Source organism: Bubalus bubalis, chromosome 17 (genome assembly GCF_019923935.1).
Source record: "Bubalus bubalis isolate 160015118507 breed Murrah chromosome 17, NDDB_SH_1, whole genome shotgun sequence".
NCBI lineage: Eukaryota > Metazoa > Chordata > Mammalia > Artiodactyla > Bovidae > Bubalus > Bubalus bubalis.
In genome coordinates this window covers 32,212,654-32,326,989 of record NC_059173.1, presented here as the reverse complement: position 1 = coordinate 32,326,989, position 114,336 = coordinate 32,212,654, and the positions used below count along the sequence as shown (strand labels likewise).

General features: G+C 41.3%; 3 protein-coding genes, 2 long non-coding RNA genes and 2 pseudogenes across 7 annotated transcripts; 4 read left to right on the top strand and 3 right to left on the bottom strand.

Annotated features, from left to right (window-relative positions):
* Positions 1-22,124: 22,124 nt before the first annotated feature.
* LOC112579947 lies at positions 22,125-38,098 on the top strand. The gene is made up of 4 exons (XR_003104288.3): positions 22,125-22,249; positions 25,928-26,040; positions 35,314-35,407; positions 37,899-38,098. It is a non-coding gene; the product is annotated as an uncharacterized LOC112579947 (long non-coding RNA).
* LOC112579946 lies at positions 30,358-31,391 on the bottom strand (annotated as a pseudogene).
* On the bottom strand, positions 35,116-38,029 carry LOC102408506. The gene is made up of 2 exons (XR_003104286.2): positions 37,891-38,029; positions 35,116-35,795 (listed from the first exon to the last, which is right to left on the bottom strand). It is a non-coding gene; the product is annotated as an uncharacterized LOC102408506 (long non-coding RNA).
* A 5,354-nt stretch (positions 38,099-43,452) lies between the features above and the next one.
* Positions 43,453-64,839, top strand: PPID (peptidylprolyl isomerase D). Its single transcript, XM_006073905.4, has 10 exons — positions 43,453-43,699; positions 45,580-45,720; positions 48,013-48,119; positions 50,089-50,277; positions 51,103-51,225; positions 51,725-51,831; positions 61,848-61,989; positions 63,522-63,608; positions 63,705-63,747; positions 64,459-64,839. Exons 1-10 carry the CDS (start codon positions 43,615-43,617, stop codon positions 64,545-64,547), a joined length of 1,113 nt encoding a protein of 370 aa, XP_006073967.1. The 5' UTR covers positions 43,453-43,614; the 3' UTR covers positions 64,548-64,839.
* Positions 64,840-65,172: 333 nt separating this feature from the next.
* On the bottom strand, positions 65,173-109,405 carry ETFDH (electron transfer flavoprotein dehydrogenase). Of its 2 annotated transcripts, none has more exons than XM_006073910.4 (13): positions 109,186-109,405; positions 87,646-87,786; positions 86,669-86,898; positions 85,043-85,124; positions 84,486-84,604; positions 82,282-82,359; positions 75,447-75,593; positions 73,611-73,751; positions 72,307-72,450; positions 69,641-69,809; positions 67,572-67,754; positions 67,083-67,304; positions 65,173-65,537 (listed from the first exon to the last, which is right to left on the bottom strand). In XM_006073910.4, exons 1-13 carry the CDS (start codon positions 109,217-109,219, stop codon positions 65,374-65,376), a joined length of 1,854 nt encoding a protein of 617 aa, XP_006073972.2. In that variant the 5' UTR covers positions 109,220-109,405; the 3' UTR covers positions 65,173-65,373. The 2 variants fall into 2 exon arrangements, with proteins under 2 accessions (XP_006073972.2, XP_006073969.1); XM_006073907.4 differs by lacking the exon at positions 109,186-109,405 and adding an exon at positions 108,899-109,125.
* Positions 93,473-94,052, top strand: LOC123465051 (annotated as a pseudogene).
* A 155-nt stretch (positions 109,406-109,560) lies between the features above and the next one.
* On the top strand, positions 109,561-113,805 carry C17H4orf46 (chromosome 17 C4orf46 homolog). 2 transcript variants are annotated; one of them, XM_044930388.2, is made up of 3 exons: positions 109,561-110,092; positions 110,746-110,816; positions 111,363-111,495. In XM_044930388.2, the coding sequence occupies exons 1-3, from the start codon at positions 109,910-109,912 to the stop codon at positions 111,376-111,378; spliced, it is 270 nt and encodes an 89-aa protein (XP_044786323.2). In that variant the 5' UTR covers positions 109,561-109,909; the 3' UTR covers positions 111,379-111,495. The 2 variants fall into 2 exon arrangements, with proteins under 2 accessions (XP_044786323.2, XP_006073968.1); XM_006073906.4 differs by lacking the exon at positions 110,746-110,816 and having other exon boundaries at positions 111,363-113,805.
* Positions 113,806-114,336: the final 531 nt, after the last annotated feature.

Here is a 114,336-nt window from a genome sequence, read left to right as displayed (position 1 = left end):
CAAAGCCCCTGAACTTGGGTCCTGACTGTGCAGGTGCGCGGGCTCGTTCACCGGAGGCGTGCTCTGGGGGTTGAGTGGACTCTCACCACACCCAGGGTACTGGTACATATGCCGTATGGGCTTGCTTTTGTGAGTTTTCTTTTTAATTTATTTAAAAAATGTGGTCGTATAATTTGCTGTTTGGCGTCTTCGGCCACCATTTCCATAGTTACATAAAAAGTTGCACGTGAAATTAAAAAGCACGTGGAGTTCACTACATGGATTTAGGAATTTACGCTATTTTATAACAAGGGACTGCACTCCTGATATTTAACAGACCACATCCTAGTCTGATACCAACGGCAAACGATGTTTGATGTGGGGAAGGGAGAACTTAACCATGGTACCTGAGTTCACTTACCTTTCGGCCGCACCTGATCTCCGTGAGCACTCCAGCCTGGGGCTGTGAAGGACCTAAGCCTTATAACGCCGGCTCCACAGCTTTAAAAAAAAAAAAAAGCTGAGATCCGACTCTGCCTCCTACGTGTCCTTCGTGAGCAGCAGACTCTGAGTGCTTCACCTCAGACTTGTTTGAGGGAGGACCACTGGAGACTCAAAAAGGCAAATGTATTTCCATGAATAGAAATAGTTAAAAATATCTCTTCTGGGCCCATTTTAGTTTGCATTATCAATTTTTATTGCATAGGTTTCTAGCCTTGGTGAGATACTAGCTGTGAGTGAAGACGTGATGAAATTTCACAAAAGTAAGGGAAAGGTGGTAGAAATCGAAACTTGTTTTTTTCCTTCAGATTTTTACCGTTAAAATGGTGGATTCAGTGTTCTTGCTGGTTCATCCTTCCCCACCATGGAGTGTGCACAGACCCCTGCTTTGCAGCTCTGCTGTTCTCTCTGTTTATTGAAAGCAGGTACTCCACAGGACTGCCAGTATTGGTCAGTATCTGGTATTCCAGGTATTGGTCTCATCTGTTACAACTTTATTTTAAAGACAAGGTCTGGGTAATACATAGCCTGCAAAATACCACCCTCCCTTACCATGTCCTTGGTCAGAAAAAGTCTTTTTTCTTTTCTTTAATTTTTATTCTTTTAGTTTTATTTTTGACTGCGCTGGGTCTTGATTGCTGCACAAAGGCTTTCTCTAGTTGCAACAAGCAGGGGCTACTCTTTGCTGCGGTGTTCGAGCTTCTCATTGTGGTGGCTTCTCTTATTGCGAAGCATGGGCTCTAGGCTCTCTTGCTTCAGTAGTTGCTGCTTGAGGGCTCAAGGGCGCAGGCTCAGAAGTAGTCGTGGTGCAGGGACGTAGGTGCTCTGCAGCATGTGAGATCTTCCCAGACCAGGGAAAACTGTATCCCCTGCATTGGCTGTGTGTGCTCAGTAGCATCTGACTCTTTCCCAGCCCATGAACTGTAGCCCACCAGGCTCCTCTGTCCATGAGATTTTTCCCAGCAAGAACACTCAAATGGGTTGCCATTTCTTCCTCCAGGTGACCTTCCCCACCCAGGGATCGAACTTGAGTCTCCTGCATTGGCAGGTGGATTCTTTACCACTGAGCCACCTGGTAAGTGTGGCTTCTTATCCACTGGACCACCAGGGAAGTCAGGTCTTTTATTCTTGAAAGTAAAATCTGGACACTCTGTAGTGTGCATAGCAGCTTTTGTAACAGCATACTGTAGAGGAATTTGGCATGACCTTTGTTCCTCACTTCCTAGGGCTGTTTCTGTCCCAGCCCCATCCTAGGGTGCAGGAACACTCACCAGAGGCAATTAAAAACTCAGCCTGCCCCACCATTATCTTCAGTTTTGGACCTGATTGGGCACCTCTAAAAGAAAAAGTGTGCGTTTAAAGCTATTAAGAACGTTCTCAGGGGAGAAAAAAAGGAACTGAAATGGTGCCCTTTTCTCACTTTGCTTCCTCTCAACACCACATTGTTCCTCATCCTAGTTCTGGCCACACCTCTCTTGCCTTGGATTTTAAAGTGTTATAAAAGTCCTAATGAACTGAGTTTTGGGAGGCAACTCTGGACAGCTCTAGCACCTCGCTTTCATTATTTCTCCTCTTGGCCATCTCAGGCCTTTTTTGAAGTCCCGTGTGCCCCCTGTCATCTGTGGGTCACTGCTTCTTCCTGAGGCTTGACATCACCCCAGGCTCCAGCACTGGTCCTTCTATTCATCTCACCCACCCCACCCTACTCCGTTTTGGAAAATACATCTGCTGGCTCATCCTGTAGGCATCAAGAGGAGGAGGAAATCAAACAATATCCTGAACGTTTGGAGATACACAACAGCACTAAGGTGGACAAGGCTGACTTCCTTGTCCTGGTCCATCCTGAGTCCTGGTGTGCATTCCCTGGCATCAGTGTGAGTTCTGTAAATTGCTTCAGGTGTGTTGCTTCTACAATCAGACTGTCATTGTCCCTTAGCCTACCCGATACCTGTTACCCATTCTTCCCAATAGAAGCCCAGTCTTGTTCAGGTGTCTGTTCCTCTCCTGGCCCAGGGTGCCTCAGGGCAAGCCAACTGTGCCCAAACTGAGTCTGAATGATCTACAGGTAATCCCATTGCTTTTGCAAGGTGAGCTAATGGGGAATGGGAGGCTATTCTAGGCAAGGAGGCAAGAGGGAAAGGAGCTGGCAGAGGAGACATTCTGGAAGTCTCCTCACTCTTCATAGATAGCTATAAGGAGAGGGGTGGGGTTTTTTCTTCTTTGTAATGCTATAGCTGTTCTTCAGCCTGAGCATGAAACCAGCCAGAGCAGAGAGGTGTGGCCCTCGGTAACATTTCTGAGGCACAATCCTTGTACCTCATTCGATGAGATAATAGTCCCAACCTTCCCCCTCATTTGATGAGATAATGGTTCTTGTATCTGAAGCCAAAAGCAGCATATAAGAGAGGGTCCTGTTTTCTGTCCTGGATTCCTTGTCATTTGAGACAAAAAAACCCTACCTGCTTAACCCTCAGTGTACCAGATAAAACAGTCATCACCAATGGACCTGTTCTGTTGTTTTCGTATTTTTGTCATAATTTTTTCAAATTATTAACAGGAGGTAAGAATAAAGGAATGGTAAAAATAATTTTGAACTAAATTTTACGATGTTTAAAGATAAAAAAGTCAACTTTTTATTCCACATTTTCCTAAATTTGGAGGAATATTACCCAGATGGACCCGGTCCCTTGAATACAGCTATTGACAGAACAGACGATTATGGATTTTTGCACCTCCAGCTCCATTCGTGGATCTTGTGAGATAGCAGGCATCAGGCATGTGGTTTTTTGAACAAATTAAATGTAAAAATGTTGATATGATAGTTTTACTTCTTGGTTTAAAAAATTGCCCACAAGATGCTTCCTTCTTCCAAACTTTAAAAAGATAGCTTCTTTTCAGGTAACACTTACCTGCTTATTAATGACTCTAAGGTGTGTAACTTCGATCCAGCACTCAATAAAAGCCTCTTAAATTAATGCACTTATTTCAGATTCTGTGGACTTTATTTCACCTCTATAGGTGAGGTCTTGGGAGAAATATAGAAACCCTCTCCCATATGCTCATTCGGACTCATACACAGTGCATAAAATTTAGAGGACGGAGGAAAGTACAAAGATGAATATAGTCATGTTTTCATCCGGCAACCTGGGTAGATAGAAACAGCTACACATAATATATTTGTTTCCTTCCTTCCTTTTTCTTTCTTTTTTTTCCCCTCTTTTGTTCATTTGTTTATTTCAGAGGGATTTTCATTTGTGGATCTGATGAGCACCTAAGTCAGTAATTCAACAAACAGTATAGTTTGTTGTTCTTAAATCATTAATTCTACAGGAATTTATCTAGTTCATGTATTTAGCCAGTAGTCATCCAGCTTTCCAATACCACCCATGCTTTAGCCATGTTTGTTGCACAAGAATTACTTTAGAATTCTGCTTAAACTTGTGATTTGCCCATAAATGTTTTGCACTACTCCCCAGTTTTTCAAAGCCCACTAAAATGACAAAGGTGAGCCAAGGTGTTGGTCTGCAAGGAACAAAAACAAAGGGAGGGAGAGATTTCCACAAACATTTGGCCAAGGACAAGTGTTTGAAGGTGGAAAGTGGATGAAGGAGGAGTAACCAACTGATCAGAGGAGGAGTTCAAACCCAAGAATGAAGATGCCTGTCAGTCCCCCCAGAGACTCTGAAGCCTCTGCCATTGGGAGGTGAAGGTCCCTGAAGGATGGGTGAGGGTTTCCACGTGAACTAGTTAGATTCCAGGTCCTTTCTGTCCTTAGCCTGCACAGCCAGGCCCTGTCCATCCATCCGTAGACCAAAGAGGGGTATCAGGTGAGTGCCTCGCTCAAAGAAAGAGATGGTGTCAGAGAAAAGCTCTCCCGACGTTTGCAATGGTGGGAGCCCAGTGGAAGGCCAGTGTTCTACTAGAGCATCTGCTCATGGATTTCACAAATCAGTGCTCCACACCAACAATCTTTCATAAAATGTTTAGAGTTTCACTCTTCAGTATGAACAGAAGTCCAAACAATCACAAACCATGTGATGAACACCTGTAACATGGTAAGGAAAATACAGAAGCAAAAAAGCATTCTGGGGTGAACAGAGACAATGCAAGGAGATGGAGACTTCAAAGCTGTAATTGATGGGACTTCCCTGGTGGCACAGTGGACAAGAATCTGCCAGATAATGCAGGGGACATGAGTTTGATCCCTGGTCTGGGAAGATCCCACATGCCTCAAAGTAACAAAGCCCATGTGCCACTGCTACTGAGCCCTGCCCACCCTAGAGCCTGTACTCTACAAGAGAAACCACCAAATGAGACGCCCAAGCATTGCAACAAAGAGTAGCCCCCACTCCTCAAAACTAGAGAAAGCCCTCAGAAAGCAGCAAAGACCCAATGCAACCAAATCTTAATTAATTAAAAAAAAAAGCTGTAATTGATGAATAGCATGTGAGGGACAAAGGAAGATATGCCTGTAACACAAAAATGACAAGCAATGAATAAAAGAACACTCAACAAGAAGGTGCTCTCAAAAATTAAATATATGATGATGTAAACAAAACACTCAGTAAAAGGAACTGAGGGATAAAGTTGGAAAAAATGATAAATTCAAAAGACAAGACGAGAATGTTACAGAATTCATCCAGGAACTTACTAATAGGACCTTTAGAAAAGAGATCAGAGAAAACAGAGGGGAGTAAATTACCCAAGAAATAATAAAATTTCCCATAACTGAAGGGTAAGTAAGTAAGTGTTAGTCGCTCAGTCGTGCCCGACCCTTTGCAACCCCATGGACTGCAGCCCACCAGGCTCTTCTGTCCATGAGATTTTCTAGGCAAGGATACTGGAGTGGGTTGCCATTTCTCCAGGGGATCTTCCCAACCCGGGGATCGAACCCAGGTCTCCTGCACTGTAGGCAAATTCTTTACCGACTGAGCTACAAGGGAAGCCCCAACTGAAGGGTAGGCATTCCCATAGGGATAAGGGCCCACCTAGAACAATACATTTTTCTTGAATCCTGCTTCATGGCATAGCATCATAAGTTTCAGAACATCTTGGGTAAGGAGAAAAATTGTAAAAACTTTCAGAGAGAAAAGCTAATCCTGAAAAAATGGAGCAGGATTCAGAACAGCATCAGAGTCATTCCTGGCCGCTCTTGATGGTGGCGGACAACAAAGCCCCACCTTAAACTTTCAGAGGGAAGACTGTTTTCATCCTAGGACCCTTGACCAAACTAAACCATAACTCAGTATGTGTGTAGAATACACACATTTTTAGATACATAAGCTCTTAAACATGGCACCTTCATTCTTTCTCAAGCAGATGAAAGAGGTATGTTAGCAAAATAGGGAGTTAAAACGAGAAAAGGAAAGATAAGGCAAGATAATACTAGGATGAAAGGCAGTAAGGTGGCAGGAAGGAGTGACCCAGGGCTTCTAGAAAACAGCCAGGCCAGGGACAGGAAGGAGAAGGGAAGAGGCAGCTATGAAAAACAGAACATAAATATTCCAGCATAGGAATATATTCTTTTAAAAAATTACTTATTTATGTAAATGTTTATTTATTTGACTGTGCACAGTCTTCATTGGCTTCTCTTATTGCAGAACAGGCTTTAGGGCACCCGGACTTCAGTGGTTACAGCACATGGGCTCAGTAGTTATGGCCCTCAGGCTTAGTTGCCATGTCATACATGGAATCTTCCTGGACCAGGGATCAAACTCGTGTCCCCTGCATTGGTAGGCAGATTCTTAACCACTGGACCACCAGGAAAGTCCAGGAATATATTCTTTATAAGTATGTGCACAGATGCTGGAGCACTGGGGAAAAATGAACAATAAGTAGCTGGAAAACCAAACAAGTGATAAAATGAGGCGGTTATTAACTTTAGGAAAAAAGTATGCTTGGGAAGGAAAAGAAAAAGTGTGGTTGCAATTGGTGGCTGTTGGTCATTGAGTGAACAGTATTTGTGCAGTCCCACTAATGTAACGTCAGTTATTGATTTAACAGAAATTATGTGTGACTGTGTTGGGGGAGGGAAGAAAAAAAGTAGAGTTGGGGTAAGGGGCGGAGAGTCAATTTATTCACAATAGCAAGAGGTCAAGAGACAAAGTCTTAAATTGGAAAATCAAGAAATAGTGACAGAGCATATAATTTTTTTAATTTATGCAGGAAGATATCAGTGAAACTAGCTAGAAAAGCTGAAGGCGGCAGCCTATACGGCTGGACCTGGGTGAGGGGAAGGGTGGAGTAGGAGGCTGCTGGGTTTTATTATAAGCCTTTTAATACTGTTTGACTTTTTAAATGATACATATGAATGTGTTTGTGTGTGTGTTTTCCTTTGATTAAAAAAATAAAGTTTATTTTTAAACAGTCTCACTTGTGGACATTGTTAATGTCCTATTTCTGGGCCTGATTCTGTGAGATTCCAATCTAGTGAGAGTGGGACTCAGGAAGTGACCTTTAAATAGAATCTCAAGAAATTTGGATGTAGAGGTTCATGGACAATACTTTGAGAAACATCACTCAGATCCCCTGAAATGCTACACAGTTTTACAAGAATATGCATTTCTTTGGGAGAGAGTCCCTACTTTTCCTATTCTCCTTGATGCCCCCAAACCCAAAAGAGTTTAAGAATTTCTGTTCTCTCTCCTCTGCCTTCCTTCCAAAAATAATTGAGGTTCTATTCATTATTTAAGGTCAAAAGCACAGCTAAGGGATTTCCCTAGCGGCCCAGTTGTTAAGATTCTGTCCAATCCAGGAGACACAGTTTCGATCCCTCATCAGGAAATTAAAATCCCACATGCAGTGGGGCAACTAGACCCACATACCACAACTACCGAGCCGTCCAGCCATGACAAAAATATCCCACGTGGTGCAACGAAGATACCATGTGCCCCAATTAAGACCCAACAGCAGCCAAATAAAAAGTCATTTGAAAAAAAAGCACAGCTAATTATTGTTGTAGTGAGTAAAACACTTTGTAAAACTCATTAATGGTATAGACTGGAAAGCACTGGCCGAATTTTCAGTCCCTCACAGGTTACCAAGGAGAACCCAGTGCTTTACTATTGCAGTACATTGAATATAAATCGAGTGGCTTGATACACCTGTAACTAACACAAAATATACTAAATCAACTATACTTCAATTAACAACAACAACAACAACAAAAAACAACAGAAAACTAGTGGCTTCAAAAAGTTAACATGGATCCTACCAATGGCATTGACCAAACACATAGTTAAACTTTATTCAGTTGAAAAAGTGTGTCTATGTTGTCATTCAATGCCACATAAATAGTACTGGAGTCTATCTAGAAAATTTAATGCAGGTTATTTGACGACTTTGTACTTTTATTCAATATTTTAGTAAGTTGACATAAGCCAGCCTTCCTTAAATTTATTTCACCTTTCAATCTTTTAAAAATGGTTTTTGTCTTTATAAAATGTTAGAGGAGTTCATGAGTTGTGATTTGGATTTAGTTCAGTTCAGTTCAGTTCAGTCGCTCAGTCATGTCCGACTCTGTGACCCCATGAGCCACAGCACGCCAGGCCTCCCTGTCCATTGCCAGCTCCCGGAGTTTACCCAAACTCATGTCCATCGAGTCGGTGATGACATCCAACCATCTCATCCTCTGTCGTCCCCTTCTGCCCTCAATCTTTCCCAGCATCAGGGTTTTTTCAAATGAGTCAGCTCTTTGCATCAGGTGGCCGAAGTATTGGAGTTTCAACTTCAACATCAGTCCTTCCAATGAACACTCAGGACTGATTTCCTAATGTGGTCCACTGGAGAAGGAAATGGCAAACCACTTCAGTATTCTTGCCTTGAGAACCCCATGAACAGTATGAAAAGGCAAAAAGATAGGACACTGAAAGATGAACTCCCCAGGTCAGTAGGTATCCAATATCCTACTGGAGATCAGTGGAGAAATAACTCCAGAAAGAATGAAGGGATGGAGTCAAAGCAGGAAAAAAAAAAACAACAAAAAACTAGCTATGGATGTGACTGGTGATGGAAGCAAGGTCTGATGCTGTCAAGAGCAATATTGCATAGGAACATGGAATATTAGGTCCATGAATCAAAGCAAATTGGAAGTGGTCAAACAGGAGATGGCAAGAGTGAACGTCGACATTTTAGGAATCAGCAAACTAAAATGGACAGGAATGGGTGAATTTAACTCAGATGACCATTATATCTATTACTGTGGGCAGAAATCTCCTAGAAGAAATGGAGTAGCCATCGTAGTCAACAAGAGTCCAAATGCAGTACTTGGATGCGATCTCAAAAATGACAGAATGATCTCTGTTCATTTCCAAGGCAAACCATTCAATATCACGGTGATCCAAATCTATGCCCCAACCAGTAACACTGAAGAAGCTGAAGTTGAACGGTTCTATGAAGACCTACAAGACCTTTTAGAACTAACACCCAAAAAAGATGTCCTTTTCATTATAGGGGACTGGAATGCAAAAAAAAAAAAAAAGAAAGAAATAGGAAGATTTGGATTCAACTAGGCAGTAAAATATGATTTCAGATTAATTTCTGGAAGGAATTAAATTTTGATTTGTATATTTTCTTTAAATGTATTATACATTAAGCAGTTAGAGAAGTTACTTGTTTATTTTAGTAGCTATGAAGAGTATAAAAGGCACTACCCTGGTGGTCCAGTGGCTAAGACTGTACTCCCAATGCAGGGGGCCCAGTTTTGATCCCTGGTCAAGGAATTAGATCCCACATGCCGCAGTTAAAGATCCTGCATGTCATCCTGAGCCAGGGATCGAACCCAAGTCTCCTGAATTGCAGGCAGATTTCTTACTGTCTGAGCCACCAGGGACGCACAATACCTGGTACAACCAAATAGATAAACAGAGTGAATATCTTTAAAATGTATAAAGCATTTAAAAAAGATGCATCACATAGACCAACGCAAACCAATAGCCAAGTTACTATTAATATTTGTTGAATAAATAATAACATATAGCATGGCTATTATTAGTTATTTAAGCAGGTTGTACACCAGTTCACCTATCAAATACTTCCTATTAAAAGATTAGTCATCTCTGATACTCTTAGCTGTGGCACACTATTTCTTAAAAATAATAGCAAATCCATCCATAACACTTATTGTGTCCCAGACCTTGTCCTAAGCATCTTCCTGTTACTAGCTCATTTATCCTTGGCAATATCCCTGTGAGGGAAGTCATGTTATCACTCCCATTTTACAGATGAGAAAACTGATACAGCTGAGTAGCTGAGCACAGCTAATGTACAACCACGCAATGATTGGAAACCACCAGTCTGGCACTAGAATTTTATCTTTTTAACTACTATGCTATAGTCTCACAATAGAAACTATTGTAGAAAAAAAGCCACAGAATCAATTACATCAGTATACAAAAAAATGAAAATGAAATCTATGTCCCCAAAACACGATACCTTTTAACAGCCAAAGATCTTGTATCATTCTTTGATATCCTTGAATTAATATTTCTATTTCACTTCTCCCACATAATTTTATCTTAATGTAAAACATTTATCCTTAAAAACATTTGTTTATTCAATTACTATACTCTGTAACAAAACATGTGTATAAATTTAAATTAATTATCTGGGCTAATACAAAATTTATCAATATGACATAGATTTGTGTCTTAAAGATAAAAAATAAAATTCTGCTATAAATGTATTTCTCAATGATGGAGAAAGATAAGATTCAGTTTATTCAATCTTATGGATAAAAATTACTCATTGTGTGAATGAGACAGATTCAACATTAAACTTACTTTTCATTCATTTTTATAGATGTAAACACTGAGAAACCCTATTGACATAAATAAGTAGGTGAGAATGAAAGGATTTTTGTTACAGCATTATAATTTTTTCCAAGTCATATTTTTAAAAATCATTGTGTTCTAAACATTAAAATTAGACTGGTGTCCACATGTGAAAAACTCACTATGAGAAGTTAGCGTTAACTTCCAAGTGTTTTTAATAGTCTTTCTATTCTCTTCTATGCTTTTTTTTCCTTTCCAGTCAATCATGATACTCTCATTATTATACTGGATTGGCCATAAAGTTCATTCAGTTAGTGAATACAATATTCAGTGAAGTTCTTCATGAAAATAAGAAACATGTCTTTTACTTCTACTTAAAACAGAATGAACTTTTTGGCCAACTCAATAGATTTTGAGGGTATTTTGATTTTTTATCAGGGGTAAATCCCTCACTCTCATTTTCCTAAAAAAACTTTTTTGGCTCCTATTTACTTTTCCCAAATCAAGGTTTCATGATCAACTTGTCAATTTTGTAAAATTCTGGGTTGGGATGCTTATTGCAGTACACTGAGTTTTAGATGAATTTGGGCATATTTGATATTGTTCCAATACTGAGTCCTCCCATCCAGGAACCCAGCACACCTGTCTGTCTCTGCAAGGCTTGTTTCATGTCCCACAGTGAAGTTTTACAGGTTTTGTTTCATGGGACATATATTTTGACCACTTTCTTTCTCCCCTCTTCCACACTTCCTTCCTCTTCTCTCCCTCCCTTCTTCCTTCCTTCCTTTCTTTTTTTTCCTCTTGCCATCCAAAATAGATTGTAAACCCTTGTCAAACTGGAAATAGACTTCCTTTATAACCTCCTAACCGTCCTATAGCCTAGGACAAAGCTATGCTAGAACCGTTGCTAAGGAAAGAAAACTTGCTGAATAAATAAATGAATGAAAGACCTGATTCATAAACTAGAAACACAACAGGAAGAATCGGGGGTAGATTCCTGGAAAAGATTCAAAGGAATTATAGTTCCTTAAAACTGGATGATAAAGTGTGGCTTAATTATACCGCATGGCAGGTTTGACAAGCTATTTGATATATTTTTTTTAACCAAAGAGAAGACAAAATGACCTGGATATTAAACAGATTTCTCCCAGTATGGATTCACTCAGAGAGCCAGAGGAGATAAATCTATGCTTCTCATTTCCTAAGGCTCTGAGAAAAATGCTAAAAGTCTTTCCACTTGTGAGGATTCCTAAAACACTGTTTTCACTGAACATCAAGGATCTTTTAAAATTTTCTTTTAAAAAGGATGTGTGGAGAGTTCCCTGGCAGTCCAGTGGTGAGGTGAGGATTGGCACTTTCACTGCTGTGGCTCAGGGTTCAGTCCCTGGTCAGAGAACCCACAAGCCATGCTGTGCAGCCAAAATTTAAAAAAAAAAAAATTATTTTTTAATAATGAAAAGGATGTCTACTGCCTAAATGTCAAGAACTTAGTTGGTCTTTTAAATAAGGAACATGTTAAACACAAAGACTAACCAGTGGTGAAGTGGTGAAGGAATCTGAGTGGAGGCCCTGGGTCCATCTGTCTGCCCCACCATCCCCTCAGGCTCAGTCCGCTGCCTGGAGGACCTTCTCACGCGGAGGCCCGTCCTCCTTTCCCTACCTTCCACCATAGTGGACAAGGTCAGGGTCGGGGAGGCTGGTGGGCGTCGCCGTGGACTAGGAACCAGCCCGAGCCTCTGCATACGGTATGTATGTGTGTGTGACAGACCCCTGGTTAGAGTGGAAGGAGACTTCCAGGCAGCAGGAGCCCATTTCGGGAGTGTGTGGAGACCTGATGATCTTGGTGGGTCCGTGTCCTTTAGGTTTCAATCCCAAAGGGAGGCTGGGGAGATGCCACCAAATCCTCAGTGACTGTGACCCAGGAGTTGAAGGAAAGCCCAGCACCTTCCTCGAGAGAGACTCTGATCGCCAGGCAGCTCTGAGCCAGGTTCCCTTCCCTGCACCCAGCCCAGTGCTCACTGTGCACCCCTTCCCCTGCACAACCCAGCCTGCCCCTCCGCTGCCTGCTGCACCCAAACCCGAGCCTACCCAGGGGACTGTGGCTTCCCGAGCCCTCTTCCCGGGGCCCTTATCTCTATCCTGCCAGCTGTGCTCTTCTGCCTGCAGGTGGAATTGGGGTCTCCTTGCCCCTCGAGGCCACTTTCAAAGTGCTCCCCTCCCCCCACCCAGCTTTGAATCTGACGTCGTTAGATTTGCCTCACTGTCCTTTGCCCTCATTTCACAGAGATTTTAGCAGCTGCGCCCAGTCGTCTCCAAGAGCAGTCTTGTCATAACTGAAGTCATTTTAATGTCCATTTGGCTCAGCCTGCAGCTCCCTAGCCCTCGGCTCCTTAATCTCCTTTGTTCTGGGATTTTGCCTTTATCAAAGGTTGACCTCACTTGTAACAGTAAGTCCTTCATATTCCCAATGGCCAGCATCCTCTGGCACCGCCCCTGCCACCTCTGGTTCCCTAACACCTGTCATTGCACTGAGGACCACAGCCCCTTGACCCACCTAGCCTCATCCCCTCAGAGCCTGTTACTCCTTCTAGCTTAGATGCACCCTTGGTCAGTTAGTATATCACTCCCCTGAACTATGTTGTAATTGTCCACCTGCTGTATCCATCCTCTTTTTTCCAAAATGATAGAATTGTAGATAAGCATGTAGTTGGCCATCAGATCAGATCAGATCAGATCAGTCGCTCAGTTGTGTCCGACTCTTCGCGACCCCATGAATCGCAGCACACCATGCACACTGCATTTCCTGGGCTTCCTTGAATTAAATGTGGCCACGGGACTAACATTTTATCAATGCAATGTGACTTCCCAGGTGGCCCAGTGGTAAAGAACTCTCCTGCCAATGCAGGAGAGGGTGGTTCTTTCCCCTGGATCCAGAAGATCCTCTGGAGAAGGAAATGGCTACCCATTCCAGTATTCTTGCCTGGAGAATCCCATGAACAGAGGAGCCTGGCGGGTCCATGGGGTCACAGAGAGTCGGATATGACTTAGTGACTAAACAGCAAGGGCAGTGCTTCTTCCCTGTGCTTTCTTCCCCCTCCATATGACAGGTAAAGATGTACCTGCTCCTCAGTCTTCAGGATTCAGATGGGAATAAAGCCCTGTCATGAAAGACGAGAGAAGGCCCTTCCCTCCACGCCTAAAGGATCATCTAAAGCTGAGGCCCAGTGACCTGGAATGGTCACTTGTACCTGTTGCCTGAAATAGAAATAAAATCTGCTTTAAGTCGCAGAATTAATGTTGGGTTGCTTTGTTGCAGCAGCCTAGCTTGGCTCTGAAGAATACAACTCTCAATGCCCTGGGCTCTCCCTTGCATCTCAGTACTCACCTGGCATGACTACAAGCCTGGACATCCTACCTCTTCCTCCCCTGAGCTCATTCATGGAATCTAGCCAGAGAAAAGGGAAGTCCCCCAGCTTCACTCTTTTTTTAAAAAAATTTTAATTGGAGGATTATTACTTTACAATATTGTGGTGGTTTTTGCCATACATTCACATGAATCAGCCATGGGTGTACGTACATGTGTTCCCCATCCTGACCCTCCCTCCCACCTCCCTCCGCATCCCATTCCTCAGGGTCACCCCAATGCACGAGCCCTGAGCAGCCTGCCTCATGCATCGAACCTGGACTGGCGATCTATTTCACATACGATAATATACATGTTTCAGTGCTATTCTCTCAAATCATCCCACCCTCGCCTTCTCCCACAGAGTCCAAAAGTCTGTTTTTTCTCTGTGTCTCTTTCGCTGTTTCACATATAGGGTCGTCGTTACCATCTTTCTAAATTCCGTATATGTGCGTTAATATACTGTATTCATGTTTTTCTTTCTGACTTACTTCACTCTGTATAATAGGCTCCAGTTTCATCCACCTCATTAGAACTGATGTGTTCTTTTTAATAGCTGAGTAATATTCCATTGTGTATATGTACCACAGCTTTCTTATCCATTCGTCTGCTGATGGACGCCTAGGTTGCTTCCATGTCCTGGCTATTATAAACAGTGGTGCAATGAACATTGGGGTACACGTGTCTCTTTCAGTTCTGGTTTCCTCAGTGTGTATGTCCAGCAGTGGGATTGCTGGGTCGTATGGCAGTTCTATTTCGTATTTTAAGGAATCTCCACACTGTTCTCCATAGTTGCTGTACTAGTTTGCATTCCCACCAACAGTATAAGAGGGTCCCCTTTCCTCCACACCCTCTCCAGCATTTATTGTTTGTAGAGTTTTTGATAGCAGCCATTCTGACCAGCGTGAGATGTTACCTTATTGTGGTTTTGATTTGCATTTCTCTGATAATGAGTGATGTTGAGCATCTTTTCATATGTTTGTTAGCCCTTTGTATGTCTTCTTTGGAGAAATGTCTGTTTAGTTCTTTGGCCCATTTTTTGATTGGGTCACTTGTTTTTCTGGAATTGAGCTGCAGGAATTGCTTGTATATTTTTGAGATTAATTCTTTGTCAGTTGCTTCATTTGCTATTATTTTCTCCCATTATGAAGGCTGTCTTTTCACCTTGCTTATAGATTCCTTCGTTGTGCAAAAGCTTTTAAGTTTAATTAGGTCCCATTTGTTTATTTTTGCTTTTATTTCCATTACTCTGGGAGGTGGATCATAGAGAATCCTGCTATGATTTATGTCAGAGAGTGTTTTGCCTATGTTTTCCTCTAGGAGTTATATAGTTTCTGGTCTTACATTTAGATCTTTAATCCATTGCCTCACTCTTGACTGATGACATTGCATTCTATTTCACTGAGGGAGCTGAAGGCTCTGGAAGGAAATTTCAAGAAGTGCCTACCTCCTGACTCTCTGGCCTCTTACATCTGCGCCGCACCCCCTGCCCCCCGCCCACCCTGTGCCACTTTGCCTCCTGTTGCTGAGGGTTATCTGCCCATTTTTCCACTTTTGCACTAGACCTCATCCCTCCTTGTCTATTCAGAGACTTTGCCCCAGTCATCCTCCCTTCTCTCTTGCATCATCAGATTTTCTCTCTTTGCTTCACCTTCCCCAGAGTATACAAGTATTTTTTCATTTCTCCCACCTTGAAAAAAATCCAAAATCCTTTCAAGTGTCCTTCCCTTCTGGCTATCATTTTATCTCTCTGCTCCTGTTTATCTATATTTCTTGAATTTAACTTCTGTCTTCTTAAATTATTTTGAAAAATATCAGCATACACAAAAGTAGAGAGATAGTATAATGAACCCCCATATATCATTACCAAGTTTCAGTGATTGTAAACATTTTGTCCATCTTATTTCATGCACCCTCCTTGCCTAAATCTGGAAAATCTTAAACCAAAATCCAAGACATCATATCATTCACCTGTAAATACTCCAGAATACATCGCTAATAAATAATGACTGTTAAAAATGCCAGTCACAACACCAAGATTGTAAAATAAATCTAAAAACATAATCAGAGTTTGAATTTCCTAGATTGTCTAAAAAATATTTTTAAATAATAGATTGACTCAACTTAGTCTCTAAACACATTGTATTTAGAGGCAGTTTTTCATCTCTCACAGTTTTTCCCCCTCCCCCTCTTTCATGCCATTTCTAAATGTTTTTGTTTTGTTTTACAAAGGTCATTTTTCCTGTGGAAGTCCCCACATTCTGGATTTGATTGCCTACATCCTCATGACTTTGTCCAGTCTGTTCCTTTCTCACCTATATTTCTTATAAGTTGGTAGTAATAAGCACTTTTTAAATAATTTTTAAAAGTCAAAGTTGATTTACAGTGTTGTGTTAGTTTCAGATATATACCAAAGGGATTCAGTTATACATATAATATAAATATTCAGTTCAGTTCCGTCGCTCAGTCGTGTGCGACTCTTTGGGACCCCATGAATCACAGCACGCCAGGCCTCCCTGTCCAACACCATCTCCCGCAGTTCACTCAGACTCACATCCATTGAATCGGTGATGCCATCCAGCCATCTCATCCTCTGTCATCCCCTTCTCCTCCTGCCCCCATTCCCTCCCAGCATCAGAATCTTTTCCAATGAGTCAACTCTTCGCATGAGGTGGCCAAAGTACTGGAGTTTCAGCTTTAGCATCATTCCTTCCAAAGAAATCCCAGGGCTGATCTCCTTCAGAATGGACTGGTTGGATCTCCTTGCAGTCCAAGGGACTCTCAAGAGTCTTCTCCAACACCACAGTTCAAAAACATCAATTCTTCGGTGCTCAGCCTTCTTCACAGTCCAATTCTCACAACCATACATGACCACTGGAAAAACCATAGCCTTGACTAGATGGACCTTTGTTGGCAAAGTAATGTCTCTGCTTTTAAATATGTTATCTAGGTTGGTCATAACTTTCCTTCCAAGGAGTAAGCGTCTTTTAATTTCATGGCTGCAGTCACCATCTGCAGTGATTTTGGAGCCCCAAAAAATAAAGTCTGACACTGTTAGTTATATATAAATATTATGTCATATAATAAAAATAAATATTATTTTTTGGATTCTTTTCCATTGTAGGTCTTTACAAGGTATTGAATATAGTTCCCTTTGCTATACAGTAGGTTATTGTTGGTTACCTATTTTATGTATGATACTACATACCTCTTAATCCTAAACTCCTAATTTTTCTCTCCCCCCTTCCCCCTTTGATAACTGTAAGCTTGTTTTCTATGTTTGTGAGTCTATTTCTGTTTTGTCAATAAGTTCATTTATAACACTATTTTAAATACTACTTGTAAGTGATATCATATATTAATATTTGTCTTTCTCTGTCTGAGGTACTTCACTTAGTAATCTCTAGGTCCATCCATGCTGCTCAAATGGCATTATTTCATTCATTTTTTTTTTTTTTTTGGATGAGTGGTAGTAACATCTTGAGGCTTGATTCTCTGCTTTCTGGAATCCATCACAGTCTCATGTTTACTATATTGCCATCCCAAACTGTTTGTGGTCAGGTTCCTTGATGACCCGTGTCACTACGACATATGGAGTGGCCCACGCTCAGGCTCCTCTTCCTGCTCCACCCCCTTGGTGACCTCCTTTGTCTGGCTCACAGGCCTTGGCACTGGGTTCCACTCTTCCCTACTCGTTGCTCCTTCCCAGTCTGTACTGTGGCTCCTCTGACCACTCCTACGTCCACTTGCTAGAGGATTCTTTTTCATTTTTTTTCTTTGTGTGCACTAACTTGGTGCTCTCATCCAGTTCTCAGGCTTCAGCCATTTTATACGTGCTGATTTCCTAATTGTATAACTTTGGCCGGATCTCTCCAAACCCCAGATTCATGTAGCCAGCTGTTGAGCTGGTATTTCCATTTCTGTGTTTAACGAGCACCTCAGCATAATCCTGTCCGCGATTTGACATCTGAGCTCCTTCCTGACCTGTTCCTCTGTTAGATGCCTTCCTTGCAGTTGATAGCAATGCCTTTCTTTCCAGTTCTTCAGTTCAAAAATCTTAGAGTCATTCTAGATTTTTCTGTCGACCCCAAATAGAATCTGTCACTAGTCTAGGTGACTCTACCTTCAAAATATATCTACATTCTGGATATATCCCACACCTCTCCTGTTTTTGTTGTCTCTTACCTCACACCATTGTTCCTAACTGCTCCATCCCACTCCCTTGTTCTTAGCATGGCAGCTTGAGTGAGTTATCAAAAGTGTAGGTCACCCCTCACTCCAGTCAGAATGGCCATGATTAAAAAGAACAGAAATAACATTGTCAAAGATGTGGGGAAAAAGAACCCACCTTCACTGTTGGTTGAAATGTAAATTGGTGCAGGCACTTTAGAGAACAATATGGAAGATCCTTTAAAAAAAAAACAAGACTAAAAACAGCTAGAGTATGATTCTGTAATCCCACTCCTGGGCATATATCCAAAGGAAATGAAGAACACTGGTTTGAAAAGATACCTGCACCATAATGTTCGTAACAGCACTGTTTACAATAATCAAGATATAGAAGCAACCTAAATGTAAATCAGGAGAAGGCAATGGCACCCCACTCCAGTACTCGTGCCTGGAAAATCCCATGGACAGAGGAGCCTGGTGGGCTGCAGTCCATGGGGTCGCTAAGAGTCGGACACGACTGAGCGGCTTCACTTTCACTTTTCACTTTCATGCACTGGAGAAGGAAATGGCAACCCACTCCAGTGTTCTTGCCTGGAGAATCCCAGGGATGGAGGAGCCTGGTGGGCTGCTATCTATGGGATCACATAGAGTCGGACACGACTGAAGCGACTTAGCAGCAGCAGCAAATGTAAATCAACAGATGAATGGATGAAGGAGATGTAGTACATGTACCCAATGGAATATTCAGTTCAGTTCAGTTCAGTTCAGTTGCTCAGTCATGTCCAACTCTTTGCGACCCCATGAATCGCAGCACGCCAGGCCTCCCTGTCCATCACCATCTCCTGGAGTTAACTCAGACTCACGTCCATCGAGTCAGTGATGCCATCCAGCCATCTCATCCTCTGTCATCCCCTTCTCCTCCTGCCCCCAATCCCTCCCAGCATCACAGTCTTTTCCAATGAGTCAACTCGTCACATGAGGTGGCCAAAGTACTGGACTTTCAGCTTTAGCATCATTCCTTCCAAAGAAATCCCAGGGCTGATCTCCTTCAGAATGGACTGGATGGATCTCCTTGCAGTCCAAGGGACTGTCAAGAGTCTTCTCCAACACCATAGTTCAAAAGCATCAATTCTTCCGTGCTCAGCCTTCTTCACAGTCCAACTCTCACATCCATACATGACCACAGGAAAAACCATAGCCTTGACTAGATGGACCTTTGTTGGCAAAGTAATGTCTCTGCTTTTGAATATGCTATCTAGGTTGGTCATAACCTTCCTTCCAAAAAAAGAATGAAATAATGCCATTTACAGCAACATGAACGGATTTATCAGAGAAGGCAATGGCACCCCACTCCAGTACTCTTGCCTGGAAAATCCCATGGACGGAGGAGCCTGGTAGGCTGCAGTCCATGGGGTTGCTGAGAGTCGGACACGACTGAGCGACTTCACTTTCACTTTTCACTTTCATGCATTGGAGAAGGAAATGGCAACCCATTCCAGTGTTCTTGCCTGGAGAATCCCAGGGACGGGGAAGCCTGGTGGGCTGCCATCTCTGGGGTCGCACAGAGTCGGACATGACTGAAGCGACTTAGCAGCAGCAGCAGAATGGACTTATATATGCGGAATCTTAGAAAATGATACAAATGAACTTATTTACAAAACAGAGTCATATAAAACAATCTTATGGTTACCAAAGGGGAAAGTGAGAGAAGGATAAATTGGGAATTTGAGATTAACATATACACACAACTATATATAAAATAGATAAACAACAAAGGCCTAGTGTATAGTACAGAGAAATATACTCAATATCTTGTAATAAGCTAAAATGGTAAAGAATCTGAAAAAGATATATATATACATATATATATATATATATAAAATATATGATATAGTGATAGCTTATGGTGAACCATGTTGAATTCGTGATCTCTGAAGAAGACTTAGCTTTGGGACTGTGGACCAGTCTGAATCACTCAAGAGCTTTTGTGTAGCAGAATTTTATTAAAGTGAAAAAGGGACAGAGAAAACTTCTGACACAGACATCAGAAGTGGGGTGCAGAGTGCCCCCCACTCACTAGTCTTATCAAGGCCTTATATACTTTTACCAGACCCATTCTCACAACATGCATGTTAAATTAACAAGATTAGAACTAACAATAGAAAGGTCTTACCAGGCTCACTCCCACAGCATATATCTTAAGATAACAAGATTAGTCAGAAGGTTCTTGTTAAGGAGAAACATGTCCTCAAGCAAGATACACTGTTATAATGACCAAGACAAAGCAATGTAGAAAAGAAAGTTTGTCCTTTTCTCTTCCTTGAGAACTCCAGACCCCTTCCTTTCTCGTCTTCCACCTCCACCTCTCCCTCACCCGCCTCCTCCTCCTCTTCCTCGGGGACCCCGGACTTCTTATCAACCTACCTAAGAATTGACTCTCAATATCATATATGACATATAATATATATCTGAGTAACTTTGCTTTACACCAGAAATTAACACAACATTGTAAATCAACTTCAGCTAAAAAAATGTAGGTTTCATCAGGTCACTTCTCTGCTCAGAATATCTGAGTGATTTCCCCATTTCTTTACAGTCAAAGTTGAAGTCCTTAAAATGACCCGTGAGATCCTCTGTGTCCTGCTTCTCCAAAACTCCTCTGCCACATACCCCATACTCTCCCCAGATTGCTTTCTGGCCACACTGGCCCTCCTGGTGGTGTTCCATCACTTGCCTGCCTCCCTCTCCCCACCCTCCTCTCCCGCCCTCCTCCACCTCCTTAGCAGTTGGTACTCTGCCTCAGATGGTCTTTCCACTGCATCAATACAGCTCATTCCCTCACTTTTTAGGCATTGCTTTTTCATGGAGTCCTTTCCTGACTGCTCTCTGCAGAACTACACTCCCTTAGAAGTAGAACTGATGAGTAAAAGAAAATAAGCATTTGAGTTCTGATAAATACTAGAGTATGACCAAATTACTTTCACTAATAATGTATAAGCATACAAGTTTCCCATAGGGCCTGGCCAATAGAGGCTGTTAAGAGCTTTGGAATCTTTTAACAATCACAGTGTTGTTTAATTTGTGTTTCTTTTCTCAAATTTGTGAGAATTTGAATATCAGTATAAGAGCCATTTGAATTTCCATTTCTGAGAACTATATGTTCATATTCCTCATCCACTTTTCTAAAAGTATTGGTCTTATTGATGTGTAGAAACTCTTTGTACATTACAGAAATGAGTACTTGGTTTGTGATAATAGCTAGAATTCTCAACTACAAATTGGCACTTTTTAACAAGGGTTGTATCATGTGCTGCTGCAGCTCTTGACCTTCAGCACTCCCTGAAAGGAGTTCAGTGTGGAGATCAGAAATGAGGCACTCTCTGTGCTAGGAAAAACTGGCAGAAAAGGCCTTCAGAGAGTTAAATATTTTCAGGAGAAGATTTTATGAGCCCGATGGTTGCATTTCATATCTAGAAAAGCGCTAAAATCATTAACAGAGACATCTGCTTCTTGTGACTAGCAGTAACCCTCTGCCAAAATGTGTGCATGATTGTGTACCCTTTTCCACCAGAGTCATATATAACACTGACCTCTCCCCCTGCCTCTTTGGATCAGTTTCTCAGGGCTATCTTACATGCTCTCTCCCAGGCTATCGTCCTCATTTTGCCCCAAATAAAACTTACCTCGCAACTCTCAAGTTGTGTATTTCTTTTCAGTTGACAAAATAAAATAACTCCAGTTTATCATCTGCTTTTTACTTTATTTATGGTGGGTTTTTCTATACAGAATTTTTAAAATTGAAAGTTTATTTCTTTAATATTTTCTTTTATGGGTTCTGCGTATTGTGTCATAAAAGCCCTCTCCCATTTGAGGTAACTTTTCTTTTTCTTTACATGTAAATCTTTTATACATCTGGAATTCATTTGGGTACAAGAAGTAAGATATATGTCTGACTTTGTTGTTTTTCTAGATAGACCCCCCATCTGCCTCCACACCATTTAGTAAGTGCTCCTTGGTTTCTTTGTTGACATGAAACGCCACCCAGAAGATTCTAGGGCAGACTTTGGTGCTTCTGAGCTGAGGTTGAGGTAACAGTGTTTCCTCTTTGCGAAACCTCTCTGGTCAGGCAGAGACCTCAAACTCACACTGCTGAGAACTACAAACAAGTCAGACCTGTCACACGCTGTGAGCCCACACCCAGAATGGGCACATATGACGTCTCCAAATTGCAGCCTGAAACGCTGTGAGCACATGATTTTCATCTAGTTGGTTTCTCCACTCCATGCACAGTCTCACTAATAATGTCAAAAGTTGGCAGGGAGTAGTCACGTGGTTCCGGTTGTTTGTTTTGCAGACTTACACCATCAACCTGTGAGGAAGACCTATACTTAAACCTGCCAAGTACTCTGAGCTATGGAGAAGAAAGGTATTGTGGAATCCTTGTGTTACCTTTTAGATTCCAAGCATGTTATTGTGACATCAACATTTTAGGCTTAATGAAGTTTTATTTCAATTTTTATAAATTCATTCCTCTGTGTTCAACTAGCTATGAAACAAGGGCACTGAGTGTGGATTCTGAGGGCTGAAGTTTTTGAGGATGGGATGGAATTTTTCATGTTTGCTGATGGCATATGAGACCACTGAAGCCAGTTTACCTGGCATCTATCCACAAGGGTGCTTTTTAAACCAGAACAATACAACTATTGTTCAGTGATAATTATATTGATAATGCTCACACTAAGATACTATGATATTTTGCTCTACCTTTTGAACTAAGTTCTGAATCATCAAAAATAATTATGAGAAGTATAATTTAAGTTTCAAGGTTATTTATTGGCTTGTGATCCTTAAGGGTTAGGAGTTTTGTTTAAGACACAGACAAGAGTGAGTTTAATCCTGATTCTTCCACCTTTTATCTGAGTAACTTTGAGCAACTAACCCAACTTCCGTAAGCCTTAATTTCCTCATATATAAAATGGTATTAGTAATAGTACTTATTGTTATAGGGATTAATAAGAAAATCCATTTAAAGCACAAATAAGGTACTTCTTTCCTATCTGATTGGCAAATATCAAGAAGATTAATAACACCTTTGGTGGTGAGACTCTGGTGGAGACATACTCTCATACAGAATATGTCTTGGGGGAGTGTAAATGCATCCAAACACCATCATGAGAAACGCTGGACTGGAAGAAACACAAGCTGGAATCAAGATTGCCGGGAGAAATATCAATAACCTTAGATATGCAGATGACACCACCCTTATGGCAGAAAGTGAAGAGGAACTAAAAGCCTCCTGATGAAAGTGAAAATGGAGAGTGAAAAAGTTGGCTTAAAGCTCAACATTCAGAAAACAAAGATCATGGCATATGGTCCCATCACTTCATGGGAAATAGATGGGGAAACAGTGGAAACAGTGTCAGACTTTATTTTTGGGGGCTCCAAAATCACTGCAGATGGTGACTGCAGCCATGAAATTAAAAGACGCTTCCTCCTTGGAAGGAAAGTTATGACCAACCTAGATAGCATATTCAAAAGCAGAGACATTACTTTGCCAACAAAGGTCCTTCTAGTCAAGGCTATGGTTTTTCCAGTGGTCATGTATGGATATGAGAGTTGGACTGTGAAGAAGGCTGAGCGCCAAAGAATTGATGCTTTTGAACTGTGGTGCTGGAGAAGACTCTTGAGAGTCCCTTGGACTGCAAGGAGATCCATCCAGTCCATTCTGAAGGAGATCAGCCCTGGGATTTCTTTGGAAGGACTGATGCTAAAGCTGGAACTCCAGTACTTTGGCCACCTCATGTGAAGAGTTGACTCATTGGAAAAGACTGTGATGCTGGGAGGGATTGGGGGCAGGAGGAGAAGGGGACGACAGAGGATGAGATGGCTGGATGGCATCACTGACTTGATGGACGTGAGTCTGGGTGAACTCCGGGAGTTGGTGATGGACAGGGAGGCCTGGCGTGCTGCGATTCATGGGGTCTCAAAGAGTCGGACACGACTGAGTGACTGAACTGAACTAAACTGAACAATATTTATCAAATACATATACATAACTCTGACAAGCATTCCCCTAGCTGGAATTTATTAAATAGATAGATATATTTGTAAATAAGCAAACTGATAACTGTATACAAATATTTAATGCAGCACTGTTATAATAAGAATAGAGTGGAAAAAAACTAAATTTCCATCTATTAAAGGTTTGTTCTGATGGACTTATGCAATCAAATATCATGCTGTAATAAAGAACAAGGAAATATTTATGTCACCAAATGGGATATTTGCAGGATATACTGCTAATCAGAAGAAACAAGATGTAGAACAGTATGTGAAAACAGGATGGAAATAAAGACACACACACACACATTTGTTTGTATAATCACAAAAAAGCTCAAGAAAAACACTTGAGAAAAGAATAGCATTGATTTCCTCTAAAGCTGCCATTTCCTGGTGGAAATTTTTAAAGAATTTCTTGAGTGTCCAGATAACTTTTCAGTATATATCTTTTCTGTCTTTTGATTGTACTCTTTGAATGTATAACTTATTTTTTTTAATTTGTTTTAATTGGAAGATAATTGCTTTACAATATTGTGTTGGTTTTTGCCATATATCAATAGGAATCAGTCATAGGTATATATATGTCCCCTCCCTCTTGAACCGGCCTCCCACCCCTCTAGGTTGTCACAGAGTACCAGGTGTGAGCTCACTGCATCACACAGGAAATTCCCACTGGCTATCTATTTTACATATGGAGATGTACATGTTTCCATGCTACTCTCTCAACTAATCCCACCCTCTCCTTCCCCCAAGGTGCCCACAAGTCTGTTCTCTGTCTGCCTCTCCATTGCTGCCCTGCAAATAGGTTCATCAGTACCATCTTTGTAGATTCCATATATATGCCTTAATATATAATATTTGTCTTTCTCTTTCTGACTTACTTCACTCTGTTTAATGTGCAGCTTACTTTTTAAAAAGTAAATAAAGTACACAGAACACTTGTGACACATCAGCATGCAACAAATATTAGTGCTTATTTAAAATTTCAACTTAATGGCAATTGATTATCTTCCACTAAAATAAAGCAACATGGATGGACTTATAGATTGTCATACTGAGTGAAGTAAATCAGAAGGAAAAATATCACGTGACATTCCTTATATGTAGAATCTAAAAAGACATGATACAAATGAACTTATTTACAAAACAGAAACAGACTCACAGACTTGGAGAATGAACTTTTGGTTGGCGGGGGGGAGGATGGGAGGAAGGGATAGTTTGGGAGTTAGGGAGTTAGGGATGGACATGACACAGTGCTATGTTTAAAGTGGGTAACCAACATGGACCTACTGTAGAGCACAGAGAACTCTGCTCAGAGTGGCAGCCTGGATGAAAGGGGAGTTTGAGGAAGTTGATTGAGACTACTGAGTTTGAAAGAATTGATACATGTATATGCCTGGCTGAGTCCTTTTGTGGTTCACCTGAACTATCACAGCACTGTTAATTGGCTATACTCCAAGACAAAATAAACAGTTAAAACTTTTTTAATTAAAAAAAATAAAATTTCAATTTAATGTTAATTAACTATCTTCCACTAAAATAAAGATGCCCAAATTTTAAAATCAGCTATTTAAAATTTTAAATACTACAAATTTCATAATATACAAATAATTTTAAACAATAAAATGTGCCTTACTATAAATTATGAAGGTGTTTCTTTTAGCTCATAAAGTCTCACAATCTGAGTTCATTATCATTTACATTTTCCATAAAGTTGTTAAAATATCTGTTTTTTTTCCCCCTAAATCATCATCAATATATTTATTTGAGGGAGAAAGGGTCAAATCTTATTAGGAACTTATATATATATGTTTATTTATTTAGGCTGTGCTGGGTCTTCGTTGCTGAGCCTGGGCTTTCTCTAGTTGTGCTGAGCCATGGCTACTCTTCATTGAAGTGCACGGGCTTCTCACTGTGGAGGCTTCTCTTTCTGCATAGAGCACAGGCTCTAGTCACATGGACTTCAGTAGTTGTGGCACACAGGCTTACAGCATGTGGGATCTTCCCTGACTGGGAATTGAACCTATGTTTCCTGCACTGGCAGGCAGATCACTCTCCACTGTACCACCAGGGAAGTCCCAGGACTTTTACACTGGATAGGACTAAGTTTGTGGCAGCTGGAGATCACTTAGTCCACCACTGTCCAACATGGCAATGGTAAGTACTCCTGATTGAGGGAAAAAGTTCATAAAAGGTATGACTTCATGATTATGGCAGTTTACAAATAGATTGGTGTGTGAAAATTAGAATAACCAGTTTAATTTTCCTCTTGTAGATTGTTCTTTTAAATAGGGCCCCAGTATTACTCACGTGAGTACACTCAAAGTGAAATAACTAAAGAAAAATTGAATGTTACACCTGTTTTGTTTTGCTGTGCTAACACAAGAGATGGACATTTTTGAGATCAGTGCCTTCCTTTGCCAGTATTCCCTTTCTTTAACAGTGTTTAGGTCAGTTCTTGTGGTAGGTCTTTAAAAATATTTTCAAAAGTTTAATAATTTTGATTATTTTTCAAATTAAAAAGTACTGAATTTTTTATGACATTAATAGATACAGAATTTTTAAGAATCTCATGTTTTTTTACCATAAGAACTTCTTTGAAGTTCAAAAGTTTCTCCCCAATTTTAGGAATTTTAGCTCAAAAGTTGAGAGATTCATGATACCAAATAAAATCTTGATTGGAAATCTATCTGTAACAGACTTTTCTAATTTTTGTTTTTCTCATTAACTTTTCTTTTAATTATAAATAATTTAAGCTACTTAGCAGTTCTCATAATGTATTTTTAAAATATCTGAATAATAATAAATTTAGTTTCATTACTTTGAGTACTTATGATAAAACCACCTGGCAGTAGCTGAAGAAGTGATCCCAATACTGGCACACTATTTTATTTAGGCTAGAACTGTTTGGAATTATTTGGAGAAGGCAATGGCACCCCACTCCAGTACTCTTGCCTGGAGAATCCCATGGATGGAAGAGCCTGGAAGGCTGCAGTCCATGGGGTCGCTGAGGGTCGGACATGACTGAGCGACTTCACTTTCACTTTTCACGCATTGGAGAAAGAAATGGCAATCCACTCCATTGTTCTTGCCTGGAGAATCCCAGGGACAGGGAGCCTGGTGGGCTGCCGTCTATGGGGTTGCACAGAGTTGGACACGACTGAAGCGACTTAGCAGCAGCAGAGTCACTGATCTGCCTAACACTTGGGTATTCAAAACTGCATAGGTAACCATATCCTGCGTGAAAGGCGTCACCATTAAACAGACAAGCATTTGACTAGGAGGCCATGTTCTGAGCAGTCACATGATTTCCATTCAGAAGGTGCCGCCAGTGTTAAGAAAAATAAAGTGAGCTTCCAGCAAAGACCTGGACAGGCTGGTGGCCTTGTGAAAGGGGATCACATTCTATTTACAAAGCAAGAGAGCAAAGGTCCCAGCTGGCCAGCAGGATCAGAGCCGGGGCTGATCCCAGAGATGTGAATGGGGGAGGTGGCACCTGACCTCACAACCCTTTGCTCATCCAACTTGGGCCTCCACAAGCCATTCTCTGGTCCCTGCACAAGAGAGACTCAGGAAATCTGCAAAGTAGGGAATTCTGCCTCAATTCCCCAGCCCTACCCCAACTTCCCGGGTCTAACAGTCATCAATCCACTGGTCGCAGCTTCAGCCCCACCCAACCCTGCTTCCAGAGAGATATAGGGGGAATATGGAAACCAGAGTCCAGCTGGTCTGGAGAATTTCTAGGTGCTGCTCCGTTGATCTGACAGGTGCCTGGAAATGATCAGGCCTCACCACAGTGGCCAGGCTCAGACAGCATGGTTTTTTGGGTGATTGATGTTTGGGTGATTTGTGAACTGAACTGAACTATGTTTGTTTTTATTGTTATTCAATCACTCAGTTGTGTCTAACTCTTTGCAACCCTATGAACAGCAGCACGCCAGGGTTCCCTGTCCTCCACTACCTTCTGGAGTTTGCTCAAACTCATGTCCACTCAGTCGGTGATGCCATCTAACCATCTCTTCCTCTGTCATCCCCTTCTCCTCCTGCCATCAATCTTTCCCAGCATCAGGGTCTTTTCCAGTGAGTTGGTTCTTCAACTGAGGTGGCCAAAGTATTGGAGCTTCAGCTTCAGCATCAGTCTTTCCAATGAACATTCAGGGTTAATTTCCTTTAGGATTGACTGGCTTGATCTCCTTGCAGTCCAAGGGACTCTCAAGAGTCTTCTCCAACACCGTGCTTCAAAAGCATCAATTCTTTGGCATTCAGCCTTCTTTATGGTCCAACTCTTACATCCATATGTGACTACTGGAAAAAACCATAGTTTTGACTATACAGACCTTTGTTGGCAAAGTGATGTCTCTACTTTTTAATATACTTTCTAAGTTTGTCATAGTTTTTCTTCCAAGGAGCAAGCGTCTTTTAATTTCATGACTGCAGTTACCATCAGCAGTGATTTTAGAGCCCAAGAAAATAAAGTCTATCACTAATTCTATTTTTTCCCCATTTATCTGCCACAAAGTGATGGGACTGGATGCCATGATCTTAGTTTTTTGAATATTGAGTTTTAAGCCAGCTTTTTCACTCTCCTTTCATCTTCATTGAGACACTCTTTAGTTCCTTTTCCGGCTCTGCTATAAGGGTGGTGTCATCTGCATATCTGAGGTTGTTGATGTTTCTCCTGGCAGTCTTGATTCCAGCTTGTAATTCATCCAGCCCAGCATTTCACATGATGTGCATTCTGCAAGTACGTTACGAGCAGGGTGGCAATTAAACCTTGATGTACTCTGTTCACAATTCTGAACCAGTCTACTGTTCCATGTCCGATTCTAACTCTTGCTTCTTGACCTGCAGACACGTTTCTCAGAATGTAGGCAAGGTGGTCTGGTATTCCTATCTTTTTAAGAATTGTCCACAGTTTGTTGTGATTCACACAAAGGCTTTAGCACAGTCAATGAAGTAGAAGTTTTTCTGGAATTCTCTTGCTTTTTCTATGATCCAATGGATGTGGGCAATTTGATCTCTGGTTCCTCTGCCTTTTCTAAATCCAGCTTGAACATCTGGAAGTTCATGGTTCACATAGTTTTGAAGACTAGCTTGAAAGATTTTGAGCATTACTTCCTGGCATGTGAAATGGGTGCAACTCTGTGGTAGTTTGAGCATTCTTTGGCATTGTCTTTCTTTGGGATTGGAAAGAAAACTGACCTTTTCCAATCCTGTTGCCACTGCTGAGTTTTCTAAATTTGCTGACATATTGAATGCAGCACTTTAATAGCATTATCATTTAGGATTTGAAATAGCTCAGCTGGAATTCCATCACCTCTACTAACTTTGTTCTTAGTGATGCGTCCTAAGGCCCACTTGACTTCACACTCACACTGCAGGACATTTGTCTCTAGGTGAGTGATCACACCATTGTGGTTATCTGTGTCATTAGTACCTTTTTTGTATAGGTCTTCTGTATATTCTTGCCATCTCTTCTTAATATCTTGTTTCTGTTAGGTCCATACCATTTATGTCCTTTATTATGCCCATCTTTGCATGAAATGTACTCTTAGTATATCTCATTTTCTTGAAGAGAGCTCTAGTCTTTCCCATTCTAGTGTTTTTTCTCTATTACTTTGAATTGTTTGCTTAAAAAGAAGGCTTTCTTATCTCTCCTTGCTATTCTTTGGAACTCTGCATTCAGATGGATATATCTTTCCTTTTCTCCTTTGCTTTTTGGTTCTCTTCTTTTCTCAGCTATTTGTAAGGCCTCCTCAGACAACCATTATGTCTTTTTGCATTTCTTTTTCTTGGAAATGGTTTTATCACCACCTCCTGTACAACGTTATGAACCTCCATGCATAGTTCTTCAGGCACTCTGTGTATCAGATCTAGTCCCTTGAATCTATTTGTCACCTCCACTGTATAATCATAAGGGATTTGATTTAGGTCATACCTGAAAGGCCTAGTGGTTTTCCCTACTCTTTTCAATATAAGTCTGAATTTTACAATAAGGAGTTCATGATCTGAACTACAGTCAGCTCCTGGTCTTGCTTTTGTGATTATAGAACTTCTCTATCTTCGGCTGCGAAGAATATAAGCCATCTGATTTTGGTATTGACCATCTGGTGATGTTCATGTGCAAAGTTGTTTCTTGTGTTGTTGGAAAAGGGTGCTTGCTATCACCAGTGCATTGTCTTGGCAAAATTCTGTTAGGGTTTGCCTGCTTCATTTTGTATTCCAAGGCCAAACGTGCTTGTTACTCCAGGTATCTCTTCACTTCCTGCTTTTGTATTCTAGTCTCCTATGATGAAAAGGACATCTGTTTTTGGTGTTAGTTCTAGAAGGTCTTGTAGGTAAGTCTTCATACAAGAGTTCAACTTCAGCTTCTCCATCATTAGTGGTTGGGGCATAGACTTGGATTACTCTGATATTGAATGGTTTGCCTTGGAAATGAACAGAGATCCTTCTGTTGTTTTCACATGATTCATTTTACTTCACAACAAAGCATGATCCTGATGCCACCCAGCAGAAAAGCAGACTGGAGCCTCAGACATGCTGGCCTTGCACACTCAGGTCCATCCAGCAGTGGGTCCAGGATTGGAACACTGGGGAGTGAGCAGGGAACCTGGCATGCAACCCACAGTCATTCACGGCCATGAGATTGCTGAGCAGCAGGAAGGGGTAGGTCAACATGCTGACTGAGACCCCATCACAAATTTAGGGTGGCTCTGGATAGCCAGGGCCTGGCTGAACTGGGAACCTGGATTGTGGTCTCATTGCCCAGCCCTCCTGGGATGTCCCTCATGCAGTCACCCGCCAGGTAGGCATTGATGAAGTGCCCAGCAGGTCCACAGGAAAACTGCATCTCCCAGGAGTTGAGGGGTTAAGCCCATAGAGAATCCCAGCAGCCCCTCTTTTATGAAAATCTTCCCCGTGGGGCTCAACTCTGGGCTGTCCTTGGCCCTCCGTCCACAGAACCAACTCTGCAGATGATGGAGATGATAGGCAGAGGGGCGGGCCAGCATGCGGGACACGACCTGCATTGGTGTCTCTAGGGGTCTCCTTCACCACTTCCGTTCAGAGAAGTCCTTGTGTCATCTGTGCTGGCAACCATCTCCATCTCAGTCAGAGGAAAAGCAGTCCTCATACCACCCAGGTCACAGTGGGGAGGGCGACAGACATCAGCCAGGGGCTCAGGCCTGGGAACAGCCTAGCTTCCCATCTGCTTGCACAGGGTCCACAGTGTAGATGAGGAAGCTTGGTGGGCAGAGGACCTTCCTCCCCAGCATGCTGGTCCCAATGGTGGGACCACTCATGACCTATCTTGATAAGAGACTTCACGTAGAGCAGCGGGTTCCTGAGCACTGCCTCACCCAGCACTGGGAAAAGAGCCTCGGTGGCCCAGGTGTTTTCCCTGGAGCCCAGCCTCGTGGATGCACCACAGGCCTGGGGTATGTGCTGGGGTGCCAGTGGCAGATGGGGAACCTGGGCCTGCATCCGCGCTGATACTCTGCCTCAGCTCTTGCTTGGGCTCCCCACTCCCCATAACTATCTGGTAACTGAGCACAGAAGAATTGATGCTTTTGAACTGTGGTGATGGAGTAGACTCTAGAGAGTCCCTTGGACTGCAAGGAGATCAAACCAGTCAATCCTAAATGAAATCAACCCTGAATATTCACTGGAAGGACTGATGCTGATGCTGAAGCTCCAATACTTTGGCCACCTGATGTGAAGAGCTGACTCATTAGAAAAGACCCTGATGCTGGGAAAGATTGAAGACAGGAGGAGAAAGGGGCAACAGAGGATGACATGGTTGAATGGCATCATTGACTCAGTGGACATAAGTTCAAGCAAACTCCAGAAGATGGTGAAGGACAGAGAAGCCTGGCCTGCTGCAGTTCATGGGGTCACAAAGAGTCAGACATGACTTAGTGACTAAACAAAAACAAAAGTTTTAAAAATCTACTAAATGTCCACTGACAGAGGAATAGATATAGAAGATGTGGTACATATACACAATGGAATATTACTCAGCCATAAAAAGAATGAAATAATGCTAGGCAGAGAAAGACACATACTACATGATATCATGTATACATGGATTCTTTAAAAATGGTACCAATGAAATACTTAAAAAATAGAAATAGAATCACAGATAAAGAAAACAAATTTATTATTACCAAGGTGGACAGTGGGGGAGGGATAAATTGGAAGATTTGGATTGATATGTACATACTACTATACGCCAAAGAATTGGTGCTTTTGAACTGTGGTGTTGGAGAAGCCTCTTGAGAGTCCCTTGGACTGCAAGGAGATCCAACCAGTCCATTCTGAAGGAGATCAGCCCTGGGATTTCTTTGGAAGGAATGATGCTAAAGCTGACACTCCAGTACTTTGGCCACCTCATGCGAAGAGTTGACTCATTGGAAAAGACTCTGATGCTGGGAGGGATTGGGGGCAGGAGGAGAAGGGGATGACAGAGGATGAGATGGCTGGATGGCATCACTGACTTGATGGACGTGAGTCTGGGTGAACTCTGGGAGTTGGTGATGGACAGGGAGGCCTGGCATGCTGCGATTCATGGGATCACAAAGAGTCAGACACGACTGAGCGACTGATCTGATCTGATCTGATACATAAAATAGATAAGAACCTGCTGTGTAGCACAGGGAACTGTACTCAGTACCCTTTAATGGCCTATACTGGAAAAGAATATAGAAGAGTGGATACATGTATATGTATAACTGAATCACTTTGCTGTATAGCAGAAACTAATACAACATTGTAAATCAACTATTTGTTGTTCGTTGTTCAGTTGCTCGGTCATGTCCGACTGTTAGTGACCCCACAGACTGCAGCACGCCAGGCTTCCCTGTCCATCACCAACTCCCAGAGCTTTCTCAAACTCATGTCCATTGAGTTGGTGATGCCATCCAATCATCTCATTTTCTGTTGTCCCCTTCTCCTCCAGCCTTCAATCTTTCCTAGCATCAGTGTCTTTTCCAAAGAGTCAGCTCCTCGAATCAGGTGGCCAAAGTATTGGAGCTTCAGCCTCAGCATCAGTCACTCCAATGAGTATTCAGGATTGATTTCCTTTAGGATTGACAGGTATTGATCTCCTTGCAGTGCTAGGGACTCTCAACAGTCTTCTCCAACACTACAGTTCAAAAGCATGAATTCTTTGGGGCTCAGCCTTCTTTGTGGTCCAACTCTCATAACCATACATGACTACTGGAAAAACCATAGCTTTGACTATATGGACTGTTGTTGGCAAAGTATTGTCTCTGCTTTTTAATACACTGTTTAGGCTTGTCATAGCTTTTCTTCCAAGAAGCAAGTGTCTTTTAATTTCATGGCTGCAGTCACCATCTATAGTGATTTTGGAGCCCAAGAAAGTAAAGTCTGTCACTGTTTCCATTTTTTCCCCATTTATTTGCTATGAAGTGATGGGACCAGATGCCATGATCTTAGTTTTCTGAATGTTGAGTTTTAAGCCAGCTTTTTCACTCTCCTCTTTCACCTTCATTAAGAGGCTGTTTGGTTCCTCTTTGCTTTGTGCCAAAAGACTGGTGTCATCTGTATATGTGAGGTTATAAGTCCTTTTGGAGGAGGTCCTAACTGTTAGCTCCACCGTAGAGCCACTGAGCTGACGATCCACAAACTGGAGAACAATGATAAGAAAGAGGTTCTTGCCCTGTTGGAAAAGTTCTAGGGCCCACAATGGATTTCCCAACCTGGGAATTTGGCAAAGAGACTGAGAACCCCCAGGGAATTTGACTTTGAAGGCTGGTGGGATTTGATTTCAGAACTTCCACATGACTGGGACTCTTGGAGGGCACAACAAAACCTTGTGTGCACCAGGACGCAGAAGAAAGGAGCAGTGACCCCACAGGAGACTGAGCCAGACTTACCTGGGAGTGCTGGGAGTCTCCAGCAAAGGTGTGGGTGACAGTGGCCTGACACGGGGTCAGGGGCACTGCCTACAACAGTCCTGGGAGCTGCAGTGTGCTGGCATAAGTCCTTTTGAAGGAAGTTGCCATTACTGCCATTGCCTCTATCATAGTTTGGCCTTAGGCCAAACTATAGGGAGGGAACATGGGCCCACCCATTAGCAGAAAATTGGATTAAAGATTTACTGAGCCCACCAGAGCAAGACCCAGTTTTCCCCACAGCCAGTCCCTCCCATCAGGAAGCTTTCATAAGCCTCTTATCCTCATCCATCAGAGGACAGACAGAATGAAATCAACCATACTCCAATAAAAATTATTAAAAAAAATCTCCTTAGGCAAAGAGCATGACTAGAAGGAAAAGTTTTCCACATACAAATGAAAATTTCTCATGAGTTAGTCTTTGAACAATTAAGAGTTTTGGTATTATTTAAACTTCTCTCAAACATTATTAGATTTTGGAGAAGGAATGAAAATACTGTGTGTACTCTAGAATTATATATTTATATATAGCCAAGTTTTGCTTATAGTTGTGAGTTTTGAGCAAATCTGGGTGAAATTGTGAGTTCATGGGGAATTCTTTTTCTGTTTGACTTTGATGTATTTAGACCATTATTCTGCACTAGTTTTTTCCTCAATGAACTGAGCATTGAGGTCCTACTCTTATCAGATGTCCTGCTATTAACCTTCCACCATGTTTTCCCCCATGCTTTGGGAATAACAGCTTCTCTTCTTTCTCTGGCTTTTAATTTTTTAAATGGAAATCATTTTTAGGCCATGCCATATATATAATATTAACAGGTGTCCCCAGACTCTAGTCTCTTAGCCTGGTGAAGTATTTTCTGGAATTTAAGAAGACTTAGATCAAATCGCACCTCCCCTATAAAATTGTTAGAGAACTCCAAAGTCTAATATTCCAATTTTTTCCCACAGTGTCTTGAATATATACATATTATTATGTATATGCATTATTATACATAAATTGCACATATATTATCATGATTTGTCTCTTTTAGAAAACATTGAACTCCTTAAAAACAGCAACTCTGTTGTTCTTATAACGATGTTGGCTGAATAACAACAGTTTTTTTTCCCAGTAGATGTTGTACTGCTAATGGAAATACTTCAGCAAATATTATCACTCTATTATATATGAGTATCTTATTAGCTATAAAAGTAAACCAAAAGAATAGAGTCCTCATCCAACATGTATCAAGATTCTGAGTACAGAGGAATTCTATTTTCCTAGATCTAGTTGCAATTTAGTTGTGTACTAAATAATTATGATCTAAATTCTCCATTTGAAGCTTAAAAGCTTTTTTATTTTTTTAATGACCTGAATACACGGCCTCTTTTCAACAGTGTGATCCAATAGTCACTTTTAAGGGATTATTCAAGAAGCGACTGAATCTGTTGGCTCATGTTTTTTTTTTCTCAAAAGCAACAATGATAAAACTGTCATCACTAATAACAAAAACAAAATTCTTATTATTGGCAGATACTCCCAAACATCCAGATAGGAGAAGAACAATGCCCTTGGGGACCTTGGAGGCATGTCTCATGGCCTGACAGCTCGACATCATGGTCTTGGGGTACTTCTTTAATGTCTTATACTCCATTTCCTCCTCTGTGAAAAGGGATCCAAACACCAGCCTCACAGTTTTATATTAACAATAAAAGCTGACCTTTTTTGGATGATGCTCTGTTGTATGAATTTCTGGAGCAATCATCAGAGTTCCAGGATTTAAATAGATCCATCGTTGTGATCTGAAAAAAATCAAAACCCTCTCTGAAACCTTTCTTCTTAGCAAGGTGAGATATTCCATTCTGTGGGCGAAAATACAAAATCAGCTCTTTGCTTTTGGTGTGCAGTCCAGGGCACTTGAATGACTCTTCTCTCAACTTCATAGAAATCCTTCCTTTCCCATTGTTGCTTCCCAAATCTTGATGATGAAGCCACAGCACAGCACCAAAGCCTAGCTGAAACCACAAAACAATCAACAGGAATTGTATAAAGAATATGATAACCATTAAACCCTAGCTTCACTAAACATAATCAAATTCAAAGTCCTTCAAATTTGAATTCTAGGAACCTATTCCCTTCAATAGATACTACTATTCTGCCCACCTGTAAAAATGACATAACAGTATGTTCATTTGTTTATTTGTTTTTGAGGGTCAAAATAAGAGAAGGAATTCGGAAGTAGTTCATTCTATATTTTTGGTATTATCAAGAATGCCTTTAGTCAAATACGGATGAGAGTGCTGGACCATAAAGAAGACTGAGCGCCGAAGAATTAATGTTTTTGAATTGTGGTCCTGGAGAAGACTCTTGAGAGTCCTGTGGACTGTAAGGAGATCAAGCCAGTCAACGTCCTTAAGGAAATCAAACCTGAATATTCATTGGAAGGACTGATGCTGAAGCTGAAGCTCCAATACTTGGCCATCTGATGTGAAGAGCTGACTCATTTGAAAAGACCCTGATGCTGGGAAAGATTGAAATCAGGAGGAGACGGGGATGACAGAGGATGAGATGGTTGGATGGCATCACTGACTCAATGGACATGAATTTGAGCAAACTCAGGGAGATGGTGAAGGACAGGGAAGCCTGGCGTGCTGCAGTCCATGGAGTTGCAAAGAGTTGGATATGACTGAACGACTGAATGGCAAGAGCACATTCTATAGATAGAGAATAACTTACAAAATGTATAGGAGCCTAAACTGCTTTATAATATCAGGTCAAAACTGAGTTATGCAAGAATAAACCAAGTCCAGCACTAACGTCATGAGGAGCTCAAAGCCCTTTACATATCTTGGTGTTTCTTACACAATATTTAAAACTTGTAGGTTTAAAGATAGAGTGTTAGGTTTTATCTTTCTAGTATTGGGTTGGTCAAAATGTTTGTTCGTTTTTTTCTGAAGATGGTTCTAGTTGTGCTTAGTTGTCTTTAACTTCATTGAAAACAATTTTGTTAAATTGTATTGTGATCGCTCTCATATTAGCATGCATTAAAAAAAAACTTATCAAAATTGGTGAATTTTTGTGTACCCATTTTAAGATTGAAGATGGAAGAAAAAAGCAACATTTTGGCATAAAAGCATAAAAGCTTTATTATTTCAAGAAAGCTAAAAATATAACTGAAACACAAAAAAAGATTTGTGCAGTGAATGGAGAAGGTGCTGTGACTGGTCAAACATGTCAAAAGTGGTTTTTGAAGTTTCATGCTAGAGATTTCTCTCTAGATAACACTTCATGGTCAGGTAAGCCAGTTGAAGTTGACAGCAATCAAATCATTAATTGAGAACAATCAATATTATACCATGCGGGAGACAGCTGACATACTCATAGTATCCAAATCAAGAGCTGAAAATCATTTGCACAAACTTGGTTATATTATTAATAATTGCTTTGATATTTGGCTTCCACACAAGTGAAAAAAAGCCTTCTTGACTGTATTTCTGCATGCAATTCTCTACTTAAAGGTAATGAAAATATTCTGCTTTTAAAATATACTGTGATGGGTGATGAAAAGTGGATAATGCACATAATGTTGTGAAATAGCGTATTTCCTGCGTATCTGTAAATAAGGATGTCATAGCCATCAGCTATCCTTGGCCTTCCAAAGGTAAATTTCTGGGCCTGGAGTGCCCCCAGGAAGAACAATGCCTGCTATGTGGCAGCCAGTGAACCACCTCAAGCTGCCACTCCTCCCTACACCAAACGAGAAACTAAAGATGTAAAAAATCAAATCACAAGATACTGATCCAGATAACTAAGATACACATAAAAGAAATGATTTCAGTAAGCCCAGACTTGTACATCTTCCCATACATAAAAAACCCACTAAATTCCTTAACTTGAAATATCTGGTTGTCCTTAATTAATAATAATGTTTTGATGTTCAGACTACCTGCCTCTTGTTACAAACTTCTGTATAACCTGATTCACCCTACCCCTGCGTCCTCAGAAAGTTCTCTCAGGGTCACTTGTAATGCTGTCTGTTGGGGTTAAAGTCCTAAAATTGCCACCAAATAAAACATAACTCACAACATTTAGGTCTTGACTATTTTTTACCTTGGCAGTGTGGAACGTGGATTCCCTGGTGGTCCAGTGATCCAACTCCTGAGCCCAGGCACTGCAGTCACTGAAGCCTTCACACCTAGAACCTGTGCTTTGCAACAAGCAAAACCAGCCACTGTGATGAGAAGCTCACACACCACAATGAGGAGTAGCCACCACTTGCCACAACTAGAGAAAGTCTTTGTGCAGCAACAAAGACCCAGCACAGCCAAAACTAATAAAATACATTTTAAAAATAATGTGGAACAGAAGAGATTGTGGGTTAAGCAAAATGAAACACCACCAACCACACCAAAGGCCAGTATTCATCTAAAGAGGGTGATAGTGTATATATGGTGGGATTGAAAGGGAGTCCTCTATTATGAACTCCTCCTGGAAGACCAAAGGATTAATTCCAACAAGTACTACCCTCAGACCAACTGAAGGCACCTCATGAAAAGTGTCCAGAAGTAGTCAACAGAAAACACATAATCTTCCATCAGGATAACTGAAGGCCACGTATTTCTTTGACGACCAGGCAAAAACTGTTACAGCTTGGGTACGAATTCATCCCCTGTATTCACTGAGCCTTTGAATTTCCATTTATTTTGGTCTTTACAAAATTCTCTTAATGGAAAATTTTTCAATTCCCTGGAATACTGTAAAAGGCACCTGGTATTAATAGTCACTCAGTCGTGTCTGATTCTTTGTGACCTCGTGGACCGTAGCCAGCCAGGCTCCTCTGTCCATGGGATTTTCTCAGTAGCAGTAGTGGAGTGGGTTGCCATTCCCTTCTCCAGGGGATCTTCCTAACCCAGGGATTGAATGTGGGTCTCCCACACTGCAGGCAGATTCTTTACTGTCTAAGCCACAGAGCCCTGGCTTGCTATTAATAGTTCTTTGCCCAATAAGAGAGGAAGTTTGGGGAACATAGAATTATGAAGTTGAGTGAAAAGTGACAAAAGGTAGTGGAACCAAACTGAATATATTGTTCAATAAAGTTTTTGGTGAAAATGAAAAATGTGTCTTTTCTTTTTACTTAAAAAAGCCAAAGGAAATTTTTGACCAACCTGATACATAGTGAATTGGCTTTGGAGTCAAACTGGGCAACTTTTGTGACCTCACTGGCACTTATTTGTCTGATAATAGGATGTTAATATCCCCTATGACACAGTTAAGTTGAAGACTGAATAACATTCATTATGTAAAGCACTTAGCACAGAGCCTGGCACATGGCAGTGAATAGTAGGTGCGAGTTATTATTTTTGTGATAATTATAAAATCCATGTCGAGGAAGTCCTTTTAGATAAATGTAAACTGGATTTCAACAATGGTTTTTTGGGTTCACATCAGTGTATCATTGGTTCTGCTCTATCAGAGAACTACACATTTTGCAACTGAAAAGTTAAAATTAATCTTATTTCTCCTCAGAAAAGGAATAGACATAGACCTCTTACTTGGTGTCATTGTCAACTGATCATCAGTAACGTTTTTGTTGTGTCACCTCCAGCACCTAGAAGAATGTCACACTGGGAGTCCTCAGGCCGGGAGTCCCAGGCACCATTTCTGTCTGTGGGATGATTTCTGCTCGTGGCAGACTCTGCTGTCCCCTGGTGGCCTCTGCTGTCTTCCATTGGTTCAATGTTCCAGGTCAGAAAACCAAGTTATTCTTATAGAGTCGTACATATAGTAGGCAGAGCCCGTGAATTGCCTTTCCATTCTTGTAGTGGAATCAGCCATTTCTCTATGTGGTTCAGAGCAGGGGCCCTAAGTCAGTACTCTCTCCCTCACATTACCACCTCATGAACACCAGCCCTCCCCTCCAGGAGCAGAATTGTGTTGTCTCCTTAAAGAGTTACATGTTGACCAGTTCCAATTTTGCTGTCAGTTCAGTTCAATTCAGTTCAGTTCAGTCGCTCAGTCGCGTCCGACTCTTTGCGACCCCATGAATCGCAGCACACCAGGCCTCCCTGTCCATTACCAACTCCCGGAGTTCACTCAAACTCACGTCCATCGAGTCGGTGATGCCATCCAGCCATCTCATCCTCTGTCGTCCCCTTTTCCTCCTGCCCTCAATCCCTCCCAGCATCAGAGTCTTTTCCAATGAGTCAGCTCTTCGCATGAGGTGGCCCAAAGTATTAGAGTTTCAGCTTAGCATCAGTCCTTCCAAAGAACATCCAGGGCTGATCTCCTTTAGAATGGACTGGTTGGATCTCCTTGCAGTCCACGGGACTCTCAAGAGTCTTCTCCAACACCACAGTTCAAAAACATCAATTCTTTGGTGCTCAGCTTTCTTCACAGTCCAACTCTCACATCCATACATGACCACTGGAAAAACCATAGCCGTGACTAGACAGACCTTTGTAGGCAATATAATGTCTCTGCTTTTCAATATGCTATCTAGGTTGGTCATAACTTTTCTTCCAAGAAGTAAGCGTCTTTTAATTTCATGGCTGCAATCAGAGCCTGACTTAAAACATCTAAGATCTTGAAGCTTTCTCCCCAAACCCTGGTGTCCTTCCTGATTTCTTGTCTTTGACAACATGCTTGGGTGCCAAGGTTGTCTGTGTCCTTGTCACAGCCTATAACCATGCAAATGTATAAACACAAATTTATTTTTTCATAACTCACCTTTAAGTTCAATTTTGAATTGTCTATTCCAAAGGGTTGGTGATACCATAATCTTTGCCAATTTCTGGTATCCCACCTTTCCCCACCACCAAGGTTGGATCTAAATTTGAGAATGTCTAGTGTGGCGGCAAGTGTTTAGGTTGGGACCTCTGGTTCCCAATGCCATCTGTCTACATGGGCATACAGTGAGAAACTCAGCATCCTAACCCAGTCATTGGTTCTTCCAGCCTCTACCGGGCTCAGAGTTCCTTTCTGCAAGCTCCCATCTAAGAAAGAAGGTGTCTCCTCTTCCAGGAGGAGAAGAGGGCATCAGAGGATGAGATGGCTGGATGGCATAATCGATAGAATGGACATCAACTTGGGTAAACTCCGGGAGATGGTGAGGGATAGGGAGGCCAGGTGTGCTGCAGTCCATGGGGTCGTGAAGAGCTGGACACGACTGGGAAACTGAACAACAGCAAGCTCCAGGGCACACTGACAAATACAGGGATGTTGTTTTGCTCACTCTCCAAGTTAAGGATCCTTTACACCGGTCCACTTCTACCTTTCCTCTTTCTCCCCACTTTCTACCATCTACAACCTCCTCTTTCTCCAGCACAAGAGGGGAGTTTGTTTGTTTCAGTTTTTTTCTGTGAGTGGAAAGCCATGCTCTTACAGAACATGTTTTATCCACATCTCTTGCTCTGCCAGTTTTTTTTTTGTTCCTGTAAGCCAAGCCTTTGGCAGTATGAAAGCCAGGACGGACTCCTTTTATTCTCTCCTCTGTTTTCTTTCTCTGCATCTTTCCCTTAAAGCAATAAATAAGCACAGGATACCTAGCTGCTTGTTTGGGGTGGAGTCATGCACAAAAACATTGAAAGAAGATAATACTGGTTAGGGGAGGCAATCTGTTAATATTATCTTACCACACTAGGAACAGACAGAAACAGTAACAGGGCTCTTAGGAATAATATCCCTCCCTCTCTCCGAACGAAATTGTGTCCTTAGCCTTAAGAAATAGTGCATAGTCAACTGAGTCCTTTTGCTGTCCACCTGAAACTATCACAACATTGCTAATTGGCTATACTCCAACATAAAAAGAAAGTTATAAAAATTATATATATATAGAGAGAGAGAGAAAGAGAGAGAGAGAGAAATAATTCATAGTCTTGGTGCTGTTCCTTCCTACACATTGGGCAAGACTTCAGAACTCAGAGTCCTGTCTTAAGCAGACTGACAATGAGACAGGTTGTCTTCTAGGATAAGGATTTATCAGTTCTGGAAAGATTTTCAAAGGTAGATTCTGTTAATCCAGTTGGTTCTAGGAATATGGCAGTTTATATAAAGTTGTGACTTTACTGTGAAAAATCTAGACAGAATGTGAGTAACATTTGGATTCGTCTTTTACACCCAGAAACCTGTATCAGAGAATTACGTTGCATTTTCTGACAATGCAGAGGCATCCTCAAAGCAATTTGCTTCTTTCATTTGAAGTATTATTCAAAATTGATATTAGTAACTTTTAATATTAGTAATTAACTGTAATATAGTATTTAGTAATATCAACGTTGATATTAGTAATTATAATAAAGTATTAGCTATTTATGGTTAATCATTGCTTACACTTGAGTACTTACTATGTGTCTGAAACTAAAACACCTAAATAACTTATTTACTCCTCATAAAAACATTAGAAAATACATATTGTCTTAACTTACAGATAAGGAAACTAAGACACAGAGAGGCTAAGTAACTTTTCGAAAATCACAAACTGCTATTAGAGATTCAACCCCAAGTAGAAGTGCTTAGCTATGCTGCTTAGTTAATGGTAATGATAATCAACCATAATAACGGAAGATTATAGTGCATGAAAGACTACTTTTGGAATAAGCTAAAAGCTGAGTTTAAGCTCGTAGATTAGAATAAAAATTTTACTTAATCATTTGATATTTGTGAGAAAAAGTCTAAGCTACCAATTTGTAGTTCTGAAATGAGGTTGGGTTAAGGAATAATTTATTTTGACTCTATCAAGCGGCCTTAGAGGTTATGTGCTAAGTAATTTCTTCTGGATATTCAGGGAACCACAACGGATAAACACCATGAAACTGAAGGCCACTAATGCATAAAAGAGTAACATTTTACATTAACTTCAATGTGCTGGAATTTGAAAGGATCAGTACGAGGAGCTGATACAGGAACTCTTCCCGCATTGTACATAAAGGCATATGAAAATGAAATTTCTTGACATTTTCCTATAAACATTCTCAGGGCCTGACACTGTGAGAAGTGTTGAGGTTAGAAAGAAGAACACCAAATTCTTGTCTTCGTGTTGAACGGGAGAAGACAGATGAATAGGTCAATAAACCATTAGAATATTATCAAGTGGTAAGGACCATAGCACCACTCTTCTCCAGAATTAAGCTTTATCAAGAAGTTAAGTGTGAGGTCATGCAGCGAAATCAGAAGCTTGAATACAGCTCCCCAGGGAAAGCGGGCGATCTATAAGGCAGCTGAACCAGGAATCTTCGGCCTGGCCTCCTGCCACTGCTCACACGGCCAAGTAAGAGAATCGATTTACAACACGGCCGCCACCGCACAGGGATCAGCGACTCGCCGCCGCTAGCTGCGCCGCCAGGAGGGTACTGAGGCCCACCGTCTCCACCCTCTGACGACCCCCGATGTGAGCATTTCCAGCCCTGTTTCGCAGACAAACGGATTTTCAGACAGCCGGCCCTTCGCCTGAGAGCGGAGCCCCGAGGTGGAGCGCAGCCTCGAGGTGGAACGGGGTGACAACCTGACAACGCTCTCCCAAAACACGAGCGACAGGAATAAAAACAACTGCCTACAGCTTCAGTGAACCAGAAAAGAGGAGAAACCGGGCTCACAAAGCGCAGAGCCAGCCGCGCGGGCTCAAGCACCAGCGGACTCCAAGGGCAGCGAAGCCGGAAGTCGGGCCGCGCCTCAGGAAGTTGAGGGGCGGCGCCGGAAAGTCGGCCGTGTCCTCCGTGCCCCAGCCGGAAGCAGCTCACAAGTGGCGCCGTTCTTCGCGGACCTTGTGGCTTTAGGGTTCGAGCTGCACGGTGACCACGCGGTGTTACGAGGCGGTCGTACACGCGTCCTAAGGCCACAATGTCGCATCCATCCCCCCAGGCTAAGCCTTCCAACCCCAGTAACCCTCGAGTCTTCTTCGACGTGGACATAGGAGGGGAGCGAGGTGAGGAGGCGGGGCGCCCTGGGTCGGGGTCCCTGAGGCTGGAGCGCAGCTCGGGCAGGGGGCTGCTCTGAGGTGGGGGCCGGCTGCCCACACTGGGACCTGGTCTGGTCCAAGCCTCCGGGCTGGGTTGCGCCCGCGACCTTGTACCGGGGCCGTGGGGCGTGGAGAAGTTTCTGGAAATTTCTATTCGAGGAATGCTGGAAGCCTTTGGGTTTATCTGTCCCGAGTTGGCCTCACCTGCCCGCCACCTAGCACCGTGAAGTTAGCACAAAACGAGATGATTTTATGTTTGTAGGGCGAAAACCTGTTTTGAAAACCCCAGGTTAAGCGTCTGGTGGGCTCCCGTCACCCTGTGTCTTTTGCCACGTGATGTATGTCAGCAGTTGCCATGTTATCTGTAAATTAAAGCGACTTTTGCGTGTTTTTCTTTTTTTCTTTTTTACTACTGATTCTTCTTTACTACTGATGCATTCAGATTGGTGGACATTTCCTCCGTTTTGGCATGGGGAAAATGAGTTCTGTGTGGCGGTGTGGTTGCCTAGGCTACAGTCGCAGCTTGGAGGCGCCTCAGGTCTTGTGAATTCTCACGTTGCTTTGTAGCTTAATTGCTCCTGTTCTGGAAGACGTTACAACTGCTTTAAAGGAAAAAACTGAGGCCTTAAGCCTGGGACAGAGTTATCTCAGCTCTGTTCAAAGAGATGGGGAAGGAGTCAAGGTATATAGGAGTTTTTGCAACAAAGACCAGGTGGTCGGAATATCGAAAAAAGATTACTGTTTATTAAAGAAAACCAGGTATCTCTAGTTAAGGAATTTAGGGCTTTTCTCTATATGGGAAGATGTAAGAATCTGGGCTCCCTGAAATCATTCATTTGATGTGCATCTCAGCTGTCTGGAGCCAGTATCCTGTGTTTTCTCATCCTTAGTCTCCTCAGGGTATACTGTTCAGGGTGGCTGCAGCAACTGACTGGTAGGTGGACTTGGAAGTGGGCAGCCCGTTTGTCTCCATGCTGAGTTCCCTCAGGGCTCTTCAGCAGCCTCAGGTCAGCATAATGTGATGGCTTGATGGCTGCAACATTCTTTGTTTACTGAGAAGGCAGGCAAACACACACAGAGAGACTTAGGTGTGCATTCATTTTGTTCTGAAATTTAGTGCTAGGTTTATTGCCTGCATTAGGAATTGCCTAGAATGGCAACTTTTTCAGGTTTTGCTGCAGAGGCAGCACTAGGCAGGTTCCACAGAGCACAGAGACTACAGCTAGACCTAAAACTTGGCCAACCTGACCACTCAGAATATTTCATTTTCTTCTATTGGTCATTTGGTGATTTAAAATTATGCACACATGTCAGAGAAAATCAGTCAAATGATGGTGTCCTTTGTTGTTGTTGAGTCACTAAGTCTTATCTGACTCTGTGACCCCATGAACTGCAGCATGCCAGGTTTCCCTGTCCTTCACTGTCTTCCGGAGTTTTCTCAAACTCATGTCCATTGAGTCAGTGAACCCTGAATATTCAGTGGAAGGACTGATGCTGAAGATCCAATACTTTGTCCACCTGGTGCGAAGAGCCAACTCATTGGAAAATACCCTGATGCTGGGAAAGATTGAGGGCAGGCGGAGAAGGGGGCGACAGAGGATGATGGTGTCCTTATATGCTGCTAATCTTCTGGCTACTGTTTATGATCTTTTGTAAGATGTAGTAAAGTAGTTATTTTAAAGTCATCTGGATACATGATACTCAATTTAGGTAGACTGAATTAGAATATTAGAAAAATGACCAAAAAAGGAAAACTTGGTATTTTTCAGTCACCGTAATTTTACCAATTCTATCATGTGCTTGTTTAGTTGTTTTGCATACTGACACAGTTTTATTTTTTCTTTCAGTTGGTCGAATTGTCTTAGAATTGTTTGCAGATATTGTACCCAAAACTGCAGAAAATTTTCGTGCATTGTGTACAGGAGAAAAAGGCATTGGACCCACCACTGGGAAACCTCTTCATTTCAAAGGATGTCCTTTCCATAGAAGTATGTATACATTTTGTGAATCTGATTCTTCTTAGAGGTCATTGAATCCTGTTCCTTAGGGAGTTAGGGAAGAAAATACTAAGGAGAGGGTGAGAGTTAAAAATTACTATTAGTTTCAAAAGGATGCTTTAATATCTGAGACTATAGGTCAGTTTCATTGATGTTGGGCTGTGAAAGGTGGAAGTAATTATGGGAGGGTCCTAAAGGTTTATTTATTGAGAAATGGGTTACCCTTGCTTCACCAGGATGTGGCCATGATAAACAAATAGAGCTTGGGTAGCTTGACTGCCTGGTGACAAAAAGTTATGCCTACTTCTTGGGCAGGATTGCTTGGGAAGACTGCAGCTGACTTAAAGATTGCATATTTTGGATCCCTGGTGTGACATGTGATGACAAGGTGACCTTTCACTGTGTTGTAATACTTCTGTTTAGTGATGATTTGCTGGTACTCCCCATGGAGTAGCTCCATATTTGAGGAACTGCATCTTCTCACCATTTTGTCCTCAGCATCTAGTATCGTTACTGAGTAGGCACTCAATATTTATGTAATGAATAAACAGATAAGTTAATTTGTAGTTATATAAGTATTTAAAGAAACTTGATTAAGAAAAAATTAACATTGATTTTAGATTACTTAAACTGTTGATTTACTTTTGTGTTTAATAAAATACCAAAATACAAGCATGTGTGTTTGTGCTTAGTCAGATCCAACTCTGCGACTCCATGGACTGTGGCCCACTAGGCTCCCCTGTCCATGGAATATTCCAAGCAAGAATACTGGAGTGGGTTGCCCTTTCCTTCTCCAGGGGATCTTTGCAACCCAGGAATTGAACCTGCATCTCCTGTGTCTCCTTCTTGGCAGGTGGATTCTTTACCACTAGCGCTACTTGGGAAGTCCCAAATACAAGCATACCAGGGAGATATTGTAGGTTTGGTTCCAGACTACTGCAATAAAGTAAATGTTGTAATAGAGCAAGTGACAAAGTTCTGGTTTCCCAGTGCCTATAAAAGTTATGTGTGCAGCATACTATAGTCTATTAAAGTGCACAGTAGCATTGTATCTGGAGAAAAATACATATCTTAATCTAATACTTTATTGCTAAAAAAATGCCAGAACAATTACAGTAGTAACATCAAAAATCACTGGTCACAGATCACTGTAGCAAATAATAATGAAAAAGTTTGAAATATTGTGAGAATTACCAAAATGTGACACAGAGACATGAAGTGAGCACATGCTGTTGGAAAAATGGCACTGATAGACTTGCTGATGCAGAATTGCTACAAACCTTCAAGTTAAAAAACCACAGTATCTGCAAAGCGCAGTAAATCAAGGAGTTGCCTGTATTCTAATAAAGTGTCTGTGGACAAGAGTTAACATTGCAGACCTGAGACTGCTGTCCATAAAGTCTACTTGCAAGGGTGGAATTGCCTGAAGTCAGAGCACTTAACCATTCTCTGAATTGTAAGGTGGCTTACTCTGCTGAGACTGTACAGTTTGATTTATGCTGAACAGTTGCTTTCCTTTTGAAGATGTGGTGGAATTTTGGTATCTGCTAGGCAGAGAGTGCCTTCATCATCAGCCCCTGTAGAAACCTTGGGTGCTGAGTTTCTCAAGGGCTTTCCTGGGAAGCAGCATTGTACACGTGTTGCTGCAATTTTTTGGCTGGGGGAAGAAGGCACCCTGTGACCTTTCACATAAGGAAACACATGGATTCTTCCAGGCTCTGCCTTATCTTTTTCCTTTATTGTCCAGCTGTGTCTCCTGACCACATGAGTGTCATACAAGCAGATACAGAGTTCTGGGGAATCTGAATGTGGTGGCAGTGTTAAGTAATAACATTTGCAGAAGTAATTCCAGTACAGTGTAACAGGCCTCTTGGGAATAATTGGTTTATTCAGTAGGCATTTTTGAGTAACCATTATGTGCCCAGCCATGCACATGGTTACCACGGAAGAAAAACGGTGTTGCTGTTCTTAATTGTTTGCTAGAAGAGACAGATCATTACGATCCATATTATAAAAGAAAGGTAGAATCAAGGTACTATGGGAGAAAAGTTAGTAGATCCAGTCTTGAGGTTTGACAGTGTTGTAGGGGAGGTGCCATATGAACTAATTCTCTGAGTGTTAGGGGGGATTTGGATTGGGAAAAGCCTTTTAAGAGCCTGGAGTTGTGCGTATAGGTGGGGAGAGCAGGAGGGAAGTTGTCTTTATCGCCACACATTCATTAGTTAACATTGCTTTGGTCATCTGTATTGTAGTTTCTAATGTTGATTTTCCTTTTTTTTTTAGTTATTAAGAAATTTATGATTCAGGGTGGAGACTTCTCAAATCAGAATGGGACAGGTGGAGAAAGCATTTATGGGGAAAAATTTGAAGATGAAAATTTCCATTATAAGGTAAAGTAGACAAAAATGTGTGTTGCTAACAATAAAGGTTGTCCTGTGTCTGGGATTCTTGTCAAATTAAGATAAATGCGTCAGATGTGCTTAGATTGCCTTTATTTGTGAAAGGTATCATATTTATAAGTACACATCTTTAATATGAAAAAACTCATCCAGCAATGATTTTATTGGCAAAAATACAACAGCTATTTCAGTGTGATTCAGGTTTGTACACTGCAGTAAAGCCAATGAGTTTTCATGGGTGGTCAGCATATGGCAAAATTGTTTCCAGGAAAAATGTTCCCATTAGAGGGATGGTAAGTTGTGCATCTTTATGCCTAAATTTGAAGAGCAGCAAAACCATGGCTAGTGTCCGGGGTGTCAGGGCATTTGCAGACTAGCAGATCTCGTTAATGTCCAGGCTCCTAAGGGACCTTCGTGACGCTTGTGCCTGCTTAACTTCAGTGACCCTGGGGTCCCGGTCGGGGTGTGGTATCATTCAGTCCTGACAATGGACATGTAAGAGCAAAAGTAAACATGGGTTTTTGGAAATGGGGAACAGGAGCAAGGTGATTAGGATCATTTGAGAATAAACGTCATCAATGTTTTAAGCAGTTTATTTCCTGTAGCTAATATAGTCACTGGCACCAAAGAGTTTATAAAAAGGAAAGACCTTCATGATAGGGAATAAAATCTTGCCAAAAAGGCAAGATTAAGACACATAGGGCAACTGGAGAATAATGTAATAATATGCAAGTAAATGCTAAGTTGACCAATACCTGTGCATACTACAGGAGAAAGGTATGACTCCTGTGGTCTGGATTACTAGGGAAGACATCAAGGGGGAATGGTGCATGAACTAGGCAGACTGGACCTCACCAGGTGGCTGAGATTTGGTTAGAAGGAACTAAAATTCAGATACTTTTGAGGGAGGGATATGAGTGAAGAGGGAAGAAGGCATGAGGAGGCTGAGGAAATAAAGTTAATAATATTTAATATTGTGGGGAAAGCACCAGACTTTTGGAAGGGAGAAAGAAAGTACCAGAAGGATGAAAACTCAGATTATGTGATGGAAAAGTTGATCAAAAGAAAGGGGGTAGACTTCCCTGGTGGTGCAGTGAATAAGAATCCGCCTGCCAATGCAGGAGACACAGATTTGATCCCTGACGTGGAAGATCCCACATGCCACAGAGTGAATAAACCCATACGCCACAACTGTTGAGCCTGTGTGCTGCACCTGGTGAAGCCTGTGCACCTAGCGCCTGTGCTCTGCAGTAAGAGAGGCACCACCATGAGGTGCCTGAACACCTCAACAGAATAGCCCACTCGCCACAAGAGAAAACCTGCACAAAAGCGACAAAGACCCAGTGCAACCAAAAATAAAAATAAAATTTTAGAAAAAGAGGGGCTATTTCATGGACACATGATTCTTCCGCACACTTGGTGGTCTTGAGAGCTGGATTAGATTTGGGTTTAGGGGTAAAAGGCATTTCAGGTGGGAGGGCTAACATGAGTGTTACACGGGTAGAGAGTAGGAAAGGACCTAACTTTGCTGACGTGTGAAGAGAGAATCATAATGTAGGCCCGAAAGTGGGAACACTGTTGAGTGCCTTTCAGAAAAAAAGTGCTTCAGTCATAAGAAAGGGTGAAGCAGAATTACTAGATTTCCCTCCTGTGGCATCTTCATCTTAATGATGAAGTCCAAGCATGTTCTCAGTATGATCAGTTTAGGAGTACCACCCCTGCCCCCACTGTTGTTGCATCTTATTTTAGTTTCATAAGCTCTCCTTAAAGTTTAAAAAGTGGTTAAGTACTCTCATGTTTTGTGAATTAAAGTCGAACTTGATAATGAAGTAAAATCACTCAACATTATGTGCTCTAAGTGGTATTCCAGCAGTGCCACCCCCCCTACCTTTTCTGTGAATGGTTGGCAGAGTAGAGCGGGAACTCTCATCTTGGTTTTCTTTATGGTTTATTCCCGCAGCATGACAAGGAGGGATTGCTGAGCATGGCCAACGCGGGCAGCAACACCAACGGCTCCCAGTTCTTCATCACCACCGTTCCGACTCCACATTTGGATGGGAAGCACGTAGTGTTTGGCCAAGTGATTAAAGGAATGGGTGTGGCAAAGATTCTGGAAAATGTGGAGGTGAAAGGTGAAAAACCTGCCAAAGTGAGTAGCAAGATGGTAATATTATCTTAGCTGCTGGATTAGAGAAGCGTAAGTAAAAGGGTGATTGTTAAAAAATGTCCTGAAGGCTCTTGTTCTAGAAGCCTGTACCTGCCACTTTTTCTTTGAAGCTGTTTTCTACTGTGGGAAAGATGAGGGCAGCTTAAAAAGAGACTTCTATTATTTTAACTTCAGTCTTGCTGATCTTGATAACTGAAGTCTCCTACGCCTGTAGAACTTTGCGTCGGTGTGTGTACGGGTGCAGAGTACAGAGCAAGCAGGAAACCAGGAGTCCTCTGGTCTCCTCTGCCATGTAACTTGTGGTCTAGCCTTGCTCTTGTGATTTCACTTTCCTTGGCCTGATTTCTCATCCTATAGAAATCACTCAAGGGTTTGGACTAGATCCTGTCACTGCCAAGATCCTTGTGTTCCACATGTCTGTGGATCAACACAGCCATCACAGGCACCCTGCATCCACAGGGTTGGGAGTGGAAACTGGAGAGTCAGACCTGCGGGGGGTGTGCTGTCACTCAGTGTGCGAAGCAAAGAGTCAGTTGGAAGCACACGTAAGGGAATGGTGACACCGTCCACTCACTCTTTGTGCACTGAGTTACTGGCCGCGGTGAGTGCTTCCGTAGCGTAGGGGCGTGGCTGTGCCCCTGCCAGTGTGTCAGGTGCCTTACTGCAGTCGCAGCAGGTGCGCCTGCCAGGAAGCGACGTGGACAGTGTTGCACATGGCTTGCGGCTGTAGAGCTTTTAAACCCAGACCTTTGAAAAATCATCATTAATGTAGGAGTGCGCTTCTACAATTGAGGGTTATTTTTACAGTTGTGCGTTATTGCAGAATGTGGAGAACTGAAAGAAGGGGATGATTGGGGAATATTCCCAAAGGATGGATCTGGTGACAGTCACCCAGATTTCCCCGAGGACGCAGATGTGGATTTAAAAGATGTGAGTAACTTAAGATTTGTGGCTTTCCTGGTGGCTTAGATGGTAAAGAATCTGCCTGCAATGAAGCAGACTGGGGTTGGATACCTGGGTTGGGAAGATCCCCTGGAGAAGGGCATGGCAACCCACTCCAGTATTCTTGCCTAGACAATCCCATGGACAGAGGAGCTTGGTTGGCTACAGTCTACTCAAAGAGTCAGACATGACTGAGCAGCTAACAAACACTTTCAGATTGGCCAAACTGCTAAAAAAAATTTAGTACTAAAATTTTTTAAATTTTACTTATTTATCGGCCATGCTGTGTGGCACGTGGCATCCTCGCTTCCCAACCAGGAGTGGAACCATGCCCCCTGCAGTGGAAGCACAGAGTCCTGACCGCCACCAGGGAATTCCCAGTGCTAAAATTTTGAGCCCTTTGTCAGTCTGTCTTAAAGATAGAACTTGGGACTAAACTGCATTACATACTCAAACCCCACATATTTGTATTCTTTCTTTTTTACAGGTAGATAAAATTTTATTAATATCAGAAGACTTAAAAAACATTGGAAATACGTTTTTCAAATCCCAGAACTGGGAGATGGCCATTAAAAAGTACACAAAAGTTTTAAGGTAATAAAACATTTTTAATAAATTGCATTTAAGAACTTATAAATTGAATTACAAAGTGAAATTCAAGAGTTGCTTTTTGCATTTTTGGCCTACTACTTGCAGAGTAACCAGGTATATTGAAATTTTAGTTGCCTACAGATTCTTAATTGAAAAATTTCAGAATATGGAAAAATTAAGAATAGTACATGAATACTCATGTACCTTTATCTGCATTCACCAATTTTTAACTTCTGCCACGTGTATTTTTGCAGAATCATTTTGAAAGGAAGTTGTGGATACCATGACACTTTACCCCTTAATATTTTAGCAAGTATCACTATTTCCCCCAAATGAGGACATTTTCTACTTAGCCTAATGCATAAAAACATCTCCCAAATATAGATACACTGTTATCTACTATGTAATCCATATGCAAATATGCCCAGTTGTCTCAAAATGTTTTTTAACTCCAGTATCCATTGGATCATTTGTTTTTATGTCTCTAAGGCATCTCTAATCTTTAATATCCATGTTTTTTAAGTCATTTCCATTTTGTGGAGTCTAAGCCAGTTGTCTTAGGGAATATCACCTGTATGTGTTTATTGCTTCCTCCAGATTAGTTTGAGGTTAAATATTTTAGCAAGAGGATGGTTGATGTGTCTATATCCTATGTATCATGTCCTGAAGGCACATGGCAGTTTGGCTTATTTTGAGTTCTGGCACTTGGTTAAAGTGGTGTTAGTCATATGTCTCTATTACAGAAGTACCTTTACCTTTTATTTATTTATTTATTTTTTAAATTTAATTTTATTTTTAAACTTTACAAAATTGTATTAGTTTTGCCAAATATCAAAATGAATCCGCCACAGGTATACATGTGTTCCCCATCCTGAACCCTCCTCCCTCCTCCCTCCCCATACCATCCCGCTGGGTCGTCCCAGTGCACCAGCCCCAAGCATCCAGTATCGTGCATTGAACCTGGACTGGCAACTCATTTCATACATGATATTTTACATGTTTCAATGCCATTCTCCCAAATCTTCCCACCCTCTCCCTCTCCCACAGAGTCCATAAGACTGTTCTATACATCAGTGTCTCTTTTGCTGTCTCGTACACAGGGTTATTGTTACCATCTTTCTAAATTCCATATATATGCGTTAGTATACTGTATTGGTGTTTTTCTTTCTGGCTTACTTCACTCTGTATAATAGGCTCCAGTTTCATCCACCTCATTAGAACTGATTCAAATGTATTCTTTTTAATGGCTGAGTAATACTCCATTGTGTATATGTACCACAGCTTTCTTATCCATTCATCTGCTGATGGACATCTAGGTTGCTTCCATGTCCTGGCTATTATAAACAGTGCTGTGATGAACATTGGGGTACACGTTGTCTCTTTCCCTTCTGGTTTCCTCAGTGTGTATGCCCAGCAGTGGGATTGCTGGGTCATAAGACAGTTCTATTTCCAGTTTTTTAAGGAATCCCCACACTGTTCTCCATAGTGGCTGTACTAGTTTGCATTCCCACCAACTGTGTAAGAGAGTTCCCTTTTCTCCACACCCTCTCCAGCATTTATTGCTTGTAGACTTTTGGATTGCAGCCATTCTGACTGGCGTGAAATGGTACCTCATAGTGGTTTTGATTTGCATTTCTCTGATAATGAGTGATGTTGAGCATCTTTTCATGTGTTTGTTAGCCATCTGTATGTCTTCTTTGGTGAAATGTCTAGTTAGTTCTTTGGCCCATTTTTTGATTGGGTCGTTTATTTTTCTGGAGTTGAGATGTAGGAATTGCTTGTATATTTTTGAGATCAGTTGTTTGTCAGTTGCTTCATTTGCTATTATTTTCTCCCATTCTGAAGGCTGTCTTTTCACCTTGCTAATAGTTTCCTTTGATGTGCAGAAGCTTTTAAGTTTAATTAGGTCCCATTTGTTTATTTTTGTTTTTATTTCCAATATTCTGGGAGGTGGGTCATAGAGGATCCTGCTGTGATGTATGTCAGAGAGTGTTTTGCCTATGTTGTCCTCCAGGAGTTTTATAGTTTCTGGTCTTATGTTTAGATCTTTAATCCATTTTGAGTTTATTTTTGTGTATGGTGTTAGAAAGTGTTCTAGTTTCATTCTTTTACAAGTGGTTGACCAGATTTCCCAGCACCACTTGTTAAAGAGATTGTCTTTAATCCATTGTATATTTTTGCCTCCTTTGTCAAAGATAAGGTGTCCATATGTGCGTGGATTTATCTCTGGGCTTTCTATTTTGTTCCATTGATCTATATTTCTGTCTTTGTGCCAGTACCATACTGTCTTGATAACTGTGGCTTTGTAGTAGAGCCTGAAGTCAGGTAGGTTGATTCCTCCAGTTCCATTCTTCTTTCTCAAGATCGCTTTGGCTATTCGAGGTTTTTTGTATTTCCATACAAATTGTGAAATTATTTGTTCTAGCTCTGTGAAGAATACTGTTGGTAGCTTGATAGGGATTGCATTGAATCTATAAATTGCTTTGGGTAGTATACTCATTTTCACTATATTGATTCTTCCAATCCATGAACATGGTATATTTCTCCATCTATTAGTGTCCTCTTTGATTTCTTTCACCAGTGTTTTATAGTTTTCTATATAGGTCTTTAGTTTCTTTAGGTAGATATAGTCCTAAGTGTTTTATTCTTTTCGTTGCAATGGTGAATGGAATTGTTTCCTTAATTTCTCTTTCTGTTTTCTCATTATTAGTGTATAGGAATGCAAGGGATTTCTGTGTGTTGATTTTATATCCTGCAACTTTACTATAGTCATTGATTAGTTCTAGTAATTTTCTGGTGGAGTCTTGAGGGTTTTCTATGTAGAGGATCATGTCATCTGCAAACAGTGAGAGTTTTACTTCTTCTTTTCCAATTTGGATTCCTTTTATTTCTTTTTCTGCTCTGATTGCTGTGGCCAAAACTTCCAAAACTATGTTGAATAGTAATGGTGAAAGTGGGCACCCTTGTCTTGTTCCTGACTTTAGAGGAAATGCTTTCAATTTTTCACCATTGAGGATAATGTGTGCTGTGGGTTTGTCATATATAGCTTTTATTATGTTGAGGTATGGTCCTTCTATTCCTGCTTTCTGGAGAGTTTTTATCATAAATGGATGTTGAATTTTGTCAAAGGCTTTCTCTGCATCTATTGAAATAATCATATGGTTTTTATTTTTCAATTTGTTAATGTGGTGTATTACATTGATTGATGTGCGGATATTGAAGAATCCTTGCATCCCTGGGATAAAGCCCACTTGGTCATGGTGTATGATATTTTTAATGTGTTGTTGGATTCTGATTGCTAGAATTTTGTTAAGGATTTTTGCATCTATGTTCATCAGTGATATTGGCCTGTAGTTTTCTTTTTTTGTGGGATCTTTGTCAGGTTTTGGTGTTAGGATGATGGTGGCCTCATAGAATGAGTTTGGAAGTTTACCTTCCTCTGCAATTTTCTGGAAGAGTTTGAGCAGGATAGGTGTTAGCTCTTCTCTAAATTTTTGGTAGAATTCAGCTGTGAAGCCATCTGGACCTGGGCTTTTGTTTGTTGGAAGATTTTTTATTACAGTTTCAATTTCCGTGCTTGTGATGGGTCTGTTAAGATTTTCTATTTCTTCCTGGTCGAGTTTTGGAAAGTTGTACTTTTCTAAGAATTTGTCCATTTCTTCCACGTTGTCCATTATATTGGCATATAATTGTTGATAGTAGCCTCTTATGATCCTTTGTATTTCTGTGTTGTCTGTTGTGATCTCTCCATTTTCATTTCTGATTTTATTGATTTGATTTTTCTCCCTTTGTTTCTTGATGAGTCTGGCTAATGGTTTGTCAATTTTATTTATCCTTTCAAAGAACCAGCTTTTGGCTTTGTTGATTTTTGCTATGGTCTCTTTTGTTTCTTTTGCATTTATTTCTGCTCTAATTTTTAAGATTTCTTTCCTTCTACTAACCCTGGGGTTCTTCATTTCTTCCTTTTCTAGTTGCTTTAGGTGTAGAGTTAGGTTATTTATTTGACTTTTTTCTTGTTTCTTGAGGTATGCCTGTATTGCTATGAACTTTCCCCTTAGGACTGCTTTTACAGTGTCCCACAGGTTTTGGGTTGTTGTGTTTTCATTTTCATTTGTTTCTATGCAAATTTTGATTTCTTTTTTGATTTCTTCTGTGATTTGTTGGTTATTCAGCAGCGTGTTGTTCAGCCTCCATATGTTGGAATTTTTAATAGTTTTTCTCCTGTAATTGAGATCTAATCTTACTGCATTGTGGTCAGAAAAGATGCTTGGAATGATTTCTATTTTTTTGAATTTACCAAGCCTAGCTTTATGGCCCAGGATGTGATCTATCCTGGAGAACGTTCCATGTGCGCTTGAGAAGAAGGTGAAATTCATTGTTTTGGGATGAAATGTCCTATAGATATCAATTAGGTCTAACTGGTCTGTTGTATCGTTTAAAGTTTGTGTTTCCTTGTTAATTTTCTGTTTAGTTGATCTGTCCATAGGTGTGAGTGGGGTATTAAAGTCTCCCACTATTATTGTGTTATTGTTAATTTCTCCTTTCATACTTGTTAGCATTTGTCTTACATACTGCGGTGCTCCCGTGTTGGGTGCATATATATTTATAATTGTTATATCTTCTTGGATTGATCCTTTGATCATTATGTAGTGACCTTCTTTGTCTCTTTTCACAGCCTTTGTTTTAAAGTCTATTTTATCTGATATGAGGATTGCTACTCCTGCTTTCTTTTGGTCCCTATTTGCATGGAAAATCTTTTTCCAGCCCTTCACTTTCAGTCTGTATGTGTCCCCTGTTTTGAGGTGGGTCTCTTGTAGACAACATATGTAGGGGTCTTGTTTTTGTGTCCATTCAGCCAGTCTTTGTGTTTTGGTTGGGGCATTCAACCCATTTACGTTTAAGGTAATTACTGATAAGTATGATCCCGTTGCCATTTACTTTATTGTTTTGGGTTCGAATTTATACACCGTTTTTGTGTTTCCTGTCTAGAGAATATCCTTTAGTATTTGTTGGAGAGCTGGTTTGGTGGTGCAGAATTCTCTCAGCTTTTGCTTGTCTGAAAAGCTTTTGATTTCTCCATCATACTTGAATGAGATCCTTGCTGGGTACAATAATCTGGGCTGTAGGTTATTTTCTTTCATCATTTTAAGTATGTCTTGCCATTCCCTCCTGGCTTGAAGAGTTTCTATTGAAAGATCAGCTGTTATCCTTATGGGAATTCCCTTGTGTGTTATTTGTTGTTTTTCCCTTGCTGCTTTTAATATTTGTTCTTTGTGTTTGATCTTTGTTAATTTGATTAATATGTGTCTTGGGGTGTTTCGCCTTGGGTTTATCCTGTTTGGGACTCTCTGGGTTTCTTGGACTTGGGTGATTATTTCCTTCCCCATTTTAGGGAAGTTTTCAACTATTATCTCTTCAAGTATTTTCGCATTGTCTTTCTTTTTGTCTTCTTCTTCTGGGACCCCTATGATTCGAATGTTGTAGCGTTTAATATTGTCCTGGAGGTCTCTGAGATTGTCCTCATTTCTTTTAATTCGTTTTTCTTTTATCCTCTCTGATTCATTTATTTCTACCATTCTATCTTCTAATTCACTAATCCTCTCTTCTGCCTCTGTTATTCTATTTGTTGCCTCCAGAGTGTTTTTAATTTCATTTATTGCATTATTCATTATATATTGACTCTTTTTTATTTCTTCTAGGTCCTTGTTAAACCTTTCTTGCATCTTCTCAATCCTTGTCTCCAGGCTATTTATCTGTGATTCCATTTTGATTTCAAGATTTTGGATCAATTTCACTATCATTATTCGGAATTCTTTATCAGGTAGATTCCCTATCTCTTCCTCTTTTGTCTGATTTGGTGGGCATTTATCCTGTTCATTTACCTGCTGGGTATTCCTCTGTCTCTTCATCTTGTTTAAATTGCTGAGTTTGGGGTGTCCTTTCTGTATTCTGGCAGTTTGTGGAGTTCTCTTTATTGTGGCATTTCTTCGCTGTGTGTGGGTTTGTACAAGTGGCTTGTCAAGGTTTCCTGGTTAGGGAAGCTTGTGTCGGTGTTCTGGTGGGTGGAGCTGTATTTCTTCTCTCTGGAGTGTAATGAAATGTCCAATAATGAGTTATGAGATGTCTGTGGTTTTGGGGTGACTTTGGGCAGCCTGTATCTTGAAGCTCAGGGCTGTGTTCCTTTGTTGCTGGAGAATTTGCTTGGTATGTCTTGCCCTGGAACTTGTTGGCCCTTGTGTGGTGCTTGGTTTCAGTGTCAGTATGGAGGCGTTTGATGAGCTCCTGTCAATTAATGTTCCTTGGAGTCAGGAGTTCCCTGGAGTCAGGGTTTGGACTTAAGCCTCCTGCTTCCAGTTATTGGTCTTATTTTTACAGTAGTTTCAAAACTTCTCCTTCTATACTACACCACTGATAAAACATCTTCGTTAAAGATGAAAAGTTTCTCTACCGTGAGGGTCACTCAGAGAGGTTCACAGCGTTACATGGAGAAGAGAAGAGGGAGGAAGGAGTTAGAGGTGACCCAAATGAGATGAGGTGGAATCAATAGTGGAGAGAGTGGGCTAGCCAGTAATCACTTCCTTATATGCACTCCACAACTGGAACGCTCAGAGTTGTTCACGGAGTTATACAGAGAAGAGAAGAAGGAGAAAGGTGACAGAGGTGGCCAGGAGGATAAAAGGGGGGAATGAAAAGGAGGGAGACAGATCCAGCCAGTAATCAGTTCCCTAAGTGTTCTCCACCGTCTGGAACGCACAGAAATTCACAGAGTTGGGTAGAGTAGAGAGGGGTTAGGGAGGAGACACAGGCTACCTGGTGGAGAAAAAGGAGAGTCCAAAGGGAGAGAGAGCAGTCAAGCCAGTAATCTCGCTCCCTAGTGAAAAATGGGTACTGAAGATTGGGTTCTTAAAGGTACAAAATTGGTAACAAATACATAAAAGCAAAAATTAAAAATCTAGAGTAGAGTTTGGAATTTCAAAAATACGATGTTAAAGAAAAGAAGAAGGAAAAGAAAGAGAGAAAAAACAAACAAACAAAAACAAACAAGGCTGCGAAAATTATAAAGAAAATATAGGTACAAAATTGATAACTAATGCCAAAAAGCAAAAGTTAAAAATCTAGAGTAGAGTTTGGAATTTCAAAAATACAATGTTAAAAAAAAGAAGAAGAAAAATAAAGAGAGAAAACAAACAAACAAACAAAAACAAACAATGTCGTAAAAATTATAAAGAAAATTGGTTCAAAATTGATATCAAATACCAAAAAGCATAAATTAAAAATCTGGAGTAGAGTTTGGAATTTCAGATATACAATGTTATATAAAAGAAGAAGAGAAAGAAACAGAGGAAAAAAAAAAAGTCACAGAAATTATAAAAAAAACTATAGGTACAAAATTGATAACATATACCAAAAAGCTAAAATTAAAAATCTAGAGTAGAGTTTGGAATTTCAAAAATACAATGTTTAAGAAAAGAAGAAAAAAAAAAAACAAGGTCAAAAAATGATAAAATATATATATATGAAGTTTGCTGAAGAAGAAAAAAATAGGATTTTTTTTTTTTTTTGCAAAGTAATAGGTTATAAAAGTGAAAATTAGAGGAATAATAGAGGACTTAAAATTTTTAAAAAATATTTAAAAAAAGAAAGAATGATCGTAAAAATAGTAAAAATATATCTAGGTCTTTCTCTGGTTTTGTTGTGAGTATTGTGGGTTCAGTTCATTTTTGGCTAGTTCCTTGGTCTGACTTATATTTCTCAAGATCTATAGGCCCCTTCCTATGTAGTCCGTAGTAACCACAGGGTTTTAATCTATGGCCTGTAGCTTCCAAGGCGTTTCCCTCTGTTATAACTTCTTCTGTTTGCTGGTCTCTTCAGTGTCTGGTTTCCGCCCTGACACAAAGGGGATGGTGGAGGACACTTTTTTTTTTTTTTTTTTTTAGGCTCACTTGTTCAGTCGCGCTGTGGGGAAGGAGGGAGGGAGGGATGTTGCAAACAAATAACACTGGCGTGCGCTCGCAGTGCCTCAGCCACACTGGGTCTGCCCCCGCTCACTGCGTGTGTAGCCTCCTTGCCCACACTGCTCGGGCTCTAGGTTGTTCCACCGGGAACCATCCGAGGTCGGCCCTGGGCCGCATGCACCTCCCAGGTCCAAGCTGCTCAGGTTCAGGCTCTTGCATAGTTCTCAGAGGCGCAGATGCAGTTGGGCCTGCGTTTTGTGCTCTTCCCAGGTCCGAGCAGCTCAGGTGATGAGGTGTTTGGCGGGCGCCATTGCTGCAACTAATCGCCTCCCCGCCACTCGGTTATCTGGGTGTACAACTGGCGCACCTTCTCAGGCAGATGTTGACCGTCCAGACCCCCAAGAAGTTTTAGTTAGCAAAGAAGCTTGCTTACAGTTTTATAGATAATGTCTCTCTGGGGCTGCGATTGCCCCCTTCCGGCTCCGGCTGCCTGTCACCGGAGGGGGAAGGTCTGCAGCCGGCTATCTCTGTTCAGTCCTTTGTTCCGTGCGCGGGCCTGGCGGTGTCTTAGGTTAGGGCTGGCTTTTCGTGTGGTAGATATCCCACAGTCTGGTTTGCTAGCCCAAATTATTTCGCTTAGATAGCGCTCGGGGTATTCAGGCCAGATCCTTGCAATGCAGCCCGCGCCGCGCCTCCCTGCCCAGCCCCCGCTTGCTAATGGCGTGTGCAGGCGTCTGCACTGCTTCTCCACTGGGGGAGTTACCTTAGGGCTCGCAGTGTGCGAGTTTTGTTTATTTATTTTTTCTCCCTGTTATGTTGCCCTCTGTGCTTCCAAAGCTCGGCACAGATTAGGCAGTGAGAAGGTTTCCTGGTGTTTGGAAACTTCTCTCTTTTTAAGACTCCCTTCCCGGGATGGAACTCCGTCCCTCCCTCTTGTCTCTTTTTTTGTCTTTTATATTTTTTCCTACCTCCTTTCGAAGACTTGGGTTGCTTTTCTGGGTGCCTGATGTCTTCTGCTGGCATTCAGAAGTTTTTTTGTGGAATTTACTCGATGTTTAAATGCTCTTTTGATGAATTTGTGGAGGAGAAAGTGTTCTCCCCGTCCTACTCCTCCGCCATCTTGGCGCCTCCTCCCTACCTTTTATATAAATAAGACGTCCTCTGTGCAGTGGTGCTGTGAGATTGTATGACTAAGTTTCTAGGAATTCATCCAGTGGTCTCAGCATCACTGAAGACCTTTGCCTGAATCACTTACTACATTGAGGCTTGCAGAACTGTGATTTTCTGATTTTACCAGTCATTCTCAGTTACTAGCTGTCATTCTGTTTGAAAGGACTCCTTACCCTTTTTAGTATCACTATAGATCTGAAGGTTATTTTTTTTTCAGTTCAGCCTATTATACTGTTCCCATCATTCTTTCTGATGCTGTAAGGTTTCGGATTTGCCCAGTGGAAGCCCCTTGGCTGCACCCATCTGACGTGTTCCTCTTAGTCTGTGAGCACTTGTCTGCTTTCTGCCACAAGATGGTCCAGGCTCATCTTACATTTAACCTCATGTCCAGATCTGAATTTCTTTCAGGAGCCCAGATTCTTTTCATTGAGGGAGAGAGACTAGGGACTAGACTGTCGGACCAGGTACATGTACTGTTTCAGGGCCCCTTTCACGGGAACTACAGTAAAAGATGAGTCAGCGTTACTACCGCCGCAGGTTTCCTCACCTTTCCCAGTCCCTCTCCTGCTATGACAACCTTAGTTCCAAACCTAATTACATTGGAAGGTGGCTGATAAAAACCTTAATTTTACAAATAGAAAAGTGTTAATAGTATATATAATCTTTAGGTTTGGGGATTGTTCTTAAGTTGGTGTTTTGAACATTTTGGGGAAAAAAGTTGGAACAAAAAAAAATCTTCTAAAGGAAAGCATGTAATAAAAAGATGGTGGTCATTAAGAATATTAATATTAGCATCGGTGAACTTTTATATCAAAACTGATGAGTTATGAGTGAGTCACAGGCAGACTTTCTTAATGGGGTGTTGCTTGCTGCTTGTACGGGGGTGTTCTCCAGGTATGTGGAAGGTTCCAGGGCTGCTGCTGAGGACGCAGATGGAGCAAAGCTGCAGCCTGTCGCTTTGAGCTGCGTGCTGAATATTGGCGCCTGCAAACTGAAGATGTCTGATTGGCAGGGCGCAGTCGATAGCTGTTTGGAGGTAAGTCTGTTGATGTTCTTACATCTGAATATTTGGATCTCAGTTCTTCCTCTCAAACCATTCATTTAGCTTATAACACGAGATCACTTAACTTCCATGAAGATACTGTCTTTCTCAGCTCATTTATTGACTATTGAGCACCTATTATGTGCTGGACATTGGAAGATAAACCCAGGAATGATTAAGAATGTGGCTGTGGAGTCAGTCAGCAGACATGGTTTTTCTCTTAGACCACTGTCACTTTTTTATTTTGAGGAGGTTCTTAATTTTAGAGTCTTAATTTCTTTGTGTTAAGTGGAAATACTGCTTTCCTCCTGGGATTGTTATAAAGACTGTGTTATGTGTGTAAAGCATTTTAAGCGCAGTGTTGGGTACAGATTAAGCAGCTGATAGGCGCTTAGGTGTTTTGATTGAAAGACCCTCCCGTCAAGGAATTTACTTGGTGGGAGAGGGAGTCAGTTTCAGTTTAGGGTTGTCAGGACTCTTCTGGGGGGATGAGTGCTGTTGGAACACACAGGAAGGCTGCCTGCCTGCATGGGGATGTCAGCAGTGCTGACGGAGGGAGCTGGAAGGTGGCCCCACTCCCTCCTTAAGCACAGCAGTTAGGACAGTGTGTGTGATCAAGTTTTTCAAACGAGAACATACATTTCAGAAAGACCACCTCCAGTCATTTTTATGTATATTGCCCATTAATTGGTGTACACAGGTCAGCTATGCCTGAGCAAGTAGAAATGAAATGAGGTCCCAATTTATGGGGTAGGTGGAATAAGATGTAAGAGTATATTTAGAAGGGAGTAGGCAGCAGAAGACAAGGTGGTTCTTCACTCTGGATTGCTTTTTTGACCTTTGCGAGGCAAGTAATATACCCTTTTCAGTAAAATCTGAGTGCTGACCTTTAAAAGATGTTAAATAAATAAAGTTTGTTTCAGAGGAGAAGCCTATTAAGTTACTCATGTTCCTGCAAAAAACCTAGATGTCAGCTTAAATGAGTATATACAAATTTTTATTCAGAATATTTTTTCCTATCAGCTAGGGCCCAAACAGAAGATAGGTATTACACAGGAATTTCTGTAGAGAAAGTTTACTGTAAAATAGATATAAGGGGGAATTGGAGTAATGGAGGTTGGCTAGTAAAGAGAACCCTGAGGAATATGGCCACAACAGGTATATATGTATTTATATGTGCATCTGTATGTATAACATAGGAGTGCCCACTCCCTCTGGGCTGGGCTGAGATCCAGAGTCCTTGCGGAGGGGATGGCCTTGCTTCACTGGATGGCAGGGAGGTTGGGTGCTTGAGGAGCCTGCAGGCAGGAGCCTGGAAGGGACACAGGTTCCTTGCCCATGTCCCCTTAGCGCCCTCTGCTGACCAAACAACATGTCAGCAGGCAGAGGAGGCTCTCCAGGGTCTAGCGTTGTCACAAAGCGGTGAAGAATCGATTTGGAGCTGACAGGCAGTAAATTGAAATCTAAGATATATATTTAGTATTTAATGTTTGGATAAAAAAACTGATTTTATAATTTTTTTGTAGGCCCTTGAAATAGACCCATCAAATACCAAAGCACTGTACCGTAGAGCCCAAGGATGGCAAGGATTAAAAGAATATGATCAAGCATTGGTAAAACTTTGTTCTAAATTTTAATTAAAAAAAAAAGCAAACCACTTTCATGAATCATAATCTATTATTTCTTTTTTTTCCTCTCCCAATTAAAAGGCTGATCTTAAGAAAGCTCAGGAAATAGCACCAGAAGATAAAGGTAAGTTGGCAGTTTTTGGAGTGAAAGTTCACTTTGTCTTTTAAGAATTTATGTTTGTGAGCCATTGTACCCTTTGCCATTAAAGAATTTTATTTGTTAAGCAGATACTACAGAACGCCTGTTATGGGGCCAGGCTCCAATCACACTGCAATGAATGAGTCAGGGCCCTGCCCTCGGCTTAGTCTAGTCTCTGTCCAGAACACCCATTTGCACGTATCTGGACTATTTGCTTTACTGTCCGGTAATGCTAGATGAAGGAGCAGCATTAGAAAGATCGTATTTATGGCAGATTTAATTAATGTTTGGGACCATTCCTTAAGCTGAATGTGGACATATCCCGAATAGCTACTGGATATGTTGTAGGAAAGTTTTGGAAAGCTGTGGCAAAAATAAGCTGCTTTCCCAATAAACCAATTACAAATAGTGATCATCAGTCTAGATATTGAAATATATCTTGAGTCTTTTGCTAAAATGAAACAGGGGAGACACTTAAGAGCCGCCTCTAACAGAAGGGAGAAGGCACATCTGTATGTAATTGTTAGTTCTCTTGGTGGGCAGTCTTCTAAATTATGCTCTGTTAATAGGGCTCAGTTACTCTTCAGGAGAAGAGTTTTATCTTTTTTTTTTTAAACCATACTAAAGCATCAGTTTGGTCAACGTAATTTTTTGGATGTTTTGAGAAATAACTTATACTCCATATTTATTTTGCAGCGATCCAGGCAGAATTGCTGAAAGTCAAGCAAAAGATAAAGGCACAGAAAGATAAAGAGAAGGCAGCTTATGCAAAAATGTTTGCCTGATGAGGAATTCAGTTTTGCTTAAGTGTGTGTTTATTGTATGAGCGAGGAACAGTTTAATGGTTTGTCTGTTCTGTGATCCCTCCTGTGCTCCCTCGGATACTTCGGTTCCCTGTGTTTACAGTCCAGAAATATGGATAGGGACTTACTGTTTAACACACCAGTGTTATAAACTACAATGGCGTCGATTCCCTCTTCAGTGACTCTCTGCATTATTCAAAGGATAATGGTGTTTCCAGCTTGTTTTTAAACTCCTAAAGACACATCGTGTTTGAATAAACAGGCAAAAGCTTGAGTCTGTGTATTGTTTTTCTCAGTTCTTTGATGCGCCTCTCTGCAATACAGGCTCTGGGCTGGCAGGCGTCTCTAAAGGGTCAGACGTTACTGTCTCAGCTACTCAGTTCTGCACTTGGAGCTCAGAAGCAGCCACTGACAGCATGTAAGCCAGGAGGCGTTGCTGGGCTCCATAACACTGTTTGTAAGAGTGGTGGGCTGGATGCCAGCCTCTGGTCTACAACATAATACACACTTTACGTGAAGTGTTGAACTTGACAAGTCAAACGTACATTACAGGCTAATGGTGTATCTTGCTTTTGGTGCTGAATCTTGGAAGAATTGGAGACGTAAATAGATGCTTCAGCACTTAACAAAGTTTTATTTAAGAGAAATATTCATAATCTTTATGGGACAATTGTATAAAATGATTTCACTGGTAATTATTGTTTGAATACTGATCACTAATATATTGTAAGGTATTTTGATACCTGTGAACTTCCAAATACTGGAAGTTAGTTTGCCATCTGTTTTAGAGACTGAAGCCAGCTGCAGTTTACATTCCGTTGTATGCAGGGCCTCCCCCGCCTTCAGGTACCACCCAGTTAATGTTCTGACTTGGATCCTTAATATCACATGTTTTACAGTGCACACAGTTCTGAGCATTTATCTGTAGCCGAAATCCATCACCTTGTTCCACAGGGACAAATTCATAAACTCCTGTGAGGAAAAATAGACAACATGGTGCAGTAGCTGACTTCAAAGTAGAAGCTGAGGTCCTGGAGAAACTAGCCACAGAAACCCACAAGGTTTGCGGACAGAACATTTACCCACAGAGAATATTATAAAGATCTGGGTATGTGCATTTGCTATTGTTTTAAATCAGATACGATAAAAGCAGAAGGTGTGGTAGCATGTGGTTGAGTTGGTGTAACTAACAAGGGAAATCTTCATTGAGCAGTTTCTGAATGTGATGTTATATATAGGCCTGCACAGGAGACACCACAATACAATGAAATAGACTGCATAATGGGGGTTTTGTTTTCAGTGTATGTAGCAGTTACATTATAGTGTTACTATCTGAGCCTTCAGTCAGTCACAGTAGTAACATCAGAGATCACTGATCTCAATATCAAATATAATGAGAAAGTGTGGAATTTTGCAAGAATTTCATGTGCCATGTGAAATGAGCAAATGCTGGGAAAATGGCACCAGTCGGCTTGTTCAATGCACGACTGCCACAGATGTTCAATTTTTAAAAAGCGCAACATCCACCAAGTGCAATAACATGAGATCTGTTCATATGTATGTGGCTACAGCTGCAAAGATCAGCTCTTACCCTCAGTTTACAAGCCATTGAGATTACAGGGTTAGGAGCGAAAGTCAGAGACGGTCACAGCCCTCCCCTTGTCCAGAGTACACTGGTTTTCACACACCTGAGTACAGTCTGTCTCACCACTGCTGGAGACTAGTTCCTACTATAATTCTAGTTGAAAGCTTAGCACTAAAAGATACAGTATCCATGATGGATTTAAAGTCTGGAAGCATTTCCCTCGGCTGCATGTGGCCAAAATCTAGTATTTTAGGATATCTACATACATATTGTATGTGTATATGTGCGTGTGTATGTCAGCATAGAAACCAGTCAATCCTAAAGGAAATCAACCCTGAACATGCACTGGAAGGACCAATGCTAAAGCTGAAGCTCCAATACTTTGGCTACCTGATGTGAAGAGCTGACTCACTGGAAAAAACCTTGATGCTGGCAAAAGGAGAAGGGGGTGGCAGAGATGGTTAGACAGCATCACTGACTGGATGGACATGAATTTAAGCAAACTGGGAGATAGTGAAGGACAGAAGCCTGGTGTGCTGCAGTCAATGGGGTAACAGTCAGACACAAGTTAGCAACTAAACATGTGATGGGTATACACACATACGGATGGGAGCAGCTGTGACAAAAATGGTTTTTAAGTCGCATGAATATGGAGAGAGATGTTTGGTGCTTTTTCCCACAACCCTCACCTTGGGCTGAGGGTAAACAATTTTTCTGAGAAATGCCATCTAAATTAGGCTTAAGAAATCCCTACTCTAAATTGCTAATGAGAGTAAGAACCGTAAGAATAATGGTTTTCAAAAGGAATCTAGATGTAGGAGTCGTTTACAATTTCTAAGCAATAGGAGGAGAAATTTCTTAAAATCATGGAAGCCTGTTTTTGATGTGTTAAAGCGGATACTTGGAGCACATGTGGAAATGAACGTACTAACCTGCAGGGCAGAATCGCTGCTCGGGCCCGTCATATATGGACAGGTTTCTGTTGACAGGCACGCTGTCGTCTTTCAAGGTCAGATGTGCTGGCTGGTCGTGTTCATGGTTGGTACCGCTCAGAGCCACGGATGACAGAAGGTCAAAACTGATCTGCCCGTCTGGTTTTGGATACTCAATGGGTGTGCAGTCCTTGGCTGGCTTGAGCTTATCTGAGTCAGACCCTTCCAAAGTTTTGAGGAAGATTTTTAGTAAAAACAACTAATTTTAAAGTACTTCCTTAGACACTTAATAACTTGTAAATATTATACTGAAGAAGCAAGATTTTAGCCCTCTTAAAACAATACCCTGTTCTCTTAACGACACTGAATTAATTTCTCTCATATGGCAAGTTTAGAACAGTAAAGTAAGAAAATTCTCCTTCTTCCGACTGACTGGATCCCGTTCCTGAGTTAATGACTAACGCTTATGCTCACAGGGGCCAGAATTACCTTTATGTTTCAGAGTCCAGGGCTCCATCCCCCTGAATATCCAGTAGAAGATTCCAGTGTAAATCATCCCTCCGTACACACCCAGGATGCTGTGGCAGGACGGTCGGATGTTCCTGACAGCATAGAGCTCTTTCCACACCCACGACTTCTTCAAATTGTCCTCGTACTCAGTTATATCAAGCCCTTTTTATTAAAAAAAAAAAAAAATAGTGTTAAATTGCCTCAAGGAGTCTTACTGTCAAGGTACTTGGCTACCAAAATAAGTGATGCATCTTACGTAATTACAAAAAGCAGGTGGTCATGTAAGACTACACTTGAAGAATCTTTTGTACATAAATGTTGACATCATCCAAAAAGAACCCATTTGATGTGGTGTTAATAGGCAAGGCAGTAAGGCCAAACTGGTAGCATGGGAAATAAGTTTCAAAATTCAGTGAACCTGAAAAGGAAGCTAAGAGAGCTTATGCTACTTATGAAAGTGAGAAATCTCAGAACTGATCAGCGAAGCCCTCCTACCTGCTATGGGTTGCACTGTACCCACCCCGAAAGGCATTTTGATGTTGTAATCCTGAGGAGTCTCAGACTGGGTCACGCTGGGCTGTCTCAGATGGAGTCAGAATAGGGTCGCTGCTTGTGTAATGAGTTCAAACGAGGTTATATTGGAGTGGACTGGGCCCTCAGTCCAATGATTGGTGTTTTAACAAGATGACACACACAGAGAAGACTTCAGAGGAAGCCAGGGCAGAGGCTGGAGTTGCTGTGCCAGGAGCCAAGAATACCAGGGGCTCCCGGAAGCTGGAAACCAACCTGGAGAGGGAGTGGTCCTGCCAACACCTTCACTTCGAGTTGCTGGTGTGGGGAACTGAGAATAATCAAGCCGCCCAGTCTGTGGTGCTTTGTATGATAGCCCTAGGAGATGACTGCCTGACAATGCCTAAAGCTCGGGGCTTGCATTTAACCTCTAGCTGGATGTCTTAGTTCTGGTTACCTCCTGTGAGCTCCACGGTGAGCAGCCTCACTGCTCCACCTGGTCTCGGTGACCTGCTCACTCCGCCCTTCCGGTATGGAACCCCGTGTGCAGTGAGAGCACCCTTGGGACACACCCTTGGTGCGGATTCTGTCCCCTGCAGCTCCTCCCCCTCCCCACTGCCCAGGCCTCCACGCCTCCAGGACACCTGAAGGTACAAACTCCTGGGCAAGCATCAAGTTACTGGACTCTGGAGTACGGTGTAAATCAAGTATTGAGTTGCTACTGTTGTTTGCGGTTCACAGGGAATGAAGCCCCTGCTCTTGATTTTCCATCCAGGAGGCAGGAGATAAAGTTGATCAATTTGGCCGAAAGGTGGAAAATACCATACGGAAAGAGGGGCTGGGGCTGGGAGTGCTGTGTGTGTACATATGTGTGTGTGTACATATGTGTGTGTACACAGTGTATGGATCAACATGGAGCCACTAGAGAGATCTGAGCAGAGGTGCAGGGAACTCAGGGGTGCCTGGCGCTCCCAGGACCTGGGAAGCAGCAACAGGACCAGAAAGGAGAGTGAAAGGAGGTGAAGGCCAGAGGGGTGGGGCAGGTCCTGCTGTTCTTGGGGAAGAGATGAGACTGCCTGAGAAGAGGCTGTCCTTGGATGAACGGTCTCCTGAGGGGTCCTTGGGCCAGGCCTGTGGAGCCTGCAGCCATGACTCCTCTGCCTGCCCAGGAACAAACATCTGGGGGTGCTGGCGAGGGTCTCCCTGGGCGTGTGTACGATGTGATGTGGGGCCCTCATGCCGATTGTGTTCCTGGGGCCAGGACACCACAGGCACTGTTCCACTTTCCACGTTCATAAACTAGAAGGTGGCCGTACAAACCTCGCTCACTGTGAGTAGGCCATAGGTTTCTTTGCCCAGCACGCATCTTAGTGCTTTGTATAAAGGGACAGACACAGTAAGCATCTTCCAGTATCCAGTGAAATAGACATAAAGACCAAGATTCTTAATTGTATTTACTGTCCTCCTCCATGTGCACACTGAGTGTATGTTTAAACATGTCTCTGTGAAGAACCTGAGAATACACAGGAAGTTCTTACCTATCGTCTTTGATTGGAGATTTTCATTAGTTAGTTGATTAAAAATAGATTCTGCTGCCAAAATACCACTTTTCATTGCTGTGTGAGTGCCTTTGATCTTGGGAACATTCATGAAACCAGGGCTACAACCAATAAGTAATCCCCCAGGGAAGGTGAGCTTTGGTATACACTGAGGAAAGAAAGAAAGTGCATTTGTTAGTTCAGATTCAACAAACACTCTACAACTAAATACTCCACACTACAGCCTCTTTTAAAGCTGTAGAGAAAAACTGAAAAAAAAAAAATTACATGAAAATGAATATAGTTAAAGGAAAAATCGGAGCAAAAGCAGTTTTCCCCCTTCCCTGAAAATGAGGATCAGAACTGTCACTCTTTTTCTATTAAGGATTTTCCCATCTTCCTCCCCATGACTTACCCACATGAGACATATGTAAGACCAGAGCATCAGCACTTAAATAAAATGTTATTTATACATATCCATGTCATAATTAAAAGTATTCTCTAAACCTGAAAGACTATTATGTAAATTGTGATTTGCTTTTATAGCCATTCTGGGTAACACAGGATTTACCAAGAATGTTATCTTAACTCTACGTGCCCTTTTGTCTTACCTTGATGTTCAGGGATGGAAACCTAGATTGTAATCATGGCATCACCACAATTAGCTACCACCCTAAATAATATATTTTACTTAACCTAAGAGTAAACTGAATTTCCAAAATAAATCTTAAAGACGACTGTTTGGACCTTAGTATACATTTCTGATTAAAAACAATGTAATCAAAGGTGGTGATGTTTTGGTTTAGTCCCATAATGTAGCAGCTAAGTTGTGGATAGTTAGCACGGGAAAATGTACTGTAATCTAATCTACAGAGTAAAAATGAAAAAAGAGACAGTGGCTCTTTCCTCGTCATGTATTATTTCCTTCTCTGGAACCTTCCTAAAGAACGCCATGAGTCTCTGCTGAGAAAGCGGTGGGTGGTGACAGTCTGCCAGATGAAGCTGACAGGGACCCCGAGGACACCAGCTGCCACACCGACGGCATGCTGCCCCGGCTCCTGGCAGTTACTGAAGTCTAACCTTGAGGGGGAGGTGGTAACAAGTCAAGGGAGTGCTGGCAAAAGAAGGGTTGGGCCAGGGCCTTTCACAGTACGTGTGGGGGTCACTGTATGACTGGGGTTCTCAGACCAACTCAGTATCAGAATCACAGAGACAAAAGAGCACAAAATTAGGATCACAGAGCAGACACAGAAAGAATGCCAGGGGCTGAAAACAGAGATAATGGTCAGGAACCTGGATTATGACAATGCTTTTCTCAAATAAGGCTGTGGCCTTGCTATTCCTAAATTTGATTCAAGAACCAGAAGACTGAAGTTTAATAAAAGGACATGGATTGCTAGTGTAAATTCTTCCCAATGGGCGCTTAAGTCTTAAGTGTTATGGCCCAAGGGAAATGCGTGTTTTCCAGTTCTGGGAGGACCCCAACCTGTGTGGGAGGAGTTATTGGCAGTTGAGCATCTTGTTAAGGAGCTAGGGGCCCAGGAAAACTCGTACTGAAAAATGTATCCTGGGACAACTGTTGAACAGGGCTAAATAATTAGAAAGCTTTGGTACAGACTGAGGAAAGAGAAATAAAAAGTCATGTAATACTTGTTATACTCAAAATAATACTTGTAATACTCAAAATAAAATCCAATGTTCTCAATTTTTGCATCTTAAGGGTCTTCAAAAACTTAATGGGAGTTTCCGAATCTCTGACTAAATCAGAAAACTTAGGTAAGAAGTGTGTGTGTGTGCAGGGCGGGGGCGGATCATCTCTTGCTGCCCATCTAAAGATCATCCGGGACGCTGAAGTGAACAGGCAGATGATGTAAATACGAATCTGTATGTACTGCTGAGTATACAGAAGCCTTTATACTAGAAATGAAAGAGCAGCATTAGGGTGGCAGTAGCTATTGTGGACATTATTCAGAAGAGTTTAATGGGCTTGAACACAGGGAATTTAACAAAAATTACTGCAAATGAGTAACTACTCTAGAAATAAAAACCTCATGAGAGGTAATCCTGTAGCAATGGAACTTAGGGACAGTGTTATTTTAGAACTCTAGCAATTCCATTCATAATTTAGTTGTGATTTTACTTGACTTTATGAATGTATTTAGAACTTCACTTAAGGTTAAGTTAACTTAAAAAAGATACCCAATTTCTGAAGTAGTTCTAATTTTGAACATATACTACAATAGGACAAATAAGGGTAAAAACTTAACAGAGGTCACTTAAAGGACATGGATATTACTAGGTAGTTGAGATGAATTAATTACCTTTGCTGAAAACTACTATTGTCCTTGACTTTCCTGGCAGCTAGCTAAGGAATAAAGGAGAAGATCTTGTTTAAATTTTCTGGTTAAAAACAAACCAACAAACAAAAAAAGGCCCATGAATTTTTCTCTAGAAACAAGTATATCCTTAAAACCAAATCCATGGTATAATTTATTTAACTCTGGTGTGGTAGGTACAGTTTTATAAATACTAGAGTGCTTTGCTTGGTTACTTAAATTTTCTCCCTATGAGATAACCTTCTATTGTTTACCTAGAGTTGTGACCTCATGTTTCAACATTGCATTCACCAATACAGAAATAAGGAATAAAAAAGAAGGCAGAGTTACCTGAAGGCCACCTTCATTGAGTGCTCTGGCTCCATAGGCAATCCTTTTCCCACCTTCCAATGTTGACTGGACGCTGGGGTGGTGTTTCCACCTTTGAAACTCTCTAAATGGACTGAGGTACGGGTTTTGATAGTCCAGACCAACCTTAAAATGTTTATATTTAAATAAGACATTGCTATTTCAAATTATATCAAGATGAAGTATGGGCAATTATTTATCAGAAAACATATACATTAAAATTCTTATTCTCAAAGGACTTAGAGAAATATATGCAATGATCCAAATTTAATTAAATAATTGGAATAAAATCTCTTTGGAAAAGAAGGGCAAACAATACATGCCATGTGTTTATAACTTGCAAAACTTAAAATACTTAGAACATACTAATAAATCACTGTACTAAGTCAAAATTAAAATTAAAAAATATTTGTAGGTAGGTGTCATGCATTATGTGTCTACAAAAGGAGTTGTAATAATTTATTATTCATTTATCAACACCAACTCTAGAAATCAACTAATAAGCTCTATATAGTACACTGAGGCAAAAATTAAGAAACCGAATATAATCGTATTTATAAAGAGGGCAAGAAATATGAGGTTATATTTTACACGGTATTATGAAATGCTGAAATTAGTAACCAAGTCTTTTTTGCTCTGAGAAGATTAAATCACTATAAAAAATAAACAAAAGGAATGCACTGAAGACACCAATAGTGCACAAAGTTAATGTATGATATACAAGTCTAATCAACATTGAACTATAAAGCTGCAACCAGCGGCAAGGCGCAATTACTCATTGTTTTCCATTCCCTGTAATGGTCAAGATGTAATTTATTGCAAAGATGTAAGAGACCAAGAGGGAGAAAAGGTGCCTGTTAAAAAGTTACAGGTTCAAACCTGGTGTGGACTGCATTTCCAGAGATGGCGTGCCTCAGTGGACACGGGCTTCAGGTAGGACAGGTTTGGGCGGGAGTCCTGCCTCTGTCACTTAATTGGGTGTGTTTGGGAAGGCTGTTTTGCCTATGGGAACTTCAGTTTTCCCATAAGTAAAATAAGGATGGACAGACTTCATGGGAATCTTATGGAACGGCATTCCCAGGGAAGCACCCAGCACAGGGTCTGGCGTGTAGCAGAAGTAGACTGATGTTGACAATGGCCATAAGCATTTCATGCATGGATAAAAGCAGAAAGGGAGCTTTAAGTGATTAGCCTTTCACATTCTCCAGATTTGACACCCTGGTTTTGTAACACTGAGGAGCACTGACTCTCACAGTGGAACTTCCTATCATGGGCATATGACTCACCACAAAGCCAAGTGCTACCAGGGGCTCCCCTTCATTTAGGTGGTAGAGGAACGAGCCCCCATAGGTGTGTCTGTCCAGGGGCCAGCCGACGGTGTGATCCACTCTCCCAGGTTTCCACTTCTTCTCATCAATAACCCATAACTTAAAAAAAAAAAAAGGTCCTAGTGTATAATTTAGATATTTTATGTCACCACATGTACAAAAGCTGCTAAGTTTTATGTTTTATTTTTGAAGTTATAAGTGGAAAACTGTAATGAGAGAAACACATAAAAGGCATTTCAAACATCCCAGCAAACTGCAGGGATGAATGGAAGTAAATAAATGAGTTAGGAAATTCAGGAATGCTTAAGACATTAACCAGGTTCTCAAATGGGTAAGGTGTTCATGTTTGTAGGAAATGCCATAGTGGGAATGAGGTCTGGTAGCCACCTAACATCTGGATCCAGGTGGGGGCCACGCAGGAGTGCTTGCCTCATAAAGTGCACTGAGCCCTGCATGTCAGAGCTGCTACTTCACAGGACAGATGTTATTTTTCAGTAGAAAAAAGTTTATTTCCTCCTGCACTGCCTTCCCCCCAACTGAAGCAAATAGATCATCCTACTTTCAGAAGGGTAAGGTCTAAATTTTATACAACAATTTTCATGTGAAATACTATCTAAAAACCAGATTTTACGTGACATCACATAGTGTTAAGTGCTATCTGCCAAGTGAAGGTTGCTCAGTCATGTCCGACTGTTTGTGACACCATGGACTATACAGTCCATGGAATTCTCCAGGCCAGAATACTGGAGAGGGTAGCCTTTCCCTTCTCCAGGGATCTTTCCAACCCAGGGATCAAACCCAGGTCTCCCACATTGCAGGCAGATTCTTTACCAGCTGAGCCACAAGGGAAGCCCAAGAATACTGGAGTGGGTAGCCTATTCCTTCTCCAGTGGATCTTCCTGACCCAGGAATCAAACCAGGGTCTCCTGCATTGCAGGTGGATTCTTTACCAACTGAGCTATGAGGGAAGCAATCCACCAAAACAAGCCCTTATTCACAATATAACAACTCTAGTTATGTACAGAATTTGAACCTTTCTGAGTTTTACCCCCCAAAATATTTTTAACAAAAGAATTATAATGAAACTCTTATGTTAATAAACCTAAAGTTTGGGAAATCAGACTAGAGATCGGATAAACTGAGAAAATATCATTTAACCTAATAAAAATGTATGCTGCAGATTAAATATATTGAGTGGGTACTCCATAAACTAAGTTATTTTTACATTATAATTTTGTATAAGCAATTCTTATAGGATGTGGTCATCTTACAAAGAGCATATGGATAACAGGTCAAATCCTATTAGGGAGATGGAATTACAATGAAAAAAAATTAATGTCACAAATATTTTCAAATTCAAGACTTATTTCAATCAACATTTGACAAAACAAGTAGGACATGCAGACACAATTTATATAATAGTGAAATTTGATTAGTTATATTCTCTAGCCCCTTGAAAGAAAGTGAAGTCGCTCAGTCGTGTCCGAATCTTTGTGACCCCATGGACTGTAGCCTACCAGGCTCTTCCATCCGTGGGATTTTTCCAGGCAAGAGTACTAGAGTGGGCTGCCATTTCCTTCTCCAGGGGATCTTCCCAACCCAAGGACTGAACCTGGGTCTCCTGCATTGCAGACAGATGCTTTACTGTCTGAGCCACCAGGAAAGCCTCTTGAAAAATATCCCAAATATCTTCAGTCATTATGAACATTTCCAATTAATGATAATTACATGACAATACAAATGAGTATAAGCTTCATCTTGCCACATTAAAATTACACCAGCAAATGCAGGTACCTCCTTCAGCCCAATTCCATAGGTCTGAGGCTCGCAGTTGGCCCTTAAGTCGAACTTCCTATACAGCTGCTTGGCCAGGTGTCCGTGGCAGCCCTCTGCAAAAATTGTGACTTTAGCATGTAGTTCCAGTCCCCGCTCGAAAGTTGTCTAAGAAATAAGAACACGTTAAATTGCAACATTTGACAGTTTTTAAAATATTCACATTCTGGTTGGTTTTGAATTGAACTATGATTTAGATATAGAAGAGAAGGTACAAATATATAATTTTAGAAGTAAAACTAATTACTGTTATAAGTGGAATTTAAATTTATAAGGCAGTCAATCAATATCTTGTGTCTTTATTATATTTACTTTTTCACTTCAAAAGTACTTGATTGAATGGTTAAGTTTGTAAGAATTAAAACAAACAAACAAATAGAGCATGCTCCCTCTCCCCATTACCTACAAATGAATGTACAGTGAGAAGTGAGGGGGAAGGGCCAAATGGATGAAGGGGGTCACCTGTGCGGTGACAGATGGTAACCAGGCGTGGGGTGGTTGTCACTCTCCAGTGTGTACAGAAGTTGAATTATAACACTGGATGCCTGAAACTTCTATCATTAAAAAACATTTTTTACCTCACACCAGTCAGCAGGGCCAGCAGCAAAAAGTCTGCAAATAACAAATGCTGGAGAGGGTGTGGGGAAAAGGAGACTCTCCTACACTGTTGATGGGAATGTAAACTGGTGCAGGCGCTATGGAGAACAGTATGGAGATTCCTTAAGAAACTGAAAACAGAGTGACCATATGATCCAGCAATCCCTCACCTGTGCATATATCTGGAGAAAACTCTTAATTCAAAAATCTGGAAGCACTCCTATAGTCATTGCAGCACTATTTACATTAGCCAAGACATGGAAGCAACTTAAATGTCCATCAACAGATGAAAGGATAAAGAAGATGCGGTGCATATACACAAAGAAATACTCAGCCATAAAAAAGAATGAAATAATGCCATTTGCAGCAACATGGATGGACCCAGAGATGATCATTCTAAGTTCAGTAAGTCAGACAGAGAAAACCAACTATCACATGGTACCATTCATACGTGGAATCTAATTTTTAAAAAATGAGACAAATGAACTTAGTTACACAACAGAAATAGATTCACAGACTTTGAAGACAAACCTATGATTACCAAAGGAGAAATGTGTGGGGAGGAGGGGAGGAATCAATCAGGAACTTCCATTACTGGGAGTGTGAACACCTTTCTCATTTGCTGGTAACTCTGTGCTTGTCTCGTGCATCATCCACGTGCACGTGCACCCTATAAATGACTCTGCTTAGTGCCTCTGAATTTGTTTTTGTCTTCCTCTTACTACACTTCATCATCCATAAACCATGTTAAGAACCTAGTGTGCGGAGTGTTACCCAAATATATACACACACCTATATACTGAGATCTTACATATACAACCAAACTTTTCTGGTTCCTGATGTCACAAAAATAGGATCATATAATCCAACCTTTTGTGCATCTTATTTTCTCACCATAGCACTTCATAGAAATCTCGAAAGTCACTGTGTGGCTCAAATCTTTCCATGCGGGAACACCACAGGTTGGTGCTTCGGTAACAGGTAACAGACATTCACTGTTTCCAGTTCATTTGTGATGAACAGCGTGTTATAAAACATACACCCTGTGGACGTGCCCTTACAACATTGGTGCTTCTGTTCCTGAGTGTTAGGTTTCCAGGAGTGGCACTGCTCCTCCTGGACACACCTACTTTAATTTTGCTAGCTGTCCCCAGAATGTCTTCCCCAGAGTCTGAACAAGTCACATTCCTGCCCGCAGTATGTAAGAAGACACTGTCCCTATTTCCAGCTCGTGACAGTATGTGTGTGTGCGCGCTCAGTTGTGTTTGACTCTTTGCGACCCCATGAACTGTGGCTCATCAGGGCTTCTCCAGGCAAGAACTCTGGAGTGAGTTGCCATTTCCCTTTCCAGGGGATCTTCCCAACCCAGAGATTGAACCTGAACCTCCTGTATTGGCAGGCGGATTCTTTACCACTGAGCCACCTGGCAAGCCCATACCTTTTCTTCTTATGTTTTTGCTAAGTGTAGTACTAACGCACTGCTATGCTAATTTGCATTTTCCTGATTACTCTCTTCAGCATCCTTTTCTTTTTGATTCAAGAACTATTAACTGAATGCATATGGTGTACCAGGTTCTATGCTAGGCACTGGGGAAGAGAGGACAGAAAAGCACCATTCCTTCCCTGGGGTGAGGCACAGGGGCAGGACTAAATATCAGGAACTACGTGGGTGTACAAGGACCAAGTGTGACTGGATGCACGGAGGAGAGCATGGTGGTGGCAGGGGTTCTGGGGAAGAGCCGCGTGACTGGGAGAGCAGGAAGGGTCTCTGTGAGGAGCTGGCCTGGGAGCCGCAGACCCTGGACAAGAGATGTCTAAGGACCTGCCTCCTGGTCAGTGCTCACCTGGATCTGCTCTTCTGTCCATTGTTATGTTTTAAGATTCTGCCTGTTTTTCTAACGTGTTCTCTTTTTTTCTTGTCAATGCAGAAGTGCTCTTTGATATCACTGGCACTTAAACTTTCTCCAATCTACTGCTTATCTGCAGACTTTTTGGTATTTTTGGTATACAAAAATACGAAAAAAGTGCTTAATTTTTAAGTCATTAAAAAAGGCCTGTCTCTTATAGGTTTCTAATTTCTGTTATAGGATGGCTTACCTTACACCTAGGTTGTAATTATAATCTAGATTTCTTTCTAACTTTTTTTTATTGTTTTAAGAAGTCATCAGAATTTTTATAAAATGAAGGTCCAACCCTATCTGCTTCCAGATAGACATGCAGTTTATCTAGCTTAACTTACGCCACAACAATTCAATCTCAGTGAACTAAAGTACTCCTCAGTATATTTCTGCTTCCTCTTAGAGGCAACACACCCTTGTGTGTGCAAGGGGCAGTCCTGGAGCCATACCGCCTCTATTCCAATCCCAGTCCCACTGCCTAACAGGGGTCTGACCCTGGGCAAGTCACTTAACCTCTGAAATGTGAAAACATCCACATCAGAATTCTGACAGGGGGCTTCCCTAGTGGCTCAGTGGTAAAGAATCCACATGTCAATGCAGGAAATGCGGGTTCGATTCCTGGTCCGTGAGGATCCCACATGCTGTGTAACAACTAAGCCCATGTGCCCCAACTACTGAGCTTCTGCTTTAGACCCTGGGAGCCACAACTACTGAAGCCTGCGTGCCTTAGAGCCCGTGCTCCACAACAAGAGAAGCCACTGCAATGAGAGAAGCCCATGTACTGCAATCAAGAGTAGCACCCACTTGCTGCAACGAGAGCAAAGTCCTCACGCAGCAACAAAGACCCAGAGCAGCTAAAAATACGCAAACAAATAAAAATTAAAAAAAAAAGAATTCTGACAGTAAGAAGCCTGACAGATCTAAGATTAGAGCTACTGAATGAGCAGCTGGACAATAATTCTGGGACTTGGAGGAGAGGTGTTTAAAGTTATGTCACTAAATGAGGCCACTACGGAGAAAATATAGGCAGAGGATCCCACAGTGAAGCCTAGAGCCCAGATACTCAGAGGATGGGCAGGGTGGGGGCAGCAGAGGATGCGCAGGCAAAGGCAGAAGGGGGCCCATGAAATATCAGGAAGACCAGGAGAAGGTGGGGTGAAAAGCAGGAAGTGTTTCCGGAAGAAAGTTATTCAGCTGTGCCAGCGTGCCCACCAGGAGGCCAGGTGACAGGACAGAGAACTGGGTCTGCTCGGCGAGGTGTCTGTGAGCCATAAGAAGGGCAGGGGGAAGCCCAGCCATGCCGGAATAAATGAGCCGAACAGCAGAGGACACAGAGTCCACCTTCAGTTCTTCCCCTTCCACACGGCCATCTGAAGACAGACTGAAAAACTTAGACTCTGTAGCTCAAGTTACTGAGATTCCACTGTACTCTTCTATGCTGTTACATCTATACATACACAATATATAAAATATAAAAATCTTTTTACAACTACAAAGTACAGAACACAAAAATATACATTTGGACAAATATCACCAGAACACACACAAAAAGAAAGTATCAGAGTGGGAGAATTTGTGTGCTTCAATGTTGTAATATTAAAAGTAAAATTTTTTAAAGACTAAATGGCAATTTATAATTACCTGACCATAATATAGAAAAGAATAGCCATAACACAGGAAAGAATATAGGAAAACAATATTCTGTTATTATTATTAAGTCCCCTTAAAACTAAGTTCCCCTTCTTACACTGTTAGTAGGAATGTGAGCTGGTGCAGCCACTATGGAGAAGAGAATCGAGGCTCCTTTACAAACTAAAAAGAGAACTACCATATGATTGAATAACCCCATCCCTAGGCATATACCCAGAGAAAACCATAATTTGAAAACAACACATGAACTTCAGTGCTTACTGCAGCACTATTTACAACAGCCAGGAGATGGAAGCAACCTAAAATGTTCATCAAGAGAGAAACAGATAGAGACGATGTGGTATGTATACACGATGGAATACTACTCAGCCATAAAAAGGAATGGAACTGTGCCATTTGCAGAGACATGGATGGGCCTAGAGACTGTCACACAGAGTGAAGTGAGTCAGAGACAGAAAAAAAAATTGTATATTAATGCATATATGTGAAATCTAGAAAAATGGTACAGATGATCTTATCAATATTTGCAGAGCATTAACAGAGAGACAGATGAAGTGAACAAACATATGGTTACCAAGGAGGTAAGGGGAGGTGAAATAAACTGGGAGATCGGGACTGACATATATACACTACTGATACTATGTATAAAATAGATAACTAACGAGAACCTACTGTATACCTCAGGGAACTCTACTCAGTGCTCTGTGGTGACCTAAATGGGAAGGAAATCCGAAAGAGAGGGGATATATGTAAACATATAGGTGATTCACTATGTTGCACAGCAGAAGCTAACATTTTAAAGCAACTGTACTCCAATAAAAATTAAAAAGAAAAAGACAGTAGCAGTCATTTCTCTACCAAACGACGTCTTGGACAAGGCTTACTCTCTTTTCAATAAGTCAATAAAAAATACTATGTACTACTTAAAAAGAAGTTGAAAATGTAAAAAAAAAAACTCAGAAAACTGAGTTCCCTAAAGCAAGTTTCTCTCAATCCAGAATTTTTTTCCCTTTCTGTCGCCTCTGACCTCACCCTGTGCTCTCTGAACACCAATCCACCAGAGTCAGGTGACTACAGTGGCTGTTATGAAAATGCCTTTAATGCACTACAACTGCTGTTACAGGTCCATCACTAACGTACAAACTCAGGCTGTTTCTCCAGTGCGACATGAGCCCACAAACCCTGGAGGCACGGAGCACCTAGCCAGAGAACCATAAACCAGAGACATCCTGACTTCCCAGTCAGAGGAAGTGGTTAATCCCAGCTGCTGCTTTTTTCTCTTGGCCACACTGTGTGGCTTGCGGGCTCTTAGTTCCCCGACTAGCAAATGAACCTGGGCCCTCAGCAGTGAGACTGCCAAGTCTTAACCACTGCACCCCCAGTGAATTCCCAATCCTAACTTCTTCTGCTTTAGGATACCCTCAGCTCGAAGACCAAGCTGGCGTGGATCTGAGGGGCTTCTTTCCCCATGCTGCTCGGCATCCTGGAATAAACCCTTACTTTGTCATAAACTCCCGTTCTCAGAGTTTTGGCTTCTGTGCTGCAGGTACATTCCACACTTTGAGAAGCAGGATGAGATGACAGGTGTCTGCAAACCTGGCTGTGCATCAGAATCCCTGGGGCCAGTTACAAGACAGCTCCGTGGCCCTGCCATAGGGCAGGCTGAGTCCCACAACCTCACGACATTCTGTACGGCCAGGTAAGCCAGCAGCAGGAACAGCGAGGCACTAAGACTTGAGAACGTGGGCACGTGTTTCTCTCTAAGCATGAAGGAGAGAGAAGCAGGAAGACCTGCTTGGGGAAATGCTAGACTAGAGGCGCAGTTCTGTTGTATAATGGGAGAAAAGGACTAACTAGGAGGTGACCCATCTTTCCGGAGGCCCTGGCATTACCTGGCTCTGTGCCAGCCTTGGCGTAACCCTCCATGATCTCAGCCTTCAAGGAGCCTCTATTCTAGTTGAGAAATTAAGACAATAAACAAGCATGAATAGACAAATTTGTTTATCAAGATGTTAATCTGTGTTTTGTTCTTGTTATAGGAAAGGAAGGTTATTCTTTCCTTGTCCTTTCCAAAGGACCTAACAGAGCTGAAATCCATGTAAGAGCTCTTCTTTTACAAATTCAAAAATAATGAGCTGTGAAAACTGGAAGGCCATTCAGGCATATTCTGAAAGCTAGAAAGGCAATCAGTCTTGTATTTACCAAAAGGTGTCAAAGATTCAATCCACATTACTGACAGCAGTGATGCAAACGACTCTCGTGCACAGAAGTGAGGACTGTGGAGGGGAGTGAGCAGCTGGCCCACGCATGCACGGTGTTGATCTCCTTGACCTGGCTATCACATCTTACCAAATCCCTCATGAATAAATGAGTGAAATAATATCTGTGACCTGTGTTTGTTTTATATTTATACGAATCATGTTTTCACCTTTTAAGAAAATTGTTCTTAAACATGTTATATCCACTTATCTAAATTATATTTAATTCAAAGATGTTTATTTTTTAACAATGAGATAAAATTCCACATTAATAACTAAACACTAACATGCACTTAATTAATGTGCAGTCTGTAGCAAGACTAGATCATTGAGTGTGAGTTAATTTTATATTTTACTGTCAGTCTGCAGAGCATGAACTGTCCACAGGCTCACCTTTGGTGCACCGTCCTTCTGTATCCCTACGTCATTTGTGGCAATTCCTTTCACACTGCCATCTTCATGAAAAAGGACCTAAAACAAAAACACTTTTCATTATCACCTAGAGACTCGTAACTGTCTTGCAAAGAAACAACAAACGGCTTTTGATTTTTAGAAGGTGAACTTATTCTGTAGATTATATAGACACAGGCTTAAGAATGTTCAAGTAAAAATAAGAGATGTGCTTTTAAGATACTCCCTTCAAGATCAAACAGAACTCAACTCAAACAGCTTGAAATGGAGGAAATGTCCCAACCTGACGAGGAAGAATGGGAGAGCTACCGAGAGGACACCAAGGAGCTAGGAAGATGCAATGTTTCAGAGGTCAAGGGCATATGTACACAGCCTGGACTCAGGGCCTGTGACACACTGGACTGTCAGTTGGGGTCGCTGAGGACAGTGTCAGGAAAGCCTCTTCCCCAGTGAGCTCAGACCCCAAAACCAAACACTCGAATAAGACAAAACAGAGTGGGGCTGAAGACAGCCCGGGGGTGATTAAAACTTATTTCTGGACCACGAAGAAAGAGGGAAAACTGATCAAAAGTGTGATTGTGAAGATGAGAAGGAACAATTCTCTCTTTTACTCAGTTTCTGTTTCTTCCAGAGGAAGACACTCTTTGGACAGGAAAGAACTGGAACCTCGTGCCAGAAAGCATGCGAGTGAAAAGGTGAGATGAGAACCAGCAGCAATGCACATGGCACCTTGAAACAAACCCATGCCAGGAAGGGCTGTGGCCTGGACCTGTAGACGGCCTTGACAAACAGGAAACTGCAGAGCAGAGGAGAGCTGCTGGGGACTCTGAGAGTGAGTGTGTGTGTGTGTGTGTGTGAACCATGGATGCCACAAACCACCTACTTGTGGCTTGGACACTGACTCCCATTAAGAACAGTTTATTTGGGAGAAATGCAAACCCAAATCCACGTGTATGAACTGGGAACATAGAAACCAGTAGCAGGACGTGTAGTGCCGAGGCCCATGTGTTTTATTTGGCTTACATCTACTGTAATGGGAAAAACAAAGATGGTTTTAATTTCACTGGTGACAAAAAGGACAACTCCCTCTCCTATCCAGATTCTTTCAGCATTTCCTTTAGAAAACTTGACTGTAAATTCTTTCTGTCTCTCGTAGATATATGGGAATCATATAAAAAGCTAAGTAAGATTTCTGGTAGGTCAGCATCTTAGTGTTTCTTGGGTCCTCAGAGACACATCTGACATGTGACCACGGAGGATGGTGTCCAGTCTCCCTGTCTCTGGGGGATAGTCTGGGCTACGTGCCTGCCTCCACATTGTCACTTGCTGCCAGTCAAAAAGATATAGGACGCTTTATTTTTTCCTCTGGAGAAAGATGATTAACATGTATGTAATGGACGGTATCTGTCTGGCTGAGTAAAAGGTTGAGCTCCCTCCGTCTTGGCAATCACCCTAGCAGATGGCCTGTAACTGCACTGCAGTCTTGGTTTAATGCTCATTCAGTAATAAAACTGCTTCATTTTTGTTTATAATTTGTAGAGGTGAGTTTTTTCTGGTTTGGCTGGAGATTTTATTTTTAATAATTTCCCCAACAACAAGTAGTGAGACTCTATATAGTGAGATGTAGTTACCAGAGTTATTTTGAAGGAATTATTGGAAGCACAGTTTCTAGAATGAACATGGTAACCCTTGTTACCATGCTGTAACCAGGCTTCAAGTAGTTGATTCACTCTGGGTGGCAATGAGAATACTGCAGCAACTCAAAATATATAACATGGTGGTTGTCAGAATTGAGAATATTTAATCTGGAAAAAAAATCACCAGTGAAGGTGGGGCAGGAGAGCGGGCATAATAATTGGAAAGCTGTCCTTGGGGGAGGGCACAGATTTGTTCTACACACTGTAAGAAAATAAAGAAACGTCTACTCAATTTACAGAAGAAAGCATTACCAACAATCTGTACAGAGGCTTTTTTCATTCCAGGTTGACCAGAAACCTGATGTGGAAATACCAGGACTTCAAGTACTCTTTGGATTGATCCTGCTAAGATTTCTTCTGATCTTACAACTCTAATATCCTACGGCTTTTTGAAAATATTTATCTATTTACTTCTGTATCATTCTTGGTTTAGTTTCAAAAGAAAAAGTGACCACTTCCCATCAGCATTAGGAGGAGAGAGGCACAAACCTCGGCAGCTGCGTAGCCAGGGTACACCTCCACACCCAGGGCTTCCGCCTGCTCCCCCATCCAGCTCACCAGATGGCCCAGGCGCACGATGTAATTGCCGTGATTGTTCATCGGGAGACCTACAGACAGAGGCTGGATTCAGAAGTCTCACTTTTTAGTGGTAAGTTACAAAAACCTAAGTACTAAATTTAGAAATTCTAAGGTCTAATTTCTGCATTATATACACGCATCATCTTCTGGCCATAATTTCAATTTACTTCCTAATAATTTTGGTCTAGAGTTCAAACTGTTACATTGAAAACAACGTTACAGAGCTAAATCAGAAACTCCTGGTTGCTTTACAAGACTATCCCAATGCTGCTAGACTGGAAGACAAAAAAGCTCTGGGCTCTGGTCCTGCTTTCTTTTCCACAAGCTAGCTGTGTAATTTTGGGCAAGTCCTTCAGGTCTCTGGGCCTTTGCTTTCTCATCTGTAAAAGGAAAGGATTTAACCAGATAAAATGTAGTTCCTTCCAGCTGTGGAATTCTGTATGTCCACAATATTTATCATTCTTTACCTGGAAGAATTGGCACAGGAATTCTGTATTTCTCTGTTAAAATTCCAAATCTATCTTCTGTTACAGGAGTGTTGAGAGGGGCCTGGAAACAAGAGGAGGAGAGAAAAGGGTGTTTTGAGTTCATATCTGTAAGGGTAAACACAAAATAGTAAAATAATATGTCAAAAAGGAAAGAGAACTGTCTTCCTCACTTTTCTTCCATCACTTCCTTTGGAAAACCTGACACTGTAAATCCTTTGTCTCTTTGAGATGCATGGGAATCTTTTTAAAAACTAAACAAGCCAGTTTTCATCTCAGGACTGTCTTTCCTGGGGGACCTGGAGCCACCTTTGAGTGAACCTAAAGGAGGCTGGCCTCCTGTCTCCCTGCCTCTGTGGAGGTCAGGCTGGACACTGGCTCCAGTGGTCAATGGACACAGAAGAGAGGCTTTATTTTTCTTTGGATAAAGACAATTAACAGGTATGGAATGGATTGGATCTGCCTGGCTACATGAGGCTTTGATGTGAAAATTTTTTTCTATTAATATTAGAATTGCTATTTTGTCAATACTAATTAAATGATGCCTATTTCTGAAATACACTGAAGAGAGAAATTAGGCATAATTACAGCATGTCAAGTTTCAAGGAGTCTGCTACTTTAGAAGGAAGAGCATTGTCACTCGTGCAAAGCCCCAGGTCAGCACACCCAGCCTCAGCGCTCACCTCCCAGCCTCGGCGCTAACCTCATTCCATCTCAGCCTCTCTGCCAGTCCTGGTGAGGTGTCCTCCTGGATTCCCCGCCTGGGAGGCGACAGTGCCTGAGACAGCGCTTTTGCTTATGACTCCCGTGCCCCAGCCACGTTCTGTCTGTCAAATCCTCTCCTTTTCTGCTGCTCTTTGGAGCTCCTTTCTGTTTGCTAGATGGGGTGCTGCTCAGAATCACTGAATGAAGCCAATTTGACCTTTAGATTTACTTAGGTGAATTGTGTTTGTTAACAGTTTTCACAACTGTATATATAGAATACTTAGTATTCACAGATACTAAATATTCTAACCTTGAATACCTTGAATAGAAATAATATGGCTCATCTCACAGAAGAAAAAACTGAGATACGCAGAGTATAAGATTTTAACCAAGGTCATACAAACGATGAGCGTAGTAAGACTAGCACTGGGTTCTCTGTATAGCTCGCCGGTGACATGTCTGCTTAGGTTATAAGTCTTACTAATGTATTTCTTTAGAAAATTAGATTAAATTACCCTCTTTGGCTTTAGGTATTAAAAAATAGGATAGTTATAGAAAATTTTATTAAGAACAATGATATAAACACCTATGGAGTAAGTTAGGAAATATCCTCAAAATCAAAAAGCTGTATTTTATTCAAAGACTTTCTCAAGATAATGTCTTCTCATAAATCCAGTACACAAACACAACATGTAGAAAGCATTATGTGAAAATGAGTTAATTTAAAAATTATTGACTATATTTGATGTTAGTCAATTTTTTTGGCCCTTTTAAAATTAAAAACCTATCTATAGTTACCCTCTAAGAGCTAGAACCAGGTGAAAAGGGTTCTCCACATTCCTTTCATCTGGACATAGCAATACAATCAAGATGAGACTTGGTATAAATAACAACTTTTCATACTCCCTTCTCCTTCCAGTCTGGGAACAGCTCTTGGAAAGCTCGTGGATCCAGGCACGCCCCTGAGAGGGTGTGAGCGCCTATCTGAGCAGCTTTCTCCACCAGACACACACGGATGTCCTTCTCATGCTGGGCGGCCAGCTGCTTGAGCCGTGCAGCTGCGGAGAGCCCCGCGGGACCGGCACCCACAATCACCACGTCTGCCTCCTCTGCAAACCGCTCCATGTTCACTCCTGGGAGTGAAGAGGATTTAAACATGCATGACAATTCTGGGATGACTATGACCTGATAAAATCACAAAGTTGGGTTATGAGTACTCACTATCCTTTATAGCATTATTATTTTTTTAAATAAACTTTTTGTTTTGTATTGGGGTATAGCTGATGAACAATCTGTGATAATTTCAGGTGAATAGCAAAGGGGCTCAGCCATACACATACACGTATCCATTCTTCCCCGAACTCCCCTCCCATACAGGCTGCCACAAGGCATTGAGCAGAGTTCTCTGAGCTATACAGTAGGTTCTTGTTGGTCACCCACTTTAAATATAGCAGTGTGTACATGACCATCCCAAACTCCCTATCTGTCTCCCCATTCTCCCCTCCCTGTCACACCCCCCCAAACATAAGTTCATTCTTTAAGCCTATGAGTTACAGCATTATGTATATAAATTGTCCCTCTGCTTCCTGCGAGAGCTATACTAAGTATATTATTGTTTCAGCAGAATGTTCTCTTAGGTTCTGTTTGAGGGCATTATCTTACTTCAGCTTCCATAAATCAACTTTTATTACTGAGATCTATTAGTGTAAGTTTGCAAATATTTGCTTATCTAAATATTAATATGTAACAGATTTGACAAAGTTATAAAATCTTAGGTGATTTTATGCTATCATGAAAGATATAATATCAATATTTACCTCCACAAAATGATACAAAGTTTCTAGAAAGATCTCAACAGTTTCACAGAAATGAAGACTTACCTTCCCATCGCTTGTCCTGATCCCGGGGATAGACAGTATAGTGGGTAGTAATTCGAGGTACAACAGAAGTTGAAGACCATCGTGTAGCACACAGAGGTAGGTAATTTTTCTTAATTTTTATGGCATGAAAGCACTGGTAAACTGCACAAAAATTAGGAACAGTATTATTTTTTCAAATAGTTTTTCTCAGGAGTAGTTTGGAAAAAATTTTAAAGCGCACACACACACAAAATCTAGGACTGGGGATCTGATCTGTTTTCTGTTTGTTGTTGTTTAGTCACTTAGTCACGTCCAACTCTTTTGTGACCCCACAGACTGTAACCTGCCAGGCTCCTCTGTCCATGGGATTTCTCATGCAAGAATCCTGGAGTTTTCTGTTAATTAGCCCTAAAACCTTAAAGAATCACTCAACTGTTATAGGTTTGTTTCCTCATTCAAAAAAGTAAAGGGTTACCAGGTGATCACTAAGGTACCATCTTTTTTTTTTTTTTTTTTTTTTAAGTCTTGCCACACAGCTTACAAGGTCTTAGCTCCCTGACAAGGGATTGAACCCAGGGCCACGGCAGTGAAAGTGCTGAGTCTTCACCACTGGATTGCCAGGAAACCTCCCCCCCCACTAAGGTAACTGTGTGAGTCCACATGATGCCTTCTCTTTGGAAACCTGTTTATCTTCTGGCCACATCAACACTGCAGACATTCAGTCAGTGAACAGTTAAAGCTACACTGCAGAGCCCTTAGCTGGGAGAGAACTGAAGCAGACTATCCTCTTTCCAAGGTAGACAATCCAGTTGGCTTTTCCTCATAATGCAATGTTCACAAACTAGAACATTTTAAAAGCTTCTTAATAAGCTAATCTATTCAATTTACCTTATGTCAAGCTTCACCTATAAATAGAATGACTGTATAATTTACCACCTAAACCAGATACTTGGAGAGCGCTACAGTGAAAGTGAAAGTCACTCAGTCATGTCCAACTCTTTGTGACCCCATGGACTATACAGTCCATGGAATTCTCCAGGCCAGAATACTGGACTGGGTAGCCTTTCCCTTCTCCAGGGGATCTTCCCATCCCGGATTGAAGCCAGGTCTCCCACATTGTGGGCAGATTCTTTACCAGCTGAGCCACAGGGAAGCCCTTCAGGGTCAGCACCAAGGGAGGTACTAATGGTTACCCTGGGACCACGAGGGCAAACTGTGCTTCAGGGTCGGCTTCATTTTAAATGAAGGAGACCCACCTTCCAACTGAGTTAATGTATATATTCTTTGAGTTAGCAAATAAGAATTTTATGGAAATAGACATGTGTGCCAAGATTTATCTGCAAGAATGTTCATTAAACTTGCATTGCCCTTAAACCTGCACCTCTCTCTCCTCCATGCCTTACCTGAAACCGAGCACAGCAGGCCTCACAGAAAGAGAGAACTAGTGAGGTGGGAACTGTCTCAGTTCCCAGCAAGAAGTTCTAAAGTCATCTGTGTTGTGTTGGACCTTTGTTCATTCACTTAGGTTACATTAAAGAGAGGTCTTTTCTCTTCACTTAGATGAATGCTTCCACCTGGATGATGAGGCTTTTCCCTCCCATCTTCTTAAGAGATATTCCTACTTTAAATATTAATACCCTCCTTTACTCCTGGATCTTCAATTTCTTACCCCCTTCTCTAGCACTCCTCTCCACAGTGATCCTTCCCTTAATAATAATAAAAATAAAAAGACAGAATCCTTCCTTGGCAATAGCCCTGAATGCTATCAAAACTTACATATGGAGCTATGGGAGTCTGTCATGGGAGAAGGAATAAAATCATCAAAGGAACAGAATAAAGAGTTCATAAAAAGGTAGAATACATATAAGGATTTGGTATATGATAAAGATACTTTTTCCGGAGAAGGCAATGGTACCCCACTCCAGTACTCTTGCCTGGAAAATCCCATGGGAGGAGGAGCCTGGTAGGCTGCAGTCCATGGGGTCTCGAAGAGTCGGACACGACTCAGCGACTTCACTTTCACTTTTCACTTTTATGCATTGGAGAAGGAAATGGCAACCCACTCCAGTGTTCTTGCCTGGAGAATCCCAGGGATGGCGGAGCCTGGTGGGCTGTCGTCTCTGGGGTCGCACAGAGTCGGACACAACTGAAGCGACTTAGCAGCAGCAGCAGCAGCAAAGATGCTTTTTCAAATCAGGAAGAAGAGATAGTTCTTCATTAAATGCTCAGATACTGGAAGAAAGTTAGCTTTTTCTTAATATCAAAATGAATTTCATTTGATCAATGATTTTAATAGAAAAAAGTGAAAGTATAAAGGATTACAGTGATAAATCCACAAATTATGAGTCTCTGCTTTTGAGTGTGGGCTGAACTTCAGAATCAGCTTCCAGTGAGTAGAGTGTGGCAAGGAAAATACTAAGTTTACAGTGGAGAACCATGACAGACACTCTGACCAAGTGATCAAGTTTACCATTACTGCAATAAGATATATTAGTATCACACGATGTGATGTGATGAGAAAAGCTCCTCACCTCTGTGGCACACCTCCCCCAAGTCTACAGCCTTGATCTAATTGTGAGAAATAACCAGACAAACTCAGATCAAGGGACATCGAACAAAATGCCTGCCCAGTGCACACTGAAGGTGTCAAGGTCATGAGACACAAGAAAAGAGAGAGGAAGTGCCACACTCAAGTAGACGTGACAGGAGAGGACGTGACAACTAAAGCAAGGTGGGGACCAGGCCTGGGTCCTGAACAGAAGAAGAATCTGGATAAAGGCCACAGTTTAGTTAACACTGTTGTCTCAGTGTTAGTTTCTTTACATTTGATGATTATTTTATGGATACGAAGTTAAGCTGGATGAAGGATATAATATCTAGAATTCCTCATGCTATCAGAAAAGATTTTGAAAGAGTGTAAACGCTTGTGACCTTGGATCAGGCAATAGTTTCTTAGCTATGGCACCAAAGCACAAGCAACAAAAGAGAAAACAGATAAACTGTACTTCACCGAAATTAAAATCTTTTGTTTTCAAAAGATATCATCAAGAAAGAGAAAAGATAACTCATGGGAGGGGAGAAAATATGTGCAAATCATATCTCTGATAAGGGGCTTGTATCTAACATACACAAAGAACTCATTTCTAGTAATAAAAAGACAAATAACATGATTAAAAACACAAAGAACCTGAATAGCTGCTTCTCCAAAGGAGATAAACAAATACCCAATATGCACATGAAAAGATGCTCAATATCTTTAACCATCAGAGAAATACAAATCAAAACCACAATAAGATACCACTTGATATCCACTAGATGGTTATAATCAATAAGATAGATAACAACAAGTGTGGGTGAGGATATGGAGAAACTGGAACCCTCCCCTACACTGCTGGTGAGAATGTAAATGGTGCAGCCACTCTGGAAAACAGTCAGTCGTTTCCTCAAAATGCTAAGTTTAATTTCCATGTAAATCACTCTTAAGTATATACTCAAGATCAAAGAAAACATGTCCATACAAAAACTTCTGCATGAATGTTCATAGGTACATTATTCACAGCAGCTCCAAAGTGGAAATGACCAAATGTCCATTAGTGAATGGACAAATAAAAAGTGATCCTGACATACTATTCAGCAACAGGAAGAAGTAAACATGGACAGACCTTGCAAACATTAAGTTAAAGTGACTAGAAGCCAGCCACAAAAAGACCACATTAGGGACTTCCCTGGTGGTCCACTGGCTAAGACTCCATGCTCCCCTTGCAGGGGGTCCAGATTCAATTCCTGGTCAGGGACCTAGATCCCATAATGCTGCAACTAAGAGTTCACATTCCACAATGAAAGCGTTCACATGCTGGAACTAAGGATCCTGCATGCCACAACTAAGACTCAGTGCAGTCAAATAAATCTATATTTTTAAAGACCACATATTATATGATTCTATGTATACAGAATATCCAGAATAGACTAATTTATAGCAATAGAAAATAAATTAGTTACCTAGGGCTGGAGAGTTGGGATTGATTTCTAACGGGTATGAGAATTCATCCTGGGATGATGAAAATGTTCTATCACTGTGTGATGGTTGCAGAACTTTGTGGACATACTAAAAACCACTGAATGGTATACTTCAGATAATGTAATGATATGGTATATAAGTTACATCTCAGTAAAACTGTTATTATGGAAAAGACATTATGGGATTATGGGAAAAACACAATTTTTAGGAAGAAACTTGGATTTGGAAAAGTTTTTCTAACTATAGTTAAAAAAATCTCAAAAATCATAAAATCATTTAACTAAAATTGTAAACATCTATATGAACAAAAAATGACATAAATAGTGTCTTATTTGTATTCTCCAGTAGATAGCATACTCCTATTTAATTTTTGTGTGCTAAATCTTAGTGCTAGCCTATATATATGTATAAATATTTGTTGACTGAGTATCAGTCCTTTTTATATTCCTTTGTACCGGAGTACTTACTTATGACTGACTCATGCTATTATGAAACAGGTTAGTCCTGTTTTATTGTAATTCTCTGTGAAAAGGCAGGCTAGAGTCATAAATGAGAAGCATTAAAAGGCCAACAAGAGGGAAAGAAAAGCTAAGCCATAGGCTGGGAGGAAATATCTGCAGAAAACATAGCCGATAAAGGGCTGACATACAATATACACGAAAAACTCATTTATCGATAATTCAACAAGAAAGTAAACAGCTCAATTTAAAAACAGGCAAAAAGATCTGGACAGACACCTGGCCAAAACAGTTATTCATATGGAAAATAAGTATAGGAAAAGATGCTACACCCCGTTTCATTAGGGAATTGCAAATTAAAACAACTGCAAACTAAAACACCTATTAGAGTGGCCAAAACCCAGAACATGGAGAGCACCACTGAGGAGGTGGAGCAGCAGAACTCATTCATTACTTCTGGGAACGCAAAACGGTATAGACACCGTGGAAGACAGTTTGGCAGTTTCTTACAAAGCTAAAAATACTCTTTCCCCGCCTCCTTTAAACTCTTTTATTAAGTAAATACTTTATGATCCAATGTAAGTATTAAAATAACACAATGCTGAATAAAAGGGAAAGTGAAAATGCCCCGTCTCAAAATGTTTCAAGAATAAATGAATTCAGGACTTCCCTGGTGGTCCAGGGGGTTAAGAATCTGCCTTGCAATGCAGGGATGTGGGTTTGATTCCTGGTTTGGGAACTAAGATCCCACATGCCGCAGAACAACTAAGCCCATGCCACACCTCCTGAGCCCATGTGCTACAACTACTGGAGTCCATACAAAACAACTCGAGGGCCTGCATGCCACAACTGAGCCCATGTGCCACAACTAGAGTCCATGCACCACAACCAAGATCTTGCCTGCAGTAACTAAGACCCTGCTGCTGCTGCTGCTGCTAAGTCACTTCAGTCGTGTCCGACTCTGTGCAACCCCACAGACGGCAGCCCACCAGGTTCCCCTGTCCCTGGGATTCTCCAGGCAAGAATACTGGAGTGGGCTGCCATTTCCTTCTCCAGTGCATGAAAGTGAAAAGTGAAAGTGAAGTCGCTCAGTCGTGTCCGACTCTTCGCAACCCCATGGACTGCAGCCTACCAGGCTCCTCCATCCATGGGATTTTCCAGGCAAGAGTCCTGGAGTGGGGTGCCATTGCCTTCTCTGGAGTAAGACCCTACATAGCCAAATAAATAAATCTGAAAAAAAAAGAAAAAATGAGGCCATGCTGTGGACCCCCTGCCAGCCCTTCCTCCACCTCTGCCTTCTCTAGACGACTCAGGCCCTCTGTCCCTGAGAGGAAGCCATATTCGGTCTCCTTCGAGGGCCCGAGGTGCAGCCATGGCAGACAGTGGGGACACCCATGTGATGGGCAGTGGCAGTGCGGGCCAGGCCTCCACAGGAGCCGCGATGGCACGATGGGCGCTGTTGGGAGCGGTGGCCCCATCAGCCCGGCCTCAGTGCCTCTCTGGGACCTCACACTCATCATGCTCGTCTTGGAGCAGTTCAAGAACCAGGACCTATTTGACAGCTTCTGCCAGGCCTGCCTGGCCCAGATGGACATCAAGCCAGCTTACCAAAACCAGAGGCAGAAAGTGGATAATTTTGTTGTCAACACATCTGGATAAGCAGGAATGGAATCCTTCTATGAACAAAAACCAGCTGTAAAATGGTCTGAGGCAGAGTGTGGTTTAGTCAGGGATGTTGGAAGCTGGAGTGGACAGAATTCCTTCTGAGGTGGTGGATCTCAAACTAACTCATATCTTCTGGCCACAAACAGAATGAGCAATTCATGAATTCCTGGCAGCCTAGAAAAAAGAAGTTGTTCCAGCGCTGCCCGCCGCCCCCCACCAATCCCCCTGAGCCTGGAGGCCAAGACCCTCCAGCTCCACCCCAGAAGGCTTCTCTAGAACATGCCTGACACATTTTGGAAGCTCCTTTGAATTAATGGTGAAGAACTGGATTCAATTACTTCATTCAACTTCAGAATGAAGACAAGCCAAGGTCCTCACTGACTTCAGAGTTCAATGCTGACTGTGGGGTGTTCAGACAGGACAGGGAACAAGCAGGGCTGTAGGAAAGTGACTGTGTGGGCCCCCGCATGGTGCTGCCATCTGGCCAGCCTGTCCTAGGGGATGACACCCAGCAGACACTACAGCTATATTAAGAAACACCACATCATCTTGGGGGTTGTCCTGAAAGTAACCTTCGTTACTTAAGAGACTGTGTAAGCAGAAGCTACCATGAATTAACACAATGATTCTCAAAGATGCAGTTTAAAAGAATGACAGTAAAGGTTGGCCAGGAGTAGGTATTTGACAATGCTTATTTGATACTGTTTCTCAAAGTTGCAAATCAGAGTGTACAAGCTATTAGCACCAGATAGCTGTAAGATTGTTGCCACCCTCTTTACATAACTCTTGTAGCTTCTGCTTCCTTTCCACTGCAAAAGGGGTCAAAACATGGGACCCTCGAATGGCTGAGGAAATGCAGAGCTGGGTGTAGGGAAAAACATTTGCAGACTCTCTGTCCAGGGCTTCTTCCTATCCTGCAAGGGCTAGGAAGTCTTGGTGTGTTTATTTTATTCTCCTGTTTGTGTTTTTTAGAGGGTGAATAAGTGGCTTAAGTTTTATATTAAATCATTTGATACTCTGAAAAAAATAAATGAATATAAGATAAATTATATATTCTTTAGAAGAGCATACAGGATCTCTTACTATCTGAACCCAGTTTATCTTTTGAAACTATTTCCCAGCATTAATCTATTAAACACATTCCCAAATATTGCATTTTTTTCACACCACTGGGCCCTTTGCTTCGTATTTTGCTGTTTTTCTTAAAAATTATTATTATGGTCAAATATACATAAAATAGGGTTTATTATCTTAACCGTTCTTAAGTGGACAACTTGTTATTTTCTCTGTCTGGAATATTAAGAAAAAAAAAATTTTTTTTTTTGGCTGGGCAGCAAGGCATGTGGGATCCTAGATCCCAGACCAGAGATGGAACCTGTACCCCCTGCAGTGGAAACGAAGAGCTTTAACCACTGAACTGTCAGGAAATCCCCTCTTTGCCGGGAATTTTCCTTCAGTTTTCTATACTGGTTAAACTTCCTTTGGAAATTTTGAAAATTTTTCTTGATAGTTCTAACCCCCTCCTTGCTCTTGTAACACATTGTACAGGATTGTCTTATCTGTCTCCTCTCAGCTTGTGGATTCCTCAAAGGCAGAGAGGGTCTGATTTATCCTGAAAACCTAGTGCCCGTTACAGGGGCTGAGCAAAGAAAGTGCTCCATCAGCTCTTCCTACACTCCTCTGCATCTCTGATACTTGCTTCTGAAGCTAAACATACTCTTAACACAGGATCCAGCAATTCCTATTGCATCTGGCATTCACCAAAATGAGTTGAAAATTAACATCCATACAAAAATCCACAAACAAGATGAACAAACTCTAGAGATCTACTGTACAACACTGTACCTATAGTCAATAACATACATTTAAAATTTTGTCCAAAGTGTGTATGTCATGTTGTGTTCTTATCACAATAAAATATACAGAATTTAAAAGATTCACCTGAATGTTTATAGCATATAACATAACTACCGAAACTATCGTAACTATCGAAACTGGGGAGATGTCCTTTAATAGGTGAGTGGATCAACAGACTGTGGTGCACCCATACAATGGAATGTTAATCAGTGCTAAAAAGAAATGAAGAGACACTGGAGGAAATGAAAATGCATACTGAAAATGCTACACCCTTTATGATTCCAACTCTATGAATTCTGGAAAAAGGACGGTAAAAGAGCAGGTCAGGTGTTCAGAAAGAGGGAGGAAGGGATCAATATGTGGAAAAAGGGGATCTGTGGGGCAGCAAGGCTATTCTGTATGATAATGTTATTAATGGAGGATATGTGTTATTACACATTTGTCAAAACCCACAGAATGTAGGACACACAGAGTGAACCTGATATAAACTCTGAACTTTAATGTATCAATACTGGCTCCCCAAGTGTGACCCATGTACCACACTAACGCAAGATGTTAGCAGGGAATGGGAGAAAGTTAGAAGGAAACTCTGTGTACTTTCTGCTTTTTTTTTTTTAATTTAAAGCTGCTAAAAGAAATAACATTTATTAACTGAAGAAACAAACAAAAAAGACAACACAGAATAAGGTAGCAGCTAAGAGAGTTCCAGAAAAACATCCATTTCTGCTTTATTGACTATGTCAAAGCCTTTGACTGTGTGGATCACAAGAAACTGTGGGAAATTCTGAAAGAGATGGGAATACCAGACCACCTGACCTGCCTCTTGAGAAACCTGTATTTAGGTCAGGAAGCAACAGTTAGAACTGGACATGGAACAACAGATTTGTTCCAAATAGGAAAAGGAGTACGTCAAGGCTGTATATTGTCATCCTGCTTATCTAACTTCTATGCAGAGTACATCGTGAGAAACGCTGGGCTGGAAGAAGCACAAGCTGGAATCAAGATTGACAGGAGAAATATCAATAACCTCAGATATGCAGATGATACCACCCTTATGGCAGAAAGTGAAGAGGAACTAAAAAGCCTCTTGATGAAAGTGAAAGAGGAGAGTGAAAAGTTGGCTTAAAGCTCAACGTTCAGAGAACGAAGATCATGGCATCCGGTCCCATCACTTCATGGGAAATAGATGGGGAAACAGTGGAAACAGTGTCAGACTTTATTTTCCTGGGCTCCAAAATCACTGCAGATGGTGACTGCAGCCATGAAATTAAAAGACGCTTACTCCTTGGAAGGAAAGTTATGACCAACCTAGATAGCATATTCAAAAACAGAGACATTACTTTGCCAATAAAGGTTCATCTAGTCAAGGCTACGGTTTTTCCTGTGGTCATGTATGGATGTAAGAGTTGGACTGTGAAGAAGGCTGACCACTGAAGAATTGATACTTTTGAACTGTGGTGTCGGAGAAGACTCTTGAGAGTCCCTTGGACTGCACGGAGATCCAACCAGTCCATTCTGAAGGAGATCAGCCCTGGGATTTCTTTGGAAGGAATGATGCTAAAGCTGAAACTCCAGTACTTTAGCCATCTGATGTGAAGAGCTGACTCATTGGAAAAGACTGTGATGCTGGGAGGGATTGGGGGCAGGAGGAGAAGGGGACAACAGAGGATGAGATGGCTGGATGGCATCACTGACTCGATGGACGTGAGTCTGAGTGAACTCCGGGAGTTGGTGATGGACAGGGAGGCCTGGCGTGCTGCGATTCAGGGGGTCACAAAGAGTCGGACACAACTGAGCGACTGAACTGAACTGAACTGAACTGAAGTGAACAGACTCTGGAGTTTGTCTAGACTGTGTTTGAATTCAGCAAGTTATGAACTCTCCCCACTTCATCAGCTCTGAGGTTTATTGTCAACCTTTGTCTAGAAAATACTATTGTGCAGGACCCAGTACGTCTCACACAAAGCAAGTGACTAATACACATCTGTTAACCTGACAGGTACCCTCCTAATTACAAGTGACTAATACACATTTGTTAACCTGGTAGGTACCTTCGTAATTACAATTTTAACTCATCCAGCAATCTGCAAATCTCTGGTTTATTTTCCTAAAACTAATTCCTGGATTATAATGATAACGATGAGGCCTTTCTCAGTTTTTGTCTCTTATAGTGAAGCATCTGTCTGCATGTGAAGGAGTTTCTAAACATGGAACAAAAAGAGTAAATCTCAACAAAGGGTTTTGTATTTTGGATTTGGAGTATATAATAAAATTTATATTTTCATGGGCATATAGAACAGTTATGAATTTTCAATTTTATTACCACATGGTACTCTTTTATGACTTTATGAGACCTGTGGGACAGCTACAATCCTCATTTACAACAGAAAGAGAGAAATTCAGATGACCCCAGTTAACCCAGTCTCTATCCTTCCAACACCAGTCAAACTCTGAGGCTACAACTGGACTTGACCTTGTCTCTGAAGTTATAGGACCTGAAACTAGCTGTTTCCTTCCTCCCTCCCTTCTTCCTCTCGCTTTCCTTCTTTTCTGATTAAAAGGAGATGTCGGCCTGGCAAAGGCTAATTATTTATATTCTTAAGCACTCAACTGCATAACTGATTTATTTTTACGCTTTATGCTTTCCAATAAAATGAATTTTTTAAAAAGTAAAACCTAGCATCAGACAATTAGATTATGATGAACGCAGGAGGGGAAGGGGTTTGAAGCACTGAACCCTAAAGCCTCTTAAACACTAGAAATCTGTTTTCTGAGAGTCACTCTTTTATTAAAAAAAAAAGTCAAGGTATTAATTTTCTCTACTTGCAAACAGCATACTAAAAACTGTAATATTGGGAATAACTTTTTAAAATCTACGTATCCCTTCACCTTTACTAAATCTTAAAAAAAAAAAAAAGGCAAATAAAGATATTATAAGAGAGCTCAGTTCCAGAATTCAAATAGAGTATTATCATCATTTAAAAGAATACTTACTTATTTATTACAAAAATACATTTTTTTGATGCATTGTAATTAAGCATACAGAAGTTATCATTTGCTTTAGCAATCTGATGGTTTGGTCCCAGACAAAACTGTAATTCCATTGCTATATAGCTAATAATTTTCTTAAAAATATCTGGAACTGGGTAGTCTAATTTCCTTCAGGGGGTTAAAGAAAGTCACAACCTTTACTCCTTTTTTGAATACAAATCTGACACTTAACTTTAGAGATTTAAACACTTAGACACCTTGGCTAAATTTTGGTAGAGAAGTGAGGTCAAAAAGTTCAGCGAACTCATGATATCACCATACAAAATCACACTGATGGCAATTCTATGTCCATTTCTTTGATGTCTGTAGTCCTAACACCAGGCCATGAAAACAGCAATGATTTAGCTGCTGCTGCTGCTGCTGCTGCTAAGTCGCTTCAGTAGTGTCTGACTCTCTGCAACCCCATAGATGGCAGCCCACCAGGCTCCTCTGTCCATGGGATTCTCCAGGCAAGAATACTGGAGTGGGTTGCCATTTCCTTCTCCAATGCATGCATGCACGCTAAGTCGATTCAGTTGTGTCCGACTCTGTGCGACCCTATGGACAGCAGCCCACCAGGCTCCTCTGATCACAGGATTCTCTAGGCAAGAATACTGGAGTGGGTTGCCCTTTCCATCTCCAGCAATGATTTAGAGACCCAATGAAAATAGAAACAGTAATTCTGGTGGGATCTGGATAGCACCTGACCCAAGAATGATTTCAATTAAATTAAGAGGAGGGCAGATTGCATCTGATTACTCTGAAATTTTGATAAACATAAAGCATATTGTGGACAAAAAATGTCACCTGCTAATTTCAGTAAATGAAAGATGTTGTGGCCATCAAGCGATCAGCCATAGCAGCTGCCTCCAACAGTACAACCCTGAGGGGATTCAGAATGGAGAAAAGCAAGGTGCTGGCCCTAGATAGTAAAGATGCTTGTCAAAGGAATAACTGCAGCGAGCCCAGACTCTCGCATCTTCCCGTACAGAGAAAAGTGCTAAATTCATTAATTTGAGATGTCTAGTTTTCTCTAATTAGTAACCTTTTGATGTTCCAGCTACCTGTTTTTTCTGTTTTCACTTCCCCAGCCCTAAACTCCTGTATATCCTGGCTATTCCCCTAACTCTCTGAAACAGTCCTTCAGAGCTATCTCAGAGGCTGTCTCCTGGGTTTAAGTCCTCAGCATTTCTGTTGATCATATCAGGCTTCCCTCATGGTTCAGTGGTAAAGAATCTGACTGCCAATGCAGGAGATGTGGGTTCAATCCCTGAGTCAGGAAGATAACCCTGGAGAAGGAAACGGCAACCCAATCCAGTATTCTTGCCTGGGAAACCCCATGGACAGAGGAGCCTGGTGGGCTACAGCCCATGGGGTTGCAAAGAGTCAGATATGACTTAGCAACTGAGCATGCACTCATGTCTGTTGAATAAAACATAACTCTCAACTTTTAGGTTTTGCCCTTCACCCCACACACCTCACTAGTTGACCTGACTAGTTGGTGACCACAAAAGGACCTAGATCTGACTCCTCTCCTTCAACCTGAACCCTACGAGGAACGAGAGCCTTGGTACCAGTAGTGGCCTCTTCTGCTCACCCACCTCCTTGGAGAGTCAAGATGAATCCAGGTGACTCTTTCCTGGTTCTAGGAGCTCCAGATTATTGGTTGATGATTCTGAGTTTTATCTGGAGAAGTATAATAGGTACCTAGCTCCCCAGTTTGCAGATGTTGAGTTGAAAGCTCCCTGGCTGAAAGACACTGAGTGGACTGGGTGATTAAGTGAGAGGCTGGCCTAATATCTTTGCCTCCAATTAACATTCCAGCTAGGTTTATCTACATACAAAACTTACACTTCCAAGTATTTACTTAATTGGGAATTATAGGAAATCATGCCTTAAAAATGACTAAGATGGGGTTGTTTCATTGTGTACAGAGTTAAGTCAGAGAAAGCCAGCTTGATAAAACATCTTTTCAGAATTCCCTTAAAGAAATAAAAGTCCTCTAGGAGGAACTTGCATTTCTCTTTCTGTGTCTTTGCCTACTTGCCTAAATGCCTACTTGATCTTTGGTGTTGTATGGGGATGTATGTGTGTGTGTCCTGAAAGTTGGTCTCGGCCATCCAGAAGGTACACATATGTGGTACATCTGTCAGCCAATAGAACAGACTGAGATTCTGCACAGTCTGTTGTCCACTGTGCCAACTCTCAGGGACTTTGCAATCTTAATCTTTATTGTGTCAGCCTTCATTTTCTTAGACTATTTTGGGGAGTAAAGCTTCTGGATCTTGTTTAGGTGGCATTCTCCACACTCTCTTGTGGGGAAGCCTCTTGCATCTTATATGTTTGAGTCACTTTTAACATATAGCTCTTTAAGGGCCAGATGATGATCTTTTAATTGGAAAAACTTTTAAATTGGTAAATTTTTAGAGCGCTCTCATAACAAGCACTGTTTTAATGGTACCCATGAAAAAAGCAAATTAGAGGGTGGGAAAACACATATAATGATTAACCTAAGAACTCCTTTAAAACAAACAAAGAACAAAAGTTTGGGAAGACTTATTTTTGGTCTCTGCTTCCCCCTCAATGGGTCTTATAGATGCTAATAAAAGCATTAGAATAATTAATGTTAAGATGAAAGTTAAAAAAAAAAAACTGAAGGGGAAGTCTACAGATTTCTTCCCAACAAGGTGAAAATTTTTAAGGTACTTGTTTCCCAAAATAAAGAAATCTATAGATGGTTATTGATAAATGGGATAAATAAGACAGATGTTAATGGGATTAAAGCAAAAGGATTTGATGCAACACTAAGTAAAGATGGATGAGCCAAAGGGACCCTGTTGGTTCCCAATATTAATGAGCCCCAAACAAGTCTGCTGTATTTACCCAGTTTAAAAAATATATACCCTTAAAAGGCTGGGGAAAAAAATATACTTAGCTACACAGAAGAACTGTACAAAAAAGATCTTCACGACCCAGAACATCCTGGAATGTGAAGTCAAGTGGGCCTCAGAAAGCATCACTACGAACAAAGCTAGTGGAGGTGATGGAATTCCAGTGGAGCTATTTCAAATCCTGAAAGATGATGCTGTGAAAGTGCTGCACTCAATATATCAGCAAATTTGGAAAACTCAGCAGTGGCCACAGGACTGGAAAAGGTCAGTTTTCATTCCAATCCCAAAGAAAGGCAATACCAAAGTATGCTCAAACTACTGCACAATTGCACTCATCTCACACACTAGTAAAGTAATGCTCAAAATTCTCCAAGCCAGGCTTCAGCAATATGTGAACCGTGAACTTCCAGATGTTCAAGCTGGTTTTAGAAAAGGCAGAGGAACCAGAGATCAAATTGCCAACATCCGCTGGGTCATGGAAAAAGCAAGAGAGTTCCAGAAAAACATCTATTTCTGCTTTATTGACTATGCCAAAGCCTTTGACTGTGTGGATCGCAAGAAACTGTGGAAAATTCTGAAAGAGATGGGAATACCAGACCACCTGACCTGCCTCTTGAGAAACCTGTATTTAGGTCAGGAAGCAACAGTTAGAACTGGACATGGAACAACAGACTGGTTCCAAATAGGAAAAGGAGTACGTCAAGGCTGAACATTGTCACCCTGCTTATTTAACTTATATGCAGAGTACATCGTGAGAAACGGTGGGCTGGAAGAAGCACAAGCTGGAATCAAGATTGACAGGAGAAATATCAATAACCTCAGATATGCAGATGACACCACCCTTATGGCAGAAAGTGAAGAGGAACTAAAAAGCCTCTTGATGAAAGTGAAAGAGGAGAGTGAAAAAGTTGACTGAAAGCTCAACATTCAGAAAACGAAGATCATGGCATCTGGTCCCATCACTTCATGGGAAATAGATGGGGAAACAGTGGAAACAGTGTTAGACTATTTTTTCGGGCTCCAAAATCACTGCAGATGGTGACTGCAGCCATGAAATTAAAAGACGCTTACTCCTTGGAAGGAAAGTTATGACCAACCTAGAGAGCATATTCAAAAGCAGAGACATTACTTTGCCAACAAAGGTCCGTCTAGTCAAGGCTATGGTTTTTCCTGTGGTCATGCATGGATGTGAGAGTTGGACTGTGAAGAAGGCTGAACACCGAAAATCGATGCTTTTGAACTGTGGTGTTGGAGAAGACTCTTGAGAGTCCCTTGGACTGCACGGAGATCCAACCAGTCCATTCTGAAGCAGATCAGCCCTGGGATTTCTTTGGAAGGAATGATGCTAAAGCTGAAACTCCAGTACTTTGGCCACCTCATGCGAAGAGTTGACTCATTGGAAAAGACTGTGATGCTGGGAGGGATTGGGGGCAGGAGGAGAAGGGGACGACAGAGAATGAGATGGCTGGATGGCATCGCCGACTCGATGGACGTGGTGAACTCCGGGAGTTGGTGATGGACAGGGAGGCCTGGCGTGCTGCGACTCATGGGGTCGCAAAGAGTCGGACACGACTGAGCAACTGAACTGAACTGAACTTGTCAGGTTGTCAGGTTCAGTTCAGTTCAGTTCAGTTGCTCAGTGTGTCCGACTCTTTGCGACCCCATGAATTGCAGCACGCCAGGCCTCCCTGTCCATCACCAACTCCCGGAGTTCACCACGTCCATCGAGTCGGCGATGCCATCCAGCCATCTCATCCTCTGTCGTCCCCTTCTCCTCCTGCCCCCAATCCCTCCCAGCATCACAGTCTTTTCCAATGAGTCAACTCTTCGCATGAGGTGGCCAAAGTACTGGAGTTTCGGCTTTAGCATCATTCCTTCCAAAGAAATCCCAGGGCTGATCTGCTTCAAAATGGACTGGTTGGATCTCCGTGCAGTCCAAGGGACTCTCAAGAGTCTTCTCCAACACCACAGTTCAAAAGCATCGATTTTCGGTGTTCAGCCTTCTTCACAGTCCAACTCTCACATCCATACATGACCACAGGAAAAACCATAGCCTTGACTAGACGGACCTTTGTTGGCAAAGTAATGTCTCTGCTTTTTAATCTCTAGGTTGGTCATAACTTTCCTTCCAAGGAGTAAGTGTCTTTTAATTTCATGGCTGCAGTCACCATCTGCAGTGATTTTGGAGCCCCAAAAATAAGTCTGACACTGTTTCCACTGTTTCCCCATCTATTTCCCATGAAGTGATGGGACCAGATGCCATGATCTTCGTTTTCTGAATGTTGAGCTTTCAGTCAACTTTTTCACTCTCCTCTTTCACTTTCATCAAGAGGCTTTTTAGTTCCTCTTCACTTTCTGCCATAAGGGTGGTGTCATCTGCATATCTGAGGTTATTGATATTTCTCCTGGCAATCTTGATTCCAGCTTGTGCTTCTTCCAGCCCACCGTTTCTCACGATGTACTCTGCATATAAGTTAAATAAGCAGGGTGACAATGTTCAGCCTTGACGTACTCCTTTTCCTATTTGGAACCAGTCTGTTGTTCCATGTCCAGTTCTAACTGTTGCTTCCTGACCTAAATACAGGTTTCTCAAGAGGCAGGTCAGGTGGTCTGGTATTCCCATCTCTTTCAGAATTTTCCACAGTTTCTTGCGATCCACACAGTCAAAGGCTTTGGCATAGTCAATAAAGCAGAAATAGATGTTTTTCTGGAACTCTCTTGCTTTTTCCATGACCCAGCAGATGTTGGCAATTTGATCTCTGGTTCCTCTGCCTTTTCTAAAACCAGCTTGAACATCTGGAAGTTCACGGTTCACATATTGCTGAAGCTTGGCTTGAAGAATTTTGAACATTACTTTACTAGCGTGTGAGATGAGTGCAATTGTGTGGTAGTTTGCCAATTAGTTGGGGCAACATTTAGACCAGTTACAATATGACAAGAGGGCTTGTGCCCCTTGGCTCAATCCCTTACTAGGGATCTGAGAACCTTTTATACAAAATAGTCAAAATGGTTGGAGAATAAAAGAAAGGAAAGCTTCTAGGACTGCTTTTAAGACCAAAGCCTATTCATTGGGTTCTAATTGTCAACTAAAAGTTGACAGAATTGAGATGAAAGTTTATAAAAATTGGTATGTTTAAATAGGCTTTATATAAGATGTTTTACATCTCTTTTGCTGAATTATATTGTGGGATAGACATGTTTCACTGGGCTTCCTCTTCTTGGTATTCTAAGACAGGGTATATTAATCTGGCCCCTAGGAAATATTATTTAAACATGTGAAAGGAAACCAATAGGGTTACCTGAGCCAAGACAATATAAAGTAAAAACTGGGAACTAATATTCAGAGGCTAAAAATAATAATAGACATTTTGCTCTGGGTCTTACCTATGTACTCAGAAAGAGGGGCTTTGTCAATGCATTACGCAAGTTTTTGAAGGCATGACAAATTAAACCCTAAAGTTCTAAAACCCAGGACTCTTTTTTGATTTGCAGTTTAGCTGGAAATCTCTGATACAAAAGCAAATCATAGTAAGTATAGATGGACAAATCAATCTTTTACTATCAGGAGCTACTGTATCTTGCAAGTCTCTACAGATCAGAAATGTAAATACAGCTCCCAAAAAACTGAGACTGAGGCTAATTAGCTCAATCAAATAAAACCTGAACTGGAGGGGGGAAAGTGGGAAAAAGACCTTTTAAAACTCAAACTGTTGGAAAGGTCCCCTCACTCAAAATCTAATTCTTAGCCTCCTTAAGGGTTTATCAAGGACAAATATAAATCTGAAGACCTTTCCACAAATAGTGAAGTATTAATCTGACCAAACAAATTTATCTTATTCCAACTGTTACTTATAAACTTGTGAGTTTATATGGCAATACCCGATTCATAACTAAGTTTTTAGAGTGAATCTATGCGATCTCTAGTTTTGTCTGTTTATGTGTCTGGGTGTACATCACATATGAGATATCTCTGACTCTGGAAAATATGAACAAAATTAAACTTATAAAAGAGGTCTATTTAATTGACTTAAAGTAAGTGTTTACAAACTAAATATTTCTAAATATAAAAGCAACTTGTTGGAGGGAATTTGGGGTTCACATGGTCTAGACAATATTCAATATTAAATTAACATCTGATATTAAAGTTATATTAAGCTCATTGGTTTAGTCAATACAGACATGTCTTACTTTTATTGTACCTAAGTTTACTGAAGGTCAGTAAGTTCATGTCATTTCTGTTATAGAGTTTGTCAATGTGAAAAAAAAATTAATTTGATATGACTTTAAGTTAACCAATAAAGGTAAATGAGAAAAGTTTTCTGGTGAACTCTTTAGGAATTCTTTTGTTTTGGGTATGTTTATCTTAAAATAGTTTCTTCAGATTTTTGGTAATTTGAATTTTGATAAGTTAAATGATGGTAATTCCTTGAATATCCAGGTCATTTCAAATAAGATAAAATACTGGAACATTAATTGCTAAACAGGTCTGAATTGACCTACTTTTGTTTCCTCACAAGAGGGAAACCAAAGATCTTTGGCTTTATTGGACATATCTTATATCACATAGAATAAAGAAATTATGTTATGAGAAGATATATGTTTCTAGAAGTTATAGAATATCCCAAATGGGAAATGCTGGTTTCACAAACAGTTCATAATCACTTGTTCCTTTCAGGTTTCTGCTAAAGATTAAGGTTTTTAAGGGTTAAAACTATAACATGTAATCAAAGCCACTAAAACTATCAAGGGAAGTAGTTCAGTGTATAAGCAAAGTAGGATGTATGTTTTCGGCAAAAGAAGACTGAAGAATAGAAATGAACCTGTTGGAACTGTAAGGGTGATTTTGTCCTAGAGCCAGTTATTTCTGGATTAAAAAACTTAAGGAACAAACTAATAAGAATAGAGAAAGTTGTGGAAGGTCTATAGAAAAAGAGCCCTGAAAAAGGAGTTTTGAAAATGGTCAGGCTAGGATTAGATTAAATTTAATAATGTAAATGGATTTTGTAATTAAAAGTAGGCTGGAGTAGGACTGGTCTTGGTTCCTCTCTCTGTTAAGAGAAAAAAATTTTCCCTGCTTTTGATAACAGATTGAGTTTCTGTGCCTCTAAATGATCTGTTTTTGCTTTTGAAATATTTTGTCACTTTGGTTAAGTGAATAAGTGTTGTTTCACAATGACCTATGATCCTACTTGACCAGTGTTTTGAAACCTTTTTGATATTTTTGACAAACGTCCCAAATAGCAAATTCTAACTAAAGTCCTTTTGACCTTCAACTAACTCTGGGATACTTCAAAGGAACCCTGATATCGCAGAGAGATATTAAACTAATTAGGTTTATTTATGTTAACGTACATGGGAAACATTGTCACATAAGCGGTGGTGAAGCCATCTAAGGTTAGATGTCATTAACACATATATTCTAAAATAAATAAAGAACTCCCACAAATCTGGTATACCCTGTTATCAATATAATGCTATTAATCATAATTCTAGTTATTATCTTAAAATGCTGTCTGTCACAGAAATATCCAAGTTTCTTGTCAACTGCATTGTAATCAGATCTTTAACCATGTCATTTTAAGTATTTTGTCATTTATAGACAATCATTGCTTCACTCTGATACTTTTGTAAAGTGAAGATTTTCAAGATTTATAAAAATGACTTTTTGGCATATACAAATTCCTGATAATTTTCAGATCATATCACTGAACTGAAAAACCTTTCCTCTTACACTTACCTACAACAAGTTGATAAAGTATACCTTTGTAAATGAAGATGAAACATTATCTTTCTCTCTATGTGATCCCTCCAAAATTTGGCTTGTTCAGCTGGTTCTCCTCTGGGTTGGATGGCTTATTTCAACCAGACTACAACTAGTTATACTGATCATTGTTTTAATTTGCTCTCTTGTTGGATTCAAATTACTTATGACTCGTCCCTCTCTCTGCTGCACTATGACCTTATTAATGTTATTAGCTGAATTACTTATATCCTTTCTATTTCATAAGATTTCCTTTGGCATCATCCAATGTTTAACCAGGCCTCCAACAAAATTAATGTCTTAAGACAATTTACATATAGATTAACTCTACACAGAATAATTGTAACAGTGCAATTCAGATATGGGAATAAACGGCAAGGGAAAACATCTCCTGGATCATAATAAACTAGTGAGACAGGCACTCCAGAGAATTTTAGATTATCAACAGGGCCTGATCCAAAAATAACACATTGGGTGGCCTATCAACAGAATCTTCGCCCGATCTAGGAATGAACCTTCCTAGCACCAAGGGACAAAAACTGGTCATGAAATGATTCCCAAACGTTGGTCAAATTTATGACTTAGAGGAGGCACTGTGGACAAAGAATATCACCTGCTGTATCAGTAAACAAAGGATGTTGTGGCCATCCAGCTCTCAGCTACTGCAGCTGTCCCTGACCGTGTACTCTGAAGGGACTCAGGATGGAGAAAAGCAAGACACTGGGCCTAGATAGTGGAGATGCATATCAAAGGAATGATTTCAATGAGCCCAAACTCTTACATCTTCCCATACACAGAAAAGCTCTAAATTCATTAACTTGAGATATATATTTTTTAATTAGCAGTAATCTTTTGATGTTCCAACTACCTATTTTGTGTGTTTCACTTGTTTGTTTTTGCAAAAACTCCTATATATCCTGGCTTCTACCTTACCTCTTCAGAGCTGTCCCTCTTAAGAGGCTGTCTCCTGGGCTAAGTGCTCCCTGTGCCTGCTGAGTAAAACATAATCCTCAACCTTTTAGGGTGTGCATTTTTTTTCAGTCAACAGTATTTACACATTAGGTGTCGTAAAACATGCACCAGTAACAGAAACTTTAAATTCCAATTATTTAATACATGGTAGACAAATTTGACAAAATTCTACTTTTGTGAAATTTACATAATAATATCCGTGAATTTGCAATATGTACACTTGTTTATTCTAGAACCAAAATTTAATTTAAATAAACTACAGAAAACATTAAGTCAGTTTTGAGAGATATCTTGGAGTAAATTTTTTTAACTGTTTTTAAGTAAAACAAACAAAAACCGTCCAACGACATCATTCTACTTTTTTTAAGGTGAAAGGGGAGGTAATGAGGTATTACCAAGTCATCATGATGGTTCTAGGGGCAACCATAACACGATACGCCGTAGAGTTAATTTTAGACAACACAGAAAAATTCCCGGCTCCAGAGACAACCTGATGACTTGGGTACCATATAAAAGTCAGTGTGACAGAACAGAGTTCAAATTCTTAAGAAAGGAGTAGGACGGCTGCAAGACGCAAGTCAGGAGAGGATCAAGGAGAAAACCTGTGTAATAGCTAATTTACCCATTTTCCAACAAGGCTGTTGCAAGTCTAGGACATCTGGGCTTTGGGAAGAGGGTCAGCACCAGGGTTCGGGGAAGATTCCGCTCGGGAGCCGCGTTGACAAGTTTCCTCCGCCCGTGACCTCTGCCCTAGTTGTCAACTTTTTCAATAGGGACAAGCCCGGGGAGGAAACCAGGATCCACCTGGCGCTGATCGCGCGCCCTTGCCCGAGTTCCTCCCTAGAGAGGTGAGCCCGGACTGGCCCCGCGACCTTGCCCTGTCAACCCGCGCCCGCCGACCCCGCTCACCCGGGCAGGCCAATCTGGCCAGCAGCACCTGCATGTTCACAGCAGACAGGACGCTGGCCGACGCTTGACTCGTATGGGGAGGTTGGGCTTGACTCGTATGGGCGCGGGACCTCTAAGCCACTGGGGGCGCCATCGCCCGCCGAGACGCAAGCAGTTACCACCTGTCTGCTCCGCGGAACGCTCCAGCTTCACCAGGCTCCCGCCTGTCTTGTTGTACGCGGGCGCCACGAGTGACGCCACGAGAGACGCGACGCGACGCGACGCGACGCCCGCAGCGCTTCCGGGTCACGGACCGAAGGGGCAAGGGAAGGGACTCAAAGTCCCAGCGCCGCCCGCGGCTGCAGGCTGAGCGGCCTCTCACCCGGCGTGCGCTGAGGGCGCCAGAATGGTTGGGGAGGGGTGGGGGGGACCACAAATCCCAGGATGAATTGCGCGCAGAGTCCCAAGACTGTGAGGCGGAGCGGCGCGCACGGCACCTTGGGAGCTGTGGTCTTCTGCTCCGGCGTCTGGGAGCCCGTTGGGAGGTTTTCCCCTGGAGCGGAGAGCAGCCTCAGGCGAACTCATTGGCATCTGATTGGCTGTCCCGAGAAAGTGACAAGGCTTCGCGGTCCCCGGCGGAGAGCCGAGAGGAGGCGGGCCCGCTGGGCTTTGGGCGCGAGCGGTTGAAAGACGGTTGGTATTGGTTCGGCCTCCCAAGTCCGGTCCAGTCGCCCAGCCCCGCTCCATGGCGAACCCTGAAGGGCTGCAGGTTTCCCCGCCGCCGCCGCCCCCTTCTTCTCCTTCGTCTTCAGACACGTCTTCAGCATCTTCCCCCAGCGCCCCGGGGGGTTTGGGCTGGCCGGTTCCGAGCAGGAGCAGCGGCCGACTGGTGGACCCGCTGGAAGAGGTGGAGCTGCAGATCGGAGACGTGAGTGCGGCCGGCGGGTCCGGGCCGTGTCCCGCACGTATTCAAGAGCCGCGTCGGGAGTCCAGGGCATCCCTCTCCCGCCGCGCCCGCGCCGGGTCTTCGTGCCTGGACGTCTGGTTCAGCTCTCGCGCTGTAACCCGAAACGGCGCAGTTTACAAACCCACCGCCCTGCCTCGTCTGCGGGGCTGAGGGCCAGACAGGGATTCCTCTGCTGGATCTTGATCCGTCTCCCTCCCCCTCGCCTTGTTTAGCTGGCCGCCTGCCCAGAGCCTGCTGGCTAGGCGATTATCCTTCTGAGCGGACCCAATTAGGATGGGTTAGTCCCCGCCCCGTGGTCCAGATTGCTTCCCCTAACAGTACAAAGACCCGTCCCTCTGATGGCCGGGATTCCTGGTCTGAACTGCTCCTGTTGAGTCTCCAGTTTGTAGACGCGCGCGTACACTCACAGCCACCCAGCCACCCATCGCACACAGTCGGGTTTCTCAATTTAAGGTCAAGTGAATGAAGTCTGTAGGGTGTCGTCTTAACTGGGAGATCCTCCTGTGCAGATTGCAAACCGCGGGGTGAACTCCGTTATTCTCTCATTCCTCAGCAAGTATTTGTTTTAAAAAGGTGGCTGAAATGCTAACACAGCTTCGTCTTTGCTGAACCAGGCTGTTCCAAGTGAGTGTGTAGAATGCAGTGCTGAAGTGTTTGTTACCCAGGAACAGTGTTACTTTACACGGTGGGTGAAGAAAGCATTTGATCAAGAAATGAGTTTTCCACCAAGAGTACCGTGTTTTCTGCATGGGTGTTGTTTTTGTTGGTGTTAATTGTGAGCTCAGAGTGTCTGTTCTTTGGTTCATACGATTTCATTGTCTCCAGTGTTAAACAGATAAAAATAGCGGAGCAAGTCGCTTCCTCCCATCAGTAAGAGCTGTATCCTAAGTCCTTCAAATACTTCTGGTACTTGGTGTCAACGGGCCCAAGTCGTCTTGTTGAGCTAAATGAGACTCTAGTGTATTATAACCCGAAAAAGATGCTGACTGGTCATGTCTCATACATAATGTATATCTTTCTAGTAGGCATATGTCCTCAAAGCTTACTTAATGTAGAAATTTTTTTAGGTTCCACTAAAGAGCTGACGTGTCTTAGTTTGAAGATTTTTAACTTTTTAAAGAAAAGAACTTGGGCATTGGATTCTAAGCTATTTTCAGCCAGGTTCATAAAATAGGGAGAGAATTTAAAAAATAAACTTACATTGTTTTTTTTTTTTTTTTTTAACTTTCAGGCAGCATTTTCATTAACCAAACTTCTGGAAGCCACATCTGCAGTATCAGCTCAAGTGGAAGAGCTTGCTTTCAAATGTACAGAAAATGCACGTTTCCTTAAAACATGGCGGGACCTCTTGAAAGAAGGCTATGATTCCTTGAAGCCTGACAACTGATTTGACTGTAATAATGCATACCTCCTCATCTATGGTGTTTGCACATGTACCATGGAGACTGGATAATCACACGGTTTTGGATACTGAAGATGAAATTTTTCTTGGTTTTCTTCATTTTGTGTAAACAGGATGCTGATGTTATTTTTGAGGCTGATTCATATTTGTTTATCTTTAAACACTTTCTGTTCTCTGAACTTTCAAAGAATCTTTTATGAAAGTTATCAGTAGATAATAATGCCACAGTGTTACCAGTAGCAAACTAGGTGGACCATTATGCTCTTCTATTTGCAAGAAGATGCCAAGAATAGCAGAATTTGAAATTGAGCTTTATTTATGGCCCAAAGAAGGTAAACTTTCATGTTACCAATGTTAGATTTAGCTCCACTGGGCTAAGTTCCCTAGAACCAATGATTGTGTCTTAGTTACTTACATATTTCCAGAAACCTAAAACACTGTTACACAACAGTCACTAAATGTTTGTTAAATAAGAGTTGACAGCATAATTAAAAGCTGCTTTTTCTTCTTAATTTTAGCATAAGGATGTTAATTGTTTCTTGAAAAAGTATTTGAGTCAGAACCTCACTGACTTGAAGGAAAATGTTATCTTTTTTTTTTAAACAGGAATTTGAACTTTGATAACAACTTTTTAAAATATATGATAAATATTTTTTGCCCCTCTGTGATGCTTTTCAAAAAAACTTTTACTGAAGCCTATCTTGAAAAAATACATATTTTTTTCCCCCTCTATTTCTGAGGTTAACTGCTTTTATGGATATTTCTTATATTCACTGTTTTGTATGTTTAATTGTTCTCCTTAAAGTGCCTTATAAAATTATGGCTTTGTGTTATTACTTTTGGAGCTTGGCAGGTAATAATTTTATATTCTGAATGTAATAATTCTAAACAAGTACTTTAAAAAATGCATCAAATTTAAATGATGTAATTATTTTCATATTATTTGATCTTCATGAAAATGCTCTGTTTTACGTCTCATATCATACGTTGTGCACGCGTGCTGTCTCTTTTGGTGAGTTTGTGTCATATGTATCGATGATTAAGCCAACTAATTCTCTGTTGTGTGACTTCTGGACATATCTGATGCAGCATCTTAATTCTTGTAGCTGTGGAGGTATGCACAGAACTACACTTCCAAGCCCCACAATGGGCCTGTGAAAGGGGACACATGGATGGGCAAAGGATAGTTTTATTTAACATATTAAGTCACGGTTCTTGATTAATCTTTTATGTTAAAGATAACATTTGTGGTGTGTTACTATACCAAAGAGATGCTTATTTTGATGCTAGAAAAATATTTTTCTTATGTGTCGTGAAAATTGCAATTTTTAAAATCTATAAAAATAAGCTTGTTCAAAGCAAATGTTATTTTCATTTCTTCAGGTTCATTATTTTAAAACTTTGTTGAAATATTTCAAACGTAAGAGGAAAGGTGAATCACTTAAAGAACACCTGTATATTTCCACCATGCAGATTTAATAAATGTTAGCATTTGGTTATTTTTTCTTTAGATCTATGAACATATTAATATGAAAGTGTTAGATGCATTTGAAACTTATTTTATTACCTTTTGATTCCATCCCTTTCTCCCCAGAGATAACCTCTGTCCTAGAGGGATTGCATATTCTAGTTTGTGTTTTTATGTTTTTAATACACATATGTGTTACCAAAACACTACAAAGTACTATCTTGAAACTAATATTATTGACTGTATGTCAAATAAAAAAAATACTATGTTGTGTGTGTAGTAACCAGCCTCCAGAGGGCCCCAGTGGTCTTCTTCTGATATTCCTTTCTTATAGATAGTCCCGCACACTGAATAGTGCTGCCTCGTGTAAGTACAGGACATTGAGGAAATGCAGTATGATTTCGCAGGTGATACCTTTTGCCCATTTTTCTGTTATGTTTTGTCTTTTCTGTATGGATTTATAGCTATTACATATTTTCGATACTACATAATGCTCTGTTATGTATGTTCTTTCCAAAAGTTTAAAAAAAGTTTTTAGTGTTTTTAGTGTTTAGATGTTTAATCCACCTGAATTTCTTTTGGCTTGTGGTTTAGTTCTTGGGTTTTGTTTTATTTATTTTTGTATGTGTATAGCTGTTCCTCCAAATACCATGTTTCAGATGCTATATGTCATTCAATTAACATACAAATGACTTGGTCTGAATTCTGCATTCATTGTTTTGATCTGTTTGCTTCATCTCATGCTAAGATTCTCTGTAACTTCCCCTGGTTTAGCTGTATCATAAATGTGATCTGTACTACTTTGCTCTTTGTGTGTGTGAGTTCCTCTCCCTGCCTGCCCCACCCCCCAACATACGTTTTTCTAAGGTAGAAAAATCATGTTAATTGATTTCTAATTTTATTCAATTGCCATTTGCTTGGGTTAACCCCCAATTTCAGGCAGTGAGCCTTCTGAGGACACTTAATTCCTCTTGCAAAACTCATAGCCGCTATTGTTTGGAGTCCACAGGCCCACAGCTCAGCTCTGCTCACAGTTTCTGTTGCCATGTGTGGTCCACAGAGAAGTTCATCTTATTTTCAAGAGTGACTTAAAAAAAATCATACCTTTTTATATTTCTTTTTGCTGTGCTTCATGGGAGAGATGGGGAAGGAGGTCAAAATGTAAATATTTTGTCTTACTTAAAGACAAAAAATTTTAAAACTTAGTAGTTCATTGCCATATCTACATAAACCTCAGAGGACAACTTAATGTTCTGACTGATGTAAACTTTTAAGAGCCTCAAGAGGATGATGACAGTAAAATGAAATTTTTAGTATTAAAATAGTATGTTTAGT

Coding starts and splice junctions, on each gene's coding strand:
- C17H4orf46 (XM_006073906.4), top strand. CDS start 109,910: ATGGCGAACCCTGAAGGGCTGCAGGTTTCCCCGCCGCCGCCGCCCCCT. Junction 110,093..111,362: donor TGGAGCTGCAGATCGGAGAC/GTGAGTGCGGCC, acceptor TTTAACTTTCAG/GCAGCATTTTCATTAACCAA.
- ETFDH (XM_006073910.4), bottom strand. CDS start 109,219: ATGCAGGTGCTGCTGGCCAGATTGGCCTGCCCGG. Junction 86,899..87,645: donor TCAGGACAAGCGATGGGAAG/GTAAGTCTTCAT, acceptor CTTCACTCCCAG/GAGTGAACATGGAGCGGTTT. Junction 65,538..67,082: donor GCAGCGATTCTGCCCTGCAG/GTTAGTACGTTC, acceptor TTTTCCTCACAG/GAGTTTATGAATTTGTCCCT.
- PPID (XM_006073905.4), top strand. CDS start 43,615: ATGTCGCATCCATCCCCCCAGGCTAAGCCTTCCAACCCCAGTAACCCT. Junction 50,278..51,102: donor AAGGTGAAAAACCTGCCAAA/GTGAGTAGCAAG, acceptor TTATTTTTACAG/TTGTGCGTTATTGCAGAATG. Junction 63,748..64,458: donor AATAGCACCAGAAGATAAAG/GTAAGTTGGCAG, acceptor TTTATTTTGCAG/CGATCCAGGCAGAATTGCTG.